Genomic DNA, 144,179 nt, shown 5'->3' with positions numbered 1-144,179 from the left:
AGATTGGGTAGGGAAAGGGAGGGGTTGTGTAGTCTGAGTACTCCCGTTTGAGGTAGATCTGAGGCTGAGGAGTCAGGGTAGGTAATCTGTGGGCTCCTTGATTTCCCACAACGACCTTGTTGGGAACCAGGGCAACAGCATCCTTACTGTTCAGACGGGTCCAGACTCTCAAAGCATACAGTCTTCAGAAAGCTCTAAGGCTGACAGCATGGGAGATGTCACCAGAGTGCAGGGCCAACTTACACGCCAGAGAATTCATGTGAATGATAGGAAGGACAACAGGTTAGGAGACCTGAGAATAAGGGGTGTTGTGTTCTATGAGGGAGAATGGCTGCCTTCCATGGTGGCCCTAGGTCAAGAAAACCCAGAGACTGCTGATTCTACCTTCATGCGCAGCAGGAACCTCCCACAGATGGGCAGGGAGCCCATCCAAATACTGTAGTGAGTGACACAGCAGCAGAGCTTCAACTGTTCCTGCTTTCTTTTAATTCCCCTTTGAGAACATGTTTGTCACTATGTAAAAGCGATTACAGGGGCTCAAGAGAGTTCTCCGTGGTTAGGAGCTCTCCCTCCTCCTTCAGAGGCCCTCAGCTTGCTCTCAGCATCCTAGTGGGGGTGGTACATAGCTGCATGTATAATGCTGGCTGCAGATGCTATGGCTTTTCTGGCTTTGAGGGGACCAGCACTAGAAAGCGCACATACACAGACACGTAATTTAAAAATAATTCAAAATTACACTTTATTTCTTTGTGTGTGTTTGCACCATAGTGCCTGCGTGGAAGTCAGAGGACAGCCTAACGGACTCTGTTCTCTCCTGCCGTGTAGCCTTCCATGAGCTTGTGTGGGAACACCTTACTCATGGGCCATCTCACTGACCCTGTCCCTGTGTTCTTTACCAAGGCACTTTCAGGAAACAGTGGAGGGTAGTGAAGTGGCAGATGGCGGTGAGTTTTTTTCTCTCCTTATTTCACAGCTATTATGCAGGGGTGCCTTTTGCTGTTCAGTCCACTTCTGTCTTTTTCACACACCTTTTCACCCATTACCTTGTCTACTTCTGTGGGTTTACTCAGTACTTGACCCATCGACCCTCTTCATCACGTGATTCGTTCATAAGACCTGGAGCCTCCTTAAATTGTAACATCCAATAGATAAGAGAACTCATGGCTCCCACTCACCAAGTTCCAAACACCTTGTCTTTTCAATTCTTTTCTCAACTTCGGACAGACTGCTCACAAATCTCTCTCAAAACCTCAGGAAACTGGAGATTCCTATGGTTGCAGTACGATTTTCTGTTCCTCTCCATTCATGTGTTGTCGTTGAATTTTCACAGGACAGCACTGCAAATTCACGCCACCAACAGACACTGTCCCCAAGCCTGGAAGGGGAGACGGAACCAAAGTTGTGCTTAGACTGTTGACATGCGCCATCTCTCCAGGCCACCTTCTCTTAGCCTTGGCTCCACAGTTTTGAATAAGGAAGCTCACTGTTTTCTTAACTTGAGCTTTTACTATGCTGACTGATTTTACATGAATGAAAGTAGATTTGACAGAAGAAGCCCCTTTTCAGTTCTTTAGTGAAACATCAGGGAGAAAACACTTGTACTGAGCACGCACTTGCCCCTAAGGGTTTTAGAATATATCATTCATGACCACAGGTTAATTGCTTACACACGGTCAGACAAATATGCGAGACAGACTAGAAAACCCAAATACACATAAGATTTTATAACTCAAGCCTGGGGATATTTCCTATTCAGTAGGAAAAAAAGGATTATTCAAGAAGGAAGTGCCTTTTAAATTGCTCCTAGAAAAGTTACCTTTACATTTTTTTTACATTATGAAATCACTTCTGGATGGGATTTTTGATAATGTAAAAGTGAGAAATGTCCTAAAAGAAAAAACAAATTCTTTTAGAAATGATTTATTTTTGGCTTATGTCTCTCTCTCTCTTTCTGTGTGTGTGTGTGTGTGTGTGTGTGTGTGTGTGACATGTATGCAGGTGCAGGTGCCTGTGGAGGGTGTGAGGTCCCATGGAGCCGGAACTCCAAGTGGCTGTAAGCTCCTGTGTGAGCTCTGAGGATGAATTCACATCCCCTGAAAGAGCATTAAGCTGGTGCTGAGCCATCACTACAGGCCCAGAAAACTGAAATTTTTAATCATACAATTTTTATATTCAAATTCTTTCCTGAGAATAACCTCAAAAGAACTTCTGGAGTTTTTATTTTACATTGTGGTAATATTATTTATTTTGTTCAGATAATCTGTCACAGTGAAATTGAACAAATCAAAACAATAAAAACTGAAAGAATGTTGGGAATTGCAACCTAGAAATCCATTCTGACAGATAAAGTAAGCAAATAAAGCTCTTAAAATTATTGTGCAGAAGTAACAGTTATTTACTGTTTTTTTGGTATTTATTTATTATAACTTGTGGAAAAGCCCTGAAGCAGCTAGTTTTATACACCATTCCACAACAGCTTAACACTCATGGGGTGTGCCAAAGCATCCTTGCGTGTCAGTGGTTAGGACAGACTGGGGGCGCTTGATTCCACAAAAGAGTCCATCAGTGGCTTTAGCCCACCTCTGGGTCATGTCTTAGTCTTTCCCTTCCCCTGAGCCTTCTCCCTGCCTTCCTCTGCTTAGCCTCTCTTCCTCACCCCTCCCTTTAAGATCCCTTCTTCCTGGGTGGGAGGGATGCATAGTAGTTAAGGGCACTTGCTATGCTTTATATTGGATCTAGGTCCAGTTACCAGGCCCCTCATGGTGGCTCACAACCATCTATAATGCCAGTACCAGGGAATCTGATGCCCTCTTTTGGTCCCTGAAGGCACCAAGTAAACATGGTGCACGTACATGCATGCAGACAAAACACTCACACATACAAAGGATACTAAATAGGCCTTTAAAAAATATCTCTTTTCATGATTGCCTTTCTAGTTTCAGGACACACATACACAAATACACAAACACACAAACATACAAACACATGCACACAAATATACAAACACACATAAAAATACACATACACACACACACCACATACAGTTTTTTTTTATTTTGGTTTTTACGAGACAGGGTTTCTCTGTATTGTTTTGGAGGCTGTCGGTCCAGCCTGGCCTTGAACTCACAGAGATCCGCCTTCCTCTGCCTCCCGAGTGCTGGGATTAAAGGCGTGTGCCACCACCGCCCGGCTACCACATACAGTTTTAAATCTAGGTTCTCTATATAAGGAATGCATTCAGTGTTTGTCTTTCTGTGTCTATATTGTTTTGGTTAACACAATGCATCCATTTTCCAAAACATAAATATCATGTTTTCAATTTCTCTATACCTACATGAAATTCCATTGTGTGCCACATTTTCTTTACCCATTAATCTGTTGATAGATTTCTAGGCTGGTTCTACTTCCTGACTGTTGTGAACAATGCAGCAATAAATATGGATGCACATGTTTCTCCGTGGTGTGTTGACTCGGCGCCCTTCAGGTATAAATTCAAAGTTGGCAGAGCTGGGTCATACGGGAGCTCCGTCGCAAGGTCGTGAGGAACTGTTACATGGGTTTCCACAGTGGCTGTACCAGTTTATGTTTCCACAGTCAATAATTAAAGATTCCATATCCTGGGGCTGGAGAGATGGCTCAGAGGTTAAGAGCACTGGTTGGTCTCTTCCAGAGATCCTGAGTTCAAATCCCAGCAACAACATGGTGGCTCACAACTATCTGTAATGAGATGTGGTGCCCTCTTCTGGCCTGCAGGCCGAACACTGTATACATAATAAATACATAAATAAATAAATCGTTAAAAAAAAGATTGCTCATCTGGGGCTGGAGAGATGACTCAATGTTTACAGCACGCAGTGCTCTTGCAGAGGACCTGAGCTTGGTGCCCAGCACCCGTGTCAGGTGTCTGGCAATCACTATGAGTCAACTTGAAGTGAACTGGACACAAGTGACCTCTGGGGGCACCAGGTCATCAACACAGACACACACACGTAAACATGATTAAAAGTCAAAACTATCAAATCTTCCTTCCCTATACCCTAGCAACATTTGCTGTCATTTTTTTTTTTGCTTTGTTTTTGTTTTGTTTTTTCTTTTCTTTTTTGGGGGGGCAGGGGAGGTTTTGAGACAGGGTTTCTCTGTGGCTTTGGAGCCTATCCTGGAACTAACTTGTAGACCAGGCTGGTCTTGAACTCACAGAGATCTGCCTGCCTCTGCCTCCCGAGTACTGGGACTGAAATTAATTGTTTTCTTGATGACAGCCATTCTGACTGGAGAGAAATGAATTCCAAATTAGTTGGGCTTTTGTTGTTTGTTTGTTTGTTTGTTTATTGAGACAGGGTTTCTCTGTGTAGCCCTGGCTGTCCTGGAACTTACTCTGTAGACCAGGCTGGCCTCCAGCTCAGAGACCCACCTGCTTTTGCCTCCTGAGTGTTAGGATTAAGGTGTGTGCCACCACAGCCCAGATCAAATTAATTTTAATTTGTATTTCCCTGATGGATAAGAATGCGGTACACATTTTCAAGTACTTATTGGCAATTCGTATTTTTTTCTTTGGAGCTGTCTGCAAGCTCCAAAAGCTATGCAGACAACTGTGGGCTTCAGGTTTGTGAGTTGCCACCGGTACTGGGCTGGGCTTTTTGGTGATCCCTGCTCCAATAAGGGTCCCTCACCCACACTTCTGTTAGTACCCTCAAGGAAAACCCCTCGACTTACAAGTTGGACTTTGCTACAATAATTACTTTGGTTGTGAGCCTAGCCTTTAACGGCTGAGCCATCTCTCCAGCCCTACAATAATTACTTTGATCTGATGAAAGTTCTTTTTCTTGAGTGCATGGACATGTGTTGTATCGCCCCACAAAGGTCTGTTACATAATAGATACACATGTTCCTTCGATTCCTAGTGTCTTCCAAGATTTTATCATGAAAGGATCTGAACTTGTAGACAGCGTTCCCTGCATCAGTTGAAATGCTTCTATGTTTTCTTTCAGTATTTTTTTCCTTTGAGACAGGATCTCATGCACCCCACACTGGCCTCACACTTGCTACGTAGCCGAGGATATCATTAAACTCTGGATCCTCCTGCCGCTACCGTCTTGTGATCATAGGTGCACACTATCATGTCTGATGACTTGAGCATGCACTTTCTGTGCTGAAGTCTATTTATGTGCCAAACTCTTCTTAGTGATTTTTGTATGTCAAACTATCCTTGCACGACTGGAAGGAAACCAACTTTGTTTCTTGAATTTGCCAGGATCTTGGTAAAATTTGTATGTCTGTGTTCATCAAGGAAACCAGTCCTTAGTTTTCTTTTTCGTCACTTCCTTATGCATTTTGAGTATTATGATAACGCTTGCTCTTTGGAATGGGTTTGGTCGGGTTCCTTCTGTCTCTATGTTACGAAACAGTCTGAGGACCACTGGTGTTAGCTCTTCTTGAAAGGGTTGGTATAATTTAGCAGTGAACTCATCCTCTCATGGGATTTTCTGTGTTGGAAGACTGTCCTGAAGGGCCCAGGACTGGGGCTTGTGTCACCCAGGGACAGGTGGTCCTGGGTGCTGTAAGACAGCAGACTGAGCAAACCCTGGAGAGCAAGTCAGCAAGCGGTGTTCCTCCATGGTTTCTGCTCCAGTTCCTGCCTCCAGCTTTCCAGCCCTGCTCAAGTTTCTGGCCCCAACTGCCCTCAGTGGTGGGGTGTGACCTTGGAGTGTGAGATAAAACAAGCCCTTTCTTTCCTCCTCAAGTTGCTCTAGGTCTTGGCGTTTTATCACAGCAACAGAAACCCTAACTAAGACACATGGCCTGGCCTGAACGCCCTCCACAACCGTTATCACGGGTCAGAGGGTGGCACGTTTGACTTCCAGATTCAAAAGAACCTACATTAACGCAAAGGAGTAAAGCCAAGGCTCCTGCATCCAAACCTTTCTCCATCTCTGCTTCTACTCTCTTCCTTCAGGCCGCTTGGCCTTTTCAGCTTCCCGCTCGACATAAAAACCCTCCCTGTTCCCCACAGCCATCGAGTCCCCTCCTGATCCGCTGTGGTCACGTTCTGGCTCTCACCACACGCCACACACAAACCCTGCCTTCTCTCATGATGGCAGGCTGCCTTTCCACAACTACAGATCGACTTCTCCAGAAAAAACGTCCCTTCTCTCCTGCTGGCTGAGGACAACTGCTGCCTTGTGGGGCTTCCTTCCCAGCAAAACCTGCTAACCTGCAGTCTCTCCCAGCCGGCCTCTTAGATGAAAACCAGTACCAAGCCCTCAGCTCTTCAAAAACAGAAGGCCTACTCCCGCTCTTGCTGTCTTTACCGTTCCTAGCGTCTAGCCCCACCCATTACATTTTTTAAAAGCTCATCTATATCAGTTCACAGAATTCCAAATGGCTTACCAAGACGACTTCTGTCACACCTGCTCCTTCTGTCCCAACCTTGCTTCCCTGGTGCCCTCCCAAAACAGCTTTTAGGTAACTACAAAAAAGGTAATAGAGCGATATCCTGATTTTAAGATGTGTGAATGTTCACATGGGATTTAAATGTGTGTGAGAAGTATATACACATATGTATGTATGTATGTATATAATTTTAAGGTGCTGCCAGGCGTTGGTGGTGCACACCTTTAATCCCAGCACTCGGGAGGCAGAGGCAGGCAGATCACTGTGAGTTCGAGGCCAGCCTGGTCTACCGAGCGAGTTCCAGGACAGCCTCCAAAGCCACAGAGAAACCCTGTCTCGAAAAACCAAAGAAAAGAAAAATAAAAAAATAATTTTAAGGTGCTTTAATTTTTTTATTTTTTTATACACAGGTAGCCCTGGCTGACTTGTGTAGACCAAGCTGGTCTTTAACTCACAGAGATCCACCTGTCTCTGATTCCTCAGTGCTGGGTTTAATGGTGTGCTCCACCTGAATAGGTGATTTAATTTTTGAAAACAGTGTATAAGTATCTCATTTTCATCATATTTAAAATGATTACCATGTTCGTCTATCTTTCATTGTTAAAACAGCTGGAATACAATGAGTGCCTTTTCTGTGTTTCAAATATGTTAGTTTTTTTTTAAAGATTTATTTATTTATCATATAAACAGTGTTCTGCCTCCATGCCAGAAGAGGGCACCAGATTTCATTGTAGATGGTTGTGAGCCACCATGTGGTTGATGGGAACTGAACTCAGGAACCCTGGAAGAGCAGTCAGTGCTCTTAACCTTTGAGCCATCTCTCCAGCCCCAAATATGTTAGTTTTAATTTGATTTTAATTTTCTTTTTTGAGACAGGGTTTCTCTGTGTAGCCCTGGCTGTCCTAGAACTCACTCTGTAGGCCAAGCTGGCCTCAAACTCAGATCCACCTGCCTCTGCCTCCTGAGTGTTGGGATTAAAGGTGTGCGCTACCACCATGCCAACTCTAATACGTTGTCTCAATTTAAAATATAATTTTTTAATCTTATAAGCAAAATTAAGCCATTAAATTTAAAAAAGACGTAAAGTATTGTCTTGATACGGCAGCAGCCTGCCTTTGTTGCCAAAGCAGTTACATCAGTTTCCCACCGTCAGCTCCGGGACATGGGCATCCCTTAAAGGCGCCCTCCAGGCACAGCTCTCACACACACACACACACACACACACACACACACACACACACCACCACCACCACCACCACCACCACCACCACCACCACCACCACCACCACCACCACCACCACCACCACCACCACCACCACCACCACCACCACCACCCTGTCTCTTTCCCCTCTGGCCTCCCTTCTTGCTCTTGTGGCTCACTGTTCTCTCTGTTTCTCTGCCTGCCTGCCCTCCAATTCTACAGGGCCTTTCACTCTCTCACTCCCCGCCCCCTCGCCAAGAAAACCTCTTCCGCCAACCCTGCTGCAGGAGGCGTGCTTGCTTAGTGGCATATCTCCGCAGGGCCTGCTAAAAGGCACCCACTTCACCTCTTTTTAGTCCTTCCAGTTAGGGTTTCTGTTGCTGTGAAGAAACATCATGACCTGGGCAACTCTTATAAAAACGAACATTTAATTGGGGCCGGCTCACAGTTTCAGAACGTTCAGTCCGTTATCGTCATGGCGGGAAGCATGGCGGCATGCAGGCATGCGGTGCTGGAGAAAGAGATGAGAGTTCTACACGGTGATGTGCAGGCAACAGGAAACGGACTGAGTGCCACGCTGAGCAAAGCTTGAGCAGAGAGATCTCAGAGCCCGCCCTCACAGCGGCATGCTTCTTCCAACAAGATCACACCTACTTCAGCAAGGCCACACTTCCTAATAGCACCACTCCCTTTGAGGGCCATTTTCTCCCAAACCACACAAACATGAAGTATATCACTGATAAAAATGTTTAAAAATTGTTTTTGAGACAGGATCTGTCTTTATAGCCTTGGCTGTCCTGGAACTCACTCTGTAGACAAGCTGGTCTCAAACTCAACAGCTGCCTTTCTCTGCCTCCTGAGTGCTGGTATCAAAGAAATGTACCACCATGCCCAGATAGGAAAATTATTTAAATTGACTATAATATAGTTCTAACTTAATTATAAATCCTAAGGTAAATCATGTTACATTCAGATAAAAACTGAGTCCTGATTCTCTATTTCCAACAAGACTTTTAAAGTACTGATTTCTGAGTAACGTTTACAAAATCTTAGTAGTGTTTACAAAAACAAGGATTTTGTTTTATTTTCTCACTAAGGGAGATATTTAAAGTCCATGACTAGATTTTTCCAAGCACTGTTTCTGTTTTCTCATAGGTTAAAAAAGAAATTAAATCTGGATTTTACACTGATTCCTGGCTCGGTGGCTGATATCCACGTTAGTCAATTGAGCATGCATCTCCCTACTTGCAACTTTTCCAGAACTACCATGTGTGCCATGAAGCTCCATGAGTTTCTCCAACCCAGACTTAGGCCTCTTCAGCACTTTTGCTTTTCCAACAAAGACATCATGTATAGGTTACTTTTCTATAGCTGTGATAAAATCCCATGACGGTTTGTTGTTGACTTACGGTTCCAGAGGGAGACGTCTCTCACCATGATGATGAGGAAGTGTGACAGCTGGCTGCCCTGGCTGAGAGCTGAGGGCTCACATCTCCAACCACAAACAGGAAGCAAAGAGAAAAAACTGGAGATGCAGGGCAGGAGGCTTTGAAACCTCAAGGCCTGTCCCAAGGCGTGACTTATTTCCTACAGCAAGGTCATAACTCCAAAGTTTACCCAAACAGGACCACCAACTGAGGACCCAGTATTCAAATGTCTAAGAATACGGGACGTCTTACTCAAACCACTATACATCCTATACATCGTGAGGAAGATAGATTGGCAAGCCTTTTTTTATGTCTTTCCCTGCGCTGCCTAGAATTAGTTTATTAGCCACTTCTTTCAAGTCCTTTGTCTGTAGTTCCCAGGTCATGATATTCATTGTGTTCTCCCAGTGGACCTGAGCTTTAGGTATTGGTCTATCGTTTGTTTTTTGTTTCTTTGATTTTAAGATTTATTTATTTATTTATTATGTGTACAATGTTCTGTCTGCATGTAAGCCTGCAGGCCAGAAGAGGGCACCAGATGTCATTACAGATGGTTGTGAGCCACCATGTGGTTGCTGGGAATTGAACTCAGAACCTCTGGTCTGTCGTTTTTTAACCATGGGACACATTTTGTCCTCATGGGAGCTGTACCAGGGCAGTTAATCAGTACAGTTTTGACTAGAAAATTCTCAATAACTAGCATGAATTTTGTAAATGCAGTTTCACCATTCTGCAGTACTGCAAGGCTCACTTCACACACACGGCCCTGGAGGCCATCAGACACAGCCTCTGAGTTCTTACGACTAGTGTTCTTCCAGTGTTTCTAAGGTTGAATGTGATCAGAACTTTCACATCATGAGCAGTTTTTCTTAGAAAATGGGTCAGTGGCACATGTCTTTAACACCAGGACTCAAGAGAGGCAGAGACAGGCAAATGACCATGAGGCCAGCCTGGTCTACAGGGTGTGTTCCAGGACAGTCAAGGCTATGCAGAGAAACCCTGCCCTAAAACCCCAAAACCGGGGCTGGAGAGATGGCTCAGAGGTTAATAGCACTGGCTGTTCTTCCAGAGGTCTTAAGTTCAACTCCCAGCAACCACATGGTGGCTCACAACCATCTATAATGAGATTTGGCACCCTCTTCTGACACACAAGCAGACCACTGTATACATAATAAATAAATCTTTAAAAAAGGCAAAAACAGCAGTGCACATAAAATAAAGATAAGTAAAATCTTTGCGTGAAATCACTTCCCTTTTCTCTGTCAGCTCCTCAGAATCTCTTCAGTTACTTGAATTACCTTTATTATGTTCTTTTATTAAGTGGGTCACCAGAGGCTGTCGAGTTAAGAGTAAGGAAGAGAACAATTAATATAAATAGAGAAAAGGAAGAAAGTGGCTCCATTACTGGCATTAGTAATCTTCCACATACAGTTCATGGTCTAAAAATCTATACTTGTTACCTATGGCATAAAAACATTGCCTTTCTTACACATTCCTCAACCTTGTTTCCCTAGGAGATAGTTGTCAGGGTTTATGAGGCCAGATTAAGTCTCCATAGTCAGTTTGTCCTAATTTTTTAAAGTATTTGAATTTCAACCCTTGTGCATTTGGGGTTCACTACTATTCTTACAAATTGAGGCTCAGAAGAAAACGGGGGGGGGGGCCAGGCATCTCTGTCTTCTTCCTTTTGCACATGGGGTGGATAGCGTTAGTGTACACTAACTGCAGAGTTATAGCACCTTGTGAAAAGTATAAGTAGTGTTTATTATTATAGGAAAAATCCTTTAATCTGTACTTCTTAATTAGCAGAATATAAATCTGTCACATCTTTTCCATCAGAATTTACTTTTTATTATTCTTTTAACATTCCTTAAATCTCCTAAGTAGTTCAGATCTGGGGTATAAGGCTTTTTTTCCCATCCTAAAAGGGGCTCTGTCTTTTCCATCTTTTTTGTCACTCTTAGCAATCCATTTATGATCTGGTCTCCAGACTATGTCAGCACTGGAGTGATTTGATTGGTTAGGAATATGAAAACCTACTGTTTTCCCTTGCAACATGGAATTACTGTTTTGGGCATAGGAGATCTGGTTTAAAAAAAAACATGTGAAAGGTCACTTAAACCAAAGCCAGTTCTAAGGAGTATTCACTCTGTTGGTTTATCTTCTCAGAGCGACAGGAGCATTACAGTGTGCAGTGAGTAGTTGTCTGCGACATTTCTACCCGGTATTTCAATAGTGTGTTGGTCTTGGCATTTCTTTATGCTATGATTCTGCTTTTTGTGATGTTTTACTGCTTATGAGTGGTTGGGCTTTTGTTGTTGTTCTGTTCTAACTAATTGGAACTATAAATGTAGATAGATGTGCTTTAGTACCAAGATGCTCTTTTTCCAAATCCCTAAATCTCTGATTTCCACACCACTCCTTCACATGTCTGTTTTCTTGCTGATAGCAGAGGACTTTATCTCCACCTCCCTATAAAGTGTGAGCACTGTGTTTCAGCGAGCTGCCTTGCCGGCTTTTGCTGAAAACTTCTTTGTAAACACAATTGCCTTGTTCAGTTTTGTTGTAAACTGACTCACCATGCAATGCACTGTTGATAGCTTCCTGGTATGTGGTGGATAAGAGTGATAAAAATAAAGCTTACAAAGAAAAAAAACCCAAAACCAAAAAAGAAAGAAAGGAAGAAACAAAGGAAGGAAGAAACAAAAGAAAGATGAAAAGGAAGGAAGAAACAAAAGAAGGAAGGAAGAAAGAAAGAGGAAAGAGAAAGAGGGAAAATGGGTCAGCCCATTTCTCCTGGGCTCCCTTCTCGCCATCATGTGTCTGTATTTGATGACCACCATGGTGTCACTCACCCAAACACAACAACACTTCCGTGCAACATCAGTCAACACTTCATCCATCATGTACAAACTTCAACAATATGTGCGGTTAAAATGTTACAGGTCCAAAGCCATAATTATCTTGGGCTCTCTTAGTGTTTTGATACCTAATCTACTGTCTTCCTCTGAGTCTAAATTAACATTCTTATGACCTAAACTCAGGGGCCATTCAATGGGATTAATGTTAGGAAACCGTAACAACTCTGTTAAAGGCCTTTACTCTCTGACATCTCCCTCACTACTGCCTCTGAAAGGAAAGACAAAACCCTCCTGAGGTGCCTGTCCTGTCATGAACTCTTCTTCTACTACGCCTACCCCCTAGCTGCTCAGGTGTGGCCTTGGAGGAAGTATGTCACTTAGGGAAGGCTTTGAGATTTTCAAGCACCTCGCATCATCCCCAGTGTGTTCTTTCTGTTTGGTGTTTGTGGTTCACAGCTTCCTGCTCGTACCATTCTGCCTTTTCATCATCCTGTAATCTAACCCTCTGAAACCGCAAGCCCCAATAAACTCTCTCACCGTAAGCTGGCTTAGTCACGGTGTCACCAGAGCAACAGAAACCCCCAGTGTCAGATTCCAAACTATCAACAACACAAGAATCTCAGGTTCAATAGATGCAACAATTGACCACTGCCTTTTAAAAATATTTGTTTTTAGCCAGGCATGGTGGCACATGCCTTTAATCCTAGCACTCAGGGGGCAGAGGCAGGAAGATCTCTTGTGAGTTCAAGGCCAGCCTGGTCTACAAATTAAGTTCCAAAACAGTCAGGGCTACACAGGGATGCCCGGTCTTGAAAAACAAGAATTATTTTTATTTTATTTGTATGGATGTTTTGTTTGCACATATGTTTGTATGTGTATATGTCTGTGCACCGTGTGTGTGCAGTGCCCATGAAGGCCAAAAGAGGGCTTTGGGTCCCCTGGACCTAGAGTTACAGATGATTGTGAGCTGCCATGTGGGTGCTGGTAATTGAACACAGGTCCTCTGCAAGAGCAAGTGCTCTTAAACCCTGAGCCATTGCTCCAGCAAGGAACGCTGCCTTCTGATGTCAAATAACTGAGGCCTCAAGAATCCACCCCTGACACGAACACTTCACAGGACTCAGGGCAGACTAACGTAAACTAACAGACTCAGGACAGACTAACATAGGCGAAAGACAATCTTCTCAACACCATCAGAATCAACCTCATTCCCTCCAAAGACGGAGATGGGAACTTTTCTCCTCACTGATGTTGAAAAACCCCTACCCAGGACCCCCTAGGAAAAGAAAAGCAAGGCCAGGCCGTTGCCTAATGAAAGAAACCCAGACCAGGTGTCTCACTCTCAAAACAGGATGTCTGTGATCACTATAGCAGTCATGGGACCCGGATAATAATTGCTGAAGTGTGCTGGGAACTTTCATATGACAATACTAGAAAACCTAGTCCTTGGCAACTACCCTGGCCCCCAATTGTGTCTGATCACTATAGCAATCATGGGACCCGGATAATAATTGCTGAAGTATGCCTGGGTCTTTCATACAGTAATACCAGGAAACTTAGTCCGTGGGAACTACCCCTGCCCCCAAGATGAGCCAATGAAATGCCTGTTACTTATGTAACCATTGAAACTCTATAAATATTGTACTCCCTGAAAGCCCGGTATGCTCTGCACCTGAGTTGCAGTAGCATCCGCAGGCGCCTGTGTACTCAATAAATCACCTCTTGCATTTGCAGCCAGTGGTCTGGCCCCGGTTCTTGGGCAGATGATTCGGTTCAGTGCCCGGCGCTTTGATGCCTAGGTTTTTCAATGTAACTGTGTAATGTGTGTTCACATGTGTTTCTGTGTAATCACTTGTATGCCATTCTATTTTATGACAGCATGGAGTATTACACAGTGTGCCCTTATAAATTCCTAAGAGCCCCAGAGTAATAACTTTGCCACAACTTAGATTTCTCTTTTCATGAATTTTTTTCTACATGCTGAAATTAAATTTTAGTTTTTTAAAATGTCTTGCCACACTTAAAACTGTGTGTATGTATAAATACAAGTGTTTTGAAGATGTACTGAGAGGGTCGTAAAGTATGTGCCTGTAAACTGAGTTGCTTTACCTTCTTCAGGCCTGCCAAGATGGTCTATTAAATATTTCATAAAATCTTAAAGTATTATTTGTTTATATATAACAAAATCATTGAGGTCATAGGATAAAAGTCTCATTAGGTTATAAAATTTGACATTGGAAGTAGGCCTTTAATCCTAGCATTTGGGAGGCAAAGGCAGGTGGATCTCTGTGAGTTCAGGGTCAATAAGGGCTACAATAAGACCCTGCCTCAAAAACATTTTTTTACATTAAATACAAAAATTTTAATAATTTTTTTTTGGTTTTACGAGACAAGGTTTCTCTGTATTGTTTTGGAGGCTGTCGGTCCAGCCTGGCCTCGAACTCACAGAGATCCGCCTGCCTCTGCCTCCCGAGTGCTGGGATTAAAGGCGTGCGCCACCACCGCCCGGTCAAAATTTTAATAATTTTTAAAGAAAAATTACTGATTTCATTTCATTTGTGTGGTAGTCATGGGTAACAAAAATAAAAAGATATAAAATTTCTGTCAGTTGGGACACCTTTGGGTACTGGACATTGTAAATACTTTTTGGACTAATTGCTATTGGTTTCTTTGAAAACATTTTTTGTTTTGTTTTGTTTTTCAAGACAGTGTTTCTCAGCCAGGCAGTGGTGCCGCATGCCTTTAGTTCCAGCACTTGGGAGTCAGAGGCAGGTGAATCTCAGTGAGTTCAAGGCCAATCTGGTCTACAGAGAGAGTTCTAGAAACAGAGAAACCCTGTGTCGAAAAACAAACAAAAGAACAGACAACAGCAACAAAAAAAAAGACAGAGTTTCTCTGTGTACTCTGTGTAGCCCTGGCTGTCCTGGAACTCACTCTCTTTGGACCAGGTGGAGATTAAAAGTATGCACCATCATGTCCAGCCCTAAAAATATATTCTTACTATAAAATATTAACTATGAGGTTTTTTAACTGATGCTGTAATGTATCTAAAATGATGTTTTTTCAAGTATCTCAGTTAAATTTCCTTTGTATGGTGGGGATTACAGGAGATATAATGTAAGCTTACTCTGTACATAGTAGAGATGCTGTGCTGTTAAGATGCAGTCACTAGCCTCTTACATTGCTAACACTGCCTTAGTTTGGGCTTCTATTGCTGTACTCGAAACCATGACCAAAATCAACCTGGGAAGAAAAGGTGTTTATTTCATCTTCCAGCAATCCTTGAGGGAAGTTGGTGTGGGAACTCCAGGTGGGATCCTGGAGACAGTGCTGCTTACAGGCTTGCTCCTCAAGGCTTTCACCCAGCAATCCTTGAGGGAAGTTGGTGTGGGAGCTCCAGGTGGGATCCTGGAGACACTGCTGCTTACTGGCTTGCTCCTCATGGCTTTCTCCCAGCAATCCTTGAGGGAAGTTGGTGTGGGAGCTCCAGGTGGGATCCTGGAGACAGTGCTGCTTACAGGCTTGCTCCTCATGGCTTTCTCCCAGCAATCCTTGAGGGAAGTTGGTGTGGGAGCTCCAGGTGGGCTCCTGGAGACAGTGCTGCTTACTGGCTTTCCTCTGTATCTGACATCAGTGATCTTCTTACTGAAAGTACAAAGTCAGTCCAAGGCCCTTTTGATTCATAGTGTAAGGAAAGTTTTTAAAAACGTCAGGCAACATCTCAGGCAGAGGCTGTTTTTTTGTTTTGTTTTGTTTTTTTTTGAGACAAGATTTCTCTGTATTGTTTTGGAGGCTGTCCTGGAACTTGTTCTGAAGACCAGGCTGGCCTCGAACTCACAGAGATCCACCTGCCTCTGCCTCCCAAGTGCTGGGATTAAACGCGTGCGCCACCAATGTCCGGCCAGGCAAGAGGCTTTTCATTGTCTCCTCTCTCCGGATCCACCAGCAATCTAAACTGCTCCTATTGCTTGGGGTAGCAGACTGCCTGCAGCACAGGAGCCTTTGTTCCAGGGCAACTTCACCAGAGACAGTGACCCTCACCTCAGAGGTACTCTCTAGAATTGGCTGCTCCTAGAATCTAAAGAAAAAACTTAACTTGATTTCACAGTAATTGTTTATAGTTGCTACAAGGTTATGAGGCTTTGAATTAAAACAACAAACTGATTCTTAAGACTGGTTTATTAAAAAAAATAAGCCAAACTTTATCTAAATGTTATACAACAGTTAAATCAGCTAAATTTTAAAGCATGAGTTGTTCAAGACTACTGTAACTGGCCTTCCAGGTGTTCACTAACACACTTGGAGGACTATATCAATGTGGTCAGTGAAGGAGTTAAACTCTCCCACTTGCATAAGTGAATCTAGGTTTCAGTTCTGTGAGAGGGACAAACAGGTGCCTTTCCCAACAAAGGGCCAAGGGAGAGAACACGACAAGGCCTGAGCCAAGCCCCTTGCAGTATCTCAAGGCAATGACCAAATAGGGACATATCCTGTGACTATCCTGTGAATTGCCCAAACATGCCCAAAGATGGAAACATTGTAGCCCTAGCCAGCCCATGTTAGCCATAGCCAATCAGAAATGTTACTAATGTAACTGCCGCTCGCTTAGCCAATCATAGATAGGATAACCTAACTGTCCATGGAACACCCCTTAGCTGTGCTTTAAAGGAAACTGCACACTCTACTCAGGGGCGTTGCCATTTTTTACAGATGAACGATTTTGCATATGCTGGTATAGTAAATAAACTTTGCATACATGTCTGGTGGTCTTTTGTAGGCCTTCTCATGGACCCTAACAGTCAGAGGGACTAAAATGGCCTTGCCCTCTGTGGTGGTCCAGTGGCTCATGGGTTAGAACACTTGATCCCCATTTGGTGGCGCTTATGCAGCAATGAGGGTTTTTGTTTTTGTTTTGTATGTTTTTGTTGTTTTTTAATGAAGTTACTAACAGGAGTCGGAGGAGTGAGGGGTTACAACATCTGCAGGACCAGAACGCCACCCCCCACGCCCACGCCCGACGTGAGTGGCTCCCAAACCCACGACCTTGGTGCTCCCTGTGCAGCTTGCAGGGAGCTTGGTGGTCCAAACATGTCTTTCCTTTTCGGTTTCATAGCACGTGTTCACTGCTTTTTATAGTGCTGGATAGGGAATCTTGCGAGTTTTAGTTTTCTGTGATCTTCTGTTTCCCTGCTGACTCTACGATCTTCCCCTTCCATCCTGGAAGAAATGGTTCAGTTTAGAGGCAAAAGTCGAACTGCAAATCCTTGCTTTGGGGATCAGCACCTAACCCTGCCCCCACCCTCACCCTCACCCCTACCCCCACCCCCAGGACTGTTTGAAGTCTGTTTTTTTTTCTAAAGATTTATTTATTCATTATGTATACAGCGTTCTGCCTGCATGTATGCCTGCAGGTCATAAGAGGGCACCAGATGTGATTACAGATGGTTGTGAGCCACCGTGTGGTTGCTGGGAATCAAACTCAAGACCTCTGCAAGAGTAGCCAATGCTCTTAACCTCTGAGCCATCTCTCCAGCCCTCGAAGTCTGTTTTTAAAGTATGTTTTTAAGTTAGCTTATAAAGAAGGGGTTTTTCCATGTGGGTCCTTCACATAGCCTTAATTTCGGTCACGCCTACCCCGCAGCCCATCTTCTTCCCCGCCCACACCCGTGTTTGAACCTTGTCATGCCCTGTTCTCCCTCTACACACATGTATCCTACCATCTGAATCCCCAGCACGCACACCATGGCCCCTTCTTGCTTCCAGGCCTCTACTGACGTTCGAATCCAGAAAAAGCAGGTGAACAAGTCTGAAAATCCAGAGCTAGAGTCCACAAGAGACAACGAGCTGCATTCGTTCTTCTGGACCCATGGTAACTTTCCTCAACAGCCCTATCCCCAGAGCCAGGCATTTTCCTGTAAGTTTAATAATTTGATTTACACACACACACACACACACACACACACACACACACACACACACACACACGTATTCCATCATATATATGTGTCACATTTTCCCAATCCACTCATCTGTTGATTCCATTTCCTGGCTGTTGTGATGGGGCAGCAATGAATGCCGGTATGTAAGCATCTCTGTAGTTACTTACTACAGTGTAATAGGATGGAGAGTTCTTTGGGAATATGCCCAGGAATGGTATCCTTGGCCCATCTGTTAGTTCTACTTCTAGTGTTGTTGTTGTTTTTTTTTTTTTTTTTTTTTTTTGGTTTTTACGAGGCAGGGTTTCTCTGTATTGTTTTGGAGGCTGTGGGTCCAGCCTGGCCTTGAACTCACAGCTATCCTCCTGCCTCTGCCTTCCGAGTGCTGGGATTAAAGGCGTGCACCACCACCGCCCAGCTAGTTTTTTGTTTTTTGAGAATCCTCTATATTGTTTTCTAAAGTGGCTATACTAATTTAAATCTCCACTAACAGGCTATAAGGATTCCCCCCCCCCCACATCCATACCAGAATTTAATGTCATTTTTATTCCTGATGATGGACTGGATGAAGCTGTTGAGGTGTTCAAATCCACTGGGAAAAACCAAAGACTTAGACTCAATTCAAATTTAGAGTAAGTGAATTTATTCTTTTTTTTTTTTTGAAATTTTTTTTTTCGAGACAGGGTTTCTCTGTGGCTTTGGAGGCTGTCCTGGAACTCACTTGGTAGTCCAGGCTGGTCTCGAACTCACAGAGATCCGCCTGCCTCTGCCTCCCGAGTGCTGGGATTAAAGGCGTGCGCCACCAACGCCCGGCTTATTTATTTATTACACATACAGTGTTCAGCCAGGAGAGGGCACCAGATTGAATTGTAGATGGATGTGAGCCACCATGTGGTTGCTGGGAATTGAACTCAGGACCTCTGGAAGAGCAGTCAGTGCTCTTAACCTCTGAGCCATCTCTCCAGCCCCGTGAATTTATTCTTATTGCTGGCCGAAGGACGGCAGCCTTAGAGTCAATGCATGATGTGAGGAAGGGGATTAAAGGGAGGGAGGAGGGGGACTAAAGGGAGGGAGGAGGGGGACTGAAGGGAGGGAGGAGGGGGACTGAAGGGAGGGAGGAGGGGAACAAAGGGAGGGAGGGAGGGGACTAAAGGGAGGGTTTACAAAGGTGGGCATCAAATTTGTACATTACAACTATCTATGGAATCCACACCTGGGCAAGACAATTGTTTTACTCCCCTGACTTGTTTCTCTATCCTATTGTATAGTAATAAAAAGACCACTTCATCCAAGGCCCACAGTGACAAGTAAATTACAAAGCAGAAACAAGTGGTTAAACGCCTCACAGCAGGAGCGCCATGCCATCAGCCTATTCTTACCTCACCTGCAGGCCACTAGGATCTCACAGACATTCCTGGGCAAAGGTCAATGCCCTTAAGGGATGCCTAGTACCATATTACGTTAGCATCACAGGGGAGTTATGTGTAAATTATTACTCGGTCTGAACACTCTGGGGGAAGTGTCACTGACTGACTGGGATAGAGCAGGCAGTGGCACAGTGCCATCAGGTTAGGGCTGACAGTTTTTTTGGTTGTATAGAAGCTTTTGGTTTCCTGATATCCATTGCCAATCGCTGGCCTATATTTCAGTGCATGTGAATTTCTCAGAAAGTCCACGGCTATGCCTACATGTCAAAGAATGTTCTTAAACTTTCCTCTAGCAGTTTCAAAGTATCAGGTCTTTAAATTTTTTTTAATTATTAGTTTGCTTGTTTCGTGTGTATGGGTATTTCCCCTGCATGTATGTCTGTGTACCACATGGATGCCTGTTGCCAGTGGAGACTGGTAGAGAGCATCAGATCCCCTGGAACTGGAGTTTACAGAAGGTTGTGAGCTGCCATGTAGGTGCTGGGAACTGAACCCAGGTCCTCTGTAAGAGCAGCCAGTGTTCTTGCCTGCTGAGCCATATCTCTAGCCTTTATTATTTTAATTTTCGTGTGTGTGTGTGTGTGTGTGTGTGTGTGTGTGTGTGTGTAAGAGAGAGAGGAGAGAGAGAGAGAGAGAGAGAGAGAGAGAGAGAGAGAGAGAGAGAGAGAGAGAGACTATCGTAGGTGTGTAGGCTAGAAGAGGGCATCAGATTCCCTGGGTCAGGAATTACAGGCATTTGTGAGCTGCCTGACATGGGGTTGAAATCTACACTTTTCCCCTGGAACAGTGGTTCTCAATCTGTGGGTCTCAACCCCTGGGGGGGTCACATATCCAATACTTACATTATGATTCATAACAGCAGCAAAATTACATCTATGAAGTAGCAACAAAATACTTAATGGCTTGGTGTCACCACAGCATGAGGAACTATATTAAGGAGTTGCAGCATTCAGAAGGTTGAAAACCACTGCTCTGGAACAGCAGCAACTGCTCTAAACTGTTCATCCACGTCTCCAGCCCTTCCAAGTACCAATCTTAGGTGGACATCCTTGGTCCGCTTGGAGTTGGGTTTTGTGCAGAGTGAGAGATAATGATCTAGGGTCATTCTTTTATATGTTGATATTGAATTTTCCCATTATTTGTTAAAGAGGATGCCTTTTCTCCAATGTGTGTTTTTGTTTTGACAGCTTTGTCACAATTTAGGTGCTTGTAACTGTTTTGGGCTTTCTAATCCACCCCATTGGTCTACACGCCTGTTTTTGCGCCACCACTATCCTGTTTGTGTTACTATGGCTCCCTAATTTAATTTGATGTTGGGTATTATTATCACAACAGCCAGCATTCTTTTTGTTCATTGTCTTTCCCTGATCTTTGTGCATTCACACACTTTTTGTTCATTTGTTTGATTTGTTTTTTGAGACAGGATTTCTATGTGTAGCCCTGGCTGTCCTGGAACTCACTGTAGACCAGGTTGTCTTTCCTAAATAGAACTCAAGAGATCCTTTGCCTCTGCCCCCCAAGTGCTGGGATTAAAGTTTGCCACCACCGTCTGGCCCAAAACACACTTGTTTTTTATTCTCATGCATTTTTTAATTTTACATTTTCCCAAGACACACTCTTAACTGTGAGCCTCTGTTAAAAAAAATACAAAATAACACCAGAGCAAGCTACCTACTGCTAATACACAATGGTAGATACTCTCATTCCAAAAGGGAGAATGAAGCATAGCGAAGGAATATCTGACCAAAGCAAAACCCAAACTTTCAGATCAAACCCTGTGGCTCCCTGTGTGGCATCTGGGTTTTGTGATGGACTCATCTGAGACCCTCGGACAGGCCAGTCTTCCGGCCACCCCAGCTGCATCCCACGACGTCTCTTCTGGACCTGTGCTGCTAGCTTCTCTCTGGGTTGTACACGCCTGTGGCATCTCTAACGTCTTGGGGTCTCTGTTGAAACATAGGTTTCACCTTCTCAGCTTTATAAAATTGTGTCTCAGTGCCTCCCTGCAGGAAATGTGATCCTGCCACACATTTGCAGAGTCTCTACAGCTACAGTACAAGGCTCAATGGCCCTATCTATCATACTTCTGACTCCCTTACTTGCAGGACCACATGCTGTCAGCTTCAGATGCCATCTGGTCCTTTTGATCCAAGTGGCAATAGTTTTGGTGTCCCTTCAAGGTGATCCTGGAGACTTCCTTAGGGGCCATTTTGGAGCAGGGATCCCTTGTGACAAGATTATATTCACAACCGCACTTCTTTGAAAGGAATTTACATTTTCACAACTTTAGATTTTTTGACATATGGTGTCTTGCCCTTAGTACAGAGTATGAAGATGCTTTGTGTTTTCCCTCCCTCTTTCTGCAACTTTAAACCCAACCCGTGCTCCTTTCTTTTTTTATCACACTGTACATCTTAAAAATATCTTCCTGCTCTCTCACTATAGATCTGAACAAGAGCACTAAGAGTTGGGATTACAGGGGTGCATGGCATTTTGCTTCATTCTTCAAACAATTTACTTTTAATTTAAATATAGACAGTATCAGTGATACAACGAATAAAGACAGATCATCCTCCCCGCCCCCAGCCAAAAAACAAAGCACTGTAGACTGTTATTGAAGGCAAATATTTCTTATTCAGTGTGCCCGATAGCAGATCGTAGCTCATTATTAATTGAGTAATGAACATTGAATCCGTGTCGCTGGGTGCTTAGAGATTTCATCTAATACCTACTGTAAATTCTCACGGATTGGCATTGCTGACATACACACAGGTATTCTTTGCCAGTGTCCATTTTCAGTTCTGGGGCCAATGAGGGGGCGTGCCCAGCGCCACGGCCCGGCCCACCGGTGCGTTGGTTGGTGGAGTCTCGCCGAAGCCACGCCCCTCAGGTCAGCCGCCATAGAGGGCGTGTCGACGAGACTTCCCTGGAAGGGCTGCGGCGCCCCCGCCCTCCCCCGTTCCCCCGCCCGCCCCCCGCACGCAGCCCCGCGCACGCGCACGCGCGCCTCCACGGCCGGGTCGCGGCTGGAGTGAAGAATCGCTCTGTGGAGCAGCGGGGCTACCGCGCTGCTCCCACAGCTGCTGAGGAGGGGAGCATGTCTGCAACTCGAGCCAAGAAAGTGAAGATGGCCACCAAATCGTGCCCCGAGTGCGACCAACAGGTGGGCCGGCCGGGCGCGAGCGGGCGGGCGGGCGGGCAGGGCGGGCGGCCGTTGCTCGGCGGCGGTTGGCGGTGCGCGGCGGCCCGCGGCCGGCCGGCCGGGCACGGCGGGGTCTGGAAGCGGGCGCCCGGCGCTACCCCTTCTGGTCCCCGGCCGGCCCGCGGCCCCCTGCCGCCCCGGATGGCTTTGTTCGCTTTGGGGGGGGGTTTGCTGTGCGGCCGCTCAGCTGTCGCCCCCGCCACCTGGGTGGCAGCATAAAGCAGACAAAAGGACAGCAATGGTGCTAACTTTTTGCAAATTTGTGGACTTCCGGAACACCGCCGTAAAACAGCAGTTTTGATGGGTGATTTCGAGTCCTTCCATGACGTTGTTAACGGAACACGATCGAATGAAGTCGGCGTTGAGGCGTGCGCCCCATCCTGCTCGTGCTATTTACTGTTGTAAATTTGACATGTCTGCTTCCAGATTTGAAAAAAATAGCCACGCGGGTTCGTGAATTTGAAACGAGTCTTGTCTAGATGGAATTCATGGAGTAATAGCTTTAATTTTTTAAAACAATTTCTTTCCTACATCTAAGCACGCCTTATTCTTATTACAGTGTAATGAACTAAAACTCGCTCAATTAAAACCATCCTTAAGGCCCCTCACACCAGCTTGCATATCTGGGTATACGTCTTTTTTCACTGAATGGATCTTTCCAAAATGACTACCTCTCTCCCCTCCCCTCCCCCTCCCGTCTCTCATTCTCGCTGGGGTATTTGAAATGGGCGGAGACTTAAGCTGATTTTAATATATTATTTAGGACGCGTTCTAGTAGGTTTATCGAATCTTTAAACAAAAAGTGTTTCATGTTTTATTTAGGGTGGTTTGTAGACAATGGTAAAACGCTGCCCAGGGAAACTTGTGCAAGTCGATAGAGCTCTACTAGTATGTAACACAAAAACATGAGTGTTACATTCATTCTTCCCACCAAACTAAATTTTAACAAACTTGGACTTTGTGATCAGTCTGTTGGCAGATTATCTCGACGTTTCAATAATTCCCAGTTAAGGCTTATATAATATGAATTATGCATTCCGTTTCTATAAGGCACAAATCCCTGTAAATCCTTTTCTTGTTTTACTTGGCATAAAGTATTTTTTTTTTAATACCTGTTTTCACTATCCTGGTTAGGGGCCAGTGAGATGGCTCAGCGGGTAAAGGTGTTCTCTGCTCAACCCTGGCCCACTGGGATGGATTCCCAGAGCCCCTGGGAAGGTAGGAGAGAGCTGGCTGCACAGTTGGCAGTGCCCTCCACATCGGTGCCCTCCACATCCGTGCCGTGGTGATAATGCCCACTAAGTACTGAGGAAAGCAAACAAACCTAAAAATCGCGGCTAAGAGGAGGGCAGAAGACAGTAAACGTGTGTCGGAGTCCTTGAGACTGCTCAACAGAGCAGGGTTTATATTTGGAAAGATAGGCAAATACGCATGTATCTTTTTCCATTTTAATTTTGTACAGATGTGTGTTCCTTCGTGGGAGTCAGGACAGCCCTGGCAGTCTGCTTTCTCCTGCATGGAAGGTTTACAGGATTGGAATTTAAATTTGGCAGCAGGTGCCCTAACACTCTGAGCCATTTCTAAGGCCTACATGCATTCCTTAATATAAATCAGCTCTATCTTGATTTGTTTTGGTTGCAATAATAAAATACCATTAACAAAATGCTAAAAGTAATAATCAGCATTAATCTGTTTTTTCACAGTTCTGATTGACATTCAAGGGCCCAGGTGGTTTCTAGTGAGAGTTCTCTTGACTTGTAGATGCCAAGCTGTGTCCTTACACAGCAAAAACTGCATGCTCTAGTCTCTTTAAGGTCACTAATCCTGATAGGAGCATCCCACTTCATTTAAACTCACGTATCTTCTGAACAGCCTCACTTGGAAATACCATTACAGTGGGGTTAGGGATTCAGTGTGTAAATGTTGGACAGTGGACACAATTTAGTCTTTTATAAACTAGTACATTGGTTTTGCTTTGTTTTGTCTTTTAGTCTTAATACTGAAGAGAATATATATGATGACAAATGAGTTTTTGGTGATTTCTCAGTGGTAGGGTTCAAATCCAGAACCTTGAGCCCTTTGCTGATTTTTTTTCAAATAATAGTAATTGAGTTGAAAGTAATAGGTTAATTTTAGTTTTCTAATCACTTAAAAGGTAGAAGCTTGCTGAACAGTGGTGGCACACACCTTTTGGAGGCAGAGGCAGGCGGATCTCTGTGAGTTTGAGGTCAGCCTGGTCTACTGAGCTAATTCCAGGACAGCCTCCAAAGCCACAGAGAAACCCTGTCTCAGGAAAAAAAAAAAAAAAAAAAAAAAGAAGTAGAAGCCTTTAGTTTTATACTAGAAAAAACTATAGTTAAGTAATTTTTTTAAACAAAACACTAGAATCTTGCCAAGATCCGAAGTTATTGCATGAATATTGAATTAGATTTTTGTATATAGTTTATGAACATAAATGTCAAATCTTTAAAGTGAGATTGACTAGATAGGCCAGTTTAAAAAAAAAACTGGTACAAGGAAACAGAAAGCTAGATTTTTAGTAGCTTTTAACATCTGTTATGTAGGCCCTTAAAAATTAGTTTTATAACTTTTTTTTTGAGTCAGGGCTTTATAACTTTTAAACTTTTGTGTTCTACATTTTCATGGAGGTCTCATTCAGTGACTGGAAAATTACTAAACGGTTTTAGGTCTATTATTATTCAAGGTATTTGGCAGTTTCCTCTTTTAATGTGTATTTTTGGCTTTGCTTTCATTTTAAGCAAGCACTGTTTTCTGTGTGTATGCCATATCTAGTGAGTGTGTCTACTGTACCCACACCCGTCTCTGATCTGTTTGTCACTGAAGACTCAGTACTCTCATTAAGATCCATAGTAGATGTCGGAAATCTTAGACAATGATGCTAAACCTGTCTGTACTATGGTTTTGCATATGTATACATCCCTATAATGGAATTTATAAATTAGGCATTAACAGTCAATAGCTGATAATTAAACAGAGTGATATATTCTGATAAAAGCTCTGTGATGTCTTGTGAATGAGAATTCCTGAGATGAAACCGATTACAAGGGCTGGTTGATTAAAACCTCAGTGATGTGGAGAGGGTGGAATGTTACAGACCCACTCTCAGGGAAGCTATCTTTAGCACATAAATAGCCGTTCTCTGCCTTGCTCTGTGTCGGACCTACATCTGAAAAGATAAAAGCTTTTGGGATGAATGAACTTAAAACTCTAATTTTCCACCAATCAAAGGGCTAAAAGGTTTATCAGGCAGCATCTGAGGCCTATGGTGAAGATTTCTCCACTTTGCTGTGACTTCCTATTTAATGTTTCCACCAGTGTATTTGAGAAGTGCTTTGATCTGTGACTCTGTTCTGTACTATAAAAACTTCATGGAACTGCTTTCCTGTTAGAACATAGAATTTGGGGTAACCTACATCTGTTCCTAGATCTTGGTTACTCACATTAAGCACCATCATAAACTCTGTCTCTGTGACTCCTTTTGATATAAGTGCTGTGTTTTTGCACCAACAGCCTCAGTCTCTTTGTAAATATTCTTTGCCATTTTTATCCTTATTGACTTTGGTTAACTAAAACCTCAGGAAGCAAAAATAATGAGATTTCTATAAATGAGTTTTCTGTATTGGTTTTGGTTACTTTTTTCCATCCTGGACAGTTTCTAGTCCAAAGTCTAGCAGCGCTGTCATTTTTATATCTGTAGGTTTTTTTTTTTGTTTGTTTGTTTGTTTTTCTGTCTTTCTTTTTTTTTTTTTTTTTTTTTTTTTTTTTGGTTTTATGAGACAGGGTTTCTCTGTTTTGTTTTGGAGGCTGTCGGTCCAGCCCGGCCTCGAACTCACAGAGATCCGCCTGCCTCTGCCTCCTGAGTGCTGGGATTAAAGGCGTGCACCACTACCGCCCGGCTCTGTAGGTTTTTTTTAACACACAAATATTTATTGAATGTCTATTTTGTGCTAGACACCAGTAATGTAACATTGAGCAAATATGTAGCCTACCCCATTTTTTTCCCTTTTCTCTTTACTTTTCAAAGAATGGATTGATAAATAAAAATCCTAGTAAACAATACTTTTTTATTTTCCCCATTAATATAGTAGAACTTAAATTATTATCTTAATGCAAACTGAAATTTTAAGGGATGTTTCGGGCATTTGTATGAAATTCCCCAACATTATAACTTAATGAGGCTACATTATTCAAGTTGTCCAACCTGTATGAAGATTCTTTTTATAGATTCTGGTTGTGGTGGTTTTGTTTTGTTTTAAATTTCTGGGTCAGGAGTTGAGAGGACATTCCACTTTTAAACAGGACTTTAGAATGCATTAGCTCCAACATAGAAAGTACCTTGAGTGCAACTCATTAAAGAAAAACCATTTCATCAGTTGAATAAGTCAGTGGGCACCTGGGTCTCAAAGTCAATTTTACTACTTGTTAATTATGGAAACAGATTTCTATGATTTTATTTTCTTCATATTTTTTCCTTTGGTGGTATTCAGTGTTGAACTCAGGGATTTGTACATGCCAAGCAAGGCTCTACCACTGAGCCATTACATTCCTAACTTTTTAATTTTTTGAGACAGTCTTAAGCAGGCTGTCTAAACTAACCTTGAACTGATTGTATAGCGCAGGTGGGCCTTGAACGTGTGATCTCCCTGCCTTAGCCTCCTATGCTAGGGTTATAAGACCACATCTATGGGGTCTACCATTGTTCTCTCCTTTTTTAATTATTTGGCTAATTAAACTTGGGAGAGAGAGGCAGAAGAATCAATAATTCAAGAATAGCTTTTGCTATATATAGCGAGGCCAGTCTAGGCCACATGAGACCCTTTCTCTTTCCTTCCTTCCTTCCTTCCTTCCTTCCTTCCTTCCTTCCTTCCTTCCTTCCTTTCTTTCTTTCTTTCTTTCTTTCTTTCTATTGATGGTTTTTGGAGACAGGGTTTCTCTGTGTTGTTTTGGTGGCTGTCCTGGAACACATGAGGCCCTTTCTTAACAAAGCAAAAACAGGGCAGCTGAGGTGGTTCAGTGGATGAAGGTGTTGAGTGCAAGCCTTACACCTTAAGTTGGAAGCCAATTAAAAGTAGGAGAGAATAGACTCTACAGTGCCCCCACTTCTCTCTCCTACACACATGCACAATAATAATAATAGTTATAGATTTTTAAAAATGAAAGAGCCAGTGTTCAGTACTTCCCCCTCCCCCCAATCAAGGTCTCACTATGTATCTCTGGCTGTCCTGGAGCTTGCTCTGTAGACCAGGCTGGCCTCAAGTGTCTTTGCCTACCAAGTGCTGGGATTAAAGGCGTGTGCTAACATGCCCAGCCCTGTGTTCAGTACTTTAATGCAACAAAACTGGACAGTTTTCTTTCTGTGCAGTTAATAGCCCTCAGGTGTTTATGTTCTACTCAGTGTTGATCCATTTCTTGTTTTCGTTCTCTGAAATGTAGCTGATCTAATTTTTCAGTTTCCTTTCTCTTCTGTTTGTATTATTTAACCATTCTCTTTTCCCCAGTTTGTATAAACTTCTGTCAGTGTAGGAAATGCTGCTTTTTACCCTCCCCTGGCTCTGATCTGTTAAGGTCATTCACATGTACACACACTTACACTGCATTTAGTATTCATTGTATTGGTCCATAAGATATGCCTGTGTCATAAGTACTAGGAAAATGTGAATGTGTGTGAAATAACTATCTCAAAGAGGGTTTCATTTAATCTGTGGGTCTTCCAGTAATTTATTCACCAAGAGACTTCATAAGTACTGAGAAATTTAACGATGGGAGAAGAGTAATCTGATTTTTCTTTTTTTCTTACAGATTCCTGTTGCATGTAAATCATGTCCCTGTGGTTACATATTTATTAGCAGAAAACTATTAAATGCAAAACATTCAGAGAAATCACCATCTTCTACAGGTAATTGTGAAAATTAAACCCAACAGCTTAGCTCTTGAAAACCAGCTTGTGACGTGGGTTCATTTCACTTAGAGGGAACTCCCTTAGAATGTTGATAGTTTGTAACACAGTTCTGATGTAGTTGTATCTATATAAAGTTTATTTAAAAACACTGAAAATGACTTAATAAGAATGACAGTTGATGTAAGTGAGGGACAGCTTGTGGTCCACCAGTTGACGGTTGGGATGTGGGTGCCTGCCTCTCACCACCGACTCACCTCCCTTGCTATCCTTATCCTTGTCTCCACTTCCGCTCGTTGTTACTGTCCAGTCGGCGGGCCACATTATGAACAAAGTAGTTAACATTGACTTTCTTTTGTTTTCCTTATATGGATACACCACTTATCACTTCACCTATTGGCGGGCCACTGCATTTATTTACTTAGGCTTTTCAAGACAGGATTTCTCTGTGTGTAGCTTTGGAGCCTGTCCAGGAACTCACTTTGTAGACCAGGCTGGCCTTGAATTCAGAGAAACACCTGCCTTTGCCTCCTAAGTACTGGGATTAAAGACATGTGCCAACACTACCACCAGCCTGTCTTAATTTTTTTTTCCTTTCACAATACTGTTGAAATTTTTGTTTTTTTTTTAAATAATTTTTTCAAGATTATACTTAATTTCCCCTTCCTTTTCCTCCATGCATCCCCTCCCTATACAACCTCTTGTTCTTTCTCAATTCCTAACCTTTTTTTCTTTAATTGTTGTTGCACATAGGTGTGTGTATGTGAGAATATATTCTTAAATATATAAATACAGCCTGCTCAGTCTGTATATATTAATTGTATGTATATGTTTTCAAGCCTGACCATATGATATTAGATAATTAATTGGCATGCCCCTCCTTGAGGAATAGTTCCTCTCACTCTCAGTATCCCTTCGTGCTGCCTAGGGTTGAGATTGAGGCCTCATGAACTCCCTTTTCCTTGTTAGCATATCTACTGTTTTCATCCCTGTTCAGGTCTTGTTTAGACGGCCATAAGCCATGCTGGTAAGAGTTCATGGGTGTAGTTTCTCTAACATTTCTTTCTTTCTTTCTTTTGGTTTTTTTCGAGACAGGGTTTCTCTGTATTGTTTTGGAGGCTGTCCTGGAACTCTCTCTGTAGACCAGGCTGGTCTGGAACTCACAGAGATCCGCCTGCCTCTGCCTCCCGAGTGCTGAGATTAAAGGCCTGCGCCACCAACACCTGGCTTTAGTTTCTCTGACATTTCTAAGAGACACACTCTCACAGCAAACTCCTTGTTCCACTGGCTCTTAGAATCTTTCTATCCCACTTTGCTTGATGATCTCTGAGCCTTAGGTGTAGAAGTTGTGGTGTAGATGTATCAGTTGGTGGATCTGGGCTCCACAACTCTGCATTTTAATTGGTTGTAGTTTTCTGTAATGGTTTCTGTCTGTTTCAAAGAGAAGTTTTGTGGTTTTTTTGCTTTTTTTTTTATGAATGGTAAAGTTTTTACCTTTTTTGTTTTTTTTTTTTTTGTTTTGGAGACAGGGTTTCCTTGTGTAACCATCCAGGTTGTCCTGGAACTCACCTTGTAGACCAGGCTGGTCTTTGAACTCTTAAAGATCCGCCTGCCTCTGCCTCCCGAGTGCTGGGATTAAAGTCGTTGGGCCACTAATGCCTGGCTACATTTGGGAAATGTAGTTGATGCATAATTCTTGTAAATATTTGTGGGTGTAACAAGCATTTGAGTCATCTGTAATGTACATGGCCAGGGTTATTAGAGTTTGCATCTCCTCTAACACTTATTTCGTCTGTTGTGGAAGCTTCTTATTGCAGACGGTAGTTACCAAACCATGCTATAGAACACTAGAATTATTCCTTCCGTCAGATTTTATTTTGGTACGTGTTACTTATCTTATTTTTACTCCCTTGCTTTGTGACTTCCGTACCATTGGTCCAGAACCGTGAGTGACAGCGTACAGCATTGTTGTGCTGTCCTTGCTTTGCTTCATTTCCTGTGATGCTCTTCGTGATGGCTTATCTTCATGTCAGCTTTGTGGGATTGAACATCACCTAGGAAACATGTCAGTGGGCGTGTCCTAGGCTTTTCCAGAGAGTTTTAACTGAGGAGGAGAGGTCCACCCTGAATGTGGACAGCTCCATTCTGTGTGTGGTCCTAGACTACAGGAAGGGGAGGGAGCTGAGTTCTAGTGTCCCTCTGCTTCCTTACTGCAGGCACAGTGTAACCAGCTGCCCCACACTTCTGCTTCCATCCTGCGGCAAGAAAAACAGCTCCTGTGTCTTCTGGTCCTGTCGCATTGCTACAAATGCTAGAATGAATTCCTTCCTTCCTTCCTTCCTTCCTTCCTTCCTTCCTTCCTTCCTTCCTTTCTATTTTTTTTGAGACAGGGCTTCTTTGTATAGCCCTGGTTGGCCTAGAATTAGTTTTGTAGACCAAACTGGCATAGAACTCAAGAGATATGCTTGCCTTTGCCTTCTAAATGCTAGAATTAAAGGCGTGTACCACTACTGACCAGCCTGATTTCATTTTTAGTAGCTGAATAATATTCAAAAATGCTAGTGTATGTGTGATTTTCTTCACTAGTTTATGTGTTTGTGAACACTTGGGTTGATTCCAAGATGTGGAGAGTCATTGTTGTAAATGGTATTGGAGTAAACATGGGAGTTCAGGCAACTCTTCTATGTGTTCATTTTGTTTGCTTTGTATGTGTATCTAACAATGGAGTTATTGAGTTACATATGGTACTTCTAGCTTGCTAAAATATATACTGTTTTCCTTAGCAGTTATTCTGTTTTTATGAACATGTCAAAATATGACTGGTGAACACAAACTCTCACCTCAAAAGCAGAGAGAGCTGATTCTGATGTCAAATGATTGACAGTGGCCCAGCAACACAGATTTAGGTTACCTCAAATTTCATTTTTCAAATGGTTATAGCTTAATGAATTTTAAAAAGTAACAGAACAAAAAGGTTACAAACTAAGGCACTTTTCAAATACATTAGTAGAAACACTAGGTTAAAGCCAAGTGGGGAAAGCTCTGCTGTGAGTCTCTGATGCTATTTGACGGCACTCTGTGATTTCTGTGTAGCGGGAGCTAGTGCGTCTTCAATATATTCCACAAGATTTTGCCTTACACTCACAAGGATAAAAAGGTAACCTAGAATAAATTGTAATTAGGCTCTGGACCTGCAACCTTCCAACCTTTCCACAATCTGATGTTCTGCTCAGTTGATCTGCCTTGTACAACATTCTCTGGAAAGTGTGAATTTTTTCAGGACCTTTGGTTCACAGTACTTACACGATAGTACTAGACAGAGCCTTTTGTATCGCCCAATCTTAAAGCAACTGTTAGATGTTTTAAGTACCTAAGCTAATATCTGGAGTTCTTTTTAAATAGGCATGTAACTTAACAAGTCTTAATTGTTTATAACCACATATTATTATGTGAATTTTTAAGGCAACATATTGTAATCGCAAATGTTAACAACCATATGTTGTGTGTAGATTGGTTAAAATACATCTTTTAGAGAACAATATGTACTAGTTAGAATGATAATAATTTTTACATACTGACCATGGAAAACTTTTCAAAGTACTGTTTTATGGTAACATACGTCTTTAATCCTAGCCTTCAGCACTGGGGAGTGCAATATATATATATATATTATATTATATCTATATCTATTATATAAGGTGAGGAATTTTTAAATGTTTAAAATGAATTTTGGCCGGGAGGTGGTGGCACACACTTTTAATCCCAGCACTCAGGAGGCAGAGACAGGTGGATCTCTGAGTTTGAGACCAGCCTGGTCTACAGAGTGAGTTCCAGGACAGCCCCCAAAGCCACAGAGAAACCCTGTCTTGAACTCCCCCCCCAAAAAAATGAATTTTGGTGAAAGGAAGGAAGATAAGCGTTACAAATAAAGGGTATTAAGAAGTGATCAGCTGGGTGTTGGTGGCGCTCGCCTTTAATCCCAGCACTCGGGAGGCAGAGGCAGGTGGATCTCTGTGAGTTCAAGACCAAGCCTGGTCTATCAAGCCTCCAGGACAGGCTCCAAAAACAATACAGAGAAACCCTGTCTCGAAAAGAAAAAGAAGTGATGAGGGGCCAGTGAGATGGCTCCATGCGGTAGGTAAAGGCATTTGTTGCCAAGCTTGCCAATCTGAATTTGATCCCCAGACCAGATGGCGGGAGGAAAGAACCAGCTTGCACAAGTGGTCTTCTGATCTGCACCATGGCACATTTGTGTATGCATGTGCATACAAAAACACATGTAAATGTTTTGTGCAGGAACCTAGAACCTTAGGCAGTAATTCTTTGACCTATTTCCCAATGAGGTACATGTTATAGTTTTGTTTGAAACAGGTAAGTTTTTTTTGCTTTGTCTGTTTTTGTTTTTTCTTTTAAATCACCTTAATTCAGGGGGCTGGAGAGATGGATCAGCAGTTAAGAACACTGACTACTCTTACAGAGGACCTGGGTTCAAGTCCCAGCATCCATATGAGTCTCACAACCATCTGTAACTTTAGTTCCAAGGGTTCCAGCACTTTCTTCTGGCCCCTGGGGGTACTGTATGTGTGTGGTACATAGAAATACACTTGGGCAAAACACTGTACACACAAAATAGTAATGCAAAAATTCTTACTAAGTCAGAGTTTAATTCTAAGTTGAATGATTGACTGAGAGTTTAAAAATTATCCTTAAAGAGGTAGAGACGTAGATTAGTGGGAGAAAACCTGCCTTGCATACACAAGGCCTTAGGCTTAATACCTGTCATAATTGTTTTAAAATTTTGTTACTTTTTTGCATGTATGTGTGTGTGTATGTATGTATGTATGTATGTATTATGTATGTATGTGCTCGCCCACATGCTACATCTAGAGTGGGAGTCAGGGCAGCAAACATCTTTACCCACTGAGCCCCCCCCAAAAGCACTTTGTAATTAAACTTGAAATTGAGGCTGTTGCTGTGTAGGCCCTGCTGGCCTAGAATGTGGTGTTAGCACAGAGTGGTGCCACTGTCTTCCAAGCCTGCACCACGATAATCAGTATTGAAGAGATCGTTGGTTTTTTTTTTTTAAGAGGAATCAGTGGAAACTGTCTTTCTTAAAATTGTGAATCTGTACCAAATCTACATTTATTTACTTGTATGTATCGGACATATGTCATGGCATGCATGTTAGAGACAGAGTAAGAACACAAATTTGGTTCTGTCAAAGCACTCCTCTCCACTGACCCATCTCACCCTCCCTGGAGTACTGAATCAACTATTTAGCTTGTTACCATTACTAAGGGAAGTACTGATTAACTCAGTTTGTTCTGTATCTTTTAAGTTTTATTTTGCAGATGTAGATTCTCATTAGAGGCACCATTTTATAGTTAATTACTGGCTATATCTTTTTTCCTTTCTAGAATTTTAATTATAAAAATTGTAGAAGAAAATATGAATGAATTCTAAGTCAAATTTAGTTCATAAGACTTCCTTAAAGGTGAGAAAAAATATTCAAGACAATTCAAACAGGAATTCATTAATACTATTTTACCTGTTCGCTTCTCAGTGGGTAGATACTTAGTCAAATAACTACCTTATTTTTTACTGAGAGCAGGATAGAAAGGAAAATGATTAAACTGTAGCTTTTCAGATTACCCATGAGCAAAGGCCAGTGAGCAAACAAAGCAAAACAAAAAAAAAATCTTAAAATGATAAACTCACTTTAATTCAAGAGAAAGAGGTCCAGCACTCAGGAGGCCAAAATGTGTAGTCAGACTGTCCTTTGGGCTGCCAACTGAGAAATAATGACAGGAAGACTTACTATTAGTTATGAGAGCTTGACCTTTAGCTGAGGCTTATTCCCAACTATCTCTTATAACTTAATCTGTTTCTATTAATCTAAATAATGTCACCTGGCTTGGTTACCTCTCCTCTGCACTGTGTGTCCGACTTCTTCAGTGTCTCACTGGCATTTCTCACATGCCTAGATCTATCCCAGAGTCTCTCTCTGCCTGGAAGTCCTGAAAATTCTTTCCAACCTAGCTGTTGGCCATCCAGCTCTTTATTAAACCAACACAGTGATGCATCTTCACACAATATAAACAAAACTTCTTCAACAATGGTGGGAAGATTGAGAGTTGCAGGCCAACCACCCTTGACCTCTAAGAACAGTGTCAGGGGTTCTCTTTTTGTGGGTTCTTAGCCTTGATAATAAAATAACTCAAAAACATACTCAGAAGCAAGTTCAAGGACTATTTTTATTAGAGATTGAGAGGAAAAACACAGGGTAAGCAAGCTGTAAACGAGTAGCTTGGTTGTTTTTTGGAGGTCTCCTGTGCAGTTTTGCACTGGGATTTCTTTCTACCACACTCTCAAGATAATTGTATACACATTCTATCTCTGCCACCCCCTCGTGGTGTGTGTGTGTGTGTGTGTGTGTGTGTGTGTGTGTGTGTGTGTGTATGTATGTATTTTAATCACATGTGTTTCTATTTCTGAAATTTCTCAAAAGTTGTTTCATACCTAGAAAGTTCTAGGAAAAAACCACCATATGTCATTGTATTTCCTATGTCCCACTGTGACATTAACACTAATGGTTTGCAATGTTTTCTTTCAGGGTTAGGGGTATAATTCAGTGGTAGAAACTTTACCAGGCATGCATGTATGCATGTCTATATATGTACAGGTCTTCTACTTGAAGGTTCTAGGCTTCTATTATTTGGGGGCAGTTTTTACTTACCTTTTAAAAATTAACTATTTTTTAAAGACAGGGTTGAATGCATCCTGAGTTCAACTCAAGATCACCTTGTAACCAAAGGTGACCTTCAACTCCCCGGCCTATCAAGCATCTGAGATGACAAGTGATGCTGGGGGGGGGGGCGGGTCACACCTAGCTCCTGGTGCATTCCAGGCAAACAAACACTGTCAACCTAGCTGTCCTTGGAGAAGTTTAAAATCATTGTTTCTTTTTTCCTTCTATTTGTTATTCTGAGTACTTTCTGGATGCTAGTTTGCAGACCACTTGGGGGCTGATAAGGCAGTGAGTGATTAGTTATTTACTTAGAGCAAGGGTGAAAGACTGGGCTCCTTTCTCACAGCAAAGATAGGGCTGTCATACTTCTGATAAGGTAGCTTTTGCATCTGTATGTATCCCATAAACATGCCCAGCAGGAAGAAAATAGAAGGGCAGAAGAGTAAAGAGACATACCAGCCATATTTAAAGAAAAACCTTTCTGGAAACCTTACCAGGTCCACTAAATGTGTTTGTCAGAGCTAGTTTTCCTGGCCATCTTCCTTGCAAGAGAGTCTTGTGAGTATGTAGTAGCTTGTTAACAGCTGTCAGGCTGGGTGTGGTGGCACACACTTTTTATTATTTTTGGTTTTTCTCGACAGGGTTTCTCTGTATTGTTTTGGAGCCTGTCCTGGAACTAGCTCTGTATACCAGACTGGCCTCGAACTCACAGAGATCCACCTGTCTCTGCCTCCCAAGTGCTGGGATTAAAGGTGTGCGCCACCAATGCCTGGCTGGTGGCACACACTTCTAATCCCAGCACTGGGGAAACAGAGGCAGGCAGATCTTTCTGTGTTCCAGGACAGCCAGGGCTACAGTATAATGACCCTGTCTTAAAACAAACAAACACAAACAACACCCCCCCCAATAAATAACAGTTCTCTCATAGGTATGCCACAGATTTATTGGATGTTTTCTTCCTTTTTTGTCACTATGTTAGTTACTTTTTTTTGTTGTTGTTGCTGAAACAAAATATTTGATAAGACGCATTAAGGGATGAGGGTTTATTTTGGCTTACAGTTGTAAGAGACACAGTCCATGACGACAAGGAAGGCATGGCAAATGGGAGTGTGAGGTCAGGAAACAGTAAGTAGGAAGTGGAGCTGGGCTACACAACTTTAAAAGCATGCCCACAGTAATCCACTTCCCCAGCAAGGTTCCACCTCCTAAATGTCCCACGACTCTGCAAAAGAACAGCTAGACACCAAGTATTCAAACACTCGAACGTACAGGAGACATTTCACAGTCATTCTCATGAGCATGTCGTTATGGAAAATGCATCTATTCCAACTTTGTAAGTCTTCATAGTGCTTGACAATCCCAGCCTTGCTCAAAAGCCAAATTGTCTGCTATTAACTGAACCCCTGTTAAAATAAATAAATAAATAAGTAAACTGTTACATACTTACGGTATACAGTGACATAGTACACATTCCAAAAAGAAGAAATGAGGGCTAAGCAAAGAAGCATAAGATTTAAGCAAGACTGAAACCCTTCAGGGAAAGCACGAAATCCTAAGCTGTGTGTCTGGCATCTGATGCTTGTGAAGGAGTCACCTGTAGCTCATACAGCTTCTCACTTGGACTTACTCTACTGCATGCCTGTATTGTTTTGGAGGCTGTCGGTCCAGCCAGGCCTTGAACTCACAGAGATCCGCCTGCCTCTGCCTCCCGAGTGCTGGGATTAAAGACGTGCGCCACCATCGCCCGGCCTTGAATTCAGTCTTGCTAGGCATCTAGGAATAGGTGCAGAATGTAGCCAGATTCTTTGCTACAACTTAACAAGCATGACTTCTAACTCAGTTTCCAGGAGAGTCCTCGCTCCGGTCTGAAAGCTCATGAGCTGGGCATTATTAGGATTTTTCAAACTGCCACCAGAGTAGCCTGTTAATCTTTCTGTTCTAGTAGGGCTTCTCCAGTCTGCAGTTCCACACTCTTTCGTGTTTTCCCTGCAGAGCAATTCTAAATGCTTAAGAATCACATGGTTAAGTTATCCACTGTGTGTGTGTTGCTGTAATAAAATAATGACCCAAAAAAACTTTGTTGTGCTTGTATCTCAGTGGTGTAGGCTAGCATATTCCTTAAGTGACCTGTTTTTTTTTATTTTTGTTCTTGTTCTGTTTTTAATAAGTTGAGACTTGGATCTAAAAATGATGAGATTGTCTATCAGTGCCAATATTTTCCCTGCAAACATGGTGAACATTCTTTAGGCCTGACAGACTTCTTCAAGAAGTGTGGCAAGCACCAGCCCCACAAAGTGACAGAGTACAGAAGCAAAAGACTCTGGGTATGCCCAAGGAGAGCAGCATTATGACAGGAAACAGTGTGGCTACAATGGGCAGACTAAGACTGTTCTCCATAAAAAGATTTAAAACTACAGAGGAGGTTGTGCTGAGGTGGGAGTGTGTTGAGCCTAACTGTAGATTTAAGGGAACTTTGGCCGTTAGGAGATGTGAGCGTTTGAACTGGGAGGCTATAAAAGGAGAACAGTCTGGTGCTCTAGTTCTAAACCGACTTTGTCATAAAACAGTAGAATCATGAGCCTTTACTCAAAGCAAACAAAAAACCATGAGACTGGAATCTTTATTTTTATATTTTTATCTGACTTCAATAGGTACCTCAAGCCTGTTTGTCTTATAGTGATGTTAGCAGTTGTAGATGTTTAATTCATTGCAAGTTAAAAAGTGGTGACACTCTGGTTCTAGCATTCATTTATTTAGTAGGTTTAATAACATAAGAGTGAAAAATTTCTCTGCCAAATGATATGGTCTGAATAGAAAAATAAAAAGAAATTCTTTTGCTAGACAGTGGTGACACACACTTTAATCCCAGCACTTGGGAGGCAGAGGCAGACAGATCTTTGAGTTCAAGACCAGCCTGGTTTACAGTTCTAGGACAACCAGAGGTACACAGAGAAACCCTGAATTTTCGCAAAAATCAACAAACAAACAAAGCAGGTTCTTCAGTATTTTCCTGTAATGACTAAGTAGTTGGAGCTTTTAATGTCATATACTAGAAGTTTTAGGATATTTAATATGTTTGGGAGTTAGCTTTCTGGTTAGATGTATATTGAAGTAAAACAATTTTGATCTAACATTTTGGTTTGGCATAGGGGGAGGGACTTCTTGCAGTAATGAAATCACTATATTAGTAAAGTTCCTGGATTTAGTTTACTTCATTTGTTACATCTATTACATCAATGATTACCTTTTGTGTGGTTTAAGTGAAAATTATTTTCTGTGCTTTAAAACCATCTTGTTTGGTTGCTCAGTGGTTGGTTTTTATTGTAACTTTTGTTATGCCTAAGGCCAATTTTGCTTCTACATATTTGACATACATAGTTCAATCTGTAACTTAGGTAAGAGGTAGGAAGCTGTGAGCTTCCCCCCACCTTTCCATGTATTTCACTATGTTAAACTTGGAAATGTGATGAAAAAAACAGAAAGGTTGTTGTAGAGTTGTTTAAACTTACAAGCGCTGAAATTAAAGTTGCCAAATGAAGAAATTTGTTTTCTCTTACAAGATTTTTCTTACTTATGTTGATCTGAATTCTGTTGTTTCTTGGTTCTGTGTGAGTATGGGGGAGATATGGCTAGAGTCGTATAAAAGTACAAAATATTCCGGGAAGTGTGCTTTCCAGAAAGTCAAAGGGAAGGGATGAAAACTTGGGCAGACAGTTGTTGGGAAGCCCTAAAATAAATCACTTTTATTCATCCATACAGAAAACAAGCACGAAGCCAAGAGGAGGCGGACAGAGAGAGTTAGGAGAGAGAAGATAAATTCTACAGTAAATAAGGATCTAGAAAACAGAAAGAGGTCTCGAAGTAACAGCCATTCAGATCATATCAGACGAGGAAGAGGAAGGCCTAAGAGTACAGCTGCCAAAAAGCACGAGGAAGAGAGAGGTATGACTAAACCCGCAGCCCCTTTGGTAGGAGAGCATAGTTAGATAATGGTAATGAATATGGTAAGTGCTTTGAGTTCTTGGACTTCAAAAATTCACAATTCATGGTTTGTGACTTGTTAGGGGGGGTGCTTTTTTTTATTGCAGTACTAGGTTTTGAACTCAGTACACAGGCCAGATAAACCTCTATTACTGAGCTACACTCTCAGCTGTTATAGTTTTAGTTTTAAAATGAAAACAAAACAAAACACAAATTCTTACTAGAAACCTGAAGGCTTAACATTAGGTAAAATCCACATTGATTTAAACTGGTGGTAAAAAAGTTCAAAGACAAATGTATATATATGGTGTCTTTCAGATATAAATAAAACTATTGTACCTTTTTTAAAAACACAGGTTGAAACAGTTATTTTAAACTTACTGTGGAGTTAAAACATTTTTTTAAAGTGACATTGGTATGCATTTTTTAATTGCTCTTTAGGAAGTATGTATGCTTCCTATATAACTGGCTTTTGTAAAGTTAGGTGAGTTCTTGATCCAAGGTATGTTCTGACTCCCCTTACAGGTCTTTTTCTTTTGATAAGTAGGGTTTCTTTTCATAACTAGTTTTCAACTTCTGCTAGAACTTCTGCTTCTCTTTTTCTGTTATTTATACATCTTTTAGAAGGCTTATCATGGAAAATTTCAACATATAAAAGAACAAGAAGTGGCTAGATGGTGGTGGCACACACCTTTAATCCCAGCACTCAGGAGGCAGAGGCAGATGAAAGTTCCAGACCAGCCTGGTCTACAGAGTGAGTTCCAAGACAGCCAGGGCTACACAGACAAACACTGTCTCAGAAAGTTCCCGCTTGCCAAAAGAGTAAGAAGAATGATAAAATGAGTCCCTGTAATACCTGTATGAAAATTGAGACATTGAAGCCAGTGATTAGTGGAGTCGGGTAGCTGCTCTTTTTATCTACTTAGAGCCCTCAGCCAAAACAATTTCATCCTCAGTGAAACAAATTTATAATTGTTATTTGTTATGTTTTACATATCTTTGGATACTTTATTTTAGATCATACAAATATAAATACAAATGTTATTTGAAACACATAATTATTCATGGGTTCTCTGGTATATAACTGTCTCTAGCTTTTACCATAATGAAAAGTGTCTTGATATTGTGCAATTAAAAAAATAAAGCTTGTGTCATAATGAGATATTGTATAAGGCTTCACTTAGGTATTCCTCGCTTCTTTGAGTAATCTTACTCTTTTCTTCTTTATACTCTTCCAGCCACTATGAGTTATGCCTGGTTTTTTTTTTTTGCAATGAGGTCATTAGAAAGTCTTATTTGAAAGACTCTTTTAGAATAGACACTGGGCAAGGAAAGTCCACAGAGAAGGAAAAACAGAAGTCCTACTTGGTCAGAAAACAGAACATTGTTTTCAGTTGAAGTAAAGGGAATGCAGCTGAAGAGCAGTGGGGAAGGACTGCTTCTGACAGCTGGGGAAACAGGCTGTGCTGTTGAGCACATCTGTGTCCTGTATATATAGCACTGAAAATTATCTTATTGTTACTTGAAAAAGGAAGCATTTATTTGGCAGTGAATATTTTTCAGATATTTTCTGTTTAAGAATATTTTTGGCTGGGAGGAGTGGTGCATACCTTTGGAGAGACAGACAAGTAGATTTCTATTTTCTAAGAAAGCCGTGTCCCCCTAACCTCCTTCTGGAGCTTGACCAAGACCTTTCGCATGCTAGGCAAGTATTATTCTACAGAACTAATTCCCCAGAAACCACGTTATTAAAAACAACTTTTTGGGCCAGGCGGTGGTGGCGGACGTCTTTAATCCCAGCACTCTGGAGGCAGAGGCAGGTGGATCTCTGTGAGTTCAAGGCCTGGCTGGACCGACAGCCTCCAAAACAATACAGAGAAACCCTGTCTCGTAAAACAAAAAACAAAACAAAACAAAACCCAACTTTTTGTTCTTTTTTGGCTTTTGATAAAAATTTCAGGAAATTTTAGGGTATAACCTGGATCCCTTCCCCCTCTTTTAAAAAGATGGCATCTTGCCAGAGGGTCTTTAACAAGTCCTCTAGCTCAAAATCTTCATGTATCAGCTTCCCAAGAGCTGGGATTTTAGGCGTATCCTGTCATGTCTAGAATAAAGTGGAATCTTTTATGTACATTGGGATCTCAGAAAACTTTTTCTGAAAAGAGCCCAAACATAAGTATTTAGGTTTTGTGGGCCATGCAGGCTCTGTCTTAGCTGCTGAGCGCCAGGAAGCAGCTGTGAGCAGTGAGTGAAGAAAGCTGTGTGCAGTAAAAGCAGGAGGTGATAGAGTTCACTGCTCTCTACATACAACACAGCTAGGGGGTGCTAGAGTTCACTGCTCTACATACAACACAGCTAGGGGGTTGATAGAGTTCACTGCTCTACATACAACACAGCTAGGGGGTGCTAGAGTTCACTGCTCTACATACAACACAGCTAGGGGGTGCTAGAGTTCACTGCTCTACATACAACACAGCTAGGGGGTGCTAGAGTTCACTGCTCTACATACAACACAGCTAGGGGGTGCAAGAGTTCACTGCTCTACATACAACACAGCTAGGGGGTGCAAGAGTTCACTGCTCTACATACAACACAGCTAGGGGGTGCTAGAGTTCACTGCTCTACATACAACACAGCTAGGGGGTGCTAGAGTTCACTGCTCTCTGCATACAACACAGTAAAAGCAGGAGTTGATAGAGTTCACTGCTCTCTACATACAACACCGCTAGGGGTGGCCATGCACTTCAAAAGAGACCTCTCAGGAATGCTTTGTAGGGCTAAGCAGCTGTCTAGTGTAATTGAGTCTGTCTGTATTGGTCCCTTGCTCTTCAGGAACTTGAAAACCTTGAAGTAAGCGCAATTTTAAGTTAAAATCTAACCTAAAAACCTGACACTGTATAAAAATATTTTAACTGACTTTATTGCTTTCCATTTTGGGAAAAAAAAAAGACTAGGAAAAGGAGAAAATGGAAAAGAAAGTCCTATACCCACCAAGTTGATGCTTTGAAAAGGAAGAGAAAAAGCAGTTTTGGTGTAGGGTACACCAGACAATGATAAGGGCCAAGGGAAAGTAAGATTGAGCATGGTAACTATGGTAACTACTGAGTTCTCTGACTGGGCTTCTGTCTTTCAGGTAAGAGACCAGAAGTGGTCTTCCTAGGGAACTGGAAAAGCTCAGGAGAAAAGACCTACAGTAAACACACTGCTACTTAGGGGTTCACAAAGATGCACCTAGTAGACCATAACTACAGTCAGGTCTCGCACAGTCACATGCTGCTTCTAATCGACTTTCTTTTAATACTTTTAATGTAAAATCACCAGAAATTACCAAGATCTGTAAAAGAGCACTTAGTATAAAAGGTCGAGAATAAATAAAAAGGAGAAAAAATAACGGGGAGAGAAAAAGTATTTTTCAGGGAAAGGAAACAAAGTGTTAACATCCTTAATAAGAAAAAGATGCTGCCCGGACAGGAGGAGCAAGACGACACCTGAGAGGCAGTGCAGGGGTAAAGACAAAACCCGCCTAGAAATAGTCTTCAAGGATCGCTTCAGAATAGGAAAAACTCCAAAGCATGTGCATCACAAAATGAAAAGATTTAATAGGTTTAAAGATAAAATCGAAGAAAGACTCCAGGAAGAATAGAAATAGGAAGAGGTGGAGAAATAGATGGAGAAGATGAAGGAATGTAGAAGATGGAAGACAAGGAACTTATTGGTGAATTCCAGAGATCTCTCCAAACCTGAAGGGCACTAAAGGTCCCTGAAATTCCCAGTCCAGTGAAAGGTCAAAAATTAGAACAAAGCATATCATCTCTGTTTGGTTAAAGGCACAAAATGCTTAGGCTTTTTAGACAAAAAGAGTAATACAGACTGCTTCTTATGAACAGCACTGAGGACGTTTTAAAATACAGAAGAAAGCTACATACAGTATATGATTGTCATTTAAGTTTAAGAAAAAACAAAGTCAGGGCGGTGAGAATAGTGAGGAGTGACTGGAGAAGAACACACGGAGTCTTGTAGAATGAAGGAGGGGTTCTGTGTTGCATTGGTTACTTTTCTGTTGCTGTGATCAACACCACCACTAAAAGCACCACGCAGAAGACTTTGTCTGGACCTAGGCTTCCAGAGTGCTAGAGCATCCGGTGGAGAAGTGTGGCAGGCACAGGGGCAGGAACAGGATGTAGAGAGCTCACATCCTCACCTGCACGCAAGCGGAGAGCAAAGGAAGCAGGCAAGACCTTAAATCTCAGTGTCACACTTCCTCAGCTAACCCTCCCCAAACCAGCTGGGAGCCAAGTATTCATGCCCAAGACAAGCATTGCTCAGTCAAAACAACACACGTCTTCATTAATATTTGGGTTGCATGAATATATGCATCTGTCAGAACACATTCAGATTCTAAAAGATTTGTGCATTATTTCACAACATGTAAATTTAGCAGTAATTTAAAAAATATCTTAAGGTTTGGATTTTCCCAACAGTGATAGCAGTGATTGGAAGACAATTATTTCATTAATAATTCTAAGGGGAAATTACAAATCTTTTTCAACCAAAATGCAAATTACTGTGAAAGTAGACTAATGATACTTTGTGATATTCAGGGTTTCAAAAAATATGCTACCCATACTCCTTTCTCAGGAAGCTCCTGAAAGTTGCATGCACCACAAAGAAGAAGAGAGCCAAGAAAGAATCCTGGGATCTAGGACAAAGAGCAGCCAACTCCGGAGATGGAAAACCTCTTTTGAAGAAGGATCACAGGATGATAATTGCCCTGTAATCCCAGAAAGCAGCCATTTCAGATAAAGCAGATTGGGAGACTTGAAGAGATCTTTCCACGAATGTAAAATTAAGTATGAATATCCCGAAAGATTTGTACAACTAGAACACAGTTTGAGTTGAATTAAGAACAAGAACTAAGCAAATAAAAGAATCAGTTGGAGCTGTGAAGTGCTCAGCAGGTAAAGGCCCTTGCTGCCAAGCCTGACCGCCTGATGTGATCTCTGCAGCCCACATGGAAGGAGAGAGCAGGGTCTCAACTGCCAGCCTTGGTCTCCACCTGTGTGCAGTGACACACGTGTACACGCCGGTGAACTCAGCACACACTCAGAGTTATAAATAGGTTTGTTCAGGGAAAGAAGTAGTGCTTCAGAAAAAAAGTCAAATCACTTGTATAGTCGTAATGTAGACATTGAAAACTAAAATTGATGTTAGCTAAAATTGTGACTCAAGAATAAGAAGATGAAGAGATATGCAGAGTGTTTGAGATGACAAGACATGCAAAACAGTAAAACCCAGAATCTAAAGTAGAATGCAATAAGCAGAAACTGAAGAAGGTGGGCGCATCATGTAACTGTTACATAGACATAGATTTGTTTTTATAAAACAGGAAGGAGCCACTTAGGGCGAAGTAGTTGGAAATCAGGGAATGTGCATATAGGTATGTGTTTTTTTTTTAAAACAAGTTTTGCCAAAATGAATCGACAAGATTATTTGCATGCTTAGCTTTGATGCAGCAGCTAGCAAAGCTTAAGACAAAAATAGCATTGTAAAATATGAAAAACTTGGAACATAAACACAAAGATGATATTTTAGTTGATTTATGACTATAGGGGATTTTTCTTTTGCTTCATTTTCATATTTTCTACTTTGAATGTGGTTTACATTTGCTGTTGGGTAGAGAAAACTGACAATTAAAAAGTTGGTTGTCATTTCTGTAGTGAGGCTAAGGTGAAAATATATTCAGCAAATTATTGTTGATGTTCAGAAGGAACTATCTTTAGGATGAAAAATTAATTTTGACAGAGACCATTCATACTAGTGAAGGGAAAGGAAAATATGATATTTTGGCAGAAAGTATGTGATGTTAGAAAATGAATAGAATTGTAGTCTCCACTTTAAAACTCATTTGTGTCATTTTAAAAACTTAGTTCAATAGAATTATACATGTATTTGTCATTCAAATAAATACTTGAAAGCCTCAAAAATGTTGTTAAACTACTGTGCCTACACCTTTGTATTAAGATTTCCCTTTTTCTTTTGACAGAAAAACAGGAAAAGGAAATCGACATCTATGCTAACCTCTCTGATGAAAAGGCTTTCGTGTTTTCAGTTGCCTTGGCAGAAATAAATAGAAAAATTATCAATCAAAGACTTATTCTCTGATACTTGTCTGCAGAGTGTGTTGGCACTTTCTTCAGGATTACATCAGCAAATTCTCAAAACAGCTCTGGACTCTCAGGCGCATTCTGACTGTACGGATGAGGGCGGTTGATTGTTTTTCTCTGTTACTTAGTCGGGTGCCACACTTGGGGAGCAAAGCTGTGGGTTTAGACTTTGCTGGGATTTCCTTGTTTACCAAGGATTATTATCAGTGTTTTGTGTTGGGATATAACTAAATGTATTTACAAAAAACTACCAAAAAAAAAAAAAGCCCCCAAAACCGGATGGATATCTGCAGACTGAAGGAGTAGGAGTGAAGGTGGAGATAGGAAAACTAGGGCAATTACAATGCCTCAGTTTTCAGGCTGGCATCAGAGATGCCATATTTTAAGTACTGTCAAGAGGTGACTTTTAAATATATATATTTCAGACTTTCATCATTAACAGATTGCATATGTACAATCCATTGACTTTTAATAAATTGGTAATTGATATTTTATTGAATGGAGAATTACGAATATAGACTATTCTGTCTTCAATTGACCTTTTTTCTTGGCCACTATTTTAATGATTTAAGGTACGAGTTATATTTTCAGAAACTTTCTAGACAGTTTGGAAATTTGGGTGCTATATGAAGAAAAGCATTTAAGGCTGTATCATATTTCAGATATAAACACCTTGTTTTCATGAATGTTTATTTATTGGTTTTAAAAAAACTTTGTTATCAAGAATGGTGCCTGTTAACCTAAACACAAGATATATTTATTACATGCAAAATATTTCTTAGCTACTTGTAAACAGTGATGTTTTGTCTGAATGAATGTTCATTTATACATAATTCTGGTAATTATTTAAACTGTTACTTCATCCTGGAAAAAAATAAACCTTAATATTGAAAGCAAGTAGATTAGTGTGGTATAGCTTTTTGTCCTAGTGAAGTTTATACAATATTTCAGCCAGTTTTTTCAGTGTTAAATCATTGTTCCTTATGCTTCCTGCATGTTGACACACTAAATGAGTGATTTATCTCTTCACACTGGCAACTTGGCTCCCTTTCATTTTTTCTTCCCCAGTCTGCTTGGAATTCCATAGCTGCTTTGGGGAAATGAGTTATTCACTGTTTAGTGAACTTTTTTTAAAGATTAATTTTATTATTTGTGTGTTAAAATGCATGCACACCCCCACACATACATACCAGTGCCTAAAAAGGCAAGAAGAAGATGTTGGATCTCATGCAGCTGGAGTTACAGGTGCTCGAGAACTACTGGGAACTGAATGTCCTCTGTAAGAGCCTACTTAAGATACCCCCTCCAATATTTATATGTTTATTTTTGAGATGTAAAATTATACAGTTTTGAGTCCCATGGTAGTAGCTACTTTTCTATTGCTGTGGTAATATGCTATGGACCAAGGCAGCTTACACGAGGAAGAATTTATTTTGGGCTTATGATTCCAAAGGATTAAAGTCCACAATGGTGGGGTGGAGATAATAGGAGCAGTAGCTGAGAGCTCACACCTCAAACTACAAGATAGAAGCAGAGTCGGCCAGCTCAAAACAGCACAAGGGTTTTGAACCTCAAAGTTTGCTCCCTGTAGCATCCTTCCTTCCACAAGGCCACGCCTTCTAATCTTCTCTAATAGGGACCAAGTATTGAACTGCCTAAGACTTATGGAGGGGACATCTCACTCGAACGACCAGTTTCATTTCCTAGCAGGTCTGTTTTTGTCTCCCTTAAACTGGCATCCAGTAGAGGGAGCTTTAGAGGCACTGTGGGTGGGGTTAGGGTTTTCTCAGGAATTCCCTTCACATCCTGGCTTCTCTCTTCCCCCTTTTTTCCTTGCTTCTCAGCTGTGTCTTTGAGACAAGTTCTCAGTGTGTAGGATCTCCTGCCCCTGCGGGTATTATTGTAGTTAGATGCATTTGAAACTCCTAATAAAAGTTTTTAATCTCTGAAACATAAAAACTTTGGTTTTTTTAACCAAAAATGTTTAATAGTGATTAATATATAAGAATCTCTGTGTCTGTATGTTTCTCTGTGTATGTTTATGTGAGAAAAGCACAGCCTGTAGAACAAGCATCTCTTATAAAGAATTATTGATAATACTTTGTCTACCCAAAACAGTATTTTTGACGAAAAGTTAAAATTTCATTGAATATGGTAATGGGTGACAGCTGATTTTGCTGTGTAGAAATATTAAATTGTGAGGTTATTTCAACTTTTTTGTTTGTTTGTTTGTGGAGTAAATTAAATTAGGTTTTTCCTGTTTGCAGTGTAACTCATTTAGGCAATTTTTATTCTCTGGCTGCTTTAATTGCAAGCTGTCATTAAAATATTAATCACCTTGTCTAGGTGTCTCGCCCCAGAGCACTACTTTGTCTCTGTGTTAACAAATGTCCTCAGAACAGGTAGTTCTTTACTTACTTGATCCCAAACTTTACTCTGTAGTGTTACCCGTATCCGATTATTCAGGATCTCTTAAAGGTGATTAAAATACTAGGTGAGGTTTGTTGAAAGTATGTTCAAGTGTGACCAAGATTAAAGTAATTTGGGAGCTAGGCCAAATCACAAATGTGGATGCTTACCCTCTGTGCTGGCTGGTTTTTATTAGCTGATACAATTCTAGATATAGCTGGGAAGAGGAAATCTTGACTGAGAAAATGCATCTATAAAGTTGGCCAGTAGGCAAGTCTGTGGCCTCATCTTGATTAGTGACTGATGTGGGAGGGTCAAGCTCACTGCAGGTGGTGTCTTTCTGGGCAGATGAGCCTGGTCTGAGCAAGACAGGAGGAACAAAGCTGGTAGGCCGTGTTTTTCCTTGGTCTCTGCTTTGGTCCCCTCCAGGTTTCTGCCTTGCCTTCGCCTGATGAACATGTAAGCCAAATAAACCCTTTCTTCCTAAGTTGCCTCTGGTCATGATGTTTTATCCCAGCAGTAGAATGTTAACTAAGACCGAGTTCCTGTTCCGCTCAGTTTCATGGAGAGTTTGAGGCTTGAGCATGCTCTTATAGTTTTAAATATGAACCACTTTTCCCACTGTAATGATGCCTTGAGCTATGTTGTATATACATCATCACATCATTTTTGATTTTCCTCATTTAGATTGATTTTTATTTTATTTTGGGTTTTTTGAGTCAGGGTTTTTCTGTGTTGCTTTGGAGCCTGTCCTGGAACTAGCTCTTGTAGACTAGGCTGGTCTTGAACTCACAGAGATGTGCCTGGCGCTGCCTCCCGAGTTCTGGGATTAAAGGTGTGCGCCACCGCTGGGCTTGATTTTTTTTATTTTTAGTTTTTTGCATGTGGGTGCATAGACATACATTAGTGCAGGTGCCTGTGGAGGCCAGAAGAGGGCGTCAGGTCCCTGGAACCAGAGTTCCAGGTGGCTGTGAGTCGCCCAGTGTGGATGCTGGGAACCGAACTCTGGTGTTGGCAACAACAGCAAGCGCCCTCTGAACAGAACACTTAAAATTTTGTCTGGGGGGGGGCGGACACAGTCCTCTCCCCAAACCAAGAAGCTATTTGCAACTGATGCCTTCTGGGGAAGGAAAGTCCGTTTTCTCTAGTCGAGTTTTATCATTGTATTATCAACCACATTCCACAGTGAGCCCGATGCCCAGGTGTAGTTGGCCAACACAAAATGGCTGTGTAAGTGGAGTTTCTCTGTGTCCCAGCAGTTGATCCCAAATATAACCACATAGAGACTTGATTATAAATCCTCAGCCGATATCTGAGTCTATTTCTGTTCATCTGCGTGCTGCCCTGAGACTCTGTATTCAACTATGAAGCTCCCAGGTTGATTCAGTCTAGCTCCTTACTCCGCCCTTCTTTCCCAGCATTCTCTCTGCCCTGAAAATCCTGCCTAGCCCTCGGCCAATCAGCTTTTTATTAACAATGAGAGCAACAGTTTTACAGTGTACAAAGATTGACAGTAACCATTTGTGTGTGTGTGTGTGCTTTTCGCTATTTTTTTTTTCTTAGTGATTTGTCTCCCCCCCCCCCCCCCCCCCAAGACAGGGTTTCTCTGTGCAGCCCTGACTGTCCTGGAACTCGATTTGTGGAACAGGCTGACCTTGAATTTATAGAAATCCGCCTGCCTCTGTCTACTGAGTACTGGGATTAAGGGCGTGTGCCCTTGCTGCCTGGCTTAATTTGTCTGTTTTGATTTTCCTTTTGTTTTTTGTTGTTTTCTTTTCCTTAGAGAGACAGAGCAACACACACACACACAGAGGGGCAGAGAGGAGAAAGAGGGGCAGAGAGAGAGTTGTGTGTAGTACTCGCTTTCTTTACCTATTTACTAGACAGGTTGATTGATTCCATATCTTGGTAGTTGTGGATAACTACTACAGTGAATTTGGGAATACAGATACTTCTTCATTTTATCACTCTCTTTTTCATTGGCTTTATACCATAAGTGAGATTGCTAAATCATATAGTAATTCTATTTTTAGTTTTTGAGGAGCCTCCTTTTTTTTTTTTAAACTGTATTAATTTAACTGGGCACACCTTTAATCCCAGCACTCAGGAGGCAGTGGCAGGTGGATCTCCGTGAGTTCCAGGCCAGCCTGGTTTACAGAGTGAGTTCCAGGATGGCCAGGGATACACAGAGAAACTCTGTCTCAGAAAACAACAACAAAGTTACGATTATTTATTTGTGTGTGTGTGTGTGTGTCTGTGTCTGTGTCTGTGTCTGTGTGTGAGAGAGAGACAGAGAGAGAGAGACAGAGAGACAGAGAGAGAGAGACAGAGAGAGAGAACATGTAGGAGTTGGTTTTCTATAGTCTGGGTCCCAAGTGTCAGGCTTGGCAGCAAGTGTGTTTATGTACTGAGCTATCTCACCCCAGGAGTCTTCATATTGTTTTTCAAAATAGGTGTTCCGGTTAAACTATCACTCTGGCGTGCACGGATTCCCATTTCTCCACATCATGCCGGCACTTAATACTGTTTGCTTGATAGCTGCAGTAACAGGTGCAAGGTGCCGCCTCATCCTGGCGGTGATTTGCATCGCCCCGCGACTGATACAGAGCACCTTTCCAGATAGCTGTTGGGCATTTGTGTGTCTTGGGAAACGTTTGTTTTGGTCCTTTTCCTACTTTTTAAGCAGGTTATTTGTTTTCTTATTGCTGAGTTGTTTGAAGTCCTTACGTAGTTTGAATATTAAGTCTTTTACATGTATGTCTTGTTGAATTTTTCCCATTTTGTGTGTTGTCTTTCATTTTGTTTTCTCCTTTGCAGTGCAGAAGACTTAGTTTGGCATACAGCCTCTATTTCTGCTTTTGTTGTGATGCCAAAAAAAAAAAAAAACTTTGTTAAAGCACTACAGTGGAGCTTGTCCCAGCCATTTTCTAGTTTCAGGTCTTAATTAGTCCATTTTAAGTTGGTTCTTTTGTGTGATGTAGCTTTAGTTTAATTCTTTTGATGTGGGTATCCGGTTTTCCCAGTTTTGTGTACTTGTTGGAAATCATAGCATGCCTTAGAGGTGCAGTTCCAAACTACTATGAATAAAGAAATAAAGCAAGCCGGGCATTGGTGGCGCACGCCTTTAATCCCAGCACTCGGGAGGCAGAGGCAGGCGGATCTCTGTGAGTTCGAGGCCAGCCTGGACTACAAAGTGAGTTCCAGGACAGCCTCCAAAACCACAGAGAAACCCTGTCTCGAAAAACCAAAAAAAAAAAAAAAAAAAAAAAAAAAGGACCAGACATGGTGGCACACACTTTGATCTCTTGCACTCCGGAGGCAGAGTCAATCTCTGTGAGGGAAGGCTAGCCTGGTCTACATAGTGAGTTCCAAGTTAGCCAGAGCTACATATTGAAACTCAGTCTCAAAAACACAAAAATGAAACAAAAAAGTTCCTTAATCTACAAATGATTTATTGCTGGAAAATTCTGAGGATTGTTTGAAACTGCAGCAAGTCGTCTCTTCATTGGTAGCAGACCTCGCCTTGATGTTGGGTGGTTACTCAAGTTGGGGTAGTGCTGTACGGATTTTTACTTCAGCAGACTTTCTTTAAAAACTGGAATCAGTGCCTTCAGATGCTTCTACTTTATCAACTGACACACATTTGAATGAAAAGTATTTTAAATTAATGTGTATTTGTGTATGGGTGTGTGTACATGGTATAGATGTCCAAGGAGCTTAGAAGAGGACACAGAGTCTCTGCAAGCTCCTCACGTGCTCTCAAACACTCTGCGCTGCCCCTCCAGTTCCCCAAACCCTTTCAAAGATTTCCTTTTCATTTTATGTGGATGAGTGTTTTGCCTGCATGGATGTATATTCACAATGTGAATGTTGGATGCCCCCAGAGTCTAGAAGAGTGCATCGGGCTCCCCTAGAGCTGGAGTTACAGATGGTTGTGAGCCACCATGTGGTTGCTGGAATGAAACCCAAGTCCTCTACAAATGTAACAAGTGCTCTTAACCATTAGGCTATCTTTAGCCGCTTAGAATTCTGTTTTAACTGTGTCCACAGCATCTTCACCTGGGGCAGATCCCATTTCAAGAAACACTTGCTTATTTATAAGAAACAACTATCATTTTTTTAAAGGTTTATTTATGTGTGTAGGAAGATAAGGCCTAAGAGACTGAGGGATGAGCCCACCTGGAGTTGGCCTGAGGGCATAGCAACAGTTGCTGTCAGAGGTCCTGATAGTGCCTAGCCATCATAGTCACTGATCTGGATGCAGCCTGGGTGCTAGGAGGAGGATGTATAAGGCTCTCCCCGTTGCTGAATAAATGAGTCTGTTGTTCGCCTTTTACCTGACTCCCTGTGTCTTGTAACTCACCCCTCCCCTGGCATATGTGTATGTCTCTGCGAGTTAATACCACATGTGTTTATGTGTCCATGGAGATCAGAAGTTAGATCCCCTGGAGCCACCAGCTGTGGGTGCTGGGAACTGAACCCCTGTCTTCTGGAATAGGAGCCAGCACTCCTAACTTCTGAGGTCTCTCCAGTCCCTACCAAAATCTTATCTTGTGGGTGTAGTAATTCACTCACATCTTAAGTTCTGCTTCAAGTCAACTATTAAAGTTGGAATCAGCTTCTCCCAATTTCTTCCTGACACTTAACCACCTTCTGTGGATCTTAGTGGCATCTAAACAGGCTTAGATCCACCAGAGGAATCCACAGCTCTAGCACCTTGCAAAACTTCCTGTGATTCGAAAGTCACAATTGCTCCTGATCCCTCGTGTGCAAAAATGTGTGAGAGCCGTCAACATTCATCTTGCACATTTTTATTGGTCCTCTTCGGGGACCACAGGCATTGTCAAATGAACAGCAATACTGAGCACTAGATCTCAACAGTGATCGCCAAGATTCAGGATACCATGCTATAAACAAATGTCACCTAGGCCTTGTTTCGTCCTTAGTACACAGTAGATTCATGGTGTGTCTCACAGAATTTTTCACAATGATAATGAACATCACCTCAAATGTGGTTCCCAGTTGTATTGTCCCCCGGTGTCAGCCAGCAGATCCTTTGGGACTTTGAAGCCAAGCATAGATGTCTGTACAGATAGGAAAGTCCTAGGCACTATCTTGCAATATAAGCTGCTCACTACTACACTGAAAAATCAGTGTATTTTAACTACCTTCATCTGTGTTTTTTTTGTTTTGTTTTTGTTTTTGTTTTTCGAGATAGGGTTTCTCTGTATTGTCTTGGAGGCTGTCCTGGAACTCGCTCTGTAGACCAGGCTGGCCTCGAACTCACAGAGTTCCGCCTGCCTCTGCCTCCCAAGTGCTGGGATTAAAGGCATGCGCCACCAATGCCCAGCTTCATCTGTGGTTTTAGCCAGCTATTTTCCTTAGCTTGCTGCCTTCACTGCCTTTGTTTGTTTTTGTTTTTTGTTTTCTCGAGAAAAGGTTTCTCTATATAGTCCTGGCTGTCCTAGAACTAACTGTGTGGACCAGGCTGGCCTCAAACTCAGAGATCCACCTGCCTCTGCCTCCCGAGTGCTGGGATTAGAGGTGTGCTCCACCACCACCCGTGTGCCTTTGTTTTGAACATGGACTTTAAACCTCCTGACCCTGCCCTGCTGGCTTCAGCCTTTTCTTAAGCAGCTTTCCTACCTCTTACTCCAGGAACTTTTCCTTGGGCTTGTATAGCCTGCTTAACCCCTGGTGTTCTAGGAGGCTCAACTTTTAGTCTGTGTGGCTGTTTTCATCTGAACCTAAATCAATTCTAGTTTTTTATTTAATTAGAAAAATACATGAATCTTCCTCTTACTTGACCCAAAGACCACTGTGAGCTATTAATGTGTCATATTACAATGCTATCTCAAAATAGGACCAAGGAGACTGAAAAGAATGGCCAGTTAGTGGAGCAGTTAGAACACACACAACAAGTTGTTGACATCTTGTGTGGGTGTGGCTTGTGGAAATCACAGATCACCCCAACACATAGATATATTGAAAGAGTTTGAAATATTGCAAGGTACCAACATTTGACAAAAAGATGTGCATATTCACCACAGGGCTTCAATGAGTCTTCAGTGTGTGTGGGGGGGGTGCTCATATATGTGCTATATATATGTGCATACACATATGGGTACACTTGCCGGTGTGTGTTGTTTATATGCTTATATATGCGTGCATGTGAGTGTTGGTACATTTGCTCATGCATGTGCATCTGTGGAAGTCACAGGTAAGCATTGGGTGTCTTTTTTTTTTAAGATTTATTTACTATGTCTGTATGTATGCCTGCAGGCCAAAGAAGGCACCAGATTATTACAGATGATTGTGAACTGTCATGTGGTTGCTGGGAATTGAACTCAGGACCTCTGGAAGACTAGCTAGTGTTCTTAACCTCTGAGCCATCTCTCCAGCCTAGCACTGGGTATCTTATTACTGACCACCCTTATCTTTTTAGACAGTCTCTCACCACATTCAGAACTCATCCTTTCTAGAGCCTGACTGGTTAATGAGGTCGTGTCATCCCATCCAGTGCAGGGGGGGGGCACGCCCTGTCTACTTGTCTTTGTGGCCACTAGGGTTACAGATAGGAGCCCCCACACCTGGTTTTCGTGTGGAGATGGGGATTCAAACTCAGGTCCTCACCCTTGTGTAGCAGATACTTTACTGACCCAGTCATCATCTCTGCCTCAGATCTTCCATCTCTAAAGAAAATAAAGGGGTTGGGACATAGGAAGGTGACTGGTGGGGAGGAGAGCTTGCTGTACAAGCGTCCCTGTAAAAGCTGGGCATGACTGCAAGGGCCTGTGATAGCAGCACTCTGCAGGGAGAGAGACCATTACTCAGGCACACTGGCTGCCAGCCTAGCTCCAGCTTTTGTGGGTAACCCTGTCTCAAGCATAAGGTGGAGAGTGATGGAGCAGGACTCCTCCCCTTCGGGTTCTCTAGGCTCCATACTTGCACACAGGTGGGTACATCTGCACATGTGTGCACACATTACACATACAAATAGTAAGCATGAAGACATAGTGGCTCATACGTGTAATCCTAACACTCAGGAGTCCGAGGCAGAGAATAACTGTGAACTATAGTCCATCCTAGTCTACATAGTGAGTTCTTAGCCAACCTGCAGTCAGCTGTGTTAGACCCTGTCCAAAAAATAAAGATCTGTAAAAGTCAATAAAAAACAAATACAGAGACTCTGGAGATCCCCCATGGGGGAGCCTCACCCTCCCTGGGGATCAGAGTAGGGATTGGGAGGGGGGGCTGGGGGCCCTGGTTGGGGGGGGAAGGGAGAGGGATCTGGGACTGACATGTGAAGCAAGCTTGTTTCTAATTTAAACTTAAAAAAATGAAAAACAAAACAAAACAAACAAAAAACAAATACAGCGTGCCAGCAATCACTTCCAGTCCTTGGACTTGATTTAGGGCTCTGTATTCAGTCCTCTTGATCAGGGTTTTGTGCTATCAGTACAAAGGTGAAAGTAGCTTTGTAATGTGATTTGAAATCGAGAAACACGAAGTCTTGGGATTGGAATGATGGCTCAGTGATCATGAGCGCCCGCTGATCTTCCAAAGCACCCTAGTTCAAGTTCCCAGCACCCACACGGCAGCTACAACCCTCTGTAACTCCAGCTGCAGGGAATCTGAGGCAGTCTTCTTGGGACACCAGGCACACAAGTGTTGCACAGACACCCATGCAGGCAAAACATGCATACACAAAATAAAATTAACAAATGTGATACCTCTTGTTTGTTTTATTTCCTGTTTCAGAATTGTTTTGGCCTTGGGAGGAGTCTTCTCTGCTTCCATGTTAAGATTGTTTTCAGTTTCTATGTAAAATATCATTGGAATTTTGATAGGAGCTGTGTCTATCTACTTTATATAGTAGATAAGTTTGAACAGTATGGTTCAAAAGCATAAGCTGAAATATCTTTTTTGTGACGTTCTCAGTTTTATCAGTGTTTTCTAGTTTTTAGAATACAGATCTTTCACTTGCCTGACGCCCGGCCCTCACCAGATTTAAAGCCTCTATTCACATACCCCACTTAGAAATGACCTCCATCTTTCCCTTAACAGTAGACACAGTAGAACCAAACTCAAGCAGTAGCCATTGTCTCCTAAAACCCCCTCTCATCAATGCTACCCTCTGTTCACCCTAGGGTATGGGACACTGCTAATCCTCTCATAGTCCACCATCACTCTCTTGTCCTTGTCTCTCTGAAAGACCCTTTCTCCTACACAAGAACAATACTCCCTATCCCAAATACATGGAGAGGCCTAAATCCCCCATTCATTACCTCCTTCCGGTAGGACTCCTAGTTCCCACACACGCATCACACAACTCTCTTATCTTGGACTTTAAAAAGCCTAATGGGGCCTGGTCTACAAGAGCTAGTTCCGGGACAGCCTCCAAAGCCACAGAGAAACCCTGTCTCAAAAAACAAAAGAAAAGAATAGAAAAAAAAAGGTTTAAAAAAAAAAAGCCAGGTGGTGGTGGCTCACACCTTTAATCCCAGCACTTGGGAGGCAGAGGCAGGTGGATCTCTGTGAGTTTGAGGCCAGCTTGGTCTATAAGAGCTAGTTCCAAGACAGCCTCCAAAGCCACAGAGAAACCCTGTCTCAAAAAACAAAAACAAAACAAAACAAAAAACCCCAAACGGTCCTTCTGCCTGGTCACAACCTTAGAGAAATTAATGAGACCACAGTCCCCACAGTCCCCACAGTCCCCAACCCCTGTGCTCTCCTATCACCCATCCCCACCAGCACAGCCTGTTTTTGAGTTTTTCACTTTAAAGGCCTTTACTCTATACTCCTGCCCGTGCCCCACCCCGCTTACCTTCACCTGGGACTCACTTGCATAGTCCTACCTGGATTCCGGGACAGCTACCACATCTTTGGTCAAGCCCTGCAGAAGGATCTGACTTCCTTAGGTCTTCCCCCTTTCTGCCTACACTATGTGGACGATCTTCTCATCTGCAGCCCAACGGGCCAGGAAGATCCCAGCCAATCCACAACCCTCCTCAGTGCTCTGGCTTCCAGAGAGAAGGCGCAGGTCTGCGCCTCCCACTGTTCATTGCCTAGGTCCCCCCTCCCCCACGGAGGAGCCTCCCCATCCCCCTTGGGTTCAGGAGCTCTCTCATATGCTGCTGGGGTTTCTTGTCCTGCCAGGTTCCACTCCCACTTCAGCCCCAAAGAAACACACGGAGACTTATATTTATAAACTGTTGACCGATGACTAGGGCTTCTTATTGGCTAGCTCTGTCTTAATTATTAGCCCATAACTACCAATCTATGTGTTCTCCATGGCCTCATTTTACCAGAGAACACCTGGCACATCCCATCCTCCTGGTCCCTACATGGCGTCTCCTTGCTGTGCTGCCCTCTCTCCCCAGCATTCTCCTCGTCTCCTATTGGCCAAACAGTGTTTTATTCATCAACCAATAAGAGAAACATACATACAGAAGGACGTCCCCCACCACTCATATCCCTTATCCAAGACACAGGGAGGCTTCCTAGCTTTACTGGGCCTCTAACTTTTCCCCTGTCTGGATCCCGAGCTTCTCATGCCTAGCACACCCCTTCTGTAGGGCCACTGAGGGGCCACACCTGTGGTCCCACAGATCAGCTTAAACATGCCCTGCCCTGCATCTCCACCCTGTAGCTTCTGGACCCCTCAGACTCTTCTTTCTTTCCTTCACTCGACTCAGGGGCAAGCACTTGCCGTTCTTCATCAAACAGCAGAAGACACCCACTTTGCTCATTTGTTGAAACACCTGGATATGGTTGTCACAGGCTGGCCCTGTGCTTGCAAATTTCGGGAACGCTTTGTTCCAAATTCCAAGTTAACAAAATTTCACTGCACAACCAGCCTTCTGTGCTAACCCACTTTACATGTACTCGGGGATCTCTTAAGTCATTGGGCGTTCCTCTCCATACCCCCATCTGGGGCGCAGATCCTCCATGCCTTTCTTCTGGACCCCAGCCTCATATCTGAACCCTCCCTATACTCCACTCTTACCCTCACCTCTTCAGCTCTGACTCACATCACCCCGCTCTGAGATCCTGGTCTCACCATGCATCCCCTCTCACTCACCCCTGCTCTGAGATCCTGGTCTCACCATGCATCCCCTCTCACTCACCCCTGCTCTGAGATCCTGGTCTCACCATGCATCCCCTCTCACTCACCCCCGCTCTGAGATCCTGGTCTCACCATGCATCCCTTCTCACTCACCCCCGCTCTGAGATCCTGGTCTCACCATGCATCCCTTCTCACTCACCCCCGCTCTGAGATCCTGGTCTCACCATGCATCCCTTCTCACTCACCCCCGCTCTGAGATCCTGGTCTCACCATGCATCCCTTCTCACTCACCCCCGCTCTGAGATCCTGGTCTCACCATGCATCCCTTCTCACTCACCCCCGCTCTGAGATCCTGGTCTCACCATGCATCCCTTCTCACTCACCCCTGCTCTGAGATCCTGGTCTCACCATGCATCCCTTCTCACTCACCCTTGATTGCCTCTCTCCACAGACCATGAACCCATTCATGTGGCAGCTCCAAAAATGCCCACATACATGCAGTTGGATATGCCCTTATCCAAGGACACCCCAACCTCACGAATTCTCATGGAGTCTCTTCCCCCGACACACCACCTCTCCACAGGCAGTGTGAGAGCCAAAGCTATGTGTTTTAAGGTCTAATTACTGTGTCTAAGAGATCCATGAAACAAGATGCCTCTAACCTGTAAGCCCCTTCCCCAAGGACAGATAAGATACTTCCTGAAATGCTGGAAACTATTGTTAACAGGGGACAAGAAGCCACATTTTCACTGCTCCCCTAAACAAGCTTGCTTGCCCCAACTGCACTGGATGTGCTTGAGCACATGTAGGCAGGAAGTATTTGGGTAGGAAATACGTCAGGATGTACGCTTGCTGACTGGATGTAGGTGGGAAATATGTAGAGAGGAAGTAGGTCACGATATGTCCTTGCCCCTGATTGGACTTGTTGGGAAATATGGTGGCCTTATGGGTTTGCCCTTTTAAGCCTCTGCAAATGTGACTTCTGACCATTTTCTGGGAGCCCCAGAATGGTCCTGGCCAGAATCCATCATCCTGGCCAGTATTTAATTAAAGTTTGCTTAAAATTTGGCTCAAAAGTTGTGGAACTTGTCTTTCCTGTTCTCAGATTTAACAGCAGAACTAACAGCTCTCACCAGTGCCTTCACCCTGGCCAAAGATAAACAGTTTAACAGCTATACTGACTCCAAGTATGCCTACAACATCATCCACTCCAACACAGTGATCTGGAGACCTGGGATTCCTAACACAAAGAGGAACACCCCTTTTCTCCCACAGGTCTCCCAGACCTGAGACTTCTGTTTGCGCTAACCTTAGCCCGTCACCTCCCCACACCCTGCTCACTAACTGCAGGCTGACTTGACTGACACATGGCCCTGTGGTAAAGGACACAAAGATCACTTGACTCTGGCACTTTCTCAGGATGAGTGGAGGTTTCTCCCAGCTCCAACAAGAGCCTCCACCGTTACCCATCCCCCTCTCCCTGCGATTATTCTCCTCTTTGGAAGGGGGATTCCCCTTCTTGGCTTCTCTATCCCGTCTGAGGAGTTCACTTCAGTTATCTCCCAACACCTCGTGTCTTTTCTTGACACACTGCAAGCTCCACATTCCTTTCTCCCAAAGTCCTCTGGGAGGGTGAGACGAACTAACTGACCTCTTAAGGAAACTGACCAAATTCTCCCTAGAACTGAAATTAGACTGGAGAAAGCTTCTTCTAGCCCCTTTGAGAATCTTCTCACTCCCCCCAAATTCCACACACCTCAGGCCCTTCGAGGTCACGTGTTCTCCCTCGGGCATTTGGCCTCCCTCCTCTGTACCCACAGACACCATCTCCACTCCTGTCCTTTCTCAGGCAGCAGCCGTGGAAAAGGAACTTACCGCCTCTCCTCAGCCTCCTTCCTCACTGAGGGGGAGACACAGCCCTCCAGACAGGAGATGAGATTTACCTGGTAGAGGTAAATGGACAGGACCCCACAAAATTATTTTCCTGACCCCCCACACCCACTAAACTAGAAAGTCATTCATGCTGGGTATACCTTTCCATCTTAAAAGCCTGTCTGCTCGTACAGAGCAGTCCCAACTGGACCTACAACACTAAAACTAAGATGTCCTCCCCCACTTTTTAAAAAAAGATTTATTTGTTTATTATGAATACAATGTTCTGTCTGCATGCATCTCTGCAGGCCAGAAGAGGGCACCAGATCTCATTACAGATGGTTCCTGGGAATTGACCTTAGGACCTCTGGAAGACCAGCTAGTGTTCTTAATTACTGAGCCATCTCTCCAGCCCCAAAACTAAGATCCCTTCTGTCCCAGAATAGAACTGGACCTACAACACTAAAACTGAGCTCACCTCCATCCCTGAGCAGCCCAAGGAAGCTGACTGCAACACTTACTGTGTCCCATCCTTTCCAAAGGACTTCCAAAAACGGCCATCATCTGAAGCCAGGACACTGCCTGGGACTCCCTCTCAGATGTCCCTGAGGACTTGTGGCTCCGGGGAACTTCTATCCAGTACACTCCAGTCCCAATCCAGTTTTTCTCCATCTCCTATGTGTTCTTCTCTATGCTCCCACCTGGGACATTCTGCAACCCCTAAGCGTATCATTTAGCTCTATATGGCTCCTCTTTCTTAAGATTTGAGACATGTTTTGCAGGGATAGGTCAGGGGTGGGACTGAGAGTAACGGAAGAAGCATTTTATAATTGAGACGGGTTCCGACGGACGAAGGGACAGCACCAGGTAACGCCTGCTGAAACAATACTCAGGTAAAAGAGCGCAGGGGAGGTCTCCAGCAACCCCAGTCGTGGGTGGGGTCATAGGCAGCAGACCTCCATTTTTAGCCTGAAGCCACCTGATTGATAGGACAGGACTTTGCTCTGAGGCACCAAGCTGATGACTGAAACCTGAGATTCTCTAGGACAATAGTGTCAGATACGCGTTTACTTCCGTCTGGAGTGGCCTAAGGTCGGGAAGGAAAACTAATGGCTGCTCTTACTCTATCAGAGGTTGCACGGTAGTCTAGATGCTTTCCTCTCGGAGCTGCTGTTATCTGACACATCAAGACTTTGTTAAAATTCAGGTTGGCTTACTCTAGCTCATGCAGGATGAAGAACCAAATCTCACTTACCACTTATTTTGCTTAGTTAGCAGACCAGTTTACACTTGCTTAAACACCTAACCTAACCAATACCCCAGTTTGAAAAACTGCTTCCCTACTGTTCGTTTCCTGCAGTGCTGGTTTTCATTTGTTTGTTTCTCACACACTAAGCCCTTGTACATAGCATTCTTTTTGTTCTTTTTTTTTTTTTTTTTTTTTTTTACCTTGCAGTTCTCAGAATCTTTCTCAGGGTCTTGTCAGGTCTGGCTAGTATTCTGACTGAGTAGCCCACCTGTGATTTCTGATAGTGACTGCGGCTATCAGAGAAACACTGGTAGTGGTCATGGGTACCTGGTAAATCCTTCAGTAACTTCTTTAGTTTTCTGGATCTGATTCTGATCTGTTTCTCTATGATAGATTAATAAATGAAAGCAATGCGGCAGAGTTCATTTGCTACCTATGCAACTGATCAATGGGGACTACCCTAGACTATAGACTTGAGTCTCAGAGAACCAAGAATCATTTCTTCCTGTGGGTTACTCAGGCAGTGGGGTGTGGGGCAGTGGGTCTGCTGGTAAGGGGTTGTCATTTCTTAACTCAGTATGAAGAGATGCTGTTACATTTCCGTTAGGTTGTGCAGGGTGATAATAGAGGAGTTGGCAACATGGCCCAGAGGAGCTCTCAGTGGGCTGGGGCCAGCTGACACATGCCACTTAGGTTTCCAAGGAGCCAAACTCCCCACTCACACATGGCTGATGCACTTGTGTCTAAATGTGGTGCTGCCAGGGCTTCTGGCCAGCTTCAGGGCAGGAAATAGAATGTCCCCTTCTTCACCAGTGAACTCGGTCTGAGCATGATTTATACTAGGGCCAGGGAAAAGACTCAAAGGGACAGCCAGTTGAGGAAGGCAGACCAGGGGCCGGCTTACACAGATCTTGCTTGGGGTTATAACTGCTGACGAGCTGCTTACCTGCCCAGGTCTAAGGGCATCTGTAAGATGGAGATGTTTACACATTTTACTGGAGACTTAGGAAGACAATGTTACTGACTGGCCACTTGGGACTGCGGATGGAGGAGCTATAGGAGTTCAGGTGATGATTTACTGTGTGTCTGTGTGATGATTTACTATTTCAGCAGTGTATTTGGGTGCATGCAAACCCTCCAGAAAATTCTTTTTAGAGTTAGTTTTTAAAACAACAATAAAAAATGAACAGCTTGTTAGTCTTGAATGCATATATCTGGTTTTAGTTTGACCAGGTTTGGGGAAATTGCACATGTAATTTAGTGTTCATAGCATGATTTTCAAACCTGTTATTCAGATTAGTAACACAGACACTTAAGTCATCAGAGAATGTTGTAGTTGGTGACTGCTCCCAAATGTTCACTAATTTTGTTTTATAAAAAAAAGTGCCAAATTAGCACTACTTTGTAGGTTACGAATTATGCAAGTAAAGAACCTTTCTTCCTGAGTTGAATAGGAGTCTATTAAAAAACAAAACAAAATTAAAAACAAAAACAGCAGGACTGGTATCATGGCTCACACCTGCAATACCAGTACTTGGAAGACTGAAGCAGGAGGATTGCTGTGTGTTTGAGGTTGACCTGGGTGACATAGAGAGTTCCAGGCTAGCTTAGGCTATAGAGTGGTTAAAAACAAAACAAAACAAAACAAAATTGTTGCTCTTCCTTCCATGATTTGCTGCCTTTGAAGAATTTTGTTTGGCTATTACCCGTCAACTGATCTCACATGTGGCTACAACCCAAGATTTAAAATGTCTTCTGCTTCCTAGAAGTGGCTTTGTGTCAGGCGCTCTTGGACACTTCCATCCATTTCCCCCAGTGACCTTACCATGGTACTCCTGACCTCAAGACATTCCATGGGTGGTTGTTTCTCTCAATGCTTCAGTCCAACTTTTTCCTGACTTTTCAGCTCACCCTATTGCATCTCCTGGCCCCTTGACCCAGGGACAGTTGCTAAATAGACACCTGATGTTACCAGGCTTTTGGAGTTTTGTTAGCTCTGTCTTCACTAGAACTGCCATTCCTTGGTCCCTTATATCATGTATCCCTCAAGGCTCAACTTGAAGCTTGTTTTCTCCCCCTCGAACTCTCTCAAACCCTTTGCCTCCTCTCTCACAACGATACACTGTGTCTAAGTTTCCAGAAGTGGGAGTTCAGTCAACCTGCTGACTCTGGATGACCCTTCGTTTCCTGCTACAATTGCTTTCTGAACCCTGTCCTCACTCTCTCCCTCACATGGCAGGGCTTCTTGAAGGTCTGTCAGTCATCAAACTCCAGACGCTTGGTGTGTTCATTCCTTGTCTGTTTTCCCTGTTCCTAAGACTTTGCCACTAGCACGAGCCAGGAGCCTCTTCTCCATTCCTGCAGGTCTCTCAGAGAATACACACACAGGTCCAGGTGAAGAAGAGAGGTGGGATGGAGGGAGAGAGTGTGAACAGATACAGGCAGGTTAGAAACACTTGCATACTGCACAGTTTTACCCCATCGCATTTACATCCTTTGCATGTGTCTGTGAGTGACTGTGATGGCAAATTTTTGTCCTCAGTTTAACACATCTGATAAAGAAACTGCCTCCATCAGACTGGCTTGCAGACGTTTCTGTGTGTGTGTGTGTATGGGTGTCTTGGTGCTAACTAATGCAGTAGGGCCCAGTTCCCTGTTGGTGACGCCAGCCCTCAGTAGGTGCACAGGGCTATGTGAGCCAGGGGAGCCAGCCAGTATGAAGCGTTGCCTCCATGATTCTCTTCCCTACCTTGCCTCCCTTGTCTTCCTTCAGTGGTGACTGTAACTCGTAAGCTGAAATAAACCTTTTACTCCCACAGATCAGTTTTGGTCATGCTATTTTTCACAGCATCATAAAAGAAACTAGAACAGAAAGAGGGACTTAGAGTTGGGGTTTGCTGGAATGGCCCTGCTGTTTTCAGAGAGGATTGTGGGAATGTTTGAAGACTTGGGCTCCCTCAGGACCTAATGAGCTGTCGAGAGAGCACCACAAACCATGATGCTGAGAGCAGGGAAAGTTATGGAAGCCTGGTTAATGATGTCTCAGAGGAAGTTTGAAAGTCCCTTAAAGGGGCTATCTCGGTCATTCATGTGATATTTTGAATTAAGAATCTGTGGTGTTTGGCCCCTTTGGGGCTGAAGAATGAGGTGTGGTTAACAAGAGGCTAGCACCGCAGATGTGAGGCTGGACAATCAAGGCTGGTTAGCCAGGCCTGAAACGCCAGCGGTGATAAGTGCGAGCCTGGAGTCCCCGAGGTGAAATCGGGCGAAGTATTTCCCTGGACCAGGGCTGCATTTCAAGCAAGTAGCCAAACTTGAGTCGTGAAGAGTCTCTTGTGTGATACTGTTTTTGAAGCTATGAAGAGGTCATGGAGAGAAGCTGGAACTTAGCATCGTGTGGCAGGCAGGGTTGGAGTCCCTGCAGAGAGCCAAGATGCCGCTGTTGAAAGTGCTGCCTCAGTTGCAGAGGAGACACCGGAATAATAGAGAGACAGGGACATCCCCCAAAGACAGCGACAAGTGTGGAGGAGAATCAGATTGAGTTTACAAAACAAGATGTATGTATTGTTGATTGTAGATATGTGGGACTGTCCAAGTCCTAGGACCCCAGAGGATTGTGAGTACCAGACGTTGGACACAGATTTACCTATCTATCTATCTATCTATCTATCTATCTATCTATCTATCTATCTATCTATCTGTACTCTTGGGTTTTGGTTTTGGTTTGATCTGATTGTAACTGTACCCTGGTTCTGCCCTCTAGGGATAAAAATGTATATACTTACTTTGGATTTTAAAGAAGCCCACAGTTACAGGAGAATTTGGATTTTTAAGGAGACATTAGATTTTTTTTTTGTTTTTGTTTTGTTTTGTTTTGGTTTTTGGCTTTTATGAGACAGGATTTCTCTGTATTGTTTTGGAGGCTGTCGGTCCAGCCCGGCCTTGAACTCACAGCGATCCTCCTGCCTCTGCCTCCCGAGTGCTGGGATTAAAGGCGTGCACCACCACTGCCTGGCGAGACATTAGATTTTTAAGGGGTTGAGATTTTTAAAGACTGAGTGACTTTTGAAATTGTATTGTGTTTTTATACTGTGATATCAATATGAGAGCTTGTGGGGACAAGGAAAGGTTATGATTTAACTGTGGTGTGTTTTTGTGTCAAGTTGGTGAGGCGTCGATTTGTGATGGTTAACCACCATCAGGGTATCTGAACTGAGAAATTACCCCCATCAGGTTGGCCTGTGGTCATGCCTGTGGGGTGGGTGGGTCTGGGCTGCTTAAGAAAGGTAGCTGAGCAGGTAGAGAAAGGAGAGCAGTCATCTTCATTGCTTTCTGCGTCTTGGTTTCCCTCCATTCCACATTATAACCTGTAAGCTGAAATAAACCCTCTCTTCCTCAAGTTGATTTTGTGTTTTATCACCCTTTATTGTTGTTCTGCTATGTGACCCTTCCTCCCATCCAGACTCCTGGGGCTTCTTGTGGCGCTCGGGGAACTCCGAGCTCACAAGTAAATACAGCCAAGGAGCTTAAATAATATCGCAATTAAAACATTCTAACATCAAAGGTCTGCAGGTCTTACTCTGACTAGGATTGGTCCTAGGAGATGAGAGGAGGTCTTCAAGCAATGAATGTGAGCGTGTAGCGGTCTACAGAAACTCTCCCCTCTACAGTGAACGCTGGCTTCAGGGGTGTAGAGGCCCAGCTCACCACTAGGAGCCTCTTCCAGAGTCAGAGATCCTAATCGCTCCTCCTCAGATGAGCAGCAAGCGTGAGGCATGTGCGAAAACATAAAGACCCTGGCGGGAGGATAGACCAGGAAATTGCTAGCATGGAGGTGGTCCGCCTGGTTTCATTTGTGAAGTTATTTGGGTTTTCTGAATTGGCAGTTGGCAAATACAGCCCTCTAGAGACAAATGCAGATTCCAGACAGACAGCAGGATGTTTTAGACTATTAGATGATTGCCTAAATTTAAATTGAAGTTCTTCTGTGTACTTCAGAAATTTCCTTGATTCTTGCAAGTCTGAGTTTGTCTTTAAAAATGTGGATAGCAGCTGGGCGATGGTGGCGCACGCCTTTAATCCCAGCACTCCGGAGGCAGAGGCAGGCGGATCTCTGTGAGTTCAAGGCCAACCTGGTCTTCAAAGAGAGTTACAGGACAGTCTCCAAACATACAGAGAAACCCTGTCTCTAAAAACAAACAAACAAATAAATAAAATAAAAAATAATAAAATAAAAGAAAACTGTGGATAACAGCTCCTACCTGCTACACTTGTTGGGAAGGCAAATAAGATAATTTATATTTGTGATATTGCACCAATGTCTGGCACATAAAAGTGCCAGTGTCTCATAGCCCCTTAAATGCATTTTCTTTTCAATAAATAAGGAATAACTAAATAAATTACTTATTGCTATTCATTTGGATTTACTAGTTCCTGGTAGAGCTTTTGTTTTTTTGTTTTTGTTTTTTCCCATGCCAGGTGATTCCATCTGACCTTGCTGAGGCAGGGAGATGTTTAGCTTGCGATGCAGGGAAGAAAGAAATGAAATAAAAGGGCTTCAACCAGGGCTAAGACAGGCAAGTGCAGACAGCTGAAGGCGAACCCACCAACACCACAGGGCTGAGGGGCCGCTGCAGCCAGGCTTCAGATGCTCCCCTCTCTGCTTCGGAGGAGCCAGCTTGGTTTGGGTCTTGGTTACAGGCAGCTTCTGAATTCATCCTGTCAGGATTTGGGTCTGCTTCAAGTCTCTTTCTGGGGTCACTCTGACAAATTATAGACGTCCCCCTCCTCCCCTACCCCCCCCCCCGCCCCGTGGAAGAACTAGCAACCCATCTGGGTATCTGGGAGTCCCTGTATTTCAGCCCCTTCCTTGAATCCTGTTGGAGCTGAGCCTGCAGGAGACAGGCCAGTCTGACCCCTCTAGCTGTCCCTGAGGTCTCTCAACCCACAGAACAGGTGGGGAGTTCCATGATCTCTCTAAGGGCATCTGGTTCTGTCTTTGCTGATCACCTGCTGTGGGATCTACGGAAACTCCCTTCCCTTCTCTAGTCCTTAGATTTTCCATCTGAAAACCAAGGGAGATTACTGGAATCATCTGAAGTTTCTCTTGCTCGGCTCCCCGCCCCCCCGGGTGCTGTGGGAAAGATCTGACTCCTTGGCACATCATTTAGCAGAAGCCTTGGGTCCCTGCCTTCTCCCGGAGGCAGTGTGCCTGAGTTCTTATGGAATCTATGCTTAGTTATGGCTCCCTGAGTCCTTTATTTGGGAAGGTAATTGTAATTGTTGGAACCTCCTAGCCCAGAGGTTATCAATTAGGCTCCCAGCTCGAGTCTGAGCAGCCCTGTGGGGAAAAATTGGGACCTCTGACCCATTCTGGTGCTGCTTGGGACCTCCTCTGACCCGAAAGGCTGAAGACAAGGATTCCCAGTTCATCTAAGCCTACATCACATTCTGATTAGAGTTTTTCAAGTCAGCCCAGCCTCGGTTCCCCTCCCTTCCCTCTGCCCTCTTTGGACTGCGTGATGTTTGTTTCACAATGAGACAGTCTGCTAAGTGATGCAGGAAGTGGGCCCCCGTGGGAAGGCAGATACAGCCCAGCAGAGAAGATAACTGAGTGAAGCCTCTGGAAGCTTCTGGGACCTGGAGAGGGTCAAAGATAAGCGGAAATACCAGGCTTATCAGAGACGTCACCCCAGCCAACCAGCCCACCTCATTCCTAGGGCTCCACATAGTTGGGCAACTTCTATCTCCAGGCAAAGTAAACACAACTTGGTCACTGTGGCCACAGGATGGGAACTCTGTGCCCTGTCCCAGCACTGTGCAGGCCCAGGACCAGAGGCCAGCAGCGGGCATCAGATTACACCCAGATATTTGCGGTAAGGGTGGCGTCAAGCCATTATGCTTTGAAGTTAGAGCCTGAGGGACAATTGGTAAGGTTGCAGGACTAAAGGAGACAATGACGATTGTTCCCAGGGCTTAGGTCCTCTTGGACAAAGAAATATAGACAGTAGAAAACTTTGTTTGATGGGTACAGTCTGTGGATAGCCATCTTGGGCCTCCCTAGCTACTAGCAGGGTATAAAGGACAGGCAATGTCAAACGTCAACTAATCCTCCAGTGTACACCGGACTCTGAATTTCTGGGACTGATCTCCATTTGCTTTCCTTTCCTAACTAAGCTTGGCTCCACAGAGAACATGTGTGTGTCTTCTGAACGTGTCGTCTGATGCTGTGTGGGAAGAGTACAAAGGTGTAGGCCAGACTGACCGGAGACTGAGGAAATGTGTTCTCTTCCTGAATCCACAGCTGCCTTCTTGGGCTGACAGCTTCGGGAGGAAGGTGGGGATGGCAGCCTTAATCTCTACAATTGAGTACTAACCATGTGCTAGACACTCTGCAGGTGCTGGACTGACGTGTATTGTCAACCACATTGCATCACAAGCCTCCTGTGAGGAGGAGGAATGTTCCAGGAGGACAGGGGAAGCACTTTCCATGCTTGCAGCTGTCTCCGTGGCATTTGTGAGGGGCGCTCTATGAACGTGTTTCCTTTTCTTGGAATAATGTCTTAATATTTGGTTTTGTTAGAGTAGGACCCATCTCTGCCATATACAATATTGTTGTAAACACGCAAAAAGGAGGGGTGCCCTGGGTTCTGTTTTTTAGATGTGTGCCTTGAGTTCCCCATAACAGATCTCTTTTTTCCCACAGACAACAGTGGAAAATTTTCAGCTGTTTTTGTTTGTTTGTTTGCTTTTTGATCTCTGTGTAGCCCTAGCTGTCCTAGCACTTGCTTTGTAGGCCAGGCCGGCCTCGAACTCACAGAGATCCATCAGCCTCTGCATCCCAAGTGCCACCACGCTTGGCTCAGCTGTTTTTATTTTTATTTTTTCTTTGCTCCCCTATTTGTTATTTGTTGTTAGTTTCATCCCTGGACTTCCTCTTAGATAAATGGACACCTGCTTTTCTCACTCAGGCTTTTAAGCTCGTCCTACTCTCGAGACATTTCCGTTTTTTCACAATGAATCGCTTACTGCGTCAGGGCTGTATACATTCCTTGTTACATCAGTGATTGTACCTTAGCATCATTCTTTCTTGTAAGACTTTTTCCGGGTTTCTGTTTCCAATTGTTCCCTGTTTGCAGAGCTTGCTAACTGCTGAATACTTCCAGTGTATCAGTCACTGATAAATCTTGTAAGGTTCAGCATTCCTGGCAACCTTCCACAACTCCATGAGATGCACGTATAGTATTTTTCTTATGTCACAGAACAGGCAAGAAGGGAAGACTTAGAAGTTAGGTAACCCTTCTAGCTAATAGCTGGGAGAGAGAGGCAGGAGTTAAATCTAGTCATTCTGACTCTGGGGCCCCAAGCTCTTAGCATTTCTCACATAGCTTAGGACTGGGAGTGTAGCTCCGGGGTAGAACGCTTGGCTAGCATGTGCTAATCACTCCCCCAACCCCCCAAACAACAAAACAAAAACTGTGTGTGTGTGTGTGTGTGTGTGTGTGTGTGTGTATTGCCTAGCATGTGCAAATCACTCTCCCAGCCCCCAAACAACAAAACAAAAACTGTGTATGAGTGTATGAGTGTGAATGTGTGTTGCCTGGCGTGTTCAAATCACTCCTCCAACCTCCAACAAGAAAACAAAAAAACTGTGTGTGTGTGTGTGCGCACGTGCGTGCGTGCGTGCGTGCGTGCGTGCGTGCGTGCGTGTGTGTGTGTGTGTGTGTGTGTGTGTGTGTGTGTGTGTGTGTGTGTAGGGACCGGTTGCTGGGTTTTGAGACAAGGGTTCATAGTCTCATGTAGATCTGGTGGCTTCTAGCTGGAACTGTTGATGCTCCTGCCTCTGCTTGTCAGGTGCCAGGATCACAGGCATGGGCTACCACATCCAGCTAACTATTTTACATGCTGGTTGCCACTCCCTTGGAGTCATTCTTTTGGGGGATTCTTCATTCTCCTGTTTCAACTTCAAGACTGTGTTGAAAGTGTTTTTTCCCTACTTTGACCGGGAGTTCATTTTTAAAGCAGTTTCCCTAGGGAGGGTGCAGTGAGAAAAGGAAATTATAGCGCCCATGTTTCTACGTCTTTTTGAGCTACAGAATTCTCTGACAAGGGTGCAAACAGTCACCATTCTGAAGGGAAATGCTTCCCAATCTAAAAGCCTATGTCCAATCCATCTGTCTTCTACTAGCCAGTCTTCAGGATGAGAAAGAAGTCTGATGTCTGACTTCAGTTGTTCATTGTGTGGTTTTGTTTTCTAGTTTTTAGAAACTTTTATTTAGTTATTTTGGTCATGTTTTTATAGTTATTGAGCTATAAATTTTCCTCACTCCCCTTTCTTCCTCCTCTCTCACTCTCCTCCCATCCTCCCCACTGCCTCCATGCTCCGAACTTACTCAGGAGATCTTATCTTTTCCCCTTTCCTAGGTGGATCCATGTAGGTCTCTCTTAGGGTCCTGTTTGTTACCTAGGTTCTCTGGGGTTGTGGCCTGTAGGTTCGTTATTCTTTGCTTTATGCCTAGTATCCACTTACGAGTGAGTACATATTATACTTGTCTTTCTGTGTCTGGGTTACCTCACACAGGAAGACTTTTTCTAGTTCTGTGCATTTACCTGCAAATTTCAAAATATCATTGTTTTTTACTGCTGAGTAGTAGTCCATTGTGTAAATGTACCACATTTTCTTTATCCTTTTTTCAGTTGAGGGGTAACTAGGTTATTTCCAGGGTCTGGCTGTTATGAATAAATAATGCTGCTATGAGCATAGTTGAGCAAATTTCCTTGTGGTGTGAGTGTGCATCCTTTGGGTACATGCCCAAGAGTCTTGAAATAGATTGATCCCCAATTTTCTGAGAAACCATTATATTGATTTTTCAAAGTGGCTGTACAAGTTTGCACTCCCACCAGCAATGGAGGAGTGCTCCCCTTACTCTACATCTTCTTCAGCATAAGCTGTCATCAAAGTTTTTGATCTTGGCCATTCTGACAGGTATAAGATGGTATCTCAGAGTTGTTTTGATTTGCATTTCTCTGATGACTAAGGATGTTGAGCACTTCCTTAAGTGTCTTTCAGCCATTTGAGATTTCTCTGTTGAGAGTCCTCTGTTTAGATATGTACCCCAATTTTTTTATTGAATTATTCATTCTTTTGATGTCTAGTTTTTGAGTTCTTTGTATATTTTAGAGAACAATCCTCTATCAGATGTGGGGTTGGTAAAAATCTTTTTCCATTCTGTAAAGTGCCGATTTGAATTAATGACTGTGCCTTTTGCCTTACAGGAGCTTCTCAGTTTCAGGAGGTCCCATTTATTCATTGTTGCTCTTAGTGTCTGTGCTACTGGTATTATATTTAGGAATCAGTCTCCTATGCCTATGTATTCAAGGTTACCTCTCACTTTCTCTTCTATAAGATTCAGTGTGGTTGGTTTTCTGTTGAAGTCTTTGAATTTGTACATGGCAGTAGATATAGATCTATTTGTATTCTTCTATATGTCGACATGCCAGCACCATATGTTAAAGATGCTTTCTTTTTTCTATTGTACAATTTTGTCTTCTTTGTCAAAAACCAAGTGTTCATAGGTGTGTGGATTGATATCAGGGTTGTCGCACCTGCTGTGCGGCCTGCATCCGAGAATGTAGTGAGGTGGTCGGGATAGATGACACAGAGACCGGTCGGTTGCTTTAAGAAAACTTTATGGCGCCGGGCGTTGGTGGCGCACGCCTTTAATCCCAGCACTCGGGAGGCAGAGGCAGGCAGATCTCTGTGAGTTCGAGGCCAGCCTGGTCTACAGAGCGAGTTCCAGGACAGCCTCCAAAGCCACAGAGAAACCCTGTCTCGAAAAAAAAAAAAAAACAAAAAAAAAAAAACAAAAAAAAAAAACCTTTATGTTTCCCAAGGCAGCTTAGGAGGAGACTCCAAGTCCGCTTAGGAGAGAGAAGTCTCTTCAAGAAAAAACACTTCCCCTTTTTAAGGACTTCTGCCATCCATCTACATACAATTCTTTCCAGACTTCTCACCCTCCTGGCTGGTGGTTTAATCTCCGGCCCCAGAATCGGGGAGACACAGCAGGGGAACAGGAAGAGGCATCTAGCCATAGGGGGTGTGAAAGTCATGGTATCTCAGTGAGCAAGCCCTTATCTGAGCCCTATCAAGAGCTTTATAGCACTGAATTGTTTTCAGTAAACATTATCTCACAGCTGCCTGCTCCCAGGCCGAAGGGGAAGTGGGTTTCTGCTCAAGGTCTGGTGTCCCCACACAGGGTCTTTGATTTGATTCCATTGGCCTGTTTTTATGCCAATATCAAGCTGCCCTCACTATTGTAACTCTATAGTAGACCTTAAAGTCAGGTATAGTGATGCCTTATGAAATTCCTTTGTTGTACAGGATTGTTTTGGCTACCCTGGTTTTTTCTTTTTCCATATGAAGTTGAGTATTGTCCTTTCAAGGTCTACAATTTTAAGGGTAATGTATTCATTGAATCTGTAGACTGTTTTTGGTAAGATTACCATTTTTATTATGTTGATCCTTACCTTACAAGAGCATGGGAGATCTTTCCATTTTCTGATGTTTCCTTCAATTTCTTTCTTCAAAGACTATAGGTCTATCACTTGTTTGGTTAGAGTTACCCCAAGATATTGTGTGTTATTTGTGGCCATTGTAAAGGGTGTTGTTTTTCTGATTTCTTTCTCAGCCCATTTATCATCTGTATATAGGAGGGCTACTGGTTTTTTTAAGTTAGTCTTATATCCTGCTACATTACTGAAGGCATTTTATCAGTTGTAATAGTTCCCTGGTAGAATTTGTGGGGTCATTTATGCATACTATCATATCATCACCAAATAGTAAAAGTTTGACTTCTTTTCCAATTTGTATCCCCATGATCTTCTTTTGCTGTCTTAATGCTGTATAGCTAGAACTTTGAGTACTATATTGAATAGATACGGAGAGAGTGGACAGCCTTGTCTTGTTCCTGATTTCAGTGGAATTGCTTTGAGTTTCTCTCCATTTAGATTGATGTTGGCTGTTGGTTTGTTGTATATTGCCCTTATTAGTTTAGGTATATTTCTTGTATCCCTATTCTCTCCAAGACATTTATCATGAAGGGGCATTGAATTTTGTTATGTCCCCCTTTTCATTTCTGATTTTGTTTGTTTGCATATTCTTTCTCTGCCTTTTGGGTAGTTTGGATAAAATTTTTTTCTATCTTGTTAATTGAAGAACCAACTCTTTGTCTCATTGATTCTTTGTATTGTTTTCTTTGTTTCTATTTTATTTCTTTCATCCCTCAATTTGATTATTTCCTGTCATCTACTTCTCCTGGTTGAGTTTGCTTCTTTTAGTTCTAGAGCTTTCAGGTGTGCTGTTAAGTTACTAGTGTGAGATTTCTCTACATTCTTTATGTAGGCACTTAGTGCTATGAACTTTCCTCTTAGCACTGCTTTCATTGTGTCCCATAGGTTTGGGTTTGTTGTGCTGCCATTTAAATTGAATTCTAGGAATTATTTAATTTCTCTTTTTATTTCTTCCTTGACCCAGTGGTGATTCAGTGGAGCCTTGTTCAATTTCCATGAGTTCATGTTTTTTTTTTTTTAATTAGTGCTGTTGTTGAATTCTAACTTTAAGGCGTGGTTACTGGATAAGATACAGGGGGTTATTTCAATTTATTTGTATCTGTTGAGGTTTGCTTTGTTACTGAGTATGTAGTCAATTTTAGAGACAGTTCCATGGGGTACTGAAAATAAAGTATATTCTTTTGTGTTTGGATGGAATGTTCTATAGATGTCTGTTAGGCCCATTTGAGTTATAACATCTACTAGTTCCTTTACTTCAGTGTTAAGTTTCTGACTCTGGGAGACCTGCCCAGTGGTCAGAGGAAAGTGTTGAAGTCTCCCACTATTAGTGTGTGGGGCTTGATGTGTGATTTACTTTATTTATTTATTTATTTTGTTTTCAAGACAGGGTTTCTCTGTATTGTTTTGGAGGCTGTCCTGGAACTCACTCTGTAGACCAGGCTGACCTCGAACTCACAGAGATCCGCCTGCCTGTGTCTCCTGAGTGCTGAGATTAAAGACGTGCACCACCAAAGCCCGGCTTGATGTGTGATTTAAACTTTAGTAATATTTCTTTTAAAAATGAGGGTGCCCGGCCGGGCGTTGGTGGCGCACGCCTTTAATCCCAGTACTCGGGAGGCAGAGGCAGGCGGATCTCTGTGAGTTCGAGGCCGGGCTGGACCGATAGCCTCCGAAACAATACAGAGAAACCCTGTCTCGAAAAACCAAAAATAAATAAATAAATAAATAAATAAATAAATAAATAAATAAAAATGAGGGTGCCCTTGTATTTGGGGCATAATGTTCAGAATTGAGACTTGATGGATTTTTCCCGTGATGAATATGAAATGACCTTATTCATCTCTTTTGACTAATTTTAGTTTGCAGTCTATTTTGTTAGATATTAGGATAGCTACACCAGTTTCTTTCTTAGGTCCGTTTGATTGGAAAATCTTTTCCCGTCCCTTTACTCTGAGGTAATGTCTCTTTTTGTCGTAGAGGCCTGTTTCTCGTGTGCAGCAGAAGGATGAATTCTGTTTTCGTATCCAATCTGCTAACCTGTGTCTTTTTATAGGTGAATTGAGACCATTTACATTAAGGTGATTGCTAATTCTTGTTATTTTTGTTTTTGTTGGTGGTGGTAGTATGTGTGTGTGTGTGTGTTTCTCCTAGGGATTTGGCGGTGTGTGATTATCTATTGCCTGTGTTTTTTTGTGGTTATAGCTAACCTCCATTTCTTTAAGCTTGAGTTACATGCTGTTCGGAGCTCCTGGGCCTGGATGCTGGTCCTCTGGAAAGGCAGTGCAGGCTCCTATCCTTTGGGCCATCTCTGCCATAACATTGCATAATGACTATAGTATTTATTTGATAAGTTCCTGAAACCCCAGTTAATTAGACGTGACACTAGCTGGATACATCGTCTAATACATTTTTGTTTATTTTCTTAAAATAATTTTGATTTTATTTTATGAGTGTGGGTGTTTTTGCCTGCCTGTAGTCTGTGCACTACAGGTGTGCCTTGTCCCCAGGCAGGTCGGAGAGGGAGACAGATCTTCTGAACCTGGAGTTACAGATGTTGTGGGAGCTGGAAATGGAACCCAGGTCTCTTTAACCCCTGAGCCATCTCTCCAACCCTTCTTTTTGCTTCTTTTGAGTATTTCTTCATTTTCATTTTTTGTTACTTTTAAGTTACATTTATCTGTTTCTTCTTTATTGATTAATCTGTGTGGATATGTGTGTCCATGTGTGTCTGCACTCAGATACCACGGCACACTTGTGGAAGCCAGAAGACAATTGTGGGAGTTTGTTCTCACATCGTGTGTGTTCTGGGGACCAAACTTAGGTGGCCAGTCTTGGCAGCAAGCGCCTTCATCCACTGAGCCATCTTGCTGACCCTACGCCTTTATTTCTAGTGCCACTATCTGAGACATTATCTTTAGAATATTTAGGATTTATCTTATTTTAGGTGTACGAGTGTTTTTGCTGCATGAATATATGTGTACCACGCACAAGCTTTATGCTCATAGAGATAAGAAGAGGGCATTGGGCCAGGAGGTGGTGGCGCACGCCTTTAATCCCAGCACCTGGGAGGCAGAGGCAGGCAGATCTTTGTGAGTTCAAGGCTAGGCTGGACTGACAGCCTCCAAAACAATACAGAGAAACCCTGTCTCGTAAAAACCAAAAAAAAAAAAAAAAAAAAAAAGAAGAAGAAGAGGGCATTGGATCCCCTGAAACTGGAGTTAAGATGGCTTGAACCATTATATGAGGGCTGGGAAACAAACCCAAGTCCTCTGCAAGAGCAGCACATGCTCTTGACAGCTGAGCCATCTCTCCAGCCCTGAGATAGTATCTTAACTTTATTTTGCAATCTGTATTTTTTTTTTGTTTGTTTTCGAGACAGCCTGTCCTGGAACTCGCTCGGTAGACCAGGCTGGTCTCGAACTCAAGAGATCCACCTGCCTCTGCCTTCCAAGTGCTGGGATTAAAGGCATGCGCCACCAATGCCTGGCTTTGTATTTTTAAATGTTAGTGTTCATATTTTAGTTTCCCCCATTGTTTGCATCCTGTCTCTATAAGCCCTCTCCTAATTGTCAGGACAGACAGCCTTTCACACATTTCGAATAACTGTCTCTCATATTCTTTGTTTTCTCCTTGATTATGTTTCTCTCTTCTTTAGTCTCCTGTCTTCATTGGGAGGCTTTCTTTGAATACCCAGTGACCCTTTTTTTTATCTCTGTGTATTTCAGAGTATGGTACTAAAAGCTGAGTGAGTGGCTGAGGCTTCTGACTGCTCCGTTTTGTTGAAGATCGTCTGGGGGTAGTTTCCAGGAGGCCTCTCCATTCCAGTGATAGAACTCTTGTGCTGTGGACCCTTGAGTTTCCCTAGAAGCAGACTCATTGCCAGGGGTGTACAGTCTCCCAGCTGTGCCTTCTCTGTGCAGGGTTGTGGGGAACAGTGAACTAAGAATGAATCTCTTGGTGCTGCTGTTTACACCGATGGGTATCTGTATCTCAGGGCTCAGAGTTGGTCTGGTTTGATCCCCCGTTGTGGTGTGACAGATGTTAAGAAGTTAGTGCCAATAAACCCTTTATGGCCAATTGTAAGCAACTAAGAGGTATAAAAGGAGTGGTTCCTAAGTTAGCTATACCCAGAGTCCATTCTGTTGGCATTGTGAATGATGTCCTAGTGTATCCAGAATACCATTCATGCTTCTTTGTCAGCCTATTAAAGGATAATAATCAGCCATACAACTTCTTAGAAACACAGCTGTGACCAGCAAACAGTTCTGCAGAAGGTTCATATACAATAGTTATAAAGCTTAGCTCCAGGACCAGAGAGACAGCTTAGTGGTGAAGAGCACATCCTGCTCTTATAGAGGATCTGAGTTCAAGTCAGGTGGTTCACAAGCAACTGTAACTCCAGCTCTAGGGAGCCTGACACCCCTGGCCTCCACCAACATCTGTATCCAAGTGCATGTATCCTCTTTCCCACAGATCTTGTGTTAGAAAAATAAAAGCTTAACAGGAACACAGTGATCAACAGCAAATGTTTCCCAGAACGTTAGCAGACAATAGGTTTGAAATTTACAGAGACACCCAAGAGTAAAACTAGCGTGAAAGTTAAGGACGGTCTGTAGATTAACAAGTGTTCATCACCTTTTCATCACCAGGAGACACAGTGTGGGACCAACGTTAGCGCCTGTGTGCTTGCCTTTGCTGAGGAACATAGCCTTAACATAGGTAGGAATTGTCTTAGTGTTTCTGTTGCTGCCATGAAGCACCATGACCAAAAAGCACGTTAGGGAGGAAAGGGTTATTTAGCTTACACTTCCATATCACTGAAAGAAGTAAAGCCAGGAACTCAAGCAGGACCGGAGCTGATGCAGGGGCCATGGAGAGGAGCTGCTCACTGCTCATGACTTGCTCAGTCTGCTTTCTTATAGAGCTCAGAACCACCAGCCTACAGATGGTGCCACCCACATTGGACTATCTGTACCTAAACAATCACTAATTTGAAAAATGCCTCACAGCCAGATCTTAAGGAGGCATTTTCTCAGTTGAGGTTCCCTCCATTCAGGTGACTCTAGCGTGTGTTAAGTGGACATAAAACATCCAGCACAGGGAATACACAAAAGCTGGAGAAGGTTAGCATCAACAATAGTTCTGTTTTATAGAATATCACCTTTGTGAAGGGTTTCCTTAAGCTTTGAATCACAGAGCGAAAACAGTTAGTCCCACTACATAGAAGAATTATGCAAAGGTCTTTTTTAATCTATGAAGCCAGCTTCTCCTTTGGAAACAAGATTCAGAATGTTTCTCTCAGTAGGGCAATGGTGCTATAACATTAGCTAAAATTTTAGATCTCTTACAGACTTATGGGGCAGGGCTAGTTGTTACAAGTAGATCATGCACAAGTGCATCTCACATAAAATAACAAATACTTATTTTGTTAGGGCAAGCAGATCTGCACCAGGGTTTCAAACAGCAAGGTTGTCCAGGCAGATTTTCCTCAGATACTGTGTAAGTTGACTAAGAGGGCAGCATTACATTTACGTCGAAGCCTTTTTCACAGAAGGTGGGGAGGATCTCCCCAGGCTCATCATTTTCCATTTCAAGCAGGTACCATTCAGTTTCAGGCGGCAATAGGGAACTACAGAATGTGCCAATTAGAGCAATGTTAGGTACAGCTTGTGGGTGGGAGGCATTGTCTTATCAACCCTCCATAATCCGCAACCCCCATGTTCTCTCACTCTTTCTCGGCTACGGTGCTGATGTGGGCTGTCTTACATCTCTCCGTGCTTGGTTTAGCCTGGCTCAAGGTCAAGGGGAAACAGGACCACACGGTGGCCTGATGTGGCCACTGCTTGGGTTGACTGTGGCTGCAGATACCGTTTCTCTTTCAGTCACATCTTAAATGAATCTGGACTGTGGTAAGGTAATTTCCCAGGTAGCCCAAGTCTGGAACATAAACAATTTTTAACAAAACATCAAAGCTTGTCTTTTAGGTTACATATAAGATGTGATTAAGAACAGAACAATGGACTTTAGTTTTAAAATGTCCTAAGATGGCATAACTGCCTATGGCTATAGACTGCACTGTGATTTTCCAAGGTCTCCAAGAAGCAAATGCTGTCCAAGAGCTCAGGTTATTTAAAAGAATCACCCACACTTTAAGAGCCAGCAAGCAGCACAGACTACTTCCTCAGCATCCTCGTGATTCTGAGCTGTTGATGACGTAGTCGATGGATAACTGGAAAGGAAAACCAAAATTTAAATATATTTTGGGCATCAATAGATTGAAGTATATCTAATTTTTAGCTCACAAGTATTTTTTTTTTTCGAGACAGGGTTTCTCTGTAGCTTTGGAGGCTGTCCTGGAACTCACTTTGTAGACCAGGCTGGCCTCGAACTCACAGAGATCCACCTGCCTCTGCCTCCCGAGTGCTGGGATTAAAGGCGTGCGCCACCAACGCCCAGCCGCTCACAAGTATTTTTAAGACCTTTACCAAAGTGTTAAAAATAGTATGCTTCTTCTGTAACAACAACTAGATGAACTTCTCAACTGTGTACAAACTTTTAGATCATTTGGCAAAATGAAAACTTGCAAAATTGGCTTGTTCCCGATATCAAAATTCCCAAAATCACGCACTTAGGAGACGAGACGGGAGCTCAAGGCACAGAAGCCCCTCCAAGCCGATCAGCAGGGCAAAGTGCTGAACCGGTACCTGCGAGGGAAGAGTGACCCAGCCGCAGGTAAGGGGAGCAAGCAGAAAGCATTCACAGACATCAATCAGCCTTTGCTCGGCTCTCCGTCGGCTGCTTCGCGCCCGTGCAGACAGTAACTGGGCAGCTCTCTCAATGTCTGGCTACTAGGGGGCATGTCTTTTAAAACAAACTGTACAAAGAGGAAAAGGAAACTACAGCTGTTTCTTAGGTCTGTCCGTTGTTTTCATTTAGAAAGGGAAACTGATGAATTCCAGTTCAACTGTAGACTTTTAAGATAAGACAGAGGGTCCAAGCTGGTGGAAACATGCTGATTTTGGGGGAATATTTTTGTTTTTCAAATATAGGCTCTTTTTTTTTTTAAGTCCTCTTAATGCGCCTTGTCTTCCTTCCTTTTCTGTTGCTGTGGTAAAGCACACGGCCAAAGCAGCTTATAGAAGGGAGGGCTCGTGGCGGGCTCAGTGCCCTGGACCCAGAGGGACAGAAGTGGATCACCACCACAGTGGGGAAGCCTGGCGCCGCCCCACAGCACCGGGCCAGGAAGAACCAGCAGCTTGCTGTCTTCAGCTGTCAGAAACTGAACTGGGAGTGGAGGGAGCCTTTTGAAACCTCTAAGCACACCCCCAGAAGCACACTTCCTCTAGCAAGACCTCACCTCCTATGCCTACCGAAGTAGGCTCCCCCAACTGAAAAGCCAAGCACGCAAATGCCAGAGTCTTATGGGGGGCATCTCATTCAAATCACCACACTCACCTAGTAGCTCAATAAGCAGAGTCATAGCGGAAAAGAGAAGACAGCATTGCAATTTTCAATAGACAATGTCATTTTTCTCTTGCTCCGAGTCTAATAGAGCTGGCTCACGCTAGGCATGGTTTTGAAGTCCTGATCCATCACCCCTGGAATTACAGGCCTATGTGTCTCCACTACCACATTTTACAGTGCTGGGGTTCAAACCCAGAACCTCTGGTAGGCTAGGTGATCATCTACCTATTGAGATACACCCCAGCCAAGTTTAGAGTACAGAACACCCAGCACAGTCTATTGAAGCACCAAGGCTCCTAACAGACAAATTTCAGGAAATAGAATTATTTGAACAAAGGGACAAGTGGAAGAAATATTCATGTGAATGGAGAATGGGGTACTAATTCTCTGTACTACAATGAAAGAACTAATTTTTTAAATAAAAAACAGAAAATAAAAAGCAAGCTTCTTAATGGATTTGATGTTGAAATTGTTATATATGCTGGTAATAGGTATATATGTATACATGTATTATGTATGTATGCATGTCCAAAAAGTTTCTGTTGTTTTTTTTTAAATAAGAAATTAATTTTCCCTCAGCACTTGGGAGGCAGAAACAGGTGGATCTCTGTGAGTTGGAGGCCATTCTGGTCTACAGAGCGAATTCCAGGCCAGGCTCTAAAGCTATAAAGAAACCCTGTCTCAAAAAAATAAAAACAAAAAACCCTTTTTTATTATTTTTTAGTTTGTATGAGTGTTCTGGCTTCATGTATGTCTGTGCATCATGTGTGTACTTGCGCCTACAGAAGCCAGAAGAAGGCACTGGATTCCCTGGAAATGGAGTTGCAGACAAATGTGATCTATCCTTTGGGTGCTGGGAACCAAACTCAGTTCCTCTGGGATATCAGCAAGTGCTGTTAACCACAGAGCCATCTCTCCAGTCCTGGAAACAAATTTCTTTCTTTTTTAGATTTTTAAATTTAAATTAGAAACAAGCTTGTTTTACATGCCAACCCCAGTTTCCTCTCCTTCCCCTCCTCCTCTGCTCCCCACCAACCCCCTATCCCAACCCCTTTCTGCTCCCCATGGAGAGTGAGGCCCTCCATGGGGAATTTTCAAAGTCTGTCAAATCATTTGGAGCAGGGCCTAGGCTCTGCCCCATGTGTCCAGGCTGAGAGAGTATCCCTCTATGTGGAACGGGCTCCCAAAGTCCATTTGTATAATAGGGATAAATACTGATCCACTGCCAGAGGCCCCATAGATTGTTGAGGCCTCCTCTCTGACATCTACATTCAGGGGGTCTGGATCAGTCCTATGCTGGTTTCCCAGCTGTCAGTCTGGGATCCATGAGTTCCCCCTTGTTCAGGTCAACAATTTCTGTCTGTTTCCTCAGCCTGGTTTTTGACCCCTTTGCTCATCACTCCTCCCTCTCTACAACTGGATTTCAGTAATTCAGCCAGTGTTTAGCTGTGGCTGTCTGCTTCTGCTTCCATCAGATACCGGATGAAGGCTCTAGGATGGCATATAAGGTAGTAATCAGTCTCATTATAGGAGAAGGGCATTTAAGATAGCCTCTCCACTATTGCTTAGATTCTTGTAGATCTCTGCACATTTCCCTAGTGCCAGATTTCTCTTTAAACCTATAATGGCTCCCTCTATTATGGTATCTCTTGTCTTGCTCTCCTCTATTCTTCCTCTGATTCAAACTTCCTGCTCCCTCATGTCCTCCTCTCCCCTCCTCTTCTCCCCTTCTCTTTCTCTTAACTCCCTCTCCCCTCACCCATGCTCCCAATTTGCTCAGGAGATCTTGTCCCTTTCCCCTTCTCCGGGGAACCATATATGTCTCTCTTAGGGTCTTCCTTGTTTCCTAGCTTCTCTGGAAGTGTGGATTGTTGGCTGGTAATCCTTGGATCTATGTCTAAAATCCATATATGAGTGAGTACATACCATGTTTGTCTTTTTGTGACTTGGTTGCCTTGTTCTTCTAGTTTCTGGTTTCTTCTAGTTGCATCCATTTGCCTGTGAATTTCAAGATTCCATTGTTTTGTTTTGTTTTGTTTTTCCTACTGAGTAGTACTCCATTATGTAAATATACCATATCTGCTCTATTCACTCTTCAGCTGAGGGGCATCTAGGTTGCTTCCAGGTTCTGGCTGTTACAAATACTGCTGCTATGAAAATAGTGGAACAGACATCCTTGTTGTATGTATGTGCATCTTTTGGGTGTGTGCCTAAGAATGGAATTGCTGGATCTTGCGGTAGACTGATTTCTATTTTCCTGAGAAATCTCCATACTGATTTCCAAAGTGGCTGTACAAGTTTGCACTCCCGCCAGCAGTGGAGGAGTGCTCCCCTCTCACCACATCCTCTTCAGCATAAACTGTCGTTGGAGTTTTTGATTTTAGTCATTCTGACAGGAATGAGATGGTATCTCAGAGTTGTTTTGATTTGCATTTCCTTGATAACTAAGGATGTTGAGTACTTTTTTAAGTGTCTATCAGCCATTTTAGACTCCTCTATTGAGATGAACACAATTTCTAATAACATTTTCATCACATTGCATCTGTCAGAGTTACATAACATTACATGTGTAATGAGAGCATTCTGTCTACAAATACAAGCATGAATTCAATAGTTCAATGAATGGAAACTAATTCTAATATATTTTTGTGAATTACACTGGCTTTATCTTGATTATTTTTCAAAGCAGATTTACACCAAATTGTTAACTAGACAGAAGATAGATTTTGCAGGCTTGAAGGCCATTAAAGACGGTCATCTTGCCAGGCGTTGGTGGCTCACGCCTTTAATCCCAGCACCCGGAAGGCAGAGGCAGGCAGATCTCTGTAAATTTGGGACCAGGCAGGGCTACATAGTGAGATCCTGTCTCAATAAAATAAAATAAAATAGGCCAAGGTACAGAAATCATGTAAAAGTATCTTTACATACAGGTTGATGCCCAAAATATTACATTTATCTACCAAAAAAACAGTTTAGATATTTTTTCTGACCATTTAATGAAGTCATAGTTTAATTATTTAGTGACTCATTAAATGTAAGCCATTAATCTTTTTTAAAAATAAGACTGAATGAAATAGACTCAAAATTATTATTTGTAGAATTATATATTATGTAATTGCCATTTGAAGTGGAAAGGGGGCACCATATCTCCTAGAACTGGAGTTCCAGGCAGTTTTGGGCTGCGTGACATGGGGGCTGGGAACTGAACCTGGGTCCTCACAAGAGTAGCAGGTGCTCTTAACCATGGAGTCTTCTCTAACCCCTGAAAAAAGGAAAGTTAACAACGATGCTTTACAAACATGCAAATACAACATTTTGCATCACAGTCTCTGTAGGTGGATTTTTCTGTCTCTCCTGCCAGCCCCTAAATCATGACACAGAGTCTTCTTAATTGTTATGAAAGCACAGCCGGTAGCTTAGGCTTGTTACTAACTAGCTCTTACAACTTAAATTCACCCATTTTTATTAATTTACTTCCTGCCTTGTGACTTTTTACAGTCATCCCTTACTGCCCACGCTCCTTCCTCTCCGTCTGGCTGGCGACTCCCACGTCTTTGCATCTTCTTCTCAGTGTCCTCTGCCCTGAAAATCTTGTTTAGCTGTTGGCCATTCAGCTTTTCATTAAACAAACCCAAGTGACACATCTTCACAGTGTACAAAAAGACTATTCCACAGCAAGCTTCAGCAAGTATACTTATCACTCATAGGTTATCATGAGGACAAAACGTAGCAATAATCCAGCAGAAGTGACATGAAGTCTTACTACAGAAAAAGCAGCTGATGCCTCCTGAAATCGTAAGATAGAAAAATGCCCCTGAAATAGTATGACACTAGCAACTGCCAGAACCTTCCAGTCTTTCCTCTCCATTCAAAGCCAACTTTCTGCGGATGGCGGCTACCTTCAAATGTGCCTTTTGGTCCCTTCATAGTTCTATGATTATTACTAGGTGGGGTCACCGCCTGAAGGTAGGATCAATCACATGTCCTCAATGAGTCAATTAAAAGAACCCAATTAAAGCAAAACTCAGAAAAAGGGAAATCATTCAATGTGGCCATTTTGGGAAAGGGGACAAATAGATCCAGTGAGCTCCACCCAAGTCTGTCTTCAGGGTCCTGAGGGGTAGGGTTAGGTAGAGGTGAGAACTATATATATCTAAGCAGTCCTGGTTAAGATGTGTTGTCCCTGCACGGTTCTGATACAAGTTTTGGCTCCACACTGCCTCAAGGTGATCTGGAAGCATAACATTCTCTCTCTAGTTCTGTTCAGGCTGGCCCTGGCTTTAGCCTTTTTCTTCTTTGGCTGCACAATTCCTAAGGGCACTTTAAATTGAGGTTAACACAAAAACACAGCTCTCAACTCAGAGGAAGCAAGAGATAGATTCCTTTAGAGCTAAGATACACATGACCATGGTTCCTGGAACGTAGATTTAGGTCTTCCCAAATACAGTGTTCCAACATGAAAATAGTTTCACAGATTTTTATGGGAACAGAACAGAAAAATCAAGGAACTTTCAAAGTACACTTGGTGGAAACATCAGAGAGGTAGTTATAGCAAGGTGGCAGAATCTCAACAGGCTTCAGGTCTTTTCTGATAACAACATCCTTTGAAAATTTATTTTAGATTTATTTATTTTATGAGTGTTTTCTCTGCGTGTTTGCCTGTATCACTTGATTTGTGGTGTCACGCGTGACTCATGGTGTCAGCAGATGTCAGAAGAGGCTAACAAATTCTCTGGAACTTTAGTTACAGACAGTTGTCAGCCACCCTGGGAGCCCTGGCAACGAAGCTGCCGAGCTGTGTTGAGCCATCTCTCCAGCACTGGGATAGCATTCTTAGCTCTTCCAGTGGTGGAGGGGAGGGTTTTGCTAAGCTAATGCATTCCCAAGGTTTTATCTGTTTGTCAGAATGTTAGGGCTGACATAGGTGGCTAAGGGTAGCTGTTTGGTAGGCTAAAGATCACCCAAGATAAATTGTAATTTAGCCTTGAAACTGCAACCTTCCAAACTTTGCCCAACCTTGGAGTTTACAGCAGTTGGGCTCTACACACGGCTTCTTCTCAGGGACTGCGGTTCACAGGTCCATCATTTTAATTGTCCGAGGGCTGAAGTGAGGGCCACCAGAGTTTCTGCAGGAAATCTTCATCCCTGCCAGACACTACCATACCCGGTTCATGTAACACCAGGGACTGAGTCCAGGGCTGTGTGCACACTTGGTAATTACCAGCTGAGCCACAGCCCACCCTATGCATCTGTCTTTAATTTCACTAAAAGGATGGACCAAGCTCCTTTTGAGCTTACTGAGCTCATTCCATCGCCAACACTCAGGACTGCTCCCCGAAACGAGCTTGGATCCTCCCATGCCGAGGAACAGGCATCCTGAAGAGGGGCTGGGAACAAGCGTAGCAAGGACACTACTGAAAGGCCACCTGTGGCTTAAAATAGCAAAATGGCTTGACGGTGCTTGTGGATGCCAAATTTCCAGGTCAGTTTACAAAATTGCTTGTGTTTAGTAAAGGGGCCCTGGGGGGCACATTAAAAACCCCTTACCTTGGTGCTTCCCTGTCCTGGCAAAACCACCTTTGGAACTCGTGTGACTGTGTGCCTTGGGCACGTTTTCCTTTCTGGGCTCTGCTCTTTCCCACAAGGGACTCGGTGAAAGTTGTCAGGCTGCTCTGTGACATCCTTGGCACTCTGAGGTGCAGATTCACCTTCGTGTCCCACCCCAGTGGTGACCTGAATGTGTCCACTTCAGACACCGATGCTTCTGTAGGAGTCTGACGAAAGCTAAGAATTGAGGATGAAGTGTTTGAAAACCATAGGGACTCAGGCCTCATTGCTCTCTGTGACACTACCGAGCCTGGAAACTTAGCCGTTGGTTGTCTGGTGTGTTCATTATTACTGGGAGACACAGGGTCACTGATAAGTTTCTCCGAGGGCTCTTTAAAGGAGCATGACCTGTGTGGCTGCACTTCGTGAGCAGCCTGGGCTGTTGTTTCTCAGATCTATTTTTAGGTACAAGTAGGGACTCATGTGCATGTTTGGTAGGGGCAAGACCTCTAGACTCTCCCCACAGGTAGTACAAATCCACGTTTCATGTATCATCCAAGTGGAGAACAACAACAAAAAGTCTGTTTTTAGTTTGTAGGGCTGTTAAAATTTTCATGATGGTAGAAGGCAGAAGTTCACTCTGCCTGGGCCTTGCCTTTTGTTGTGAATTACATGCGTGTGTGGCTGTGGGACACCATCTCCTCAGTGTCTGGGGGTCTGAGAGCCACCTGGCGTAGCCAGGCTGACAGATATACTCTCTTAGGGAGTTGTTTTTGCTAGTAATAAATCAGGAAGAAATTTATTTTAAGCCCGGCATTGGTGGCACATGCCTTTAATCCCAGCACTCAGGAGGCAGAGGCAGGCAGATCTCTGAGTTCGAGGCCAGCCTGGTCTACAGAGTGAGTTCCAGGACAGCCTCCAAAGCTACAGAGAAACCCTGTCTCAAACCCTCCCCCCCAAAAGAAATTTATTTTAAGACAATTCGTTGGCATTACATGTGATTTTATCATTTAAAAAGACCAAAGTGAATTTATACATTAATGAGAACATGCTTTTCTGTATTTCATTTTATTTTGAGATAGGGTTTCTCTGTGTAGCCCTGACTCTTCCAGAACTCACTCTGTAGACCAGGCTGGCCTTGAACTCAGGGATCTACTTGCCTCTGCCTGCTGAGTGCTGGGATTCAAGGTGTGTGCTACCACTGTCCAGTTATTTTTATTTTAATTAAATTACAATTATATTTCTCCTGTCCTTTTCCTGGATCCAGTCCCTCCTATGTCACCCCTTCCACTCAAATTCATATCTTTTTCTTTATTATTATTATATGCATAAAGCACATGGATTTATAATTACAACCTACTGAGTTCATTTAGTGTTACTTGTATATTATTTTAGGGCTGAATACTTGTTAGTGGATAACCATTAGGGGACTCATCCCTTGGGAAGATTCTCCTGCTCTCAGCAGTGGAGTCCCACTTCCCAATTTGTATGCTAAATACATTTTCTCCCGACCTTTAGCACCAGCTGTGTGAACCCCAGCCTTCTCCGGGCAGATTCTTAAAATATCTGCCATCAGCAGCCTCTTAAAGGGGAATGTTAATTGTTACCACGATGTCAAAGAGGCCCCAAGAGAAGGACCTGGGCCAAACTCAACCTGTCACTCTGTGGCAGTGACTGAGTGGGAGATAGGCTAAGCAGACACACAGAGAACCTGGCCCTCTCAGCTCCCCAAGCAGCCCGGGCAGCAGGGCGGGCTGGTGTTGTGCAGCAGGGCTCTTACCCAGGACAATGGCCTTCACCACCTAAGTGAGACGCAGGCCTGTGGTGCTTCCTCCTTGTCTTTGCCCTTTCCAAGCCAGAATTGGAATGTCAGGGGTTTCGGAGGAGGAGGATCCCGAGGGTCTGGGCCCCCAGGGTATGCCAGCGTTGGGCAGAGCCTGCTTAGCCACCATGGACAAAAAACTTAACGTGCTGAGCGAGAAGGTGGACAGACTCTTGCATTTCCAAGACGATGTCACAGAGAAGCTGCAGTGTGTGTGCCGAGGCATGGACCACCTGGAACAAGGTTTGCACCGGCTGGAGGCCTCCCGGGAGTTGGGTCTCGCAGGGTCTGACAACCCTCCTCCAGCTGCTGCTCAGGCTGCGTGGCCTGAGGTCCTGGAGCTGGTGAGGGCTGTGCGGCAGGAGGGTGCCCAGCGTGGCGCCAGGCTCGAAGCCCTCTTCAAGACCGTGGTGGCTGTGGACAGGGCTATTACTTTGGTGGGGTCCACATTCCAGAACTCAAAGGTGGACGATTTCATCGCCCAAGGGACCGTGCCCTGGAGGAAAGGCAGCCTGGCTGACCGCCCTGAGGAGGTTGGTTCTGGATTCCCTGCCCTGGCTGGAGGGGGTTCTGGGACCTTGGTGGGAAGACTGGCCAGGAAATGATTTCTAGAAGAGCTGGGGACATTGTTTTCTTATGTATTCTGTGCCCTGCTGATGAGGAAATGAAAGATGGAAATTTAGGGACTATAGATGAATTTCTATATGGACCAATAATGCCCACTCTCTCTAGGAAAAGGTGAGGCAGTGGTCCAGTCAGAATGTAGGTCCTTGGAAACTCCAGGCCACCTAGATGTGAGAGACAAGCTGGCTGTGAGGAGGAAGAGGGTGTTGCGATTAACATCCCTGGGACTTCTCTATTGCCCTTTTTGTCCTTTTATACCTGGATAAGAGACATGGTCAAGGTATCCCACAGCCCTTACTCAACAACCCAACCCTCATGTCCCCTACACTGTGCTGTGTTCCAGAGTTGGCAAAGTGTAGCTGCCTGTGGGGAAATGAGTGCTGCCAGTGACTCCCAGGGGACAACAAGCAGAAGCCTGACCCCCACAGGGTGACAGATGGCATTTCTAGGAGTGGCTGTTCCCAAGGGTTGTATAATCACACCCATGGGCTAATAGAAGCTTGTCCATTGTGTGTGTGTGTGTGCGCATGTGTGTGTGTGTGTGTGCTCACACGTGCGTGCTTGTGTCTGTGTGTAGGGAACATCCTGTTTGGGAACAGCCGAGGGCCAGCCACTTAGCAACACCAGATAGCCTGGAGCCACCATTCAAGATTCTGTGATTATCACTTGCCCCTGGCAGGGGATGGATTTGGTCTAATGAGGCCTGTACTTGAAGAAGATGCCTTCCTTCCCAGCCTAGCAGGTCCCAGGCCACCCAGCTGCTCCTCTTCTCCGCATCGGAAGCTCCTCCCTCTTGGAGCACACCTCTCCCTCAGCTCCCTATGCTGGCCTGCAGAGAAGACGGGACTCTTGTAGGGCTCTGGTCACTGATAACCAACCTGAACTTTGTGAAAGAGAAAGAATCTAATTACGCCCCTAAAGTAAACCAAATTAATGACCTTAAAAAGAGAATTAAACTAAAATGAATTTAATTTGGTAATTTAAAAGAAAACCATTCTTGATATAGGAGGTCCTAGGATTAACCCTCATCACCCAAATGAGAAAGAGTGTGTGTGTGTGTGTGTGTGTGTGTGTGTGACCAAGCAAAAATAATCCAAGAAAAACTCATATGAAAAGTGACTCCTTTTGATTCCACCCCCACCCCTCACCCCCCACCCCGGACTCCGTGTCCTGGTTCCAGTGAGCCATCCAGGTAAAGGTTTGGCAACTAAGAGCACATCATGTGGATAAAGCCTAATCAGCCTTTCAAAATGTCACATAAGGCAAAGTGTGGCAGTACATGCCTGTAGGAGAAACAGGAACTCAGGTCCAGCCTGGGCTGTATGGGGCCTTGTCTAAAAAAATATGCTCAGTCATTGGGGGATGTGGGTGGAGGCTCATTGTGCCTGCAGTAAAGTGCTTTCTCCCCAGTTTTCCTGAGTGTGGGGAGTAAATGCCACCCCCTACTGGGGGATAGTTTTGCTACAAGGTAATGGCTATTTGCATAGCATATTACACTAGGAACTATATGATACAATGTATAATGTGCAGATAACTTAAAGTCTACAGGAAGAGCCAGGATACAGGCAAATACTACATTTCCTGTGTGTCCTGGGTACTATGGGGTGGATGTTCGTGAAGAGGTTTGTTGTTTTTGAGGTTTTATCATATTGAAATATTAAAAATGCACATGAGATCCCACTTTTCATTCATTAGAATGAAGCGAATGGTGGAAGAGAATTAAAATGCTGGATAATATGCTTTTTAGAGGCAGAGGTCTCATATAAGGCAGGAAACTAGGCTGGAATGAGTGGTGTTGCTCAAAGGGAGCTCTTACCCAGAATGCCCCAGGTCCATCTTTCAAACACAACACTACAATAAACAAGTAACAAGTAGAATTTAGCATTTTATGTCTAAAAGATAAGGGCTACCTCAAAAACAATCATATTGCTATTAGTATATCCCTGAAACAAACAATTTTGCTATTATTTGAAGTTAACATTCAAGCATCCCCAAATGTCTTAAACTTTATAATCCTTAGTTTTCTTATTAACTCAGACCCAAACGAAGCAATTGGTGGTGTCTTCTTCTTTTGAATTCATGAAAATCTGTCTTTTTATTAAGGAAAACCTCAAACATATCCAAGAGCAAACAGAATGGCGTATCCCAAAGCTTTGCCTTTTCAGTGAGCAACCCGGTCACAAATGGTCCTCCTCTTTCCTGTTTTGTTTGCCAGCCTTTCCTTATTTGTTTACAGAGCGATTTGTAGTATAGCAGAGCTGATGCCCGTGTTGTAAGTGTGCAGGCACTCAGGGACAGTGCAGGCACTAAGGGATGGTGCAGGCACTAAGGGATGGGGAAGCCAGGGACCGTTTTTCCATCCTTGCACTGTCTGCTGTCTGTGTAGCTCCACTGCATCCTCCATCGTTGACTGTCCGATGCTTTGGGTCCTGTCTTCCCATTAGATTGCCAATTGTTGACTGGATTACGTCACGCTTCTACTTGTCAGGCACGAACACATTCCCCATGCTGAAATCCGGACTCCAGAGACCCTCTATTTGTTCCTTAAGAGAGTAGGGACGTAGTAGTCATATGTGGAATGAATTGCATCCTAGCGTTGGCTGTTACTTTTGGAAATTATGCCAGGACTTGGTCAAGGTCTTCCTTGATTACTTTATATTTTTGTGATGGTGCTGGGGATCGAACTCAGGGCCTCACATGTACAAGGCAGGTGTCCTGCCATTAGCCTACATCTCCAATACACCACCCATCACCCGCTTCATCCTCGAATGTGCTTCCTGAACCCTGGAATGATGAATTAGATTATCATTAGACACCAGTTACCCTCAGCTTCAGGCTCAATTATGGATGGGCCCAACACGGTCAAACTGTTCAGGACATCAGGCTGCATTAGTACATGGACACAGGAAGCTTCCTATGCTGGAGAAAAGGAGGAAAAGGACTGTCTGAGCCAACAGGGCTGCCTCAGGGCAGTGCACAAGTCAGCCTCTATGATGAAGCGGTCTGTGGCAATGCCTCTGGTTTCCTGAACAGGAGATGCAGGATAGATCATGCAGAGGAAGGAAGAGGGGCTGTCTGCTGCACGGGTCTGAGCCTCACTGATGGCGTGAGAATCATAACAGCAGCTAATATATATATATGTATATATATATACATATATATAGATAGATAGTGTGTGTGTGTGTGTGTGTGTGTGTGTGTGTGTGTGTGTGTGCTGGGTGCTGGGCTACGTGCTCTCCGTGTATTGTGTCCTTACTATTAAAAGAGCAACACTGGGCTGGCAAGATGGCTCAGTGGGTAAAGATGGCTGTCACCAAACCTCATAAACTGAGTTTGATCCCTAGAACTGCCATAACAGAGAGAGAACTGACTCCCGTAAGTTGTCCTCTGACCTGCACATGTACGCATACCTAAAGGAAGACAGAAAGAGAAAGAAGGAAAGAAGAGAAAGTTGGAGTAAAACCTAGTGTCCTTGGGATTGCAAGATGACTGACTCAGTGGGTAGACTCTTGCTGAGGCACCCACCCACGCACGCACGCACGCACATGCGCTGAATAAACGAGTGAGTGAAGGAATGGATGCGATACTTGGCGCCCTGGAACCACAAAGGAGTGAGGACTGAGAGTAGGAGTGAAGCAAATGTGAGATGGGCAGGGGCATTTGGGAGAGGGGGACTTCGGGGACCTTCCCTGGAGCGCAAACAAAGGATGCAGGCCAGGAATGGGAAAGCAAACTCTACCCTAAGATCAACTTCAAGCTGCTATAGCTCTGGTTGAGACTGGATTCTGAAGTCAAATCACGCTTGGGGCACGGGGCACCACAGTCAGTGTCTAACCAAAGCCGGGGACCTGGGTGGGGGATCCCACATCACCCTTCCCAGTGCAGCCGTGCGGCAGGAACCCGGCCCCTCAGGTCAAACCTGCTGCTTTAACTCTGCTTCCAGCACCTGGCTGACTCCTCGGCTTTCTCTGCGTCTCACTTTCCTGTGTAAATCAGGAATCACCCCATCTGTAAACACTACCTCAAAGAGTGGGCAGGCGCAGTAGGAACTAATCTGTGAAATGTCTTGAAAAGCGTGCCTAGCACACAAAAGTTATTTTGAAACACAGTGACCCGTGCCAAGGAGCCCACTGTGTAAAGATGGTGAGCGCTGGTCCAGAGGGATGAGGAGCAGGGATGAGGAGGAGCAGGGATGAGGAGGAGCAGGGATGAGGAGCAGCTCTTCTTTAAACCTGAAAGATCTGCTAGAGACCAGGGCCTGACAGACATCCTCAGAGCCCTATACTGGCCCTGGTCACTCTGTGACTGTCAGGGAACTCTCCAGAAAAGGTTTCTGTCCCTTGCTGGGGCCCCCAGGGGTTTTGAACCTTTGACCAGTAAAGTCCCAAAGGTGGCTCCTGGTGCTAAGTCACAGCAGCAGCTCTGGTTAACATGCCCCGGGCCTCCCCTATACCAGAGTGTATGACTCACCAGTAACAGACCTCTCTCAGGGCCCAGCCACAGAGGTCCTTAAAGGGAGCCCAGGGAAAAAAACAAAACAAAACAAAACAAACAAAAAAACAGTCAAAGACACATCTTATTTCCAGCGTTGAAAAGATTTTAATTGGTTTCCAGCATTTCAGATTTAAATCTTCATATTAAAATTCTAGGGATCCCTTGTGGGGAGGGGTAGCAGAATTGTCCACATTTTATACATTTGTTAAACTGGTGCCGTGGTGCACACCTTTAACCTCAGTACTCAAGAGGCAGAAGCAGGCAGAATTCTGTGAGTCCGGTCTTTACAGGGAATTCTAGATCAGCCAGGGACGCATAGTGAAACACTGTTCCACAAAAAAGTTTATAGTTTGTATGTGTGATTTATTGCATACAAATAAGGCTTGCATAAATTATTCTCAGTTAATTTTACGCTTCAATAAGTCCGACTTAAGCAAAAATCTAATTCCAGTTCCCCTTGAAAAACAAAGAAGGTCTGGCAGCTGCAGGTGCAGTGATAAAACTCATCTGGAGGCGGGTCCTCAGCACCCAGGACAAGGGCACCGGCATCCGGGGCCACGCCCCGTCCCCAAGCATGGATTTGACTCGGGCATCCAGTCGCAACCGGAGCTATAGCAGCATGCCTAGCCGAGCTGAGTTGATGATTTAGGATTTTTTTTTCCCCATTCCTGGCCTAAGACCCTTGCACCCCAGGCTGTTTAGAACTTCCTCTCAGGAGACCCAGCTCCCTAGCCATTCAGTGAAGCGCTGGAAAGGAGGTGGATTCTGGCTTTGAAACTAGGCTCATCCGGACACACTGCTGTGGATAGTATGAAATCAACTACATTTAAGCGTGTGGTAGGCGGCCCACAGATGTTTGAATGAGGGTGTTTTTATTGTGATTGCTTTAGAACAAGGAACAAGTAGAAGCTACGGGAGCAAAGCCAAAGCCTGTGCTGACTGCCCAAGGAGCAGGTGAGTGGTCCCCTGCTGGTTTCTACCGTACAAACAATGGCTCAGAATAAAATACCAAGTGCACCACTGTGGCGTGGTTGTTTAGTTTTGCTTGGCTTTGAGACAGGGTCTCATGTAGCCCAGGCTGGTCTCCATGATGTAGCTGAGGATAACCTTGAACTTCTGGTCCTCCTGCCTCCATCTCCAGAGTTCTGGATTGCTGTTATAAAAATTCTCTTTTAAAACTTTACGTGCCCTTCATGGTGGTACATACGTTTAATCCTGGCATACAGAAGGCAGAGGTAGGCAGATCTCTGTGAGGTTCAGGCCAGCCAGGGCTACACAGTGAGACCCTGTCTCAAGAAGACAAAATTCTTTTTTCAAATAATATTTTTAGGGTCCTGAAGTCAAATTTATGAAACCATGTACACTAAGAGAAGTCTGGCTTATGTCTTCCTTCTTAAGGCATTTATTTTTGATCATTTAAAAGTCTTATATTTCCTGCCAGGTCCAGTCTGTGCAAACCACTTATAAGTAGCTGCATGTTTACACACATGCGCACACTCGCAGACATCTTCCCGTCTTCTCTAAATGTGTATTAGCGTTTTGTCTGCATGTGTCTGTGCACCGTTTGTGCTCACGTTGTCTATGGAGGCCAGAAGAGGGTATCAGATTCCCTGGAAGTGGAGTCCCAGGCACTTGAGCTACGTTGTGGGTGCTGGACTCTCTGGAAGAGTAGACAGTGCTCTTAACTGCTGAGCCGTCTCTCCAGCCTCTATTGTCTCATTTTAAAATGGCTCCATTGGGTGGGTGTTCTCCCGTGGGTTATGTTCAGTTTTTGGCTTTTATAAGTGTGGCACATGGAATGACACACATGTGCTTGTCCTTTCTTTGCGATCTGTGTTTCTTAGAGTGTGTTTTCACACTTCCCGCTGTCTTGCAGAGAGCCAGAAAGAGGACACAGCAGTGGAGACAGCAGCGAGGCTGCCTCTCATTATCACTTCTTCCCTGAAGGGAGCTGACTTCACCCGGGCAGGAACCTCACTGAGGCAGGGGGTTGAAGATCTTGGCCCAAGCCAAGTACCCCCACCCACTGAAGCATCCAGTGAGGGCCCTGGGACTACCCTGGAATTGTCTGTAGCACTCGGCAGAATTAGCGAGGTCCTCACCAGCCTCAAGATGTCCCAAAGTGCAGACCAAGGAGCCCCGTCAAGCAAGCCTGGCTGTTGGCGCTCAGAAGAGGGCATGAGACTGAGTTCAGGGCCTACGCCTCTGCCCTTAGGGCCTCTAGCTCTAGCCAGTGAGGTTCACAGTGGTGAAGCACATCCCAGGTAAGGATGCTCTTCTGTGTAGGGCAATGGGTGCAGTCAGTGCATTCATTTACACGCAGCATGGCCAGTGGACCAGTGGCACATGCTGGGTGACCACTGTATATAGAGAGTTGAACTAGATTCATGGGGGGAAGAGCGTATGTTTGGGGTCTGGTATTACCTGGGATAGGGAGTGGGGATTAAAAAGAAATATCCACACCCAGAGATTCTGATTCCTTTTGTCTGCAGTGATTCTCGGGTACTGTTCTCGGATTTTTGTTTTTCTCCCTGATGGGGAATAGGCTTGAGAATGGCTAACTTGTAGATGGAGTTTCTGTTCTACCTGGTCCCACAGCCAGTTAGCCCCAAATAAACACACAGAGACTTATGTTAATTATATACTGTTTGGCCGATGGCTCAGACTTCTCTCTTAGATAAATACTTCAACAAATGGGTTTCAATGAGCTCTTCATCACATGCCAAGCACTGGCCTAGCCTTCTGCAGGCATCGTTTCATTTTATTCTCCCAGTATTCCCAACATGTGAAGGTGGTTGTCACATTATTTTACTGACGGTGGAATTTGGGCTGAGTGCTACCACCACACAAAGCTGGGATCTGAGACTAACTTACCAACCTACGTGCTTAACTGCACACCTGCTTCCTCGGGCCAGCATAAGTCCTGAGGAGAGAAGGGTGGGGCAGGCAGAGTCACTCTAGGGGCTTTGGGGAGGTTTATGTCAGAAGTTCTGGAGGGGCAGCGATGCCTGGGACATAGCTTCAGGAGCGGCGCTCAGTAGAAACTGTAGAAGAGAGAACTAGCTGGCTGTATCCCATCTGTATTCAGTGCCGAGGTGCAGCACCGCAGCTGAGAGGGCCCTGGTTTTCCAGGCTTCTCCTGATGCCCTCGGCACTTGCCGGAACGCCTTTAACTTGTCACGGAGACCACGAGACCTGGCACTGGGACATTATCTAGCCTCTTTTGCTGTAGTGATTGGTTCTGAAAGGAAATGAGACCCTATCCTCCCTGCCTCCTCTGTCCCAGGGCCCTTGGCAGACTGGAAGGAGGGATTCCTGGCAGATGTGCCTGGATCCCGGCCAAAGGTCTGAATGGAGCAACTGTGGTAGGGGTGAGTTTCCTGGACCGTGTTAGGGATCCCTAAAACCTTCAGTGAGAAGCACTTCCCATTCCAGTCTCACCCCTGAGCTGAATTTCAGACCTACCAGATCTCAACAGGCCTCAGGAAGTGGGGAGGTCCCTTCCTCCCCCAGGATGTGTTTTTTTAGGAAAGTTGATTGAAAATGACCAGAAGGGGCTGCTCCTGTAGGTATTCTGAGACCATATCTGAACTGGGCAGAATGGAGTTTGTCATCAATTGGCAATGCCTGTGATAGGTGTGCTATGTAGTAGGTAAGGAAGCTTTGGACATCAAACATGACATAGAGCTGTGTGACCCTGGAGTCACCTCCTACCCCACTGGAAGAGAAGACCAGAGAGGACCAAAGTGGCCAATAGCCTTTTTCACTGACCACCTGATTACTCCTCCAGCAATTGACTTGTCAATTTTTTTTTATTTTTATTTTTCAAGACAGGGTTTCTCTGTAGTTTTGAAGCCTGGTGGCTGTCCTGGAACTTGAACTGTAGGCCAGGCTGGTCTTGAACTCACAGAGATCCACCTGCCTCTGCCTCCCAAGTGCTGGGATTAAAGGTGTGCGCCACCAGTGCCCGGCTCTAATAAAAATTATTAACTACTCATCCATTGATCTACCAGCCCAATATAATATTTCATCTTGATGAAATTTTGGGTCTCTAATTGGAGTATGCTTAGTAATTCAAATCCTATCAGGCCTTTTTCTAGCCATACATTACACATCAGACACTAACTACCACAGCATTTTCATCAGTCACATATATCTGCCGAGATGTAAGTTACAGCTGATTAATCCATTATTTACATGCCAGCGGAGCCTCAATATTCTTTATTTGCTTAGTTCTCCATGTAGGACGAGCACTGCTTGGTGACTTTCCTTCCTCAGCTGCCTTTCTGTTTTTCTTTATTAATTAATTTTTTTCCTCATATATTACATCCTGATTGCAGTTTCTCTCCCCTTTCTCTTCCTAGTCCCTCTCCCCACCTTTCCTCTCCCCTAGATCCACTCCTCCTCTGTTTCCCTCAGGAAAGAGCAGGCCTCAGGGATATCAACTAACTATGACATAACAAGTTACAAGACTAGGCACAGATCCTCATATCAAGGCTGGATGAGGAAACCCAGTAGGAGGAAAAGGGTCCCAAAGGCAGGCAAAAGAGTCAGAGACAAGCCAGGCAGTGCTCACCTTTAATCCCAACACTTGGGAAGCAGGCAGATCTCTTTGAGTTTGAGGCCAGCCTGGTCTACAGAGCAAGCTCCAGGACAACCAGTACTGTTATATAGAGAAACCTTGTCTCTGAAAACAAACAACAAACAAACAAGTCAGGGACAGCCCCCGCTCTCACTGTTAGGAGTTCCACAAGAACACTAGGCTGCACAACCATAACATATGTGCAGAGGACATAGCTCAGACCCATACAAGCTCCCTGATTGTCCCTTCATTCTCTGTGAGCTCCTATGAGCCCGGCTTAGTTTATTCTGTGGGACGTGTTCTTATGGTGTCCTTGACTCTCTGGCTCCTACAATCCTTCCTTCCCATCTTTGACAGGATTCCCTGAGCTCTGCCTAATGTTTGATTATGGGTCTCTGCATTTCAGCTACCTTTCTTACACAGCCCAAGCCCATCTGTTTAGAGAGAGTGCTGCCTACAGTAGGCTATACCCTCCTACATCAATTGACAATGAAGAAAATGCTTCATAGACATGGCCACAGGCCAATCTGATCTGGACAATTTTTCTATTGAGGGTTTCCTATTTCCAGGTAGCTCTAAGTTTGTGTCAAATTGACTGACAGCATTGCTTGCTATGACACCAAGCAATGCTGTCCTGCTGAGTTTCATCCCCTGAACTTCCTTATTTTGAACCTCAGGTCCATATTTCTCTCTGCCCAGGATCTCTGTCCACATGCAAGAGATGGATACTCCTGGGGAGCTGCTTGAGACACAAAGGGGCACTCCCGTGGCCTCTACGGAAGCACCAGCAGTTACCCAACATGATGAGCAGGACCCACATCCCAAAGACCCTGGAACTGAGTTGGAAGACCAGATCCCTAAAGGAGCCAGAGCATTTTTACCCCTGCCAAAGAGGAGTAGCAACAATGGAGGAATGAATGCAGAGGAAGAGGTGGAGCCTGGGGCTGAGCCTCTCGCTGGACCAAGCTTGACCACGAGGGCCTGGGGAGATGAGACTGTTGGGACCACAGACCTGCAGCAAGACACAGACCCAGGAGTGGGAAAGCCTGAGCCCGGGCAGGACCATGCAGCCAAGGGTTCAGGAGGAACTGAAGCCGGAGGGAGGGTGCCACCTGCTGGAGAGTCGGCTGTCATGGTTCTAGGTAAGTGGGGCCATGGCTGGGCTCACCACCTTCCATAGATTATGAGGTTCTGAGGAAGCCTCTGACTAGTTAAGTCCGAGATACAGAAATGTGAAGGGTTAGACTTGGTTCTTGAATTGGCTTTGGTGGCTGGGAAGCCCGAACCTCCATGGCCCAACTACATAGATTTCTCAAAGCAACTTCCCTGCCTGAGCGTTCCATCACTGGCATCATCTTAAATGACAGCAGGCAAGAATGCAAAAAGCACGAGAGCTAGGGATATAGCTCAGTTGCTAGAATGCTTGCCTAGTTTGCACAAGGCCGAAGCCCCGGGTTTGATCCCCAACATTGCACAAACCAAATGTGGTGTTGCATGTCTCTAATCCAAGCATGTGGGCGATGGAGGCGAGAGGATAAATTCAAGGTCATCCTAGATTACAGATGATGCTCTCCCCTCAAAGAGGGGGTGGAGAAGAGAAGGAAAATAAAGAAAAGACACTGACTGATAGATAGGTGCCATTTGCGACAGGGTGAAAGTGGTGACATTTTGACCTACTTGTCATTGCAGAGGAGTATTAGGTGTCTCCGTGTCCTTCTACTACAAAGAACTTCAGCTCCAACAGATTGGGAGTCTCCACCTGGTGGGAGAATTGTCTGTGGAGCACTGTCCGCATTCAGGGAGCATACAGTACTGTGGAGCACTGTCTGCACTCAGGGAGCACGCAGAATTATGGAGTGCTCTGTACTCAGGGAGCACACAGGATGCTCCCAGGACAAACGTGAACAGATGATGACCCAGCCTCAGAATCTTCCAGCCAGCCATTTGTGCTGCTTTGTAGCATTGTGACTGTTGCATGTTTCCTTTCTTTTTTTATAATTTCATGTGACATTTCTAGGTATTCATATTACCCAATTAAAATGAGAACCTAGGGCCAGTTCAGCAGGTAAAGGCATTTGCTGCCAAGCCTGAGTTCAGTTCCTGGGACCCACATGGTGGAAAACTGAACTGACTCCTGAAAATTATCGTCTGACCTCCACGTGTACATGTGTGCCATGGCATGTACACACACACACACACACACACACACACACACACACACACAGAGTAGTAAAATTAAAAAGAAAAAACCCAATCCTGACCCCGCTGTCTTTCCAAGTGCTAGCTGCCCCTTGCTGTACCTCTAGACTCACTGTCCATCCTCACCAGCCCATGCCCTAAGAGGTGCCCACCAGGGGTTCCACCAAGGCTCTCCTGCCCTCTGGGCTCTAGTTGAGACCAGCTGAGGAAGGTGTGTTTGTTTTTCTAGCTGCTTCCCTCTCACACTCCCCTGACTCTTTCCCATTGCCTTCGAACCCAGCTGCCTCAGGAAAATCTGCTCATGGGCAGACGCAGTGAGCTCAGCTTCCTTTCCTGCCAAACGTGTGGCTCCAATGTGGTGACCGTAGAGACAGGGCTCTGACATGCTGGACCTGTAAGGAGGGCAGTGGACTTGCCACCTGGTTACCCAGGTGACTTTTAGTGGGTTTAGGAGGGGAGGATACTTTAGGAGACTCCTGGGTTCTCTGCTTTCTCTCTGCAGATGACAGTGCAGCGCCCCCGGCCCCCTTTGAACACCGGGTAGTGAGTGTCAAGAATACCTCTGTCTCAGCAGGCTACACAGTGTCCCAGAATGAAGTCTTGGGAGGGTAAGTGCAGCATCCACCTGGGTGAGGGGCAGGGATGGGGACACGGGGGCTTGACCTGCATAGAGAATGAACAGGGGTCTCCCTGGGGTGCAGGTGGCTGTGCATATGAGGGAGGAGAGGTGTAGGGGGACCTCAAAGTAGGGTGTGGGAAGCATTACAGAGGTAACAAGAATGCCAGGCATGGGTGTGGTTAGTAGGCTAGTATGATGTGGAGTGGGTAGGGGGTATTCCCATATCTACGATAGCCCGTGGTAAGGTCAGGAGGTTTTCCTTTAGGTTGTAGAGTAGATCACATGATTGTGGGTGGTGAAGAAATGATTTTCTAGATGCTGGGTTAGCCCAGGAGTGAGTGATGACTAAGACAATAGCCTGTGGTGTAGGACAGTCCACATGGTGTGGAGAGGAGAGGAATGGTGGCCCTCCTGAGACTGGTGAGCTTTTCACACTCTCAGCTTAACTGTGTCCCTGCATCTCTGCAGGGGCCGGTTTGGCCAGGTGCACAGGTGTACAGAGAGATCCACAGGCCTCGCACTGGCAGCCAAGATCATCAAAGTGAAGAGCGTCAAAGACCGAGTAAGACATCTGCCCCAAGCCAGCCAGATCCTCCTAGCCAAGCCCAGAATCTTCCGTTTCCTTCCTGGCACCCTGCTCCAGCCTACTCCGTACCCAGCTTGATGTGTTTCCTCCTTCATTACCTTGACACTCACATACCACTCACTAAGTCACCCACGTTCCTTAGTCCAGACCTCAGTTGTGTGGACGGCCTGGCATGACTGCCAACACGCTGGCTGGTCCTTGGGCATAAGGGCTTTTCTGTCTTGGGCCTCCTGTGTGGGAAATGAGTGGGTGGGTTGAACAGAGTGCGGGCGACGGGTCAAGGGGACCTGCTGTGACAGCAGGAGTTGGAAGGAGCAGAAGATTTGTGTGCATGTGAGCGTGTGAGTATACGTGTGAGCGTGTGAATGTGTGGATGAGTGTGTGTGAACTCTGTGTGTGAATATGAGTGTGTGCCTGTGTGGGTGTGCACACATCTTGGGAGATGCAAGTATCTTCTCTTGCTGGTCTGTTTTCTTGGAAAACCATTTTTCTCCGTCCCACAAGGAGGACGTGAAGAATGAGATCAACATCATGAACCAGCTCAGCCATGTCAACTTGATCCAACTCTATGACGCTTTTGAGAGCAAGAACAGCTTCACCCTGATCATGGAGTAGTGAGTATCTCAGAGGTGGGGTGGTGACTTCTCTACTCTCACTGGCCCAGAGTCATGCCACCCTCCCTGGTTTACTGCTTCGAACCTGAGCATGGAATTTGGAGGACAAAGTCGTTTTGTAGCAAACCAGTGGCCAGTCTGTCTGACCTGATCTGCAGACGTTATGCCAGTTTGTCCCAAACAACTTTTAGTGATTTTGAATGAGAGATTAACAGCTGGAAATGGGAAGATGTGGACAGAAATTGGAAAATCTATCTGGATTCCATGAAAATATAAAGAATCTAGTTACATTGAGTACACACCTATGTCTGCACAGGTGTATTGCAGCACTCTCCGTGTGGGTGTACTACAGCTCACTCTGTGTACAGGTTTACTACAGCTCACTTTGTGAGCGTGTACCATAGCTCACTCTGTGTGGGTGTACTACAGCTCACCTATGCAGGGGTGTACTGCAGCTCATACTATGTAGAGGTGTATTATAGTTCACTCTGTATACAGGTGTACTGCAGTTCACTCTGTATGTGTGTATACTACAGTTCACCTGTGTAGAGTAGTACTACAACTCACTCGTGTAGAGGTGTACTATAATTCACTCTGTGTAGAGTAGTATTACAGCTCACTGTGTATGGATGTACTACAGCTCACTGTGTGTGTTCACCTATGTAGAGGTTTACTATTCTACAGCTCACTCTGTGTAGAGGTGTACTATGGCTCACACTGTGTATGGGTGTAGTATAGTTCACTCTGTGTAGAGGTGTACTGTATAGTTCACTCTGTGTAGAGGTGTACTATATATAGTTCACTCTGTGTAGAGGTGTACTATAGACTATAGCTCACTCTGTGTAGAGGTGTACTATAGACTATAGCTCACTCTGTGTAGAGGTGTACTATAGACTATAGTTCACTCTGTGTAGAGGTGTACTATGGCTCACACTGTGTACAGGTGTACTATAGTTCACTCTGGGTACAGGTGTACTGCAGTTCACTCTGTGTATGGGTGTACTATATCTACTGATGTATTGTACCTTACTCTGTGGAGCTGAGCCTTCTCTCTGGCCCAGAAACCGACTCTTGACACTGAAGTCATTGGCTGTGGGCCATTTATCTTTGTGCTTGTGTTGTTTTTTTACCTTCTTACAGGGATAATAAGATTAAATGTTTGTCATAGCATATATGAATTAAAAGTGGGAAAAACAGTGGGCTCAGTGGTAGCTTGTTTGTGGGCATGTCTGAGATTTGGGTTCAATCACTAGTATTGGCCAAAATGTTTAGAAAAACAAAAGAAAAATTTTGTCTCACAAGTGGTCTAATTTGCCTACTTAGGCTTCATTTTAATTTTTCCATCAATTAACTCACTCATTAGTTAATTTATTTTGGGGACAGGGATTCATGTTGCACAGGTCAGAAACATTGTGCAACTGTGAATGGTCCTGAACTCTTGACCCTCTGTTCTCCACCTCCCAAGTGCTAAGATAATAGCTGTGGGTCACCATGCCAGGCTCACTTAGGCTTCTCGCCATGTGGGTACTAGTTGGCACTCCCAAGCAGCTGAGTTCGAAACCCTAATTTTAGATGATCCAGGTTCTAGGAAAACCTTCTGTGGGGAATCTGCCAAAACAAAGGAACCAACAGAACCCCCCGTAGCAGTGTCAGGGGCCCTTTGTAGCCAGCCTTGGGGACTTGTGGGCAGTTGATGACTTAGGCACACCTAGACTGGCTGCTTTCAGGCCCTCTGAGAGCGGCACTCAGTTTGACACCCGCTTCTTTTCTCTGGCAGTGTGGATGGAGGTGAACTCTTTGACCGGATCACGGATGAGAAGTACCACCTCACTGAGCTGGATGTGGTCTTGTTCACGAAGCAGATCTGTGAGGGTGTGCATTACCTGCACCAGCACTACATCCTGCACCTGGACCTCAAGGTCAGTGCTGTCCGGGCCCCAGCAGGTACCTTCTGAGCATCCCGCGCCCAGCTCACAGGGTCATGTGGCTTCCCCGCCTGGCTCTGGTATCTAGAACAGACCTGTTGTCTCTCTATTCTTGTTTGTGACTTGTAAATAATTGTGCCTCTTTAGGTGTTAAGCGTTAAATAATACAGTAGCTTTTTTCTTTAGAAATGTCTTAAAATTAGCCGGGTGTTGGTGGCGCACGCCTTTAATCCCAGCACTCGGGAAGCAGAGGCTGGCAGATCTCTATGAGTTTGAGGTCAGCCTGGTCTACAGAGCGAGTTCCAGGACAGCCTCCAAAACAATGCAGAGAAACCCTGTCTGGAAAAAAGAAAAGAAATATCTTAAAATTAATTTTCCAGTCTGGAGAGATGACTCAGCAGTTAAGAGCACTGTCTGCTCTTCCCAAGGACCCGAGTTCAATTCCCGGCATCCACACTGGGTAGCTTGCAACTGTCAGTAACTCTAGCTGGAGGGGTTTGATACCATCTTCTGGCCTCCACAGGCACCTGCATACACGTGGCACACACTCATACAGACACGGTTACATACAGATGAAAACAAACCTATGAAATTGCTTTTTTTAAAAAAACCTCAAGGGGTGGGCCTGTGAGATGGCTTGGTGGCAGTGCTGTCAAGCTTGATGACCTGAGTTTGACCCCCGAGTCCTACATAGTAAAAGGAGAGAACTGGTTCCATCAAGGGGTCCCTAACTCCATGCATGTACCACAGCACATGGGTGCACATGCACCCTGCCTCTCCTCCACACATCAAATAAACATTTAAACCAATGTAATTAAAAAATAAAGTTCAAGGGGAGGGTCCCAGAAGAAGAGGAGGGACAGGAAGTGAATATGATAAAACTACATTGTATACATGTATAAAATTATGAAAGAATAAATAAGAATCCTTGGAGTGGCTGGAGAGATGGCACAGTAATTAATAGCACTTGCCACACAATAATGAAGATCAGAGTTCAGGCTCCAGCATCCACATAACAAGCTGAGTGTCCCACATCACACACCCCAGTGTAGCATGCCTGTAACCCCAGCGCTAAGATGAGTGGAAACAGGAGACTTTCTGGGGTCACTGGCTCCTAGCATAACTGGGGAGACAGGAGTCCCGGTTTCAGGGAGAGACCCTGCCTGAAAAGAAGATGGGTAGAGTGACAGAGAAGGACATCAAATGCCCTCTTCCAGTTCAGTGCTTGTGCCCAAGAGCATGCATATGCTCACACACAAATAAATACATAAAAGTGTTTTGTAATTCAAGGGACTGTGGGGATGGCTCAGTGGGTGAAGAGCTTGCTGTGAAAATATGAGGACCTGAGTTCAGAATTGCAGTATCCGTGTAAAATTGTGTGGTGTCTTGCGTCTGTAATCCCTCTAGAGACAGACAATTCTGGGGCCAGACAGTTTAGTTAGCAGTTGAGCTCCAAGTTCAGTGAAAAGACCTTGTGTCAAAAACAAGGTAAAGATCGGCACAGGAGGACACTCAGTGTTGACCTCCGGCTGATACACGTACAATCATGTACACCTACACACAGACATGTACATGCACATACAATCATGTACACCTACACACAGACATGTACATGCACATAAATCATGTACACCTACACACAGACATGTATATGCACATACAATCATGTACACCTACACACAGACATGTACATGTATGCATATACCACACATACACACACAGGCGTGCATATTCCACAATATACACGTGCCACAGTGCATTGTGTAGAAGTCAGAGAGCAGCTTTCAGGAGTTGGTTCTAACGTCCTCCACCGTGTAGTTTCCAGGGTCAAAGCCGGTCATCAGGCTGGGGGGCACACACCTTAACCCGCTGAGCCATTTTAGTAGGATTGCGTCTTATTTCTAAGCTTGCATCTTTTAGTTAACAGTAATTGTAGACTTCTTTTTTTCATGGTTTTAAAGAGCCGCCTGATATTTCATTGAACACATGAACACATTACATTTTTCTTTATCTCCTAAGAGAGCCCTTGGCTGTCATGTATGTTCAGTCTTGCATAGTTTCCAGCAAACAGTAAGCACATATGGTCCTTTCTGAGATTTGCTATGCTGTTCCCACCTGAGGGTGCCTCTCAATCACCCATTTAAGGAAAGGCGTGCATTTCAGTGACTCCAAAGAGTAGGGAGGCTGTGCCTGTTGGGGTGCAAATAATGGACTCTAGACTTCATGTGAAAAAAGCAAAATAGCATATTTATTTTTCCCATTTTAAAAAATTTAAATTAGAAACAATCTTAGTTTACATATCAATCCCAGTTCCCTCTCCCTCCCCTCCTCCCATGTCCCCACCAACCCCCTATCCCATCCCTCTTCTGCTCCCCAGGGAGGGTGAGGCCTTCCATGGAAGATCTTCAAAGTCTGTCAAATCATTTGGGGCAGGGCCTAGGCCCTCCTTAATGTGTCTAGGCTGAGAGAGTATCCCTCCATGGGGAATGGGCTCCCAAAGTCATTCGTACACTAGGGAAAAATACTGTTCCACAACCTAACTGATTACTGGGCCTACTGGCCAGGCCTCCTAACTGACACCCACGTTCAGGGCCTGGTTCAGTCCTTGCTGGTTTCCCAGCTGTCAGTCTGGGGACCATGAGCTCCCCCTTGTTCAGGTCAGCTGTTTCTGTCTGTTTCCTCAGCCTGGTTTTGACCCCTTTGCTCATCACTCCTCCCTCTCTACAATTGGATTTCAGTAATTCGACCAGTGTTTAGCTGTGGATGTCTGCTTCTGCTTCCATCAGTTACTAGATGAAGGCTCTGGGATGGCATATAAGGTAGTCATCAATCTCATTATAGGGGAAGGGCATTTAAGATAGCCTCTCCACTATTGCTTAGATTCTTAATTGGGGTCATCCTTGTAGATCTCTAGACATTTCCCTAGTGCTAGATTTCTCTTTAAACCTATAATGACTCCCTCTGTTAAAGTATCTCTTTTCTTGCTCTTCTCTATTCTTCTCCTGACTTGATCTTCCTGCTCTCTCATGTCCTCCTCCCCCTCCTCTTCTCCCCTTCTCTATCTCCTAACTCCTTTCCCCTTCTGTCCCCCCCAACCCCCATGCTCCCAACTTGCTCATGAGATCTTGTCCATTTCCCTTTCTCCAGGGGACGCTGTTTGTCTCTCTTAGGGTCCTCTTGGTTTCTTAGCTTCTCTGGAGGTATGCTGTATGATGTAGGCTAATTGTAGGCTGGTAATCCTTTGCTAGATATCTAATATCCATATATGAGAGAGTACATACCATGTTTGTCTTTTTGTGACTGAGTTACCTCACTCAGGATGGTTTCTTCTAATTCCATCCATCTGCCTATGAATTTCAAGATTCCATTGTTTTTTCTGCTGAGTAGTACTCCATTGTGTAAATATACCACATTTTCCCTATCCACTCTTTAGTTAAGCTTCCAGGCTCTAGCTATTACAAATAATGCTGCTATGAACATAGTTGAACAGATGTACTTGTATGAATGTGTATATTTTGGGTATATGCCTTAGAGTGGAATTGCTGGATCTTGAGGAATCTCTGATTCTCATTTTCCTGAGAAATCTCTATACTGATCTCCAGAATGGCTGTATGAGTTTGCACTCCCACCAGCAATGGAGAAGTGTTCCCCTTTCTCCGCATCCTCTCCAGCATAAACTGTCATTGGTGTTTTTTTATTTTAGCCATTCTGACAGGAGTGAGATGGTATCTCAGAGTTGTTTTGATTTGCATTTCTCTAATGGCTAAGGATATTGAGCAATTTCTTAAATGTTTCTCAGCCATTTTAGACTCCTCTATTGAGAATTCTCTATTTAGTTCTGTATCCCACTTTTAATTGGATCCTTTGGTGTTTTGGAGACTTGTTTCTTGAGTTCTTTGTAAATTTTGAAGATCACCCCTCTGTCGGATATGGGGTGAATGGCTTTTCCCATTCTGTGGGATGCCTTTTTGTCTTGTTGACTGTGTCCTTTGTCTTACAGAAGCTTCTCAGTTTCAGGAGGTCCCATTTATTAATTATTGACCTCAGTATTTATGCTACAGGAGTTAATGTTCAGGAAGCAGTCTCCTGTACCAATTCGTTCAAGGGTGCCTCCTACTTTCTCTTCTAAGAGGTTCAGTCAGTGTGGCTGGATTTATGTTGAGGTCATTGATCCATTTGGACTTAAGTTTTGTGCAAGTCGATGGATAAGGATCTATCTGCAATCTTCTACATGATAACATCCAGCATTATTTGTTGAAGATGATTTCTTTTTTCCATTGTATAGTTTTAGCTTCTTTGTCAAAAATCAGATGTTTATAGATGTGTGGGTAAATATCAGAGTTTTCAGTTTGATTCCATTGGTCTATCTGTCTATTTTTGTGCCAGTACCAAGCTGTTTTAAGTACTATAGCTCTACGATGGAGCTTTAAGTCAGGGATTGTGATGCTTCTGGAAGTTCCTTTATTAAACAGGGTTGTTTTTTGATATCCTGGGTTTTTTGCTTTTCCATATAAAGTTGAGTATTGTTCTTTCAACGTCTGTGAATAATTTTTCTGGGATTTTGATGGGGATTGCATTGAATCTGTAGATTGCTTTTGGCAAGATTATCATTTTTACTATGTTGATCCTACATATCTAAGAGCAAGGGAGATCTTTCCATTTTCTGATATCTTCTTTAATTTCTTTCTTTAAAGACTCAAAGTTTTGTTATGCAGGTCTTTCACTTGTATGGTTAGAGTTACCCCCAAGATATTTTATGTTGTTTGTGGCTATTGTAAAGGGTGATGTTTCTCTGATTTCTTTCTCAGCCCACTTGTTGTCTGTATATAGGAAGGCTACTGATTCTTTTGAGTTAATCTTGTATCCTGCCACTTTTCTGAAGGTGTTCCCTGGTAGAATTTGTGGGGTCATTTATGTAAACTATCATATCTGCAAATAGTGAAAGTTTGACTTCTTCCTTTCCAATTTGTATCTCCTTGATCTTCTGTTATCTTATTGCTCTAGCTAGAACTTCAAGTACAACATTGAAGAGGTATGGAGAGAATTGGTAGCCTTATCTTGTTCCTGATTTTAGAGGAATTGAGTTGAGTGTCTCTCCATTTACTTTGATGTTGGCTGTTGGTTTGCTGAATATTGCTTTTATTATGTTTAGGTATTTAGGTATGCTCCTGTTATTCCTGATCTCTCTAAGACCTTTATCATGAAGGGTGCTGGATTTTGTCAAAGGCTTTTTCAGCATCTAATGAGATGAAAGTGTGGTTTTTCTTTTTCAGTTTGTTTATATGGTGGATTACATTGGTGGATTTTCATATGTTGTACCATCTCTGCCTCTCTGGAACGAAGCCTGTTTGATCATGGTGGATGGTTTTTCTTTTTTTTTTCAATTTTTTTATTTTAAATAGATTGTTTTACATGTCAATCCCAGTTCCCTCTCCCTCCCCTCCTCCCGCACTCCCCTTTCCCCCCACCCTCCCACCCTATTGCCAAATCCTTCCACATAGGGGATATCAGAGTCTGACATTTTACTCTGGGTAGGGTCCAGGCACTCCCCTAAGAGTCCAGGCTGAGAGAGCATCCCTCTTTGTGCTATAGGCACACGATGACTGTTTGTATTCCAGGGATAGACACTGATCCACAGCTCAAGGCTCCATAGGTTGCCCAGGCCTTCTCGCTGACACTCACATTTGGGGGGTCCAGATCAGTCCCATGCTGGCCTCCTCACTGTCAGTCTGGGGTCCAAGAGCTCTCCCCTGTTCAGATCAGCTGTCTCTGCTGGTTTTGCCAGCCCATTCTTTGCCAATTTGCTCATCACTCCTCTCTCTCTGTCACTGGGTTCCTTGGGTTCAGTTCAGTGATTAATTGTGTGTTTGCCTCTGCATCCATCAGTCACAGGATGAAGGCTCCCGGATGGTTATAGACATCAAGTTCATTATCAGGAATGGGCATTCGAGGTGGTCTCTCCACTATTGCTTAGCTTGCCAATTGGTGTTATCCCTTTAGATCACTCGAGGTCACTCTGTTGCCTGATCTGTCTTCTATCCTATGATTCCCTCTTCCCCCTATTCTACCCCTACCCACTCAACTTCCTGTTCCCCCATGACTAACTCTCTTCCTCTTCACCCCCCTCTCTTCTTCCCAGCTCCCACTCCCTCCCCACCCCCTCGCCCTGTTCCCCATCCATTCAGAGGATCTTGTCTCCATCCTCTTCTCTTGGGTACTATGCATATATGCATATCTTTTAGGTTCTTTCCTGTTTCCCAGACTCTCTATCAGTGGAAGTGCAAACTGGCACTTTCCAGATCCATGTCTAAAATCCATATATGAATGAGTACATACCATGTTTGTCTTTTTGCGACTGGGTTACCTCACTCAGGATGGTTTCTTCCAGTGCTATCCATTTCCCTGCGAATTTCAAGATATACCTTCTTCTCGGCACCACATGGAACCTTCTCTAAAATTGACCACATAATAGGAAACATAGCAAATCTCCACAGATACAAAAAAATTGGAATAACCCCCTGCATCTTATCAGACCACCATGCATTAACATTAGAATTCAACAGTAACACAAATCGCAGAAACCCTACAAACTCATGGAGATTGAACAATGCACAATTGCACCATCCCTGGGTAAAGGAACAAATAAAAAAAGAAATTAAAGACTTCCTCGATTTCAATGAGAATGAAGACACAACATACACAAACTTATGGGACACTTTGAAAGCAGTGCTGAGAGGAAAGTTTATAGCACTAAGTGCCCACATGAAAAAACTGGAGAACAGTCATACTAGAGAATTAATAGCACAGCTGAATGTTCTAGAACAAAAAGAAGCAAACTCACCCAGGAGGAGCAGATGCCAGGAAATAATCAAATTGAGGGCTGAAATCAATCAAGTAGAAACCAGGAAAACACTGAGAAGAATCAATGAAACAAAGAGTTGGTTCTTTGAGAAAATCAACAAAATAGATAAACCTCTGTCCAAACTTACCAAAAGACAGAGGGAGAGCATGCTAATTAACAGAATCAGGGATGACAAAGGGGACATAACAACAGACTCAGAGGAAATCCAGAGAATCATCAGGGCATACTTTGAAAATCTGTACTCCACAAAATTTGAAAATTTAAAGGAAATGGACAATTTCCTGGATAGATATCACTTGCCAAAACTAAATCAAGAACAGATAAACAATCTAAACAGACCTATAACCCCTAATGAAATAGAAGTAGTCATCAAAAGTCTCCCAAATAAAAAAAGCCCAGGCCCAGATGGCTTCAGTGCAGAATTCTACCAGAAATTCAAAGAAGAGCTAATTCCAATACTCCTGAAAGTATTCCACACAATAGAAGCAGGAGGCTCACTGCCAAACTCTTTCTACGAGGCTACAATTACCTTGATACCCAAGCCACACAAAGACACAACTAAGAAAGAGAACTATAGACCAATTTCCCTCATGAACATTGATGCAAAAATACTCAATAAAATACTCGCAAACCGGATTCAAGAACACATCAGAAAAATCTTCTACCATGATCAAGTAGGCTTCATCCCAGGAATGCAGGGATGGTTCAACATTAGAAAATCTATCAATGTAATCCACCATATTAACAAACTGCAAAAGAAAAACCACATGATCATCTCACTAGATGCTGAAAAAGCCTTTGACAAAATCCAGCACCCTTCATGATAAAGGTCCTAGAGAGATCAGGGATAACAGGAACGTACCTGAATATAATAAAAGCAATATACAGTAAACCAACAGCTAACATCAAACTAAATGGAGAGAAACTCAAAGCAATTCCTCTAAAATCAGGAACAAGACAAGGCTGTCCACTCTCTCCATATCTCTTCAATATTGTACTTGAAGTTCTAGCTACAACAATAAGACAACAAAAGGAGATAAAGGGGATACAATTAGGGAAAGAAGAAGTCAAACTTTCACTATTTGCAGATGATATGATAGTTTACATAAGTGACCCAAAAAACTCCGTGAGGTTACTCCTAGAGCTGATAAACACCTTCAGCAATGTGGCAGGATACAAGGTAAACTCAAAAAAATCAGTGGCTCTATTATATACAGATGATGAAGTGACTGAGAAAGAAATCAGAGAAACATCACCCTTTACAATAGCCAAAAACAGCATCAAATATCTGGGGATAATGTTAACCAAGGAAATTAAAGACCTGTATATCAAGAACTTTGTGTCTTTAAAGAAAGAAATCAAAGAAGATACCAGAAAATGGAAAGATCTCCCATGCTCTTGGATTGGTAGGATCAACATAATAAAAATGGCAATCTTGCCAAAAGCAGTCTACAGATTCAATGCAATCCCTATCAAAATTCCATCACAATTCTTCAAGGACCTGGAAAGAACATTAATCAACTTTATATGGAAAAACAAAAGGCCCAGGATAGCTAAAACATCCCTATACAATAAAGGAACTTCAGGAGGCATCACCATACCTGACTTCAAGCTCTATTATAGAGCTATAGTCCTGAAAACAGCTTGGTATTGGCACAAAAATAGGCAGGTAGACCAATGGAACCGAATTGAAAGCTCTAATTTTAACCCACACACCTATGAACACTTGATTTTTGACAAAGAAGCTAAAACTGTACAATGGAAAAAAGAAAGCATCTTCAACAAATGGTGCTGGCATAACTGGGTACTGGTATGCAGAAGACTGCAGATAGATCCATGTTTATCGCCTTGTGCAAAACTTAAGTCCAAATGGATCAAAGATCTCAACATAAATCCAGCCACACTGAAACTTTTAGAAGAGAAAGTGGGAGATACTCTTCAACGAGTTGGTACAGGAGACAACTTCTTGAACATAACACCAGTGTCACAGGCACTGAGATCGACAATTAACAAATGTGACCTTCTGAAACTAAAAAGCTTCTGTAAGGCAAAGGACACAGTCAAAAAGACAAAAAGGCAGGCCACAGAATGGGAAAAGATATTCACTAACCCTACATCTGACAGAGGGCTAATCTCCAAAATTTACAAAGAACTCAAGAAACAAGTCTCCAAAACACCAAAGGATCCAATTAAAAGGTGGGGTACAGAGTTAAATAGAGAATTCTCAGTAGAGGAGGCTAAAATGGCCAAGAGACACTTAAGAAAGTGCTCAACATCCTTAGCCATCAGGGAAATGCAAATCAAAACAACTCTGAGATACCATCTTACTCCTGTCAGAATGGCTAAAATCAAAAACACCGAAGACAATTTATGCTGGAGAGGATGTGGAGAGAGAGGGACACTCTTCCACTGCTGGTGGGAATGCCGACTCATACAGCCTCTTTGGAAATCAGTATTGAGATTCCTCAGGAAAATGGGAATTAATCTACCACAAGACCCAGCAATTCCACTCTTAGGCATATATCCAAATGAGGCAAGTTCATACAACAAGGGCATCTGCTCCACTATGTTCATAGCAGCATTATTTGTAATAGCCAGAACCTGGAAGCAACCTAGATGCCCCTCAACTGAAGAGTGGGTAGAGAAAATGTGGTATATTTACACAATGGAGTATTACTCAGTAGAAAAAAATAATGGTGGATGGTTTTTCTGATGTGTTCTTGGATTTGATTTGCCAGTATTTTATTCAATATTTTTGCATCAATGTTCATGTGGGAGATTGGTCTGTAGTTCTCTTTCTTAGTTGTGTTTTTGTGTGGTTGTGTCTTTGTGTTCTCTTCTCTTCTGCTTCATATGTGTTGGGATGTTCATGTCTTTCTGGTGTAGAGTCTCTAGACTCTGGTGGTGTCTTATTGCTCTTTCTGTTGTTAAATGTGTTCTTATACAGTCATCTTCCCATTCCTTCTTCCAGTGTGTGCAAGTGGGGTTTTTCTCTCTCCTGGTTGGTACAGGTCCAAGGTTCTCTTCTGGTGGGTGCAAGCAGATCCAATACTCTGATGACTCTTGAGGTGGGTGCAGGCAGGTCTGAGACATTCTCTCTCCTGGTGGGTGTAGGCGGAACTAGCACTGCAATGTCAGCAGACTCTGGATGACTTGGCCTGCGGGGGTGGGTCCAACTGCACGCAGTCTGTAGGCCAGGAGACTCAAAACAGCATACATTTGGGATGTACTATATTAAACAAAAATACTATTAGAATGACTTTTAAAAACACTTTAAGGGGCTGGGCAGGGTGGTGTACACCTTTAATCTTAACACTTGAGAGGCAGAGACAGAGAGGCAGAGGCAGATAGATGGGTCTCTACCAATATGAGGTCAGCCTAGTCTACATAGTGAATTCCAGAGCAGCCAAGGACTACATAGTAACATTCTGTCTCAACAAAACATCAACAAAAATTCAAATAAATAAAGATACTTTAAGGGAAGAATGAATAGTGACTGATCATTTTTTTAAGTGATTAAAATGCTCTGCATTTTGGTAGCAAGTATCTTTGCAATGAATAATCTACAATTCACCAAATTGTCCATTTTAAAATGGTGAATTTTATGGTATAATTATGATGTTTTGATACTGATATACCTTTTTCATATTTCTTTTAATCTTTTGATGTGGCTACTAGAATGTTTTAAGTTGTAGATGACTCTTACATGATATTTCTATTGGCCATTGTTGTTCTGACATTATAAAGAAGACACTGAGGCTCCACATGCCATTCTCTTACCCCTGATGAATTGTCCAGCCCCATTGCCTCGTTATAACCAAGGCTTCTGCTTGAAGAATTAATACTGAGATGTGTTGTAGAAGCTGCACAGTATATCTTACATATTGTGTCACTTGATTCTTAAACCTTCCTAGGAAGACAAGGAGACAGTATTTGTTTCATTTTAAAGATGTAACCACTGAGGTTGAGGAATCGGAAGGAACCAGACTAGGTGTTGGATGCTAGATTTCTAGGTCCTTTCTATCTTAAGTTCCCCATCTTCACTCAGCATCTCCTTCCCCATAACTTGTCACCCCAATGCAGCAAACGTTGTTAGCCTCTTTCTAACTCTCAGAGCTGATATGGAAGACCTAAAAAGAAAAATGTGTCAAGGCCACTATTTTAGCTCCATGGGTCACAGTCATCATTGCAAACTTGCAAATACCAACTGTCCCTCCTAGGAATGGTACCTTTGCATGCTAGGTAAGTCCTCTACTACTGATCTACACCCCATCCCCTCCATCCTTTTTCCTGAGATGAGGGTCTCACCATGTGGTTCAGGATTGCCTCGAATTGGCAGCACTCCATGTTTTAACCTTTTCAGTGCCAGGACTGAGGCATGCACACCACATCTGGCTAGCCCTGTGCTCTGTGACCAAGCCAACATTGCTTTGGTCTCATTCCTGAAATGAGGGACCTGAGCTCTGGGAATTAAAAAGCTTCCCTGATGAGGGAATGTGGCTCAGTTGGCACCGTGTTTGCCCAGCATGCATGAGGCCCTGGGTTTGAACTTGGGCACCATATGAAACTGGGTGCGATGGCATACATTTGAATTCCAGCATTCAGGTGTAGAGGCAGGAGGATCAGACATTAAAGGCCTTTCCTGACTAAATAGTAAATTGGAGGCCAGTGTGGGATCCATGGGGACCTTGTCTCTAAAAATGTAACTAAATAAAGCAAACCTAGCTTTCTAGTTCTAATGTGAGCCCATGTTGGGAAGCATTACCCCAAAATAGTGGTCTCACACCGGCAGTCTGTGGGCCAAATCTCTGCCACAAAGGTGTGTGCTTTGGTTCTCACATGATGCCTATTTGTTTCCATTTTATTTCAATGTCAACATTTACAACTTGGAATCTTCACACGCAAAAGCTTGGTCTTTAACTTCTCTTCTGCTGGGACCAGCTTCCTTCTTGGTGAGTAGAGGATGGTACTGAGCAAGGTCCCCATTTCCATAGGACAAAAGTCCATACCAACACTTGTGTGTGTGTGTGTGTGTGTGTGTGTGTGAGAGAGAGAGAGAGAGAGAGAGAGAGAGAGAGAGAGAGAGAGAGAGAGAGAGAGTGCATGTGAGTGCAGTTTGCCATCGAGACAGAACAGATGATGTCAGATGCGCTAGAGCTGGTGTTACGGTGGTTGCGCACTGTCCCATTGAAAGATTCTCTGCAAAAGCAGCACATGCTCTTCCCCACTGAGCCATCTCTCCACCTCTACGGCAACAACTGTTTCGTTGGTGCAGCTCACTTATTGTTATTATCTGTCTAGCCCCACATGACTGCCCTAAGCCATTTACTTCCCTTGGATTCTGGGGAAATGAGGCTTATGGACAAGTAAGTGTGACAGCTGTAGGCTTCCTCAGATGGGGTAATAAGGATAAAATGTCTTTCCCCTCCTTCTCTATTCCAGCCGGAGAACATACTGTGCGTCAATCAGACAGGACATCAAATTAAGATCATTGACTTTGGGCTGGCTAGAAGGTAAGGCTCCTGTATTCTGACAAAATTCCTTCTTCAGGGGCACCGGAGCTCTCTGGGATGTAGCTACCTGTTTGAGATCTAGCCATTTTTTTGAATTTGGAGACCGGATGCAAGCAAGTTCTCACTCAGAGACCTTCGGCTTGCTGCTAATGCAGTGGGGTTGTAGTACAGGTCCTGTGGGACCAGCAAGGCACAGGGCATGCTGCAATCCTGTGTGGAGGTCAGAGGTCAGCTTCTGGGAGTTGGTTATTTCCTTCCTGTGTATGGGTCCTAGGAACTGAACTCAGGTCATTGGGCTTGGCAGCAAGTACATTTACCCAGGTTATCTCCCTGGCTCTTACATAGAATTTCTTTTGAAATACTGACTTATTCCTATTTTATGTGTATGGGTGTTTTGCCTGCATGTGTGTCTGCACAACATGTGTGGAATGTCCACAGAGGTCAAAAGAGAATGTCAGATCCCCTGGAACTGGAGTTACATGTAGTTGTCAGTTTCCTTATGGGTGCTCGGAATTAGACCTAGGTCCTCTGAAAGAGCAGCCAGTGCTCTTAACGACCTAGGCATTTCTCTAGCCCTCCTTGTATGTAATTTTCAGATTATCTTGAAGACCCTTAAAACCCATAGAGCCTAAAGCGCACACCGTTTTGTTTCCCAGTCCTGACAGTCTCATGCCCGTGGCAGGCACAGCTGGCAGTGGGGGTTCCCAGAAGGGGTTGCAGCAAATCCATAGTGTTTGGGAAGATGCCCACCAAACCTCCAGCCTCAATTAGGATGCTAACTAAAACTGCTTCTCTGGCTGAATCCCATCCTCCAAGCTTCCCTCCGATTTTCTTCCTTCCAAGAATGATTCTTCTTTGAGAATCACATAGTTTCTGGGTAGTTCTGGATATAGTAGCTGTCTTAGTTAGGGTTTCTATTGCTGTGAAGAGACGCCATGACCATGGCAACTCCTATTAGGAGAACATTTAATTGGGGAGGCTTGTTACAGTTTCAGAGGTTCAGGCAGTCATGGTGCCGGAGAAGTAGCTGAGAGTCATGCATCTTGTAGGCAGCAGAAAGTGGTTCTGCAGTGAGGGTGACCTTGACCTTTAAGTCTTGATCTTCCTGCCTCCACCTCTTCAGTGTTGAGGTTATAGCAAATGCTACCATGTAGCTTGGTTTATCCGTTTGTTACCCAGACAAGGCCTTAATACCGAGACAAGGCCTTATTGTGAAGCCCCTGGCAGGCCTCAAACTTGTGACCTTCTGTCTTCAGCCTCCAGAGTGGTCAGAGGATGCCCATGTGCCTCTGGGGTCGGATTTTCTGTAGTCTTGTTGGATGTTTCCCACAGAAGCTGTCTTTGTAACTTTCCGAGACACTAAGTGTCCTCTCCTCTCCCCACCTTCCCGCACAGAAGCAGAGCTACTCACCTGCAGTTAGACTGTTTATAGTGTTACCTATTTATAGGAGTGAAAGATCCATTTATTGCCCCACATGCTGTAACTATAACAGAAGTTTGTCACCTTCACCACCTTCAGTGGGCAAAATAAAACCCCTCTACCCACACAGTTGAAAATCACATTCTAGCTATAATGTAGAAAACCTGTTTGAAGGTTCCTAGAGAGCGTTGGGATCATTTTGCACATATGTACGTGTCTTATACAAGTGAGTGTTGCTTTTCAACCTATTTCTCATTATCGCCATTTGCCTCCAGCTGGCCTTTTTAGACATTTTCCCACACTCACATTGTCCTCCACTCACTGGAGTACAACGCCAAGGAAGCACTGTGTGTTTGTGTTTGTCCTGTGGCCCCTAGCAAAGCCATAACAGCTAAATATTTTTTGATCCTCCAAAGCCCCTTGTTTTGAATCCTTGGGGCATAATATGGCACTTATTGGAATGTACACATAAGGCTTGCAGGACACAATGGAATGCCAGTTGTCATATGACATACTGAGTTCAGAGCAAGAAGCCACCATTAGAAGCTTGTGTCATGAAGGAGGCTTCTCTCAAGGACAGGACTTGTCATGTGCAGGGAGTGACATGCTGGTGAATGTTCAACTACCAGCTCAGAAGAGGAAGGAGTGGGGACACAGGGTTGATTTGTAACATTTTCCAGTTTTTTCAAATGGGTGAATACCGTTAGCTTTGGTGCTTTCCTGAGAGCCAGAGCCAGTGTGAACGGGAGCTTCAGAGGGAAGCCAGGGGAGACAGCATTTGTCATGGCCTGAGAACAGATGTGTGAGCATGAGCAGGCTAAGTGCATAAGAGCACTAAGGAAGAATCCTGAACATTAGGCTCAAAAGCTTGATGCTATTTAGCAGGTCACCGGATCTTATTTACCACTCAGTAACTTCATTATGGTCCCTTGACACTAGCCTGGGAAGATCAGGATTTATAGCACCCATATTGGCAATTACTACAGATAAAGTCTTTTTTATGGTTTTTCGAGACAGGGTTTCTCTGTATTGTTTTGGAGACTGTCCTGGAACTCGCTCAGTAGACCAGGCCTTGAACTCATAGAGATCCACCTGCCTCTGCCTCCCGAGTGCTGGGATTAAAGGCGTGTGCCACCAACGCCTGTAGATAGTCTTAAAAAGCCTGGACAGCTAATTTTGAACATGTACCTACAGACCACTGGTTGAGGTCATTGAGCTGGGTCAGTTTAGTTATTTTACCATCTGGTCTGGTCTGTCTGTCTGTCTGTCTGTCTGCCTGTCTGCCTGTCTGTCTATCTGTGTTTTACCTGTATGTATGTCTGTGCATATGTGTACAGTGTCCACAGAGGCCAGAAGAAGGCATTGGGTTCCCTGGATCTGGAGTTACAAATGGTTGTGAGGCACCATATGGGTTCTTGGAATCTGGATCTTCTGCAAGAGCAGTCAGCCTCTTAGCCATGAGCCTTCTCCAGCCCCTTAGTGAGGTCAGACACGCACTATGTGTCTCATTCTTGTCTTGTGGTGGTAGCACAGGAGCACTTATGGCCTAGCTTGGTGTTGGCCCAGTGTAATTTTTTTTTACTCAAATTTCATTGGCTCAAACAACTCCTGTCACCAACCCCAGCATCTGTGGAATGGGGCAAGGTATTTCCACTTCTAGTGGAAGGGATATGACAACTCAGGACACGGTGGGTGGAAATGGGACTCAGGGAAGTGCCCAACTGTCTCCTGGAGCCCCGCTTTTAATTCTTTTGAATACATGCTCAATCGCCAGACCACATGATTCTATTTTAATTTTTTGATTGACCAGCTCTCTGGATTTTGTCTCGTTGAGACAGTCTGTCATCAAAGCTTGCTTAAGCTCACTGTGTAACGCATCCTGGCCTTGGTCTCACCTCAGTGCTTCAGTGTTTGCCTCCTGGGCATTAGAATTACGTCAGACACCACACCCTGCTCACTTTCCTGTTTTCAACAGAGTCTGCTCCACTTTACATTTCTCACTTACATTCCATAGAGATTCTGAGTTCTCTGCGCTCTGGTCAACTTGCTATATAATATATAGTCTCTCTCCCACCCCCATATGCACGTGTGTTGTAGTACTGTAGACATTTACCTAGGTGCATATAGAACCACTTTGTGCTTTAAATTTGTTTTTCTGTAATGATTGTTGATGATGACCTCTGTTTCTTTTCCTTACTGTGATCCCTCCAGCCCACTGTGTACAGCAACTAAACAGTCACTGTCCCGAAGCTCTGCCCATTTGTTTGTACTCGTTCTTGTGGTTGCATGCCAAGTAAGGTACACTGGTCTCCTCATCTTCAGATTGTAAGTGGTTAGGAGGAGTGTGGTTTTCTGGTCTACCACTAACTTAAAGAGGCTGGAAGGCATGTCTGAGGGTGCAGGGGAACTCCGTGTGTAGTGTGGGTGTCAGGTCCAGGCAACATCTGCATCCACATATTCTCTTCCATGGCACACTGCACTCTCTCTCTTTTCCTCAGATACAAGCCTCGGGAGAAGCTAAAGGTGAACTTTGGTACTCCGGAGTTCCTGGCCCCAGAAGTTGTTAACTATGAGTTTGTCTCATTCCCGACAGACATGTGGAGTGTGGGAGTTATCACTTACATGCTGTGAGTACTGAGGGGTCTTGTTCTGGGCGGGGCTTGGGTAGCCATCTTGCTGGTACTTTGAGCAGCAGAAAGGGTTCTCAGCAGCATTCATAGAGGAGCAGGGTGGTGAGATTGAAGAAAGGCAGTCAGCTAAGGGTGTGTAACAAATGGATCTTACTTCCAGATACTGAATGAAAATGAGGACATGACTGTTCGTAGGTATGGTTGAGGAGAAGGTTTCAGCGCAGACATGAGAGAGAGAACACCCAGAGGCATCTAAGAGTCCAGGACTGAACTGGGTCATGGGGATGGGATGAAGCGGGAGAGATGAAGAGGAGGAGGATGGAGGACAAGGGGACCAAGAGGTCAAGAGAGGCCCCAGGGGCCAAGAGAGTGCTTTAGTAGGCAGTGTGGGAGCAGTTTGCACTCTATAGCGGATTGTAATCTCCCAGGACAGATACAGACTAGGGAAGGAAGGGAAAGAAAGTTAAGGGGCTTAGAGGAAAATATTTATCTTCAGTGTACATTTGAAATGGTACCTGAAATGGTCCTGGTATTTGGGGTAGGAAAGTCCCAAGACTAGGAGAGAGACAGAAAGAGAGGGGGAGCGGGAGGAGGAGGGAGAGGGAGAGAGAGAATCCCATCCTCAGGAACAGACAGGTGGGGAAACAGACTGTTGATTGACAGTACTTAATCTGGAGTCCCTTTCACCTATGAGAGGTGGATCCAAGTTTAGTTCTGAAGTTCATGTGAACCTTTTAAGTTTACAAAAACGAAATAAAAGTTTTATTAGCATTCCCACTGTTTCTAATCTGTACTGAAATCTATATTGTAGAAAAAGCAGTAGACTCATGCCTTTGAGTCATAGCAGAAGCTTAAGGATGGAAAGAAATTATTCTGGGTTAAGAGCATTAATACCCTTTCCTCTGTCAGAGGGCCGGATACATAGATTGGATGGAGATGCCTTTAGCATAATGAGAAGCACTTTTAAGTTCGTACTTAGAAGACAATCCAAAGGAATCTAGAATTTTGAGCTTGTGATTATGATAGTAGTAGCAATGCTTGCCAGGGCTAGATTACTAGCTCACCAGAACTCCATTGATTAATGCTAAACTCCAGACTTTTGAAGTGTTAGTGTGAGAAAGCACAGGGAGGGAAAGAAGTCTGAAACATTTCTCTTTTTACACACCTTAGACCTCTACAGCTTGCATTCACTTTCTTAGACTCACAGCTTGCCTAAACTTTAAACCTTTTCTTTTTCCATCTAATCATTTACCATGAGACACAAGTGGTTGGTTACTGAGAGCAGTCAAGGAAAAGTTAAAAAAAAGTATCTTGAAACTGTTTTGTGAGTTTATCTCTTTCACTGTGAAGTCTGTCAGCAAGGTAAACTGTGTCTGCCTCTCTCAACTGGAGACCTAGTAGCTCTAGAAATTAAAGCCTGATTCACAAATTAAATGAGCAGAATAGACAGCAGCAGCCTTAGGGGGAGGAACTGGGTGCTTGATGCCGTTCAAAGCTATAGGTAGCTGTCAATATCATCAGAGATCAGAGCCGGATAAATTACAGCAGGGAGTATAATCCAAATGGTCTATGTGTCCATTAAAATGACAGTGACTTACCTCTACCTGGATGGTTTCCCCAGCCTCCCTTGGTCTCAATGGCTTCATTGGGGGCAGTGGTCATAGGTCTTTGGCTATTATGTCACACGGGGCAGCATAGAATCTTAAGCTGCCAGATCCAGAAGGTCTCAGAGATTTTCCTGTGGAGGAGAAGCCTGAGAAAGCTGACCTGCTGCATCAAGGCAGACTCGTGCAGTCAGCCCAACAGTGTCCCCAGTGTGGGCAGGGTCCTGGCTGCAGGTGAGGCATGGGACAGTTCTTTTTCCAGTGGTCAGAGTTACCACAATCCATGTGGAGTCATCTATGCCCCATTGTCTTCTTTGGAGACCTTAGGGTCACTGCTAGGAGCTGGTATTTCCATTATGGGAAGTTTTTTTGTTTTGTTTTTCATTAAACACTTTCAATGCCATATTCAGTAGATCTCTGAAGAGTTTGAGAACCATTATCTATTAAGTATACCTGATCTAAACAAACTTTACTTGTTTTCTGTTCCACACATGCTAAATAAAGCTTGTCACCAAATAAATTACACTTGTATTTAGCATGACTATGAGTCTAGTTCTGAGCACATGAAAGAATTTGATCATTTTTATAAGGTGACTGACCATTAACAGTTTACAAGTTAGTAGCTTTCATAAGATTAGGATCTTAGTTTTATCCATGTTAAGTTTGAGCCTTAAAATTTTGAGTTGAAGCTTCTTTAGCATCAAAATGAAACTTTAGACCATAAATAAAATTCATAGAGATACTGGGAACTTTAAATACAATCCACAGAGGGACTGGGGAACCTTATTTTCTTGATCCTTTTCAATGCATGATTACAGAATACCACGGTTTCTTGTATGGCTCACTTATTCCAAATAGCTAAAGCTTAACTAAATTAGCAAAGACAAAGAGGCTAGATGTATTATCTTCAAGTCAGTTACTGTCAACCCAAATAAACCTTAGGAATTTATAAACTTTATTTATCAAACATGTTATTCTTTATTTAAATATTCTAGAAGCCAGGTGTTGAACACAGTTAGCAAAGACATATGTAGTTGTTACATCTACACTTCTATGTCAGTTTCTATTATCTAGAGTAGACTTTTTTTTTGGTTTGTGCTGTTGTTGTTTTTTCTTTGTTTTCTGAGACAGGGCTTTTCTGTGTAGCCCTAGCTGTCCTGGAATTCACTCCGTAGACCAGGCTGGCCTTGAACTCACAAAGATCTGCCTGACTCTGACTCCTAAGTGCTGGTATTAAAGACACCACTGCCCAGAAACCTGAGTAGACCTTTATAGCTATGGGAATTTATCATCATACAAAATTCCATTCTAATATTCTGGATACCTGTTGTTGGCTCCTTTGTCTAAAAGGAGATACAATGATAAGCAGAGGGCCTGCTAGGGCTAAGAAGTTTTATGATTGTTGCTTTGGTTGGTTTATACCACGTGGTCATCTTACTCAAGATGGTGGTGAAGTTACATGGCATGTAGCCTTTAACCTTAGAAAGATGATTACCAGCCACACGGCTGCTTCCTCCTAATGAGGTCATCAACCAAGATGGAGGCAAGCCTCATGTTGCTATTTAAAAACATTTGTTTTCCTGAACAAGAGTTGAATTCAATTTACATATATAGGAAGCAGAACTATTTTTTTAAAAAATAAGGGTTGAATCACATATAGCAAATTGATATTAAACCTTTTTTAAGCTAATTTTTATTACAGATTCTTTAAACACAACTAATGAATTTATAAATCCTGAGATGAAGAGTGTTTGCCTTAGAATATTTCTTGTGAGTAGAGTGCAAAGAAATTGTTGAAATAAAAGGTTTTGAAGAGTGGAAAGTAGAGACTTGGGGATTATGGAGTAGAGAGAGTTTAGATATACGAGATTTTGGGGTCCTTTGTATGGTGGCAGAAGTTGTTATGACTTGGAAGAATTTGAAAATAGAGTGAAAATTTTTGGTCATTGATTGAGCTGTTCTGAGGCCAAGCCATGTGCAATAAGACAGTGAACGTTTAATAAAACCTCTGAGTGCAAGACAGAAAGGAAAGGGAGTTGAAAAATGAACTCCACTGGAGAGAGGGTGCCAGTAAGCTCCAAGAGGGAGCTGAGAGACAGAGAACAGTGTAGCCATGAGTTCCAAGGTTCACAAATAGGAACTCTGCCCAGGGGAGGACTCATAGAGGCCATGAGGGTGTAGAGGAGCTCTGCAGCTCCTTGGGGGAGGCAAGGGCGGAGAGCAAAGGAAAGAGCAGAGAGCAAAGGGAACGGAGGGGTTCAGTTTGAGGTGACAAGAATTTCAATCCAGGGCGTCCCCAAGCTAACTGAGAGACTTGTCAGAGAGAAATGTCCCAAATACAGTGCAGAGGTGTCCTTTTCCATGTGATGGGGTTAAGTAGAGTAAGGGGAGCTTCCTAGAACACTTGTGTGGCTTTTGTAATAATAGTAGGCAAAGCGGGCAGATCCAGGGTGACACCCAGTAGAAGAGGAGAGAAGAGTGGTTTGAGCCAGTGGAGGAGGAAACGGCTAGAGAGGTGGACTGGGAGAGGCTTTTGGGAACTGGAAAGGTTCCAATAGATGGAGACCTGTGAGTGTTGCTGGTGGGGCCCCGGAGGGTGTAGGAAGCTTCTTAGTAGAAAGATGCCCATGTGGTAGGTGCTCCAGCGGACACAGGAGGCTCCAGGGGTCAGAGAGAAAACACTTACCAAGTAGGTGAGGGAAGGCAAATGGTTAGAGCAGGTAGACAGTAGAAGCTAAGAGGTAGACTCCAGAATTTGGAGTCAAGTCTGCTGCAGAAGCCAGCAGAAACAAATGATCAACACCTTGGCTTGGAGAGACTGAGTCCCTTGGAAGGAAGCTCACTTATGCCAATCCTGTGGTTTCAGCACCAGATGAATGAAAACGAGGACATGACCACTCCTAGGTATGGTTGAGGAGAAGGGTCTTATTGTAGATGTGAGGGAGAGAGCAGCCAGAGGCATCTGGAAGGGGCCAGGCTGACCTGGACCATGGGGAGGGGCCCAACAAGAGATGAAGAGGACCACGGGAGGAGCTGCACACCCAGAGGTCAAGATCAAGCCAAGAGACCAAGAGAGTACATGGGAACCAAGAAAAGCAAGAGCGGAGCCAAGGGCCAGGAGAGCTTGTAGTCAAAATGGCTGGGTTATACAAGGAAGAGGAGCTGGGAGAAATGAAGCTCAGCCCCTAGGAGGAAGAGGTTTCGGGCCAGGGGTGGGGTGAGACATGCTGGGAGGAGCCACAGGTCCTGAGTGAGACTTTGCCAGGGTTTCTTTGAGAGCTGACATTAACAACAAAGAATAACTTGGGGTATCAATAGCACAGAAGTAAGGGACAGTTGTGCAAGGCTGGGAAACTCTGGAGTCCACTGTGGGACACCCCTCGGAGCTATTTTATCAGAGGAGTGAAAGAGTCGGATGTTCACAACTAGTTCTTATTTGCGGGTTGTTCTTAAGTGTGGGGCCTGAGCTAATTCCCGGGTATTCCTGGGTGGTACAAAGAAGCTTCAGTTGGAAAGACATCGAGTGAAGAAATGCAGGTGCTGGATACGGGTCAGGGAAGGGGTGCATTGCAGGGTTGTTGTCCGTGTCACTTTCACACAGAGTGGCCTCTTTCCTCTCTCTGGCTAGATTTCCTGAGCCTTTCCTTAGGTCTCATCCGGTTTCGTTCTTGTTGCTGTGATAAAAGCCAGATGGAAGCAACTTAGGGGAGGGCAGAGTTTCAGATCGCTGCCAGCACTGAGGAAGTCAGAGCAGGAACTCAGGGCAGAAAAGTGAAGCAGAAGCCACAGAGGAATGCAGCTTGTGGTTCATTCATACACCCATGCTTAGCTAGCTTTCTTTTATAGCCTGAGGAATGGTACCTCCCACAGTGGGCAGGGCCCTCCCAAATCAGTTGAGCAATCAAGACAGTCTCCACGGTCCAATCTGATCTGGGGGATCATTCAATTGAAACTCCTTTCTCAGGTGACGCTGGGCTGTGTCAAGCTGACAGTTAAAGCTAACTAAGACAGGGACCAATATCGTGTTTGACTTCTTATCTTATTCTTACTGTATTGTACCATATGTTCCTGTACTTTGCGTCTGCTGTCCCAGGCTGGGGAAGCTTGAGGCCGTAGAATTAGTCAGTTAGGGTATCTTGTCTCTCTGCCTTAGCCTGAGCATAGTAAAGCCGATATTTCATTGGCTTAAAGAACAACAGTATCTATTAGGGCCTGGCTGTCCCAGAGAAATAGAAAGTTATTTTTAAGTAAATACACACTGGCATGGTGGTGCACACCTTTAATCCCAATACTCAGGAGGCAGAGGAAGGGGAATTTCTGTGAGTTCAAGGACAGCCTGGTCTACAAAGTGCATTACAGGACAGCCAGAGTTAACAAGAGAGACACTGTCTCAAAAACAAAAATAAGTATACATTTGATAAGTGGACACATTGTGTGTTAGACTCCAGTTTACAGTTACTCTAGAGACAAGGAAAGGGTTTCATGTGACAGATTGTTCAGAATGTCCTTTCTCCCATCCACCTCCTTCATGTGAACACATGGAACCATACACAGTGGAGAAGTAATGGAAGTAGAGCTTACAACGCACTGAGCTTGTGACACACTCATGGTCCTTTCTCTTCTCCGCAGACTCAGTGGTTTGTCCCCATTTCTAGGGGAAACAGATGCAGAGACCATGAATTTTATTGTGAACTGTAGCTGGGATTTCGATGCGGATACCTTCAAAGGGCTGTCAGAGGAAGCCAAGGACTTTGTTTCCCGGTTGCTGGTCAAAGAGAAGAGGTATTTGAAGTGGCTGGTGACTCTGTGGTCTTTATAAAGGACCCTGGTCTGTGTGCTGAGCAGGAATGCTGAAACCTTTCTTCCTGGGGGGATTTTTTAGTCTGCTACTTGTGTGGAACATTAAAAGGGCAGCAGCAGGACAAAGGGAATTTCTCTAATAACAACGAGGCAAGACGAGTCTTAGAAAGAGGCATATATTTCAAGTGAATCCTACTCCCAAGTTATCACTTACAACAAGTTAATGTTGAACAAAAGTCGAGATATTGGGCCTGGCATTGGTGGCACATGCCTTTAATCCCAGCACTCAGGAGGCAGAGACAGGTAGATCTCCATGAGTTTGAGGCCAGCTTGGTCTACAGAGCGGGTGCCAGGATAGGCTCCAAAGCTACACAGAGAAACCAAAAAAAGAAAAAAAAGTTGAGATATTGTAGCTGAGCTCTTTCTGTGTCCTGTCAGCCAGCTCCCAAATAATGACATGGAGACATTAATTATGAATGTTTGGCCTTAGCTTAGGCTTGTCCTACTAGCTCTTTTAACTTAATTTAACCCATTTCTCTTAATTTACATTTTGCTTTGGGGCTTTTTTTAACCTTTCTTTCATTCTGTATGTCCTACTTTCCTGATTCCTCACTGTCTAGCTAGCTGGCTCCTGGAATCTCCCTGATGCCTCTTTTTTCCCTCTGTCTCCCTCTGTCTCTCTCAAGCTTAGATTCCTCCTCCTGCTTACTCCCTGCCTGGAAACCCCACCTATACCTCCTGCCTAGCTTTTGTCCATTTAGCTTTTTATTAGACCAATCAGGTGCCTTAGGCAGGCAAGGTAAACAAAAGCAACACATCTTTACATAGTCAAACTGGTATTTCATAACAAGATATGAAGATCTCATCCTTCAGAATACAGGCCTTGGTCACAAAGGCCTTTTTAGACTTCAGCAGTGTCTTAGGGTGACTACACCATGACCAAAAGCAAATTTGGGGGAGGAAAGGGTTTATTTCACTCACAGTTCCATATAACACTTCATCATCCAAAGTAGTGAGGACAGGAGCTCAAGCAGGGCAGGAATCTGGAGGCAGAGGCTGATGCAGAAACCATGGAGGAATGTTGTTTATTGGCTTGCTCCTTATAGTTTACTCAACCTGCTTTCTTATGGAACCCAGGACCATCAGCCTGGGGATGGCACCACCCACAATGGGCTGATCCCTCCCTCATCAATCACTAAGGATATTTTTTACAGGCTTGCCTACAGCCCAATCTTATGGAGGCATTTTCTCAGTTGAGGCTCCCTTCTCTCAGATGACCATAGCTTATGTCAAGTTGACTTAAAATTCGCTGGCTCAATCAAGGACGTAGGTGGAGATGTCCAGGTTTTTGATACTCAGACACAGAATGATTGAAAATAACCAATGACAACAGAAGTACACCTCCAGGGGGAAGGCCCAAGAGCCCGTGCTTTGGGAAAGCTCACTGCTCTCTGATCTTCAGAGCTTCTTACTGGAGAAACGTTCTCCATGGAAACCCTTAATTCAGAAGAGCCAACTGATACGTTAAAGACTCATCCAGGAGAAATGGGTTTTGTTCAAGCATCACATCCTAAGAGCAACCCAAGCCGGCCTTCCCTTGCTCTGTTTAGCTTCCCAGCCCTCCTGGGGAGGTGGTGTGAGTCACTGGGGGCAAGCTTCCCTGGAGGTCAGGAAACTTTCATGGACAGCTTCCTGGCTCTTGTGAAGAGGGGAGTGTCTAGAGCACAAGGCATGAATCTGCCTGAGTGATGAACCTGTTCCATTGACTCAGACTTCCTACCCAGCAGAACAAACTTTCAGACAATTCTTTTCCTTCCTTCCTTCCTTCCTTCCTTCCTTCCTTCCTTCCTTCCTTCCTTCCTTCCTTCCTTTCTTTCTTTCTTTCTTTCTTTCTTTCTTTCTGTTTTTTGAGACAGGGTTTCTCTGTGGATTTGGAGGCTGTCCTGGAACTAGCTCTTGTAGACCACACTGGTCTCGAACTCACAGAGATCCACCTGCCTCTACCTCCTGAGTGCTGGGATTAAAGGAGTGCACCACCACCGCTGGGCTGCAGACAACTCTAAAAGGCTAGTGCAACTCAAACTTTCTACTGCATTTGACTCCACAGCTGCAGGATGAGCGCCACACAGTGCCTGAAACACGAGTGGTTGAACCATTTGCCTGCCAAAGCCTCGGGATCCAAGGTTCGTCTCAGATCCCAACTATTGCTGCAGAAATACATGGCCCAGAGCAAATGGAAGGTATTTTGCCCTTTCCTTCAGTAAAAGCTGTGTTTGTCTTCTGTCCTTTAAAAAAATTATAGCCAAGTTTTAACTAATACACGAATTCTAAATATAAGGATTATTTAAAGGGAAACTTCTCTCTCATGTCATAGCTGCTAGCTGGATTAAAAGATGCCACAGGGCTGAGCATGATGGTGCACGACCTTAATTTCTGCACTCTGAGAGACAGAGAAAGAGGCAGGCAGATCACTGAGTTCAAGGCCAGCCTAGTCTACATATCAAGTTCCATTAGAAAGCAACAGGTTTCTAAGGGATTATAATATAATGAGACAAAACAAAACTAACACATTGGCATCAGGCAAGACAAACAGAAGGAAGAGAGCCCAAGAGAAGGCCCACGAGTCAGAGACATACTCGTCCACATGCAGAGTGCCGGTTCTTAATAAGCCTGTGTGCCTAGACTTGTTTAATTATTTTCGTCATTGATTCATAAGTACACTAAGATATGCCTTTTCTTTACCCCCCTTTTACATCAAGAAACATTTCCATGTGGTGACTGCAGTCAACAGGTTAAGGAAATTTCCAACGAGTCCCTAAATCTTCAACTCTGCTGCTCCACTGGGCTTGGGAATTCTTGAGGCAACATGGAGTGGTAATACGAAGATATGATTCAAGATTTTATGTAGTCTGGCCTTTTGCCATGATTGATTCTTCTTGGTTTGCAAAGAACGGTGGAAGAAAGAGAAAGAAAAGAAGAAAAAAGAGAAGAAAGGGAAAAGGAAGAAAGCAAGGGAGGAGAAAGGTTGTTGCTGCCTTCCTTGTGGCTGGAAAGTGTTATTTATTTATTTATTTATTTATGCCCTAGGAATGCCCTCTGCCTTGTGAGATCACCAGGTCTGATATGCTGCTTCCTCCCCAACACCCTTACTTTTGGTAACAAGGGAAGGCAGGTTCAGGATGGGCAGGGGAAGTCGTACTTGGCTTTTGCCAATGTGAATTCCACACTTGCCATGATTAAAGAACTCAGTAGGGAGGGCAGGATGGATCAGGAAAAGATTAGGGACAAGAGTTGGAAACGAATATGACCAGGACATATTCTACAAAATTCTCAAAGAATTAATAAAATATACCTCAAAAGGAATCAGTATATATTTGAGCTGGTTGCCACTGGTCAGAGAAGCTTCTTCTGCAGTGGGTAGCAGTCAGTGCAAAGGCGGTCAAAGTGCAGAGTTGGGAGGCCCAGCTCTGGAAGAGTTATCTTATCAACCTTCCACCATCCAAGGTTCAGGGAGAGCCACAGAGGAGAGGGCAGAAAGAGATGGAGAGGAGGGTGAGTGCTACGAAATGCTGTCTTCTAGACATGACACGACACAGCTCCTGTGTGTACAAGATCAAGTCAGTCAAAATCCCATCATGGATGGGAGGGAACTCCCAGGATCACCCCTATTGGTGCAGCTATTGGCAATCGGTGACTGATGAGGTAAGGAGAATCATTCTCCTTCGGACTCTAGAAGTAGCTATTCATGCCCCAGTGGACGATACATACCCATGTACATATGGGCAGTATTGGTTAGACTTGGGAGGTCACTCAGAAAAAATAAATAGATAAATAAAAAATAAATGAAAAGAGGACATGAAGCTAGGAGGGAGACGGGGTGGGAGGACATTAGGGAGATTTGGAGGCAGGTAGGTGGATATGGGCAATATGCATTGTACCACTGCATGGAGTGTTCAAAGAATAAAAAAATACCATTTAAAAAAGGACTCAGTAGATTCTTTTGCAAGGAAAGCCATGTCACTGTTTCTCCCAGTGCAAAGACTTTCGGTGTCAAGAATGGAAGGATTCAGGCATTATGCTGGCTTGCCCCTGTTACCTGGCAGAATGGGCTCCGGCAGTACCCTAGTCAGCGGAGGTGCAAAGGACCCCTTTAAAAGAAAGACCTCTGCTGGTTTACATTCTCTTTCCACTCTCTCTTCCCTGCTGTTCCCCTGGGGCAGACAGGACTTTTCCTGTTTTACTCTTCTCTTCTGTCTACTCTCTGTCTCTGTGTCTCTTCGCCTCTTTTCTCTTTCCTTCCCCCTCCCTCCCCTATCTAATAAAACTCACTTAAGCTCTGTCTGCTGGGCATGTTTGTCCCTCCACGTAGGTCACCCTCGACTGCCATGGAATTTTCCAAGGACGCCCACACAAGGTCCCCCTCAAGCTTTATCCTATCAAAGAATTCCTAGAATTATGACTGACTTAAGCGCAGCAATGTCAACTGCTCTGCTGTCCAGATAACCGAGAAGAATCCTCAAATGTTTTAACATCTCTTTAAGAATCAACATTGGCCAGGCAGTAGTGGTTTACACCTTTAATATTAGCACTTGGGAGGCAGAGGCAGGAAGATCTCTGAGTTCAAGGCCAGCCTCATCTACAGAATGAATTCTAGGACAATCAGGGCGACAAGGTGAAACCCTATCTCAAAAAACCAAAAAAAGAAAGAAAAAAAAAGAAAGAAAGAAAAGAAAAACAAACATCCGCCAGGTATAATGGCTACACCTACAATCCCAATATTCAAAAGACTGAGGCAGGAGGATTTCAAGCAGAGCTACATGCTGAGACTCTGTCTCAAAAAACCGTTCCAATTAAATAGAAAAGAAAAAGAACCAACGTCAACCTAAATTTCTTTAGTATTATTTGAAAATTTCTAACCTATCAGTGTTCGTGACCAAATGTGATTGCTTTGAATGTGCTTTTAAAACTTGATATGCACGCCCAGCTCCCCTCTAATTCTTGCCCATGCTGACACCCCCTTTCTTGGTTATGAATTTCTAGTCTGGTAAGTCTGGACACTGATGCACACGGTATGGAAACGTAACTGTAGTGCCTAGCTTTCTGATGGTGACTCAGAAATGACCCATCACAGAGCAGCGACAGGAAATTGCTGTCCTCCAGCCTGTGCACAGTTTAATAGACATTTCTAGATGCCGCCCTGTGAAACCACTGTGGCACGTGTTGTCATTTGCTCACAGAGACTGTTCTCAGTGTGGTGAGCAACTAACACATTGCAAACTTCTCATGCGCACGTGAGTACTTTTCCAACTTGTGATTCAAAATGTTTAAAACTAAACCAGTATAATTTCCTTATTTCTTACTTGTTTGTAGCATTCCTAATACTTGGTGTGTGTCAGGGTGCATTCACACACGCGTGTGCATGTTCCCATGGGGCCAGAGGTCAGTGTTGAGTATCTTCTCCAATTGATCTTTGCTTCCTGCTAGCCAGCGAGTCCCAGGGGTGCTTCTGTCTCTGATGATATTACAGGCTTTGATGGAGTGCTGGGGATTGAGCTCAGGTCGTCATGCTTGATGGCATGCGGTTTACGCAATGAGCCATCTCTCCAGCCCACAGACCCCTTTTCACCCATCACTTGGAGTCACTGTAGTGACTTTTAGATTTTAGTTAGATGTGCACATAAGTTTCATAGCTCTCTCCCCCCCCTCCCTCCCTCCCTCCCCCCCCCCTCTCTCTCTCTCTCACACACACACACACAACTTTCTGGCAGAGAGCCTGGGTGCAGACAAGGAGTCATTCTGCTGTTGTAGTTCTCAGATTGCAACATTCCTCAGCAATGTTAGCCCTTGTCAGGATGCTGAGGTTTCTGGGACCATCATGTAAAAGCCTGCTCCAAGAGGATCCACAAATGAACATTAGAAGCAGGGCTGTGAAGGCCATCGTAGAGAGACAGTCATGATCTGGCAGTGTCAGTTATCTTGCTGGGGAAGGGTGTAAGGGCAGTCTCCAGGGCCTGGAAAGGACTAGAAAGGAACTTCTGAGTTCCGTCTAGGAGATTGGTTCTTACCCTCCTAGACTCAGAACCCTTGGTGGACACTGAGTCTTCCTGGAAATACACACAGGTCGTTGCACTGATCTAGAGAATCTTGTCTAAGAGAAATGCAAAACAAGCCATGTACACAGTTGAAATTTTCTCACCATTTCTCTAAAACATCTATTTAAATTGACTTTAATCATTTAACCAAATTGTTAGAGTCTAACAATGTACCAAATATTGTTTATTGTTTTGGTTCATATTAAGTCTCCAAAATCTGGTGTGTAACTTATATGTATAACACATGCCGATTAAATGCTATGCTTTTGTTAGATAGAATCTATATTTTACAGTTTATAAACTATACTGTAGAGAATGTACTTATATAGTCAAACACCTTGGAATATACTTAAAACTTTTCATAGTAATCAAGTGAGATATCCAGTTTTACATTAAATTAAAATTAGAATGTTAGTTTAGGGGCTGGAGAGATGGCTCAGAGCCTAAGAGCACTGGCTGCATTTCCAGAGGACCCGGGTTCAGTTCCCAGCCCCACATGGCTGCTCCCAACTGTCTGTAACTGTAGTTCCAGGGGATCCAACACCCTCACACAGACATAAATGCAGGCAAGATATCAGTGCACATGAAATAAAAATAAATTCAGTTTAAAAAGAAAATTAGTCACTGGATTAGCTACATATACTATTGAATAATGCTGTTTGTAATGGTTTTTGGGTTGGGTTGGCTGGTCTTGAGAGAACCCTGTATCTATTTTATTGCTGCAACTCTTTGCCTATGTTCTTAGTCTTTGCCTAGAGAACTAATTTCTCTCAAACGCCTCTATTACCAAAGAACCTATGTACTTTAGTTGTAGGATGTGGAGAAATCAAGGGAGTGCTGAACTTCTAGCTGGCTGGCATTCCCAATGCTGAAAGGGGCTATATAAGCTGCCAAGTTGTCACCAACAGTCTTGCTCAGCTATGGAACCTAACTGTTAGGCTATCACCATGCCAGGCAAGATGTGCCCATTGACATTGTAGTGATACAGCTCTTGAAGGTACAACTAAGTTTTCCAATAGGATTAAAGTCCACTTCACAAGAGGCACCCCATTCTTCCTCTTGCAAAAGAGGGCAAACACCCGTGACTACGAAAGACTTGGGCCCCAGTGAGGAGTCTTTTGTTGGGTAAGATGGAAATGATGTCCCTATTAAATTGTCCTCTGAACATTTGTGCTGACACACATATATTGCTTGTTACATTTGATCAAAGCACTAGGACCAAGCGGCTGTTACTGCGATCTTCGCTTCTATTTGGCATAGTATCCCAGTGTCAGCCTTAAAGAGGAAAACACAAGCATAGATGCACATCAAGCCCTCAATGTTCAGGAAACCCTGCAGAAGAGTGGAAAGTGTAAAACTGGAAGGAAAGGTGCAGTATAGTTATTTTCTCTTGCCCTGATTGATGTCTTGAAGAGGAGGCATTAAGAAGGTGACTATGGGAAACCTTGGCCTACAGTCTTAGCAGCAAAGGAAACAGAACATGACTGACATCGAGGATCTAGGTAGTGATGCTTCACTTTTTGGCCTCTCATGGGCCATGTTGAATGGATTATTTTGGACCACATATTAAACACACAAACACCAATGAAAGCTGATGAGAAAAAGTTCATGTATAATGTTATGATGTCCACCGCCATAGATAAGTCAGAGGGTCCTCTTGTAATAGTCCTAATTATAGGGTGCTCCATTCAGACTCTAAATTTTGGAGTAGTTTTAATTGCTGAGTAAGTCCAAGTTTGACATAATTAATAAAATGACTACACCTCAGTAATACAACTTCATCAGTTTTTATTTGTTTGTTACAAAAGTGAAAAAATAATAACAAGACTAGTGGGATATTGATGCTGTATTTTCAAGATAAACACATCAATGCGTGTAGTTGCAGCTGCTTATTCCTGCGTTTTGGTATTAGTTTTATTCTTGCTGAGTTCCATTCCTGAAAATAGTTGCTCACAGACATGTGAACCAAAGGATATTTGTCACCGGGGAGACAGGACTGTAGGAAAGTGCAGTGCCGTAAAGCAGGACTGTGGTAAAGTGCGGTGCAGTAGAGCAGGACTGTAGTAAAGTGAAGTGCCGTAAAGCAGGACTGTAGGAAAGTGCGGTGCCGTATAGCAGTCACGCCGAGTGTAGTGAAGAAGCCGGGCATGGCGGCACACACGTTTAGCCCGAGGACAGGGAAGCAGAGGCAGGCAGATCTCCGTGGCTTCAAAGCCAGCCGGGTCTACATAGTGAGTTCCAGGACAGCCTGAGTGGTGTAGAGGAACCTTGCCTTAAAAAAAGATAACGGCAATAAACAAACAAAACACTCAAACCAAACAAAAACTAGTAAGAAGACATGATCCAGTTCTCTATGTTGCCCGACAGATCACCAGGAAGCTTTTCTTTTAACTGAAAATAGACATTTTTTTTGAGCAATGTATTTTGATCACAGTTTCCCTCCCTCATCTCCTAGATCCTCCCTACCTCCCCACCCACCCAACTCCATACTTTCTTTATCTCTTTAGAAAACAAACAGGCAAATAAAACAAACCAGAATAGAAATAACAAAGAAAGCACAAGAAATTTACACACACATGCAAACACACACACACACACACACACACAGACAGAGAGAGAGAGAGACAGAGAGACAGAGAAAGAGATAAAGTCCATGAAAACAAATTTCAGAAAACCATTATTATATAGGCAAAAGACTAGTAAGGTTATATAAAAAAAAGGCCCAGACAAAACATTATGAAACAACAACAAAACTCCAAGGATAACACTGAGTGCATTTTGTGTTGCCCATCAACTGCTGGGCATATGGCCTGCCTTCAAATGTGGTTTGTATACCCAGCAAGACACCATTAGAGAAAACTAATTTTTTCCTTTGCAAGCTGCTGTCATTTGGAGGTAGAGTCTTGGTTAGGGATGGGAGCTCATGTCTCCCTCCCCTCTTGGTGCTGGGACCCCATCCATCTTGGACCTGCGCAGGCTCTGTGCTTGTTGCCACAGTTTCTGTGAGTTCATGTATGCACCAGTCTTGTGTCTGAAAGGCCTTGCTTCCTTGGTGTCCTCTGTCCCCACTGGCTCTCACCATCTCTCTGCCTCTTTCTTCTCAGAGCTGCCTGACCCCTGAGGGGAGGAGTCTGATAGAGACATCCCACACAGGACTTAGTGTTCCAAGGTCTCTCTCCCCGTTGTCCAGTTGTGGGCCTCTATTTGTTCCCGTCTATGGCAATAGGAAGCTTCTCTGGCGATGGTTGAGTGAGGCATTTATCTATGGGTACAGCAGAATACGGTTAGGAGTAATTTTACTGCTATGTTTCTTTAGCAGAACAATAGCATTGGTTTTCCCCTAGGTCCATGGTCTGTCTATGTTCTCAGCTACCCGGGTGGTGTCAGGCATGGGCCCCATCTCATGGAGTGGGCCTTAAACCCAATCAGATAGTGGTTTCTGTCTGATTGGGTTTGTGCTGCTACTGCACCAGCGTTTCAGGCAGCCAGGTCACCATTGTAGATCGCAGGGTTTGTAGCTGGGTTGGTGTTCACCTTTCTCCTCTGCTACAGTGCAGAATACCTTCTAGTACTGTGAGCACTTAATCAGTAGTGAGTACCAGAAATCTTGAAATTATTTCATAATTTAATAATAACATCACAAGTTATTAAGTCTTTTCAACATTTGTCCTCAACTTAGCCATCTTATTCTAGAAAGTAAACCATGTCACCATAGCATTAGCACTTTGAGGCATTCCTGGGACTACAGACGATCTAATCCCTCCCAAAGTCCATTCATACACTAGGGAAAAACACTAGGGAAAAATATTGATCCACTACCAGAGGCTCCATAGATTGCCTAGGCCTCCTAACTGACCCCTATGTTCAGGGGTCCTGGTTCAGTCCTATGCTGGTCTCCGAGCTGTCTGTCTGGGGACCATGAGCTCCCCCTTGTTCAGGTCAACCATTTCTGTCTGTTTCCTCAGCCTGGTTTTGATCCCTTTGCTCACCACTCCTCCCTCTCTACAATTGGATTCCAGTAATTTGACCAGTGCTTAGCTGTGGGTGTCTGCTTCTGCTTCCATCAGCTACTGGATGAAGACTTTAGGATGGCATATAAGGTAGTAATCAATCTCATTATAGGGGAAGGGTATTTAAGGTAGTTTCTCCATTATTGCTTAGATTCTTAGTTGGGGTCATCCTTGTGGATCTCTGTACAATTCCCTAGTGCCAAATTTCTCTTTAAACCTATATTGGCTCCCTCTATTGATGCGTCTCTTTTCTTGCTCTCCTCTATTCAGCTCCTGACTTGATCTTCCTGATCCCTCATGTTCTCCTCCCCACTCCTTTCTCTTCCCTCCCTCCCCCCTCTTCCTGTGCTCCCAATTTGTTCAGGAGCTCTTTTCCCTTTCCCCTTCATCATGGGACCATGTATATCTTTCTTAGGGTCCTCCTTGTTTCCTAGCTTCTCTGGAGGTGTGGATTGTAGTCTGGTAATCCTTTGTTCTATGTCTAATATCCGCATATGAGTGACTACATACCATGTTAGTCTTTCTGTGTCTGGGTTACTTCACTCAGGATGGTTTCTTCTAGTTCCATCTATTTCCTTGTGAATTTCAAGATTTAGTTGTTTCTTTTTTTCCACTGGTAGGTGTAAGAGTTGTTTTGATTTGCGTTTCCCTAATGGCTAAAGATGTTGAACAATTTCTTAAGTGTCTTTCAATCATTTTAGATTCTTCTATTGAGAATTCTATGTTTAGTCCTGTACCCCACCTTTTAATTGAATTATTTGGTAATCTTACCAAAAGCAATCCATGCAATCCCCATCAAAATCCCAGAACAATTATTCACAGACCTTGAAAAGACAACACTCAACTTTATATGGAAAAGCAAAAACCCAGGATAGCCAAAACAATCCTGTACCGTAAAGGAACTTCTGGAGGCATCACCATCCCTGACTTCAAGTTCTACTAGAGAGATATAGTAATTAAAACAGCTTGGTATCAGCACAAAAACAGACAGGTAGACCAATGAAATCTAACTGAAGATCCAAATATTAACCCACATACCTATGAACACCTGATTATTGACAAGGAAGTTAAAATTATACAATGGAAAAAAGAAATAATCTTCAACAAATGGTGCTGGCATAACTGGATGCTGGCATGTACAAGACTGCAGATAGATCCATATCTACCTCTGTGCACAAAACTTAAGTCCAAATGGATCAAAGACCTCAACATAAATCCAGCTACATTGAACCTCTTAGAAGAGAAAGTGGGAGGTACCCTTGAATGAATTGGTATAGGAGACTGCTTCCTGAACATAACACCAGTAGCACAGACACTGAGATAAACAATAAATGGGACTTCCTGAAACTGAGAAGCATCTGTAAGGCAAAGGACACAGTCAACAAGACCAAATGACAGCGCACCGAATGGGAAAAGATCTTCACCAACCCCACATCTGACAGAGGGCTGATTTCCAAAATACACAAATAACTCAAGAAGCAAGTCTCCAAAACACCAAATAATTCAATTAAAAAGTAGTGTTTCTGTGCAGATGGCCTGTAAAGTTATCATCATAAGCAAACCTTAATTCAAGGGTAACCTGTGATTCTCTTAATCCTCCTCTTGGCATTCATCTGGCTTCATGAAAGACTGAGGGGTAACCTAGCATCCAGAAGGATAATGCCTTTCGATATACTGTTTGAGGGAAGTATCCTCACAACATAGCAGAATCCTTGTGACCCCTAAACCTCTAGATACAGCCTGACAATCCCAGTAAACACTTTTTGCCCTCTAAATAGACCCAAATGTAAAGTTGGCTGCTTTACTCTGTTTAAGGAACCCAGAAAGTCTGCAAATCTGCCTGCATGGCCACAGGTTAGCTTTTGCTGCATTGGACTAGGTAGTAATTCATACAGACCTGTGGAGGGAGCGTGCCATTTTGTCTTATTTCGTACAGTCATGGAGGGGACCTGTCTGATGCCAATGTTTTACTGTTTTGGCCAAAACCCACAACTCACAGGATGTCTTGATCATAAGATCAGCTCTTAGATCTCCAAAGCCTGGTTTTCTGTGTTAGGCTGGTAGCCAGATTCAGGGACTTATTTAATCTCTGCCACCTCTAAGTCACTACAGAAAAATAGAATAATTCCTTGTTACTTAGTAGAAGAATTCTGAGGAATGAGATTGAAAAGATATACCAATGAAGTAGTGATTAATTCATTCATATTTTAAAAAGCCCAATACTTTCATAATATGCCTGATATCTATGACAAATTTAAAGAAAATAAAAGGATCTCCCAGGAAATCCAATAGAAAATTTAATTATTAGAAGGATTGAAGGAAGAACAATAGAACATTTAGGGTTTCCAATGGATTGTCTAAACAAGAGAAAATTGCCAGTAATACAAATATGTAGAAGAGTATTTTTGATGCTGCTAATGGCTATAATTTATTACAAAATGATAAAAGAGATGAAGGACACAGTAATTAGGATAAGCCGTCGGAGGAAATAAATTCAAGGATGGTCTATTGTAGTCATAGAAGACACAAAAGCATCTCATTTCTTTAAAGTAGCCAATTTCCTAGAATCATGAAGATTTCATACAAGGAGACAGAAGTTACACGGCTCCCACCACTAATCTGAAGGCAGAGGCCTGTAATCACAACCCTCTGTAGGCTGAAGCAGGACGATGAAGAATTCAATGCCCTTCTGAGATCCATTCTGAAACTCTCACAAAATAGATGATAGATAGATAGGTACATAGATAGATAGATAGATAGATAGATAGATAGATAGATAGATAGATAGACAGACAGACCTTCATGTCTAATCCAAAGGATTTGGGGATGAAGTCTGAAATGGAGCCAACTTAGCTTGGACTTTTACAGATTTCAAAGTGAGAACAATGTGGGTTATTTTTTCTTCTAATATTTCAAAGTAACCCAGCATCTCTAATAAGGAAATACTTTCATACAGCATCCATCTAGTAAGATTACAGATCCAGGTGACAAGCAAAAGCCAGAGAGAAGGAATAGAAGGTTTCCTGTAAACTGTGCTGTGCAAGCGAGCACCACACTCTGTCATGTCTTTCATGTGGGAGATATCAGTGCAATGGAAGATTTGCATTTCTTCATTTTTACAACTTTTATGTACTAGGGTAATTTTACCATGAATCACATGAAATCTGTCAATTTTTATAATGTTATGCCTGACACATGGCTAGAGTGAAAAATATTATACTTAATATTGATGTAAGCTTGAAGAGCTGGACACAGCATTACCAGAATATAAAAGTGTGCTGAAGGACATTCCAAACTCTTAGAAATGTCCCAAGTCACGCTCAAACACTCCCTCATGGAAAACCTCACTACAAAGTCCTTTTCCATTTCCATTTGCAGAGTAGTCTGCAAAGAAAACAGAATTAGAAAAAAGAAAAGCCATATGAATATACCATGCTACATGAAGCATTTTTGTGCTCTAAATGGGTTCTTAGATTAATTTTCTCTAATCCTAATATGGCAAATGCAATGGTGTTAAGACAGATAAAAACCTGGGTTCTTTAAGTTCTGGCCTTCCTGATATCTACATCTCAGCTTAATTGTGAAGAACACAAAATACTTAAAAGCAAAGTGAATGTAATGAGAATCCCAAACTTCCTACTCCCCTCTCCCTCCCCTCTTCTCCCCTGACTTTCCACCTTCCCCCCAATCCCCAAGATACAATTATCTGTGGCCATGGGGAACCTAGGGATTCCAAGAGCCAAATAAAGGACTCACACTCAAGGGATATTGTCACAGTTCTCAGAGCATGCTTTAGAGCCCTTGAGTTCTTCAGCAGACTTTGTCTCTTCAGCAGTCACGGTGAGTTCTTCATCAGCCACACTGGAGCTTCCTGCGTGGGTAACTAAAATGAGGAAGAGCAGCCTAGGTGAAGCTCCAGTTCCTCCTTAGAGGATATCGTGTCCTAAGGCTTGCGCCTCCATTCCTATTTGAGTTGTTCATTCTGACATATCTTTGTCCCTGTATGTTGTCTCAGATGCTCACATACACTTGTCAGGCATGGATTTCTATGCATGGAAACTCAATAAAAATGATGAGTATAACAGATGAAGAGACCCACAGCCAAACATTAGGGAATCCTGTGGAAGATGGGAAGGAAGGATTGTCAAAGCCAGAAGGGACAAGGACACCACAAGAAAACACACATTGGCTCATAGGGGTGACACAGACTGAACCAACAATCAAGGGGACTGTATATATTTGACCTAGGCTCTCTGCATATATGCTGTGGTTGTGTAGCTTGGCCTTCTTGTGGGACTCCTACCAGGGGAAATGAGGGCTGTCTCTAGCTTTTTTGGCCTGATTTTGGTTCACTTTTCCTCCCTCTGTGATGCCTTGTCCAGCCTTAATATAATGATTCGGTGCTTAGTCTATCACAACTTGTTATGCTGTATTTAGTTGATATCCCTGGGAGGGATACCCTTTTCAGAAGGGAAATGACATAGGAGTGGGTGGGGTAAGGCAGACAGGATGTGAGAAGAAAGGCCTGTTAGAAGCGGAGGGAGGAGAAACTGCAGTGAGTATACATGGGAGAAAAAAATGAAAATATTTTATTATAACAAATTATTACATATGCAAATATTTAAATTAAAGATGGAAATTTAACCACATATTAGTAAAAGGACAGGACGTACAGACATTCAGTCATTCCCAAGTTCATGCCCCACAGAGTAGGCAACAGAATTTAAGTTCAAGCAAGAATCTTTGCTTACAGCAAGAGACCAGGAGAGGAGGGACACAAATGACGCAGGGACTGCGAAGAGTGTCACAGCAGGAGTGGGAGATGAGGAGGCACAAATAACCAAGCTCCCAAACGAGGGCTAGGAAGACCCCAGCTACGTGCATCATCGAAACAGCATTTAGAGTGTGCCAATCAGAGGCTGCCACCACCTGGCAAGTCAGCGACGGGAAAGGATGGGAATCAGAATAAATGGAAATCATTCCCACAGCCAGAGGCCATTTAGAAAGGTCACAACTTCAAATGATTGGCAGATCTTTGATTCTGGCAACATGGGTGTCTAGCTAAACTGTTTCCTAATAAAAATTTCTGCCTTTCTCTTGTTTGAGATGACCCATTGCCATGTTATAAGCTACCTAACAAGCTGGGAATATCCTACACAGTCTTCTTGTTCTGTTGAAGACAGCAGCAGTTGGAAACTTACAGAATCTTCAGCTCCATGTTTTATTCACATGGACAATCAGGGTAGAACGGCAGGATTCAAGTGTTATCTGGAGTAAGCGAGGCTGCAGTCTACACACCACAGTACCCCCGCTGTATATACAGTAAGGGTCATCTGACCACACAGGGAGCATAAGCCTAAAACTGATCCAAAGGATAAATTGCCTGCAGCAATTCTTGTATAAAATTGAAAATCTAAGAGCAAAAGGAAAGGAAATCAAATTAAAATTTCTTAATTACTGCATACATTGAGTCAGTTTATTTATTAAAGATTTTTCTTTACTTGTTTTTGATGCCACAATTCCTATAGCCAAGCAAGTCTTGAACTCCTGATCTCCCTGCATTCAGTTTTAGAGTGCTTGGATTACAAGTGTGGGGAACCAAACTTAGACTTAGTACATGCTGGTTGAGCATGATTATGAAGCAGGTAAAAGAATAGATATAAGAAATACAGTAGGGACTGGCAAGGAGGATTCAGGAGTTAAAGCACTGGACGCTCTCCCAAGGCACCAAGTTCAAATCATGGAGGCCACTTGTTGACTCACAACTGTCTGTATCTCTAGTTGCAGGTGATTTCACACTCTCTTCTGGCCTCCACGGAAGGGCACTGGGCACACAGGCTTTACACAAACATATATGCAGGCAAAACATCTATACGCATTAAGTACATTTTTAAAAATTAAAGACATGTGATAGAAAAGAAAACCACACAAATATCCCACTGGAAAAACACTTTGAAAAGTGAGGAAAGAATTAAGAATAGCGAAAGAACAATGAGGTATATATGAAGGAAAAAAATTCTCATTATGCATGTGTGTAGGCCACGGAAGTAGTGAAGGTGCTAGGCGATGACAGGAAAAGAAATAAATGTGGGAAAAGGAGGGCACGCGAGGGTGATGGGATGCATGAAGCGTAAAGGCAGAAATGGGAGCTGTGTGTGAGAAGAAAGGGCGTCAGCCACAGGGAGAGGGAACGGTGTGGGAGACAGTAAATAAATGTACAGTTTCTTGGGTAAAATGGCGAATTAGAGGGCCCCCCCAGTGTGACCCATAGAAGAGAACAGTCACCATAATGAGCAATAGTCTCTATTCCTATAGGTGACATCTCTAAAAGGAGCACATGGGGGCTGAAGTCCAAAATGTACAGCCACAAATCAAAGCTTGTTTCAAACTCAGTGAGGCTTCAAACTGTCATGGAGGTTTCTCCCAATGTGTGTAGCACACCACACTACAAGACACGTAACACAGGCTTCACTAGAAACACAAGATGGAGGGAGATATGACGAGGACATGGGATCAGCATGGGTAGGTAGGGAGGAGCATCTGTGCGTGCTGGGGATGGAATGAGACGTGACACATGATGCTGAGATTGCCTGTGGGCCCCTGGGAACATAATCTGAGAAGGAACAATAATGCTAAAGTTTGAAGCAATCTGTGACCTCAGAAGACATCCCAGAACCATGTCACTGCCACGTGCAAACTGACCTGATCTGCAAAGACTACAGAAACATGTGCTGACAGAGCTCTCATTCTAGGTGGAGAAACATTTCCAGAAAAATGATGACTAGAATGCAAGCAGTCCATCCATTCTTTGGAGGGACCCCAAGCAAGGAAAGTGTGACCTTTCACCACATGTGACAGATAATGGGCAAACAGTCCCCCAAATCGTACTCCTTGCTGAGGACTTGAGTGACTTAAGGAAGGCTTGACAACTTATTTCAAGTGAACAGAAAGTCAACACAAGTGGCAATTATGTTAGTACTCAATTAGGACAATGAAAAAATGCAAAGCTCCTGTTTCATAAGCATGATGTATGGCCATAACTGGAATGTGACAGGGAGAGGATGAGTTAAAATCTATGTTCTGGGCAAAGCAGGGAAACTGCCCATATTAACTCATGTAACTAGGATAAAATGTGCAAAATCTGTGCAATCAAAGCCAGTGATCTCCTAAGAAGAATTGCTGCCCAATTAAACAGTCTTTATCTTTTATCTTTTCTTCACTTTACTATTTTCCTATTTATTCTTTGAGAGTTTCATGCACTTTTAAATCATATTCACTCCTACTGTACCTCTTTCAGATCCATTTCCCTTTGCTTATTCATTAACCTTCTTACATTTTAACACTTCAAAACCAACTCCTAAATATTCTTGAACATCTAGTTTTCCAATGCAAAGTGATTGACTAACTTGAGTCTTCACTCTTATAGAAAATTATCTATCAAGTATTAAAAGCTGCCACTATCATCACGGTTGGAGTGGTATTTTGTGTCTAACAACCCTCTCCATGTTAGGGATCGTTTTGTTTTTTGTTTTCACAGGGTTTGTACATTTTATCCCAACTATGGTTCATATGTTCAACTTCCCTGCTTTGTCTAGAAGTTAATGTCTCCATGTCTTCATCCACAACCCTGGCTCCTCAGCTCTTTCTGCCTGCTTTTCTGCAGCGATTCATGAGCCTTGGAAGGGGATTAGTATATATTTTCCCTTTAGACCAGCACATTTTCTAAATTCATATTCTCTGCACATTGGCCAATTGTGTCTCACAGAGTTAATCTCTCCAGACAGCAAATAGAAAGTCCTGAAGTAAGGGGTGAGAGATGCATTGATCTATTGGTATAAGAAGCTGGTTTAATATTATATCCATTTGGCATCATAATAGTAATGGATTATTCTTTAGGAACTATGACATGTCTAGTCCTATTATGTTAAGCAAGTAATGGTGGTGGACTTTGGTCTCGTCCTGTGTATCAGGACTTAAATTAATAAGTGGTTGGCTCTTTCCATGGTACCACTGCCTCTACTGCATCAGTGGACATGTCTTGCCAGACCAACCACTAGTGTAGCTTACAAGATTTTCAGCTGGAATACTAATTGTTTCTACACATTGTTACATTGCTAAGCACCTTCCAACCACTTGTAATCTTGTGAGTACAGAAGAACCATTCAGGACATTTCCATCTGGATTTTACCATAACCTAAAACTCAAATTATATTTTTAAACCCCCCTCCAGAACTTGATGGTATGTTTTAAAATCTTCACTCCTGCATGAATCTCTTAGTTGTCTTGCTTTAATTTGTATACTGCCCAATGAAGTTTTGTAACTGTTCTTCTGTTTTCTTCAACACATATCA

General features: G+C 43.6%; 2 protein-coding genes and 1 long non-coding RNA gene across 5 annotated transcripts in view; all 3 read left to right on the top strand.

Annotated features, from left to right (window-relative positions):
• Window positions 1-2,958, top strand: part of LOC121135926 — a 4,803-nt gene extending 1,845 nt beyond the window's left edge. Inside the window, exons 3-4 of one of the 2 annotated variants that reach the window (XR_005873041.1) lie at window positions 769-944; window positions 1,999-2,958. This is a non-coding gene — a long non-coding RNA (uncharacterized LOC121135926). Of the gene's footprint in view, window positions 1-768; window positions 945-1,330; window positions 1,952-1,998 lie in introns of those variants that run through there. The other variant, XR_005873043.1, reaches the window with a different exon arrangement.
• Window positions 2,959-22,229: 19,271 nt separating this feature from the next.
• CUNH16orf87 (chromosome unknown C16orf87 homolog) lies at window positions 22,230-46,151 on the top strand. Its single transcript, XM_005087798.4, has 4 exons — window positions 22,230-22,405; window positions 28,265-28,361; window positions 38,869-39,051; window positions 45,134-46,151. Exons 1-4 carry the CDS (start codon window positions 22,340-22,342, stop codon window positions 45,250-45,252), a joined length of 465 nt encoding a protein of 154 aa, XP_005087855.1. The 5' UTR covers window positions 22,230-22,339; the 3' UTR covers window positions 45,253-46,151.
• A 21,365-nt stretch (window positions 46,152-67,516) lies between these two features.
• On the top strand, window positions 67,517-129,709 carry Mylk3 (myosin light chain kinase 3). Of its 2 annotated transcripts, none has more exons than XM_021223931.2 (13): window positions 67,517-67,728; window positions 93,263-93,326; window positions 94,249-94,636; window positions 97,654-98,096; window positions 99,656-99,761; window positions 100,241-100,334; window positions 100,863-100,972; window positions 102,750-102,891; window positions 115,202-115,272; window positions 119,191-119,319; window positions 125,556-125,708; window positions 127,834-127,966; window positions 128,486-129,709. In XM_021223931.2, the coding sequence occupies exons 1-13, from the start codon at window positions 67,642-67,644 to the stop codon at window positions 128,543-128,545; spliced, it is 1,980 nt and encodes a 659-aa protein (XP_021079590.1). In that variant the 5' UTR covers window positions 67,517-67,641; the 3' UTR covers window positions 128,546-129,709. The 2 variants fall into 2 exon arrangements, with proteins under 2 accessions (XP_021079590.1, XP_040591284.1); XM_040735350.1 differs by lacking the exon at window positions 67,517-67,728 and adding an exon at window positions 87,226-87,787.
• Window positions 129,710-144,179: the final 14,470 nt, after the last annotated feature.

The sequence above is a fragment of the Mesocricetus auratus genome, unplaced genomic scaffold (assembly GCF_017639785.1).
Source record: "Mesocricetus auratus isolate SY011 unplaced genomic scaffold, BCM_Maur_2.0 Super-Scaffold_100045, whole genome shotgun sequence".
Classification (NCBI taxonomy): Eukaryota; Metazoa; Chordata; class Mammalia; order Rodentia; family Cricetidae; genus Mesocricetus; species Mesocricetus auratus.
The sequence above is the reverse complement of the archived record's forward strand: the minus strand, read 5'-3'. Positions and strand labels throughout refer to the sequence as shown.

Excerpts from the sequence above, each read along its gene's own strand:
- CUNH16orf87 (XM_005087798.4), top strand. The coding sequence starts at position 22,340 with ATGTCTGCAACTCGAGCCAAGAAAGTGAAGATGGCCACCAAATCGTGC. Across the intron at positions 22,406-28,264 it reads GCCCCGAGTGCGACCAACAG|ATTCCTGTTGCATGTAAATC; the intron begins GTGGGCCGGCCG and ends TTTTTCTTACAG. Across the intron at positions 39,052-45,133 it reads AAAGCACGAGGAAGAGAGAG|AAAAACAGGAAAAGGAAATC; the intron begins GTATGACTAAAC and ends TTCTTTTGACAG.
- Mylk3 (XM_040735350.1), top strand. The coding sequence starts at position 87,299 with ATGTCAGGGGTTTCGGAGGAGGAGGATCCCGAGGGTCTGGGCCCCCAG. Across the intron at positions 94,637-97,653 it reads AGTGGTGAAGCACATCCCAG|GATCTCTGTCCACATGCAAG; the intron begins GTAAGGATGCTC and ends CTCTCTGCCCAG. Across the intron at positions 99,762-100,240 it reads CAGAATGAAGTCTTGGGAGG|GGGCCGGTTTGGCCAGGTGC; the intron begins GTAAGTGCAGCA and ends GCATCTCTGCAG.